The 144,179-nt window shown below is 38.2% G+C and overlaps 4 protein-coding genes across 7 annotated transcripts; 1 reads left to right on the top strand and 3 right to left on the bottom strand.

Annotated features, from left to right (window-relative positions):
* Window positions 1-10,515: 10,515 nt before the first annotated feature.
* tgfbrap1.S (transforming growth factor beta receptor associated protein 1 S homeolog) lies at window positions 10,516-29,579 on the bottom strand. 2 transcript variants are annotated; one of them, XM_041584208.1, is made up of 12 exons: window positions 29,394-29,579; window positions 26,394-27,132; window positions 24,490-24,684; window positions 23,017-23,171; window positions 21,648-21,730; window positions 20,241-20,582; window positions 19,803-19,860; window positions 19,269-19,412; window positions 17,399-17,545; window positions 17,028-17,187; window positions 16,177-16,610; window positions 10,516-10,799 (listed from the first exon to the last, which is right to left on the bottom strand). In XM_041584208.1, exons 2-12 carry the CDS (start codon window positions 27,100-27,102, stop codon window positions 10,740-10,742), a joined length of 2,487 nt encoding a protein of 828 aa, XP_041440142.1. In that variant the 5' UTR covers window positions 27,103-27,132; window positions 29,394-29,579; the 3' UTR covers window positions 10,516-10,739. The 2 variants fall into 2 exon arrangements, with proteins under 2 accessions (XP_041440142.1, XP_018105276.1); XM_018249787.2 differs by lacking the exon at window positions 10,516-10,799 and adding an exon at window positions 11,365-13,960.
* Window positions 29,580-29,795: 216 nt separating this feature from the next.
* Window positions 29,796-35,891, top strand: c2orf49.S (chromosome 2 open reading frame 49 S homeolog). The gene is made up of 4 exons (XM_018249788.2): window positions 29,796-29,927; window positions 32,031-32,194; window positions 33,042-33,396; window positions 34,638-35,891. The coding sequence occupies exons 1-4, from the start codon at window positions 29,823-29,825 to the stop codon at window positions 34,692-34,694; spliced, it is 681 nt and encodes a 226-aa protein (XP_018105277.1). The 5' UTR covers window positions 29,796-29,822; the 3' UTR covers window positions 34,695-35,891.
* Window positions 35,892-41,065: 5,174 nt separating this feature from the next.
* Window positions 41,066-73,799, bottom strand: fhl2.S (four and a half LIM domains 2 S homeolog). Of its 3 annotated transcripts, none has more exons than XM_018249789.2 (6): window positions 73,492-73,799; window positions 64,371-64,549; window positions 51,181-51,355; window positions 44,096-44,265; window positions 43,435-43,621; window positions 41,066-42,784 (listed from the first exon to the last, which is right to left on the bottom strand). In XM_018249789.2, the coding sequence occupies exons 2-6, from the start codon at window positions 64,524-64,526 to the stop codon at window positions 42,633-42,635; spliced, it is 840 nt and encodes a 279-aa protein (XP_018105278.1). In that variant the 5' UTR covers window positions 64,527-64,549; window positions 73,492-73,799; the 3' UTR covers window positions 41,066-42,632. The 3 variants fall into 3 exon arrangements, with proteins under 3 accessions (XP_018105278.1, XP_041440143.1, XP_041440144.1); XM_041584209.1 differs by lacking the exon at window positions 73,492-73,799 and adding an exon at window positions 73,381-73,467; XM_041584210.1 differs by lacking the exon at window positions 73,492-73,799 and adding an exon at window positions 67,610-67,627.
* A 27,166-nt stretch (window positions 73,800-100,965) lies between these two features.
* septin10.S (septin 10 S homeolog) lies at window positions 100,966-123,790 on the bottom strand. Its single transcript, XM_018249791.2, has 11 exons — window positions 123,635-123,790; window positions 116,391-116,459; window positions 114,926-115,043; window positions 113,908-114,103; window positions 112,648-112,834; window positions 111,050-111,211; window positions 110,220-110,316; window positions 108,018-108,186; window positions 104,278-104,410; window positions 103,116-103,300; window positions 100,966-101,684 (listed from the first exon to the last, which is right to left on the bottom strand). Exons 1-11 carry the CDS (start codon window positions 123,665-123,667, stop codon window positions 101,675-101,677), a joined length of 1,359 nt encoding a protein of 452 aa, XP_018105280.1. The 5' UTR covers window positions 123,668-123,790; the 3' UTR covers window positions 100,966-101,674.
* Window positions 123,791-144,179: the final 20,389 nt, after the last annotated feature.

The raw sequence follows: 144,179 nt of genomic DNA on the forward strand, positions 1-144,179 counted from the left end.
CTGCAGAAGTCTACCTTCACCATCTTCTTTGGCTTCTTCCTTCTCTTTGTTCTAGTTTGGTGGGTGCGTGTGCAGTAAAGTGAAGCCAAACTTGGAAAATATTTAAGTGTGCATGTGCCTGTCTGCACCCAGAGGAAAGAAAATCGTGTTGGCACAGCCTCTAAAGAAGTACCCTGTGCCAATGCAGTTTTCTGCTAACAGGAGTACTGCTCCACTGCATCAGGTAAATGATTATAATCACTGGATTATATCCAGTCAAATGAATTTAAGTTTTCCTGTAAAATGGAGCATACGGGAGATGGCCTTCCTGTAATTTGGAGCTTTACGGATAAAGGGGACCTGTTACCCACAAAAATTATTCCAAATCCTATTTTATCATGTTAGTCAAGCAAAATGAACTTTAATTACACTGTGAAAATTTGAATCTTGTTTTTTTCCATCTGGGAATTCATAATTCTAGCAAGCAGACGGGAGAAACATTTTGTGGACACTGTTATTAAGGAAAGCCTTGTATCATTTCAGGGGCAAAAAGGAACACCAAGAGCCCCAATAGTGTAATATGTTTTTACAAGGAGTAATGGTAGAGTAAACAAGTTAATACTCACAAACCAGGGTTACCGATAGGCAACCACTGTATAGGCAGGTGGGGAAATTATCCTGACCCCACTCAGGAATAAGACGTCGCTCTCTGTAGAAGAAGAAAACGGGGATAATACCCCTCCACTCGGGGTGGACTCAATATGGTAGTAAGACAAAACAGAGGCGCCAAAAGGATAAAAATAGCTAAAAGCATTTAAAAACCCAATGGGTAATTCAGAGGAGGTAGTAATGAACTTACCTCCTCCAAGCAGACACCAACGAAAGTGGTAATTTTCAATAATAGTTTATTCACAAAACAGTATTGCAACGCGTTTCACAGGCATTTCCTGCTTCATCAGGCAATATGGAACAGGAGCAAAAACCACTAAAAAAAAACAGACAGGCAAATTTGTAAAATATTATTGTATACAGCTGTTCGGATTATGGGAAAGTGTGGATACTAAGTGATGCCCTTGGGCCAAGTATATGGGGGGGGGAGTGGAAACAAGGGGAGGAGAAATAGTTTACAGCATGGGGAAACAAGTACTGATGGACATGGGGGATAGGCTACTCGTATATATTATCTATATTGGAAACCAAGTATCTTGGTGGGAGACATAATAGGAGACATACAATAGTAACATAATAAAGAACGTGACCTAAGGTATATTTAAAGCCAGGGGATGTAGCACAGATGACTAAACCAACAAAAGAAATCAATAAAATTAAGATAAAGTGAAAAAAAAAAAAAAATTTACCAGTGTCTTTATATAAACACGCCAGGCGCCTCTGTGCTGCTTGAGGACGCCTGAGCGTGTTATATAGTGTGACTAATTAATGGGAAGTATGTGGGGGGAGGGGAAAAACAGGGGAAAGAGGAATAATACACAGCATGGGGAAGCAAATGCTGATGGACATGGGGAATAGGCTGCTGATATATATTAGTCTAAATGAGAAACATAAAGTATCTGGGTAGGAAACATGAAATTAAACTATGTGGGAGACATAAATTAGTGAACTAAGGTATATTTAAAACAAGGGGATGTAGCACAAATGACTAAAGACAACAACAAAAAAAAGAGGAAATCAATAACTTTTAAGAAGGAATAGATATAATCTTACCAGTGTCTTTGTATAAACACGCCAGGCGCCTCTGTGCTGCTTGAGGATGCCTGGGCGTGTTATATAGTGTGACTAATTGGAGGAAAGACAAACAGGAGATGGTGTAGCCATATTGGTGGTGGAAAATAGATCATGGTATAAACGACCATTTTGGTTGGGGCTAATAAAGTGTCATAACCAATGAAAATGCAAAGGAATGCATATAAATATATGAATATATACATACACACATAAAAATTACACACATAAAAAGAACCTGATATATGAACTCTAAACAGCATTGAATAAAAAAAACCTGATGTAAAAACTCTAAACAACGTTGAATAAAAATAATGTTAAACAAAATATAAATACCTAGACCGATTATAAAAATAATGCATAAAAAAAATATATGCAAAACTATGCAGGCAATCATGCAAAAGTATGCAACCAAATATGCACATCACCTTTTCCGAAATATTGCGAAGTGATTTAAATAATCGGTCATAAAAGCATCAAATATATATGAATAAATGCAATAGAACTAGATAAAAAGGCTATTAAAAGAGAGGACTGAGAAAACATAAAACGGAACAATATGGCATATGGAATGATATAAGATGAGTTAATAGAGTTTTTCTAAAACTTCATTAAGACCCTCAGGTACCAGGGTCCTGAGGTTCTGCAGATTCTGCAGCCTTTGATTTTTTAAAAAAACTAGAAATGTACTGGATCCAGACCCTCAGGACCCTGGTATCTGGTTTCCACCACCAATATGGCTACACCATCTCCTGTTTGTCTTTCCTCCAATTAGTCACCCTATATAACACGCCCAGGCATCCCCAGCACAGAGGCGCCTGGCGTGTTTATACAAAGACACTGGTAAGATTATATCTATTCCTTCTTAAAAGTTATTGATTTCCCCTTTTTTTTTTTTGTCTTTAGTCATTTGTGCTACATCCCCTTGTTTTAAATATACCTTAGTTCACTAATTTATGTCTCCCACATAGTTTAATTTTATGTTTCCTACCCAGATACTTTATGTTTCTCATTTAGACTAATATATACCAGCAGCCTATTCCCCATGTCCATCAGCATTTGCTTCCCCATGCTGTGTATTATTCCTCTTTCCCTTTTTTTCCCCTCCCCCCACATACTTCCCATTAATTAGTCACACTATATAACACGCTCAGGCGTCCTCAAGCAGCACAGAGGCGCCTGGCGTGTTTATATAAAGACACTGGTAAGTTTTTTTCACTTTATCTTAATTTTATTGATTTCTTTTGTTGGTTTAGTCATCTGTGCTACATCCCCTGGCTTTAAATATACCTTAGGTCACGTTCTTATGTTACTATTGTATGTCTCCCACCAAGATACTTGGTTTCCAATTTAGATAATATATACGAGTAGCCTATCCCCCATGTCCATCAGCACTTGTTTCCCCATGTCCATCAGCACTTGTTTCCCCATGCTGTGAACTATTTCTCCTCCCCTTGTTTCCACTCCCCCCCATATACTTGGCCCAAGGGCATCACTTAGTATCCACACTTTCCCATAATCTGAACAGCTGTATACAATAATATTTTACAAATTTGCCTGTCTCTGTTTTTTTTAGTGATTTTTGCTCCCGTTCCATATTGCCTGATAAAGCAGGAAATGCCTGCGAAACGCGTTGCAATACTGTTTTGTGAATAAACTATTATTGAAAATTACCACTTTCGTTGGTGTCTGCTTGGAGGAGGTAAGTTCATTACTACCTCCTCTGAATTACCCATTGGGTTTTTAAGTGCTTTTAGCTATTTTTATCCTTTTGGCTCCTCTGTTTTGTCTTACTACCTTGTATCGTTTCAAAATCTTGTTTTTGCACCGGAACTAGGGACCTGATGTCCATCCCCATTCACTGGCTACACAATTAAACAGTGAAGAGAACTGAGGAATGTGTGGAGAGCAGTGACATCTAGTAAGTGCTGAATGGAAAGTGAAAGTAATTGCCTGTTATCCGTAACCTGCTATCCAGAAAGCTCTGAATTATGGAAAGGCCATCTCCCATAGACTCAATTATAATAAAATCATTACATTTTGTTGAAATTATTTTCTTTTTCTCTGTAATAATAAAACAGTACCTTGTACATGATCCAAACTAAGATATAATTAATCCTTATTGGAAGCAAAATCAACCTTTTGGGTTTATTTCATGTTTACATGATTTTATAGTAGACTTAAGGCATGAAGATCAAAATTGCGGAAAGGATCATTGTGCATGGGGCACAGAGGTTACCCAAAGCATTACATGTACAGATGTATCACATTTACAGAGTCAGCAAAAAAAAATAATCACACAGGAATTAGAACTATTATTGAAGGTGAAATACGTTATAATATAACACAGTACATTCAGCTTAAAGCAGTGAAATATTTCCAAGCTATTTGTGTTTATATAAACATGTATTCTATATAATTAAAGCATTTGTCTGGGCTGGGTTTAACTCTCCACATACAGTATACATGAAATGTTCAGTAACAAGTAGTATGAAATGCTTATGAATAACTTCAACTGAGTCAGCAGGCTCTCTGATTTGCTTTAGCTGATGGAGTTGAGTTGTCCTTTCGTAGGAGATTTTCTGATTAATATATATATTAAAGAAATGTTCATTGGAACATGTCAGTATTAAGAAGAAAGAATTGCCATAATCATCTTTCTGTAGAAAAGTCCCCCAACCTATGGGTACTTACTGCAGTCAACATTCCAACACAGCTATTGGAGCCTGGGAGTGAAGAGCTGGTTGTGTTGGACTTGCTGGACCAGAACTATTGATCCCATCCTTCAATAAACTGGAGTCCCCTTTACACCTATTCTCCAGCATATGGAACTTGTTAGCCTGAAACCAAGATGTTGCTCGGTTACTGGTGTGTTTGGTTCATTGTCTTGTTGAAACACACATTTTAATGGCATTTCCTCTTCGGCATAAGGCAACATGACCTCTTCAAGTATTTTGATGTATTGAAACTGATCCATGTCCCTGGTATGTGATAAATAGGCCCAACACCATAGTATGAGAAACATCCCCATAACCTGATGCTTGAATTCAGTGTTTGGGGGTTGTCTGACAAACTGTCTGTGGCCACTAGACCCAAAAAGAACAATCTTGCTTTCATCAGTCCACAAAATGTTGCTCCATTTCTCTTTAGCCCAGTCTATGTGTTCTTTGGCCAATTGGAACCTCTAGCATTTGTCTTTTTTCCAACAATGGGACTTTGTGGGGGCTTCTTGCCGATACTTTGGCTTCAGATAGGCGTCTTCTAATTGTAACAGTACTCACAGGTAACTTTAGATCTTCTTTGATCTTCCTGGAGCTGATCATTAGGCAGGAGTCATTGCCAATTGGCTATTCTTCTATCCATTCGAATGGTAGTTTTCTTCCATGTCTTTCAGGTTCTGGTTGCCATTTTAAAGCACTTAAGATTTTAGCTGAGCAGCCTATAATTTTCTACACTTCTTTGTGTTTTCCCCTCTCCGATCAGCTTTTTAATCAAAGTACGCTGTTCTTGTGAACAATGTCTGGAAAAAGCCATTTTACTTGGATTTTCAGAGAAAAATGCACTATAACCAGCATGCACAACATTTGCTGCCTTCCTTCCTTAAATACACCAGTTATTTCACAGAATGAATGACCTCACTGCTATTGTTTGGAACAAGCCTCAATTAAGGATTGTTAGACAGAATCAGCAGCATGAATGTCTGTTAGGTCTGTTTTCTATTACTCTGATACACCTACTAGTAAATTATTTGCCATATAGAAATATGTCTACCAAAAAATAGTGATAGATCAGGTTAGTGATGTCAGATTATTATTATTATGCACACAACTGTATATTGCAATACGGGTAGATGTGGACATCCCAAATAAGGTGCAGTCATCCGAAAGTTCATTAGACAATGATGTTTGGTGATAATCCCTGGCTAGTCATCTCTCATCAGTCCTGGATCACAATTGGGTTCCAATTCAATCTTCGGTGTTTATGTGGGTTCAGGTCAGTGTTCTTCTACTCCCATCTCAGCAAATCAATTTTATATAGACCTCGCGTTGTATATGGGAGCAGTTTTTTGCTGAAAATAGGCAAACTATACACTGTACACTGCATCCTTAGAGTTTGCTGTGCCTGTCAATGAAACTTTACCTTTGGCATGATGTGTAATGTGTTCTCCTGGTATCTGACAGCAAAGTCTGGGTTTGGCAAACTACTGGATAGTAAAATGCCATTTATCATTCTACAGGACCTGTTTCCACTGCCCCAAATGAAAGACCAATGGTGGTGATCAATCCAGCCTCTTGGCACTGGTCAAGGTGGTCTTATAAATTGTAAGCACTTTTGGGCAGTTCAATTACTGGCTACTTTGTATATGAACTTCTATGTTCAATGTATATACACATTTATTGGGCAGCTCTGTGGAATATGTTTGCGCTTTAATGCAAGATAATGTTAATTTGCTTGCCTCTGGTTAAACAAAACCCACACTTTGTGCTGACATTGTTTCTAGAGAAACCGTATTCCAACTGAATATGTCATTTTAGATGAAGAGTCTATATACTATATGGACAATGTTCTAAAAATAAGATGCTTATTTTATATCTGACTGGTAAGCGATAAAAATACTGTGTATAAGTTATGGCATCTCCAACAACATACCAAAAATGACAGTTTAACTACAGAGCAAAATATTTTAATAAATTTAATATATTTACAATTTTACATTACAATGTACTAGTAGATAAGCGTTAGGCTATATACCCAGATATGAACAGTCGACAGTGCTGGCACAGCTGAACACATGATAAAATGACTCCTCCAACACAGACAGCCGCTTCCTCGCTTAACCAAAGTAAAGGTTAAATATGAACAATGGAGAAAGTTACCATATATGAAAGTTTCTTCACAGTAAAATTAAAAATTGCACATTAATTGGACTTTTTGCAACCATGATCTTTACTTTCTCTACTGTATATCAAAGCAATAAAGGCTCATGTAGTAAAAATACAGAACTCAATTACATGACAGCAAAATAATATTATATATATATATATATACAAGACAAGTACCTATAATACTAATGAATATGTCCCCTTATCTTGCAACTGTATCTTTGGGAAGGTCTATTGTGTTAACCAAACCAGTGAGATCTTAATTTCCTTTTGCTGTTCGATACACCTATTTTTGTTTCCTTGCTGGACAGAAATCAGCATTTCCATACTGCTGTGCAATGCACATGTGCCCTAATAATGCCAAAATAAATTGTCCGCCTCTCTAGGCAAGTGCAAAATAAATGCACACAGTTCCTCTCTTTAAACAAATGAGCTGCATTGTATATTTAAACGTTAAACTTACCTTTTATAGTATGCCATGATTGTTCCTTTTTCTTATGTAAAGTCTGCAGTGTTTTATTGATCTCTATTGAATAAGTGATAAAAGTAAAAATGATGGAGTAGAAAACCTTAAAATCTACTTGACATTAAAATGTACTTTAATGGGCTTACTTAAAAATCTAATTTGTGGGGTTTGAGTTTTTTTATACTACGAATAAACTAACATTTTATAAAAACTCAAACGTGTTTATTTATTAAAAAACCTGAACATAAAAACCGTGATTGAATATAATTGTAACTTGAAAAACTCAAAAATCTCAAATAAAAAAAAAAAAAAACATTTTGTCTAGGACAACTCCCATTGACTTCTACATGAATTTGCAATTTTCGTGTTTTTGTGCTTAATAAATTCAAATTTGAATTGTGGCAAAAATTCAAATTTGAACATTGATAAATCAAACCCTATGTATGATGTAGACCAGTGATCCCTAACGAGTGGCTCTGGAGCAACATGTTGCTCACCAGCCCCTCGAATGTTGCTCCCAATGCCTCAGAGCAGGTGCTTATTTTTGAATTTCAGGCTTGGAGGCAAGTGTTAGTTGCAAAAAAAACAGGTGTATTGACAAACTGAGCCTCCTGTAGGCTTTCAGTCCACATAGGGGCTACCAAGTAGACAATCAAATCCCTTTTTGGTACCCCAAAAGTTAGGATGCTTGTGTTGCTCTCCGACTTTTTTACAGTTATAGGGTAAAAAATATTGGGGACCTCTGATGTAGACAGCGATATTCTATTTTGGAGCTGTGTGTACAGGTGCCTGATGGAATCCGACTGTGAGCTCCACTGAGCAGGGCCCTCTGTGCCTCCTGTATTGGTGAATTTTTGCATGTAGTTTGTATGTTTGATGTATACACCCTTCTACTGTACAGAGCTGGTAAAAATATTGACACTTTCTAAATTAGTTAGTTAGTAGTAATAATAATGGGTCTAGTATATCACATTTTGTCAGGGACAGGTTAGGGAGAGAAGTACTGAATTTACCCTTGGAAGCAGATATTTTGTAGTCCTAAGTTTACTAAATCTACTACATTTAAGAATGTGGATATTAAATCCAAAAATGTTTAATTCAGATATGTGAGGCAAACAAAATGAAAGCCATAACAGCAAAGGGGATATAATATGGGCAATGTCTCTAATACAGGTGGTGTGGGTAGTGCAAAGAAGGGTAGTCAGGTTTTAGTTATAAGGGATTCAATTATTAGAAAGGTGGATAGGGTAATCTGTCATATAGACCCATCATGCCAAACAGTGTGCTGCTTGCTTGGTGCTAGGGTTCGGCATGTGGTGGAATGAGTGGACGTGTTATTGGGAGAGGCTGCTGAAGACCCGGTGGCCTTGAACACATAGGTACCAATAACAAAGTTAGAGGAGGTGGTGAAGTCCTCAAGAATGATTTTAAAAAACTAGGTGTAAAGTTGAGGTTGAGGACTTCAAAGGTAATTTTCCTGTGCCACAAGCAACGTTTAGAAGACAGCGGGAGCTTCAGGAGATTAATGTGGGGAGATTGGTGTAGGGAGGAGGGTTTTTGGACAACAGGGCTGATTTCTCAATCAGCTACAGGCTCTTTGCCCGGAATGGGCTGCACCCCAGTGATTATGGTACAGCTGTTTTGGGTGAGAAGATGGATATTGGATTGGAGGAGATCTTAAACTAGGCGTGTAAGGGGGGGGAGGGGTTGGCTCAGTAAAGGATTTCGTGGAAGACAGGTTAGATGAGGTAGTGGGCAAAAAAAGAAAGGGAAAATGGGGAAGGATATTTTGGTTGGGTTTATTGTAAGGACAGGATCAGGTACAGAGGGTGGTTGTTAATGGTACATTCTCTTCTTGGAATAAGGTTCAAGTGGTCCCTCAGGGCTCAGTATTGGGTCCACTTTTATTTAACTTGTTCATTAATGACTTTGGGGAGGATTTTGTAAGTCATGTATAAGTGTTTGGTTTTTTTACACAAAACTATGGAGCTCAATTAATTCTATCCAGGATGTGGCACCTTGCAAAAGGATCAATGTTGATAAATGTAAAGTCAGGCACCTGGGATTTAAAAATATCCAAGCCACTTTTACCATTAATGGGACTGAACTAAGCAAATCCATAATGGGAAATGACCTTTGAGTCCTTGTAGATAATAAACTTGGCTACAGCAAGCAATGCCAGTCAGCAGCATCAAGGGCAAATAAGGTATTAAGCTGTATTAAAGGGGCATTGATTCACAGCAGGAAGGGATCATTCTTCCAGTGTAGAGAGCACTGGTAAGGCCCATATAGAATATGCCGTACAGTTTTGGTCTCCAGAGAACAAACAACACATTATTGAAATAGAGAAGGTACAGAGTAGGGCAACTAAGCTGGTAAAAAGTAAGGAAAATCTTAGCTATGAGGAAAGACTGGCCAAGTTGGGGTTGTTCATGCTGAAGAAGAGGCACTTAAGGGGAGATATGATAACTATGTATAAATATATAAGGGGATCATATAATAATCTCTCTAATGCTTTATTTACCAGTAGGTTTTTCGAACTGACATGAGGGCACCCATTCCAATTAGAAGAAAAGAGGTCCCGTTTAAATATTCAGAAGGGGTTTTTTACAGTGAGATCTGTGAAGATGTGAAATTCTCTCCTTGAATCGTACTGGCTGATTTATTAGATAGCTTTAAGAAGGGGTTGGATGGCTTTTTAGCAAATGACGGAATACAGTGTTATGGGAGATAGCTCATAGTACAAGTTTATCCAGGGACTAAACCCATTAGCATTTTGGAGTCAGGAAGGAATTTTTTCACCCTCTTAAGGTAAATTTGAGACTTCAAATGGGTTTTTTGGGCCTTCCTCTGGATCAACTAGCAGTTAGGCAGGTAATTTACAGACATAAAAGGTTGAACTTGATGGATGTGTCTTTTTTCAACTTAATTTACTATGTCACTATATGCCTGGCTCTTACACATTTGCAACAATTTCAAACATAGATGTATGTATCAGTAGCTAATTTTGTTGTGGTTCATTACAAAAACCAACTGATTAAATATAATCAGGGGAAACAAAAGAGGATAGGATTCCCCTAGCTTTTTATAGAGATACAGTTAGGCTCATAAATCTCTGGATAGAGACAACTTTTTCTAATTTTGGTTCTGTACATTTAAATGAAACAACTCAGATGCAGTTGAACTGCAGACTTTCAGCTTTAATTCATTGGGTTGTACAAAAAGCTTGCATAAAATGTGAGAAACTAAAGCCTTTTTTAACACAATCACTCATTGCAGGGGCTCAAAAGCAATTGGACAATTGACAAAGACTATTTCATGGGCAGGTGTGGGCAATTCCTTTGTTATGTCATTATCAATGAAGCAAATAAAAGTCCTGGAGTTGATTGGGGGGGGGGGGTGCTTGTATGTGGAAGATTTTGCTGTGAACAGATAACATGCGATCAAAGGTGCTCTCCATGCAGGTGAAACAAGCCATCTTTAATATGCAAAAACAGAAAAAACCCATTCGAGAAATTGCTACAATATTAGGAGTGGCAAAATCTACATTTTGGTACATCCAGAGAAAGAAAGCAATGGTGAACTCAGTGACGCAAAAAGACCTTGACGTTCACAGAATACAACAGTGGTGGATGATCTCAGAATCATTTCCATGGTGAAGAGAAACCCCTTCACAACAGCCAAACAAGTGAACAACACTCTCCAAGAGGTATACGTATCGATATCCAAGTCTAAAATAAAAAGAAGACTGTGTGAAAGTAAATACAGAGGGTGCACTGCAAAGTGTATGCCACTCAAAGCATCAAAAATAGAAAGGCTAGATTGGACTTTGCTAAAAAAAAAAAAAAACATCTAAAAAAGCCAGCACAGTTCTGGAAACACATTCTTTGGACAGATGATTCCAAGTTCAACCTCTACCAGAATGTTGGCAAGAACAAAAAGTATGGAGAAGGCGTGGAACAGCTCATGATCCAAAGTATACCACATCATCTGTAAAACATGGCGGAGGCAGGGTGATGGCTTGGGCAGAGAGAACTCAGTTCAGATACACTTATTAAGCAATCTCTTTATGGAGGGCAGTGACAGGCAGAAAGGGAACATTCTTATAGCTGGCACGTTTTTTGTGTGGCATACTGGATCTGTAATTTAGGCAAACAGTGTTGTTTTTCTTAAAAATGTCCTATTTAAAGGCCAAAATAAGGCACAACATAATGAATTTGTGTGGGATTCGCAATTGCACTTCAAATAGTGAGAGAATAGTTACAAAAGTTGGATACTACATTGATTTATAAGAGATTACATTGGTTTTGGTTTGCTTAATGTGACCCAGCAGAAAGCACATAAAAATTCCTGAGACTGGTACTGAGAATTTATAGCTTTTTTTTTTTTTTTTTACAGATATTTATTTTAACAGATTATGGACAGAATATCTATTTTCTATGTTACCTTACCACTGGAATAGATCTCATCCACGGTGACAAAAAGAATATTTACATACATGGAAAAAAAAACAAACCAATGAAGTGTAATAATATAATAGAACGGGGGCAGAGCATATTTTTAGAAAAATTACACACTGATGTTGAGTACATCTTCACCCACCATGGAAAAATTGTCTACCTTATTGGGGTGTTTCAGTCAACAGTTACAACATGTCTATACACAGTCCGTCTAAGCCGCCAGACTTCTCTTTCTCTGTACTCAAAAGACTCCTGAGTCATGAGTTATAGTAATACACACTTTGTATTTTATTTAGAAAACTACTACATTCCAGTTGTTCTGGTAATGATGTTTGTTTCTATAGAGGCAATGTAGAAACATTTATAAGAAACATTTATAATTGTTATGCTTGTGAGCATCTGTACCCCTAACTGTAATTGAAATAGTCACCTTTCACTTGGGTGAGGCCATATAAACTGTGATAAGCAAGGGAGGCCTCAGTAATCTCGCTTGATATGTAGACCTTTTCTACTCCCTTGAAGAAAATAAATTCAGCTTTGAAGAACAAGTGAAAGAACAAAACAGGAGTGTGGCAGAGAGATACACATGAAAATTTAAGATGTGTCTTAAAAGCTCACTTTCTGAATATTTCGATATAAATAGAAATTATGTTTAATCTTTTCAACAATTTTTTTTTTTCCCCCACGCCCTTGAAAAAGCCAAGACAGTATTTCTCGATTTCATTCTGTGGCACTGCATGCAGTATCAAATACTGAGTAAACTTTTTTTTTTATTCAGAGGCACAGTAGTCTTGAATAATACAACATTGCAAAGAAAGGAAAATGTGTGTTCCTTCAGGTACATACAGTTCTGTACACTTTGTAAACATGCAGCACGAACCGTAAAAGCTCCCACCGTGTAACAATGGACAGGTGCATCACACCACTGGGATGGACTGGCCACACTGGAGCACCATTGTTGCAAAGAAATCTCAAAACAATGACCACAGATGATAAATTGTTAGGAACAGTTTCACTGACAAACAAATGCAATCTGTTGTAAACGCTTCTGATATAGATGGAATTAGCCAAATAAAGGGGTTGTTGCACCGTACTAGTACACATGGCGTTGACAAGACTAAAGGTGGCCATCGGCGTAACAATTATGATCTTTCCTGCAACCACTGTGATCAAAATGTTCTGTCCTAGCTGACCGATATCTTTCTGCCGATAGCAGTTGGCTCATTTCCTGCCATACACACACAGAATAATGAAGTTTTGTATGATAATATCTTTGCTTCTATGGCCACCTGCAGCCTGCTATTTTATTTTCCTCTAGACTGAAGTCCTAAAGATTAAAGCTAATGAAGCACGGTTACATGCCCCAAAGCACTAAGCTCCAAGTGATAGGGAGTAAAATAATGGTTAAAACCCACTCACACAAGTAGCCTACTGTGTGCTTCTGTGGTTCTAACTCATCAAGGATCTGCACCAGTACTGAAATAAGTGCTTTGGAGAAGGAGTGTATCATTTAAAAACGAGTTCAGAAATGTTATCATTTGGGGGTGACTAGAAGTGGGTGCCCAGTGAACAGATAAAGGGAAATACCCCTCCATTTTCCACAATAACATGAGGAGAAACGGGAAGGATATGTTTTCTGAAAGCTTTAAATGTTCCAACGTCTGCTTTATCCAATTTACAAAAACAGCAATCAAGTTCAGAAGCCAAGTCATTAATGCAATAGTCAAAACCATCTCACCTTACTGGTGTGTAATTGTATTGATGATCAAGCGTTAATCACCTGCGAGAGCAATGGACAAGTGCATTTCGAAAAAACAGCTATAAACTGTTTATGATCCATGATTTAAATCCCACAGCCATATTTCTGTTTGCAGTAAAACATCACCTGTGCAAGACAGTTGGCCTATTCTTCATGTTAATCCACAATGCTTATCGCATCGTATGCAAAATATCTTCAGTGCAAATATCTTTTAAAAAAAATGTGCAAAGAAAAAAAAAAAGTTATTTTTGGATGCTTTCAAGTTTCCAACTTTTGTAGAAGTTGCTTATCGTTGCTAAAGGGCTTTGTGCTGACTTTATAAATGCATGAAGGCATCTATGATCCCTTACATCCTATGCAGAATAATTTACTTATTCCGGATTACTTAGTGCTAAAGCCACTCATCATCTCCTGTAGACAAAACTTCTGATTCATGTATGTCCAGCAAAGAAAGATTGATTTTACAGGAACCTCTGAGACTACCGATTCAAGTTTGCTTGTTAGACTTTGGATGGGCGCCAATACTACTGTTCACATGGGATTTTGTTGCACAGTGTGTATGGACGATTTGGCCGCTGGGGTACCTTACAAAGACTGGCTCCTGGAAAGGATTCCGGCACACACTGCAGTATTTCTTATCAGTGAGAACAATAGGTTTTTCTCTTAGGTTCAACTACAACAAATAGAACAAAAAATAATAGCAATAATAATAATGAGGCACACTTAATACATGATAAACATAATCCCTAATTTTATCAGAGCTGTGGAGTCGGAAGCAATTTTTGGTATCTGTAGTTAGAAATTTACAGACTCTGACTCCTAATAACTTTAAATACAAGCACTGAAAATAATCAAATTTAAGAGCTTCTATGAAAGAGAATATGGCATAAGCAATTCTGTTTCTAAGAACAATACTTTAGTTAATTGTGGATTGTATTTAACAGCTATTCTACAGCTATATGATAGGTTCAACTGATACACAAGTTGTTTTAGGTTTTCCTAGGTTTTATTTTTGGTTTATGTAGTTTAACTTTGATTTTAGTTTATAATTACCAAAGTATGTGGTTATATTTTTTAGCTTTCGCAGTGATAAACTGCCTTGTATGTTGAAGACTTTACTTCTTTCTGTCAACATGGAAAATACATTAGGAAGAGTAACACCAAAAAATTAAAGCATTTTAAAGGAAATAACATATAATATACTGTTAGCATGCACTGGTAATAGCTTGTGTGTTTGGTTCAAAAAAGACTATTATAGTTTATATAAACAAGCAGCCATCAAGCTACTGGGAAAAAAGGAGACAAGGCACAGGTTACATAGCACTTAATCCCTGTCCAATAGAATGGTGTTTTGTCGGTTATCTGCTATGTAACCTTTGCCTTTTCTCCTTTTTTCCAGCTTAAATGGCTGCCCCATGCAGCTTGTTTATATAAACTATAGTAGTCTTTCTGAAGCAACAGTACATTCTATTTTAATAACTTTATACACTTTCAGTTTTTGGTGTTGCTGTTCCTTTAAAAACATCGGAGTCATATTAATCATAAACTGAGGAGTCGAAGGGTTTATATACCGACTCCACAACCCTGAATTTTATTGACAGCAAATATAACCCATTCTTACGTTCTTAGTTTGCAAATCTCATTTCTATGGGAAGCTTCTTTTTTCTTATTGTTCTTTCACAACATCAATAGCATGATATTGTGTTTTAGGGTCATGGCACAAACTGACCCTGCTGCCACCAACTTTAATGGGAACCACATGACACTGCTGGTATAGGTGGTTGGCAGAAGCAGTTACTCCACTAGCTGAATTAGGGCAGTGAAGAAAACCCTCTGGATGCTTTCAACTTAAAAGCAGACCATTCACCCACATATAGAAAGCTGTATAATGAAAGTCTTTTGCAAATTATAAAAAAAACCAAAGAATTTGGATTTCATGTTTAAAGGTTATAAAGGTGTTTACATTTCTAAGATGTCAATCATAGAGACAGGGCAGTCAATTAACTGTACTTTCACTTTACATTCTGCACTTCCTAGATGTCACTGCGCTCCTCGCATTCCCCCTCATTCTGTTCCATATTTATGTAGGGCACTGCGCTTGTGCATTAGGACATCACCATTCTGGTGCAAACACAAGATTTTGGGGTGATACACAACTTGCCTTAATTACAGTGTCCAGGCATAAGCCTGTGTAAACCCACATGGAGCATATTTCAGTACGAAAACAATAAAGTGCAAAACCTACTCCAAGGGGCAGATTTATTAAGGGTCGAAGTGAAAATTTGAATTTTTCTTTTGGTCAAAACTCTCAAATTTAAATTGTGAATTATCCAAACTCGATTTTGAATTTTAATTCGAATTTGAATTGAGATTTATCATAATCTGGCCCTGTATAAGTCAATGGGAGAGGTCCAGGGAAAAATCTGGTGATGTTTGCAGCCTTCCTGACATTCAAGTTTTTTGGGGGGAAAAAAACTCAAATCGAGTTTTTTTTTAATTCAATTTGAGTTTTTCTAATTTAAATTGAATTTGATTCAAGTTTTCGGGTCAAATCAATTTGTCCAAGCTGAGAAAATTTGATTTTATTAATACATTTTGATTGGACGAATTTCAAGTTTATGGGAGTTTTAAAAAACTCACATGAATCTGAAATTCGACCCTTGATAAATGTGCCTACATGTGTCTGCATACAGGCTGACCCTATGTCTTTCACACTTGTAAGAAAGAGAGATGGAAGCACATAAGCTTTTCTCCACTCTGTGCCAATCATCAGCCCTGTATGCCACTGGCCTTACTGCCTAGGCTACTTCAGATATTTTCCTAATAAGCTGCTTTGCAAAATGCAGTTAAGTACAGTCTTTGTTATGAGGAAATGCCAAGAATACCCACCTTCTCTTGCTTGTAAATCACATTTTCTGCTTTTGCCAAGCATATTGCTATCTGTGACATTCTGAGTGCATGGACATGTTCCCTCATAGCTCCGGCTAAGAAAGAGGAGAGAAGCTGCACTGACCAGTTTTCTGGCAACAAGCGCAGAGCATTAACTGCATCAAATTCTGCAGGGTGGTTATTTAATAAATCCACAGCAGCCACAAGAAAAGAATTGTCATGAGAGGCAAGAGTGAGGTAGGAGGACAAAAGAAGCTGGAAAAGATGTTGACGGTACGGAGCATTTCTCCCTTCAGAGTTCCATACACAGTAGTTCTCAGCAGCAGCAAAGTTTTTTAGATGATGAACTAGAATATCCAATGCCTGACCATGTTCCTCCAGCTTTCCATGTAATATAGCTCGTTCCATGTCTAGATCTGTCCCTTTGATTTTATCTGAGTGAGTGAATAATAAAACATAATAACTGGTTACACTTCACAATGCAACTTACCATAATTTTACTGGTATTTTGATATGTCTGGGCAAATGTGAATGTATTTTTTTACATGAAAACTTAACATAAAGTCACAAAGCAGCAATACAGAGGACTTAAAGCAAAATGACAGTGCAATACAAAGGTGCAAATCCTTCTTATGGGGCTTAGTACAACAATTTAGCCGCTTCATCACTTTAGCCCTCATTTTAAATTTTAAATATATCAAATATAATGAAGTGGTCTCTTTTGTCTTTTTGTGTAACAAAATAAGGTTTTCTGTTCAGAATATAAAAGGACAATTTCAAAAGTTTAATATCAGAATATGTGTACTGAAGCAATTAGCAATTACTATGTATATTACTATATAAATACCCACCTATAAGAAGGAGAACTCTATAGAGGTCTGACTGCCTCAGAAGCTCCTGAAGTCTACCTCGTTGCATTTCGATTTGTTCTAAATCTGGGGAGTCCATTGCCTTAAGGTGCTGGACCTCTTCTACATAGAGCACAGCTAAATGCGTGTGGTACTTCTCCTTCTGCACAGGAAAAATAATACAAGCAATTGCACACTGGGGTTTTTCATGATTTCATGATTTTTTGACCACAGAAGATGACTGTTTACACTGAAGTCTGTGGACATAAATTTATGAAGCAAAAGCAGACAATCCTAAATAAGGTATATTTGCACTTTATTGTTCGTCAAGGCATTAGATTGGACAGAGCAAAGATAATTAGCAGGATCCTTACCTGTAACATCTTCTCCAGGACTAAATGTTCTAAGAAAATGAGCAAAGCCTTATGGTACTTGCACAGATAGCTCACAATTTTTTCTGGACAGAAGCCATTCTGTGTGTTTTCTTCAGGAGACCTTTTTGTAAAAATCCGGACACCAACCTGTAGAACCAGTAGAGAGTCTCAGTAGTAAAAGACCAGACTGACAGTCAAATTCAGAACAAACACATCTACTGCTAGAGACAATTCTTTACATTAATAATTCACTAAATACAAAAAAATAGTTTCTTCATATGAGGAGGTATAAGGCAGTAGTATTAATTAGATAGCATTCATATTCTAAGGTTATTCTCTGCTTGTTGCAGTCTTTGAACAATAGTATATTTGCCATAGAATTCAATGCTTAACATTCATAGTAATAATGAGTATTTTTTGTTATTATAGTGTATAAGTCTTGGATGTTAAAGGAACAGTAACACCAACAAATTAAAGTGTATTAAATTAATTAAAATATAATGCACTGTTGGCCTGCACCGACCGGTAAAACTGGTTTGTTGGCTTCAGCAACTCTACTTTAGTTTATAAGCAAGCTGCTGGGTAGCTGTGGGGCAGCCATTCAAAGCTGAAAAGGGAGAAAAGGCACAGGATACACAGCAGATAACAGATAAGCCTTGTATTATACATAACTTATCTGTTATGTAATATTTGTTTTGTGCTTGAATGGCTGCACCCATGGCTACACAGCAGCTTGTTCATATAAACTATAATAGTCTTTCTGAAGCAAACACCCAAGTTTTACCATTTGCAGGGCAACACTACATTATTTTTTCCTTACTTAAAAACAATTTCATTTTCTGGTGTTACTTTTCTTTAAATAGAAAAGCTTGATACAATAGAAGGAGAAATTTGTATAAAGAGTTACTTGGCATATGATGGTCCTTCTAGTAAACCAGTGTGGGTTGTTATTAAGAAATACCATATATTGTGTACTGGTACAGTTGAAGATACTTGTAAAATGTTATACAGCATACATACTTATAGTTGTTACATTTTAATTAGTTTGTGGCTATTCCAGCTCATGTGTAAGAATGTTCCCCTACTTAAATGGCAAGTAAACCCCAAAATAAAAATCTCCACTATACATGTATTACAATTTTCAGTGATTTTAAAGTTATTTGTAAAAACAATTGCTATTGAAAGCAGCATTTAATTAACTTCTGGCTTACGTTTTAAACAATGTTGCAAAATTCTTAAGGAGGCCATACACGGGCCGATAAAAGCTGCCGACAGCTTTGTATGTCGGCCAGATGTCGATCGGGACTAAAAATCCCGTCGGATCGCGGCCGCATCTGTTCGTTAATGCGACCTGACCGCCTGTTAGCCACCGTTAGGATCCGATCGTTGGGCCCTAGGCCCACGATCGGATCAGCCTGATATTGCCCACCTCAAGGTGGGCATATCGGGGAGAGATCCGCTCGTTTGGCGACATTGCCAAAACGAGCGTATCTCCCGGTGTATGGCCACCTTTAGTTCCCCAGCAAAGACAGATCGGCTGCATTGTCTTACATTGTTTCAAAAGTCTGAGCCATTAGAGCAGAGGATAGAAAGAGACAAACACTTCTTTCAATAGCAATACATGTACATATAACTTAACAACCATAGAAAATTTGTAATTGACATATATTGCAAAATTGCTTAGAATTTGTTTTCTTTTATTGGGCAAAAAAATGTTTTTAGGTTGACATTTCCTTTCATAATCTTACTAGTAAACTTTATTTTGATTTTACTAATAATAATTAAAATGAAAAGGTCAGAAACATAGCCCCCCCCCCTGTATTTTCATATGTTGCCTCCCTCCAAGTTGTTTTTTAACAAATCCACAAACCTGCTCACTTTTCTGCAAAACCCAATCTGCATACTGCCACACAAGATGCTGGTCTCTGGAGAATGTTAGGAAGTCTACAACGTATTCAAACAGATCTGGCCGTGTGCTGTCTTCCAGGTCCCCGTTAATAATTTTTACCCATATCTGTCAGGGTAAACCCATTAAAAATTGCCATTAGTTTGCATTAGTTCCCTGTGTAAATAACCATAAAGTTTAGAAAAAAATAATACACAAAATACATCAAATTACCAAAAGAAACTGCCATTGCATATAGCTGGCTTTGAAGCCTATGATTAAGGGATTTTGTTCCCGAAACGTGTAAGGCCATGAACTTCTGCAGTATCCTGCAATAAATACCTGCCTTTTACCGGAGTGCCGTCCTTTCGTTTGAGTGTTATAGCTGGCTTTACTCTAGTTTTTAGCAAAGCAGAGATGTCTCTCTAAGGAGTGATGGTATTGCTTTGTCTCTAGCTATGTACAGCAGCCATAAGAATATTTTAAAAAGTAAATTAAAACCTAAACAAAATAATTTACCTGTAGTGCAGCTGCATCCTGCTTATTGTAGTGATATAAAAGACCAAGTGCAAAGTATCTAAATTAATTTAAAACAAAAAAATGTTAGAAACAGACTCCACACTAGAAATGATTATGATTAGGCTTTGAACAGTAAAAGTAAAGCAGCATAATAAAGCCCAGACCTGTAAATCACATAACATTTTTCATAAGATGATACATCAATAAGGCTTTGAAGTGAAATGGATAATTATGTGCAGCATGAACATGTGTTATATGGTGACTGTTCCTTTTTTTGAAGCAGTTGCAACACATTAAATACATAGATACTGAAAAATAAGGTTAAAAAATAACATCAAGTTTCTTGAACGTTACATAGTTGTTTTATTTCACCAGCTGCATCTGCTGATGGAAAGGCCATGCCATGTTTTGCTTTACAAACGGATGCCAATAGCTTACTTTTTGTGCTTCTCCAGCCAGGAAGCACTATCAGACAGTTCACATGCATTTTCTGAGACCAGTAGATCCAACAAGCTTTCATGGTCTGCCTCTGCATACAGTTTCAGCAAAGCTGTGTCCACATCTTCCTGGTAACCATTTGCTACTTCGGTGCTGCGAATTTCACTCAGATAACTCATTAAGAAGCGCTTGCACTTGGTCACTTTTTCCTGATCTCCTCGAGTCAGCTGGTTGAGGTCAGCATACTCATGCAAAGGGGGATGTGTGCGGATAAACGGGGAGGACGATGGCAGCATGAGAGGGTAAAGAGAGATCAGTTCCCGTATGTCAAGCTGGCTGCTTCTGTAATGATATAAATAAAGAAAATATATCATTAAAATCAATTGCTTTATTAAATATACAGAATGCACACCGATAAATTTTGATGATGATTTTTGCCTTGTGCTTCTGCGAATGCCTCCCCACTCTGCAATAGCAACTGGGGTCTTTCCTGGCTGTCCACATCCTGATAGCTGGCATCATTAACCATAGTTGCAGGGCTGTACATGGGCCCCCTACACAAACCTTTGCACTTAGGGGGCATGGACTAATGACCAGGTCTGTCACACTATTCTAATGCACAGTAAAATAGCTCACCTACAAACACTGTGCTTGGGTTTCATTGAAGCAGGTATAGGGTGGGGGTTAACCATGTCTTTAAATAACTAGGGATTCGGTTCGGTATTTGGCCAGGATTCTACATTTTTCAGCAGGATTCGGCCAAATCCTCATGCCTGGCAGAAGCAAATCCTTAATCCTTAAATAATGTGACTTTTTGTCACAAAACAAGGAAGTAAAAAAAAACTGTAGCTGCTGCGCACGCAGCTCTTTTTTCCCTCCCCACCCTTATTTGCATATGCAAATAAGGGTTCAGATTTGATTTGGTATTTGACCGAATCTTTCTTGAAGGATTTGGGAGTTCAGCCGAATCCAAAGTCGTGGATTTGGTGAATCCCTATAAATAATACATATCATATGGCTTCTGTTCCAAAACAGCAGTCCCCTAGTGTTAGATAAAATCAATAATTTTTCTATCAGGGTGCAGCAGTCCTCTAGCAACAAGGTGCTAACACTAAAATAGCATTGAAACCCGAAATTATTCATCAGACAACTGGTAGACACAGCTCTATATAAAGAATAGCAATAGCAGAGAAGTTGTTTCATGGGATTACTTACACCTCATAGAGACCATATTTTCCCTTACTAATCACTGGGGTTTGATATATGTGGGTGCCCAGATGCAAAAAAAAAAAAAGGCTAGTTAGTAAATGCAGGGCCCAAATCCCATATAAATTAGTCACATGACATTCGGCATAATCTTGCAGCAGAAAACTACTAAGGTTTAAATGCATTCCTACAGAGAATTACCGAAATAACTCTTTTGCTTCGAGAAACTGAAGCTTAGCAAACTGTATAAAGCCAGCCTGCTGCAGGATTCTTCTGTACATAACCTGCAAAAACAGAAAAAATAACATGTTGGGTACCACAGCTTATTAACATAACCAATAGTATTCTGTTTGCTTAGAGTGTCACTATATAGCAAATGTTTATTACACTATTGTCCCTTCTAATTGCATATTCAAGGGAAATACTGCTGGGTGTGAGAACAGTTTATTGTTTGGTTTTACACCTTTCAGTTACTTCAAACTAATTTGTGTTGCACTATAGTACATGCAGAAAAAATGCAGGAGACTAAATTAAAAAAACTAAAAACCGAGCTAGAATGCATTCCAGGGGATTGCCAACACTTCAAAACACCTGCAACTTTTTGCACTTCAGAAAGCTACATACACAATAAATTAGATTTGTAACTCACAATCCTAATGAATGATTCTTTCTGATAATTTACCCTTTGTTTAAATATATATCATTATTACTGAACAGCGCTCTATAATTTCCTTTTTTTCTATATTTGTGCAATATGTAACATTGCTTACTATGTATGTGGCAAACCTCTTATCTACTTTTGTAACAGACCTCTTTTTGTAATTTCTTAATTATTTGCCTTACAACTGTGTTACTCTTCAAACAGCCTACTATTATATCATATTAATATTTTTTTGCTGCTGATCTATTAAAGGGAGCTGTCACATCCAAAGTGTTGTGGTTCTTTTATAAATCATTTCTACAACTTAATAAAAATTTTTAAAATGATTTCCTTTTTCTCTGTAATAATAAAACAGTACCTTCTACTTGATCTAAACTAAGATATAATTAATCTTTATTGGAAGCAAAACAATAATATTAGGTTTATGTAATTTTTTATTTTGGCAGGCAAATTATAGTGATCCAAATTATGGAATGTCCCTTTATCCAGAAAGCTCCAGGTCCAAAGCATTCTAATAAAAGGTTCAATAGCTGTACATTTATGGGATATATAATCAAGAATACTTGGACTTGGACCTGGTCTTTCTCTTATATGAAGTCAAAAAAACATTTATACAAGAAAAAAATCCCAAATGATTGTTTTGCTACCAACAAGGATTTATGCAAACATGGATACTATCAAGTACAGCACTGTCTTTTTATAGAGAAATAAGAAATGTTTGCTTAAAATGGTAAATTGCCTTATTTGATATTATATGCAAACAGGGTACAGTGTATGATTCCTCCTGTCAAGTCTAAATAGTGATGCTTGGTTAAATAATTTTATTTCACTTCTGTTTAAATACAAACCAAATAGTGATTTAAAAAATAAAAGGCATTCTTTTTTATTTTATTATAGAAAGTTTTTAACCTGAAATTTCTCTTTTGGAATGTTTCTCCGAGCACCCTTGGCCAACATTAAAGCTTCATCTACTCGCTGGCTTGAAAGCAGGTCCTGGATTTGTTTTTCCAAAGGCAGGGGAATTAAAACATACACCGCATTACAGGATGCCACAATGACCCTTCCTGTAACACAGAAATAAAGAAAACATGAAATATATGGGCAGAACTACAGGCCAACAGTTAGTGCATGCTTGGTGTTTTCTGTCCAATGCAAAGTTCATAGTTTCATTTATTAAACAATTAAAACCAGCAAAAACAAGTAAAATGCTAATCCTTTAGTTAGATGCAGCTTACTATCAATCAGCCACTCAGGGATGCAAAAATAGAGCTGTTTCTGCTTTCATATATCAACATGAAAATTGCCTACATTTCCATGTATCTAACTACAGGAAAAACCTAGAAACATTTTGTCTATTTTAATTAGTTCTGCATGCCTGTTTGCCTAAATTTAAGGGTGAACTGCATTTGTAATAAGGATGCAGTGAATCCAGTACTTTCGGCCAAACTCCCGAATCCTTTGTGAAAGATTCGGCCAAATACCTTACCGAAGCCGAACCCTAATTTGCATATGCAAATAAGTGAGGGGGAGAGAAAAAGAAAGCTGCTTTTTACTTCCTTGTTTTGTGACAAAAAGTCACATTATTTAAAGGATTTGGATTTTGTTCAGCCAGGCACAAGGATTCGGCTGAATCCGAATCCTGCTGAAAATGGCTGAATCCTGGTCAAATACCAAACCGAATCCTAGATTCAGTGCATCCCTAATTTGTAATCAAACAAGATAAACTGTGATGAAAGAAACAAAAGCAAACAATAAGAAATGGTTCATATAAGCTTCCTTTTCCTTATTTTAAAGTACTAAAAGTACAGTGGATAAAATATGAAACAGTATACTGTGTATAAACACATGAAAATATAATGCCCCCTACAGTCTACATATAGATTTCTATACAGTGGCGTAACTAGTTGTTACTGGGCCCTATAGCAAATTCAATTTAGGGCCCCAAAATATTTATAAGTTGGCCTATTTTACCAAGATATATTAAAATTGCTAATTAATTAGGGTCTCACTGGGCCCCCTACACTCCTGGGCCCCCTGCAACCGCAGGGTCTGCTTCCTCTATAGTTACGCCCCTGTTTCTATACACAGCAGACATTATAACCTTTTTTGTGCCAAGGACTTACGTAAGGGGTGTTTTCCACGACTCCATCTGTTGACAATATCTGCATGCCCAGATAATTTAGATTGCCTTGCTAGCTAAAAAAATGTCACACATTGTAATTCTACTGGAAATATTTTTGAGGAAGCGTTACTTTCCCTTTAGCATTACGAGAAATATATATGAATATTAAAGCATTCAACAGCTGGGGCCTAGAGTACACAAGTACCTCTAAACCTGTACACATTGTTCTGATATACACAGCACTGTTACTCAGCAGCTACCTTCAAAGTCCTGCAGGATAACGCCTTCTTTGAATGGCAGGGTTTGCTTTTTCTGCTGATCCAGTATACTGTGCACGGTAATAAACTCTTCATCCAAAGCCAGAACATATGGAAAAGAAATAGCAGCGCCAAGCACATTGTCCGACCAGCGGACAGGGGCACGTTGAGTGATTCCAGCAACTGTTGCAAACATGCCTGTCAACAGAAATATATGGGGTAAAAATGACCTGCCAGGACCATCATAAAGTACACTTGTAGGTGTGTAGATACATCCCATTTTTATCTTTGGGGGATAGCACAACTGGCACAACTGTTTTTAGAAATCCCCCAAACCGCTAGCCACTGCAACATTGCTTACAGTAATAGACAATGTATTTGGTAAACAAACAGAGATGTACCTTCATTCGCACTAGACAGGGAGAAGGATAGAACTGCCTCTAACCCAGTTGAATTGAGTCAAGTTACAGAACTGGTTGCGTGTGTAGGTTCTTTTAAAGGGGTTGTTCACCTTCCAAACAGTTTTTTTCAGTTGAGCTGTTTCAGATTGTTCTCCATAAACAAAGACTTTTTCAATTGCTTTCCATCTTTTATTTTTTACTGTTTTGCCACAATTTGCTACATTTAGGTGATACAACTTGTTATACATTTCTCACCAGTATCTGTGGAATATTAGCAACTATTGTATCAATTCTAACAGCTGTCGTTAATGAAATTTAGGGAATCTGCTCAGGAGGGACAAATAACAATTACAGAGTTTGGTTCCCACCCAAAAGCAGCTTTAGAAATACACAAGAAAATTTTAACTTTACATTCAATATTAGAAAACCGGTCAAAAAAATAGAAACTAGATTGGAAAAAGTCTTCTGATGTACTATAGGAAACCAAATGAAACTGAAAAAAGTGTTTGAAGGTAAACAACCATTTTAAGAACCATTGGACTGGGGTGAAATGTAGAAATAAACAATTATAAAAATGTGTCAGTATCACTTTAATTCTGGCTCTCTGACCACAGCTTGGCTCTACCCTCAGCCTCAGTTTCCTTAGAAACATTTGTGCCATTGAAAAAACTCAATATTATTTTAGTTTCCTACAAAAAAAAAATATATAAAAAAAATTTGCAGAAATTAAGTAATTTCCAACAAACTTCAGTAACTTCAGCTTTTCCACGCATGCCAATACAACTTCAGTAAAAAACATGATGTAAGAACACAAATAAGATGAAACGGAAAAAACATTTTACTATTCATGTAGTGTGTTATAGGTAACTATTTTTTTGGTTCCCATCTCAAACCCAGTGACTCTATTCATCAGTATTAATAACCCTAACCCTAAAATGCAGCATAGCAAAACATAAAAGCCTAAATTGTAAGAAATATTTCTAAAATAAGACTGCACATTATAACACATAAAATCATACAAATCTAGTTTCTACAAGGGCAACACATTACACAAAAGTAAGCAACAATTTAGGGTATGTACATACATTCCCCTACATCATTTTCTATTTCCCTGCTATGTATTGTAATTGTAGGTATTTGGAGCAGTTTCTTATCTGTGCTACAATGGTGTTCACCATTAGCCAGATATCTACTAAACATTTAGGGCACAGGTACACTTTTAGTTGAATGCAGGTGTACATCTATCAAACTCCTGCACCAAATGCATCTGTCTCTGGTACCTGATTACCATTAAGAATTTATCTCCATCATTCAGCCTTGTTCAACACAGGATTCAGCTTGGATGAAAACACTGGTCCCAATGCCCTTACTGAAAATCCACTACTAAATAATCAAAAATGAAGAGAATGAAATCTGAACTTTTCCATGATACATGCACGTTCATGTAGCAGCATTAAAAACATTCCAGTTAACCATCCAAAAAGTCTATGTATGCCATCATCTCACCTAATCCGCTAGGTCCAGCCAGAAGAAACTCTTGCCTACTGATCCACTTTACAATTGGTTTTTTCTGGTCACTTGGATAAGGGAAAAGGTCCTGGCAATGTCCTGTATTATAATTAAGGGTTATGTAACGGCTGCTGAGTGCCAAGCATAGATAGTGCCCATCAGCTGCTACCACACAGGCCTGTTCTGGAGTGGCAACCTCCCGTATCAATTGTACTCGTTCCTGTCCCACGCTGAAGATCTGAACTGTGCGTTTTTTGGAGGAGATTAGGCAGAGCTCCACACAAAACGGATCCCCATTCACAGGGTTCTCATTGAGGGTAAAGGTGAGAACTCCCCGAATTTTGGATCCTGGAAGGGGTTCAAGCGACTCGCTGCACAGTATACTGATAGTATTATCACATAGTACCAGCAGCCTGCTCAAGGCTGAAGCAGCTCTTAGTTCACAAATGGGCTTCTTTAGTCCCAGTTGTCTCTGCCCTTGAAGAGTAGTGGTAAAGCTGGTGTAGAGCTGATCAGTTTGCTGAGCTAAAGATAGTCCCATGGGCTCAGAGAGCTGCTGTTCCACTAGCAGAAGATGGTAAATAACACAGTCATTGGTGCCAAGGTACAGATCATGGCCAGAGCATTCCAAGCACTCTATGTTAATTCCTAGAGGAAGCTGCTCCCTTTCTGATGCACACACCAGCCGAAATGCCTGTACACTCATGGCCAAATACAGGGGGAGCCCCAGGGTGACCTGCCACATAATGTACAATTATAAAATTAGTAAAACCACACAGTAAAATACTGACAATGATGATACTGTACACAAAAATGTAAAGACCTGAATGGTGGGTTATGGTCCAGATCGATGACCCTTAGCTTGTGAACCATTCATATGCCACAAACTGAAACAAAGCCATGTTAATCTGAATGGGTACTATTTCCCAACATCCCTTAAACTCAGTGTAATGCATCCTCTCTCTTCCCTGGTTCCATTGTGAAGTCATGAATTCTAGGACATTAAGTCTCTCGGCTTTCCATAATGAGTGATGCACAGATTCTCTGGAAAGCAGAGGGGCAACGAACAATGGAACAAAATGAGTGAGGCGTTGCATTACACTGTTAGCTAACTGGAGCGAGTACTGGTCCCTTTGAACAGAGATGGACTGTGGAATCAGGTATGTTACTGTAAAAAAAACACATTTATATTCACCAGTGTTCTACATTCACCTTTTCTACATAAGCAATGCTTATTTAAAAAAGTAAGGGGAGTATATTTCCCCCTTAAAATATTTGGGTGGTCATACTATATATATGGATATTTTAATATCTGTAAGATTTCAGCATAACCACACACAGACCATGATGTCTCTGACACTAGAATGCTGTCTCTTTACAGAGGAACTGCGACATTACTAAAACATCCACCAAACTAGAGTGGTTATTAAAAAAAAATTTCTTCAAAAGTGTTATTTTTCTTATATGTAAACTGTAAGTTTATTTGTGACCAATAACTTTCATATAAAGTGGATTTTGCAGATCACCCACTGTTAAAAAGCTGATGCTCTTTGGATGCAGTTTAAAGTTGACAGTTGCCATAAATAGGGCTGTTAGCTTTTATTTTCTATTTCTACTGTACAGGCATACGTAACATATATTTTAATTGGAGCGTGCAATGTTATTACACTTCATAAATGTAAAATAGAGATTTAGAAATCCCTAATATTTAGCATGTGTCTTTTCATCAGTCACTAAAGCTCAACTTTCAACATTACTTGCCAACACCCACCTTTTTTAGATGCCAGAAGTTGAAAAACAGCAGCATGACCATAGTTTTATGATTTATTACTGTTAAAATACAGCACACACAGCCCCATTAGAAGTTTATTAAAAAAAACTGACCTTAAATGAGTGGTATACCCCATTTTCAATATGAATTCAACTAATAGCGTCTGGGCGGAACATATTTTGCCTACTGTTTCAATTTAAAAAAAGTATAGTTCTTGTTATATCTTGATCTAAACAGAAAAAAATGAAGCTACTGTGTGTTTGGCCCTTGTGAGGCAGCTAATTAGATTCCCTTTGGATTCTTGTTTAGCTAAAAAAACAAAAAAAACAAATAAACCATAGACTGTACGTGAATAAAATAAAAACGATGTTCAGCACAAGCCCGAATCATTGAACTGGTGTTGAACAGGGAGTATACTGTCTCTTCAAAGGAACAGTTCAGTGTGAAAATAAAAACAGGGTAAATAGATAGGCTGTGCAAAATAACAAAATGATTCTAATATAGTTAGTTAGCCAAAAATGCAATGTATAAAGGCTGGAGTGACTGGATGTCTAATATAATACCCAGAACACTACTTCCTGCTTTTCAGCTCTATAACTCTGAGCTAGTCAGGGACTTGAAGGGGGGCCACATGGGTCATATTTGTTCAGTGAGTTTGCAATTGATCCTCCGCATTCAGCTCAGATTCAAATGCAACAGATATGACCTATGTGGCCCCCCCTCAAGTCTCTGATAACCAGTCAGTGTAAACCAAGAGAGCTGAAAAGCAGGAAGTAGTGTTCTGACACATCCAGTCACTGCAGCCTTTATACATTATATTTTTGGCTAACTATATTAGAAACATTTTTTATTTTGAACAGCCTATTTACCCAGTTTTTATTTTTACACTTAACAATTCCTTTAAGGCACCTTATGTTACTTTCCATTATTCAGATGCAGCTCAACATGACCAGTTTCTATATTCAGTGCCACTAGTCTACAATAATATTTCAACTTGTGCAGTCGTGAAAGAAATCATGGACATGCACCAATAGTAGAAACATGGAGGGAGGGGGGGGGGTGTGTGTGTGTGTGTATGTATATATATATATGTATATATATATATATATATATATTATATATCCATGCATTTCAAAGCCAACACTCACTCAATGTGTACTTGGCTGGCGTGCACACACACGTGGCCAGGTATGATACGTAAGCACAAATAAACCCCCTGTCAGTACCTGGATGTGCTCTGCCTACCCGGGCCTCCTCTCTGTCACAGTCACGTGCTTGGTGCAGGGGCTTCCGAGTCATGTGACCACGGCTCCTTTCTGTGACGAAACGAACGCACCGTCGGCCATCTTTAGGTCGGGCAATATAAAATTGGTGGCCTTTCCAACTCAATGAACATTTTAACCAACTCGTACCTACGGAGAGATAGTGCCGACGTCACACCATTCCTTTTTAAAAAGGAATGGTGTCACGTCTGCACAGTTTCAAATTTTCCACATAAAGCTAGCAGATAGCAGAGCCTTACGTCGTATAGGGACAATGAAGACGGCTAAGCTTTAGTCTTTACAGAGGCAGCAAACAGTGAATAGTCAATCCTTCCTCAGGAACGACGTCACGTCCTGTGCTGCTGGTGTAAAGCATTGTGGGAACTGCTGAGGATGGCTAAAGCTAGTAGCAATGTTGGGGTTGTGGTGCAGGACTCTGCTCTGTTGCTGCACCCCGAACTGCTCTCCCGGGAATTCTTATTGCTCTCCCTGGAGCGGGTGAGGCGCCCTCACCATTAGTTGTCGCAATTGCACTATAGTTTCTTAGTGTCTCCTGTAGTTTTGTAAATTGTACCACTCTCAGTATGTACAGCTCATGTTTGATTGCACGACAGCTGCCTAATATTTAGCCGAGTGACTTGAGTGTTCTTCATTTAAAACTAGAAGCCCTCGCTGAGGCTGTTCATGTTGTGCAGAGGTGTCACTTTCCTAGTGTACTGCAAAATCGTGGCTTCCCCTCTGGAGGTCACAGAACGGTTTATTGGGGGTTCCAGTCTGAAAGACTTATTGATGTGCTGCCTTTGATGTACTGGGGACTAAAACTGACTGAAAGCTATAGCCACATTTTCATATAGTTCTGAGCTAAACCCAATCAAGTTTAACGTGCCATGGGAGGGGATGACCTTAGCCCCAATTAAACAACCTTGTTTTAGAGGGAATATAGACCCATCGTCTTTTAAAGGAATTATGTATAAAAATAAAAACTAGGTAAATAGACTGTGCAAAATAACAAAATGTTTCTAATATAGTTATTTAGGCAAAAATGTAATGTATAAAGGCTGGAGTGACTGGATGTCTAACATAATTGCCAGAACACTACTTCCTGCTTTTCAGCTCTCTTGGTTTTCATTGACTGGTTACCCTGGTGACCAAGCAGTAATCAGTGACTTGAGGTGAGGGGGGGCCACATGGGCCATAACTGTTGTTTCAATCTGAGCTGAATGCTGAGGATCAATTGTAAACTCACTGAACAGAAATGTACCATGTGGTCTCCTTCAAGTCACTGACTAACTCGGAGATAGAGAGCAGGAAGTAGTGTTCTGTTATGTTAGACATCCAGTCACTCCAGCCTTTATACATTACATTTTTGGCTAAATAACTATATTAGAAACACTTTTTATCTTGCACAGCCTATCTATTTACCCATTTTTTATTTTTACACTGAACTGTTCCTTTAAGTGGAAAATATATATGCCTGCTTTTTGACATGAGTTCATTTAGTTGGGTTTATGTAAAAAAAACTATATACATCTTGTCTGAATCTCAAATAAATAAATATAAATGTACTTTTTTTTTTTTTTTTTTTTTACACAGATTGAAATGGAACCATGATAGTTTATCTAAGTTTGCTGGGAGAAGTGTCCCAACCCCCTTAGCCAATGGATTCTGGGACTTGGATTCCTTGCTGTCTGTGCACCAACCAATATGTGTCAAATCCCAGAATCCATCACTTCAAAATGAAACAAGCTGAGGGAGGGGTTGCATTACACTGTCAGTCGAATGGGGTGGAAATGAGTCCCTCTGAGCAGAGTCAGACTATCATGGTTCCCTGGACGAATGAATAAATTGTTTTAAAGGAAAACTATACCCCCAAAATGAATGCATAAGTAACAGTTTATATCATATTAAGTGGTACATTACACCAAATACCAAAACTGTAACATATATTTCAGTAAATATTGCCCATTTACCATTTAGCCCCCATTTTATGATATTCTCTGTGCTGCCTCAGAGATCACCTGACCAGAAATACTACAGCTCTAACTGTAACAGGAAGAAGTGTGGAAGCAAAAGATATAACATTATTGACTCTTGACCTAGCATGTATAGTTTGTGTGCACCATGAATCATTGAATCCCAGGGGGCGACACTCCGTTCTTAAAATGGCAGCTTGCTATTTAGGATTACCCAGTGGAACATACTACTAAAAAAGTATATTATTATGAAAATAATATTTTTACATGAAGCAGGGTTTTGCATATGAGCTGTATATATATATATATATATATATATATATATATATATATATATATATATATATATATTCATATTTATAAATTGCATATAAATTCTTTATTGACACCAGTTTAATAACAGCTGCATGTGATGAACATGTCTATTTTGACTTGATTTTTAGCATGTGATTTCTTTTTGCAGATCCAAGTATTTTATTAGTAAAGCACTCCAACTACTGTATTAGTTTGTGTAGGACAGCAGTATTTCCACGACTGTTTTATAACATTATTTATTTATTTTATTATTATTTTCAACCTGGCCCATGATTAGCTTTGCACTGTTGGTAACACTGCATTTTTATCTTAGAGAAACATTCTAGTAGAAGACGCTTTAAGCAACAAAGAGAAGCTAACAGAGATATTTGTACAGCATGCTGTGCCTCTGCCACAGAGGGATTTACCCAGGAACCGATGGGGTAGAATGATGGAAATCAAGAGAGGAGAGAAGAAATTTTCCACTGTGCAAAAAAGGTAATTTGTATTACTAATGCAGGACCAGACTGGCAATCTGTGGGTTCTGGCAAATGCCAGAGGGGCTGCTATAAGTTGCCATAGACACTATATTTTGGGCTGGTGGGAGGCTGTTTGGGCTGCTGTGTGGGCTGTTTGGGCCTCTGTGTACCTGAAATGCCAGGGCCTATTTTGAATCTCAGTCCAGGCCTGTACTAATGTGCCCATGCCAAACAATCAATGTCTCCAAATGTGAAAATATTTGTAAGGCAGATACAAACTACTGAAAACCTGAAATATATTCCATAACTACTACAGTACTGTAAAGGCTATCATGTATCTTTGTGTATATAACTTCTAATGTAATATTTTGTATTGCCTCTTTATTGGATTTCGTCTACTGGTTGACCTAAAGCAAATATTTTCCCAGCCCAAGGGCCAAATAGTGTGAGATTTTCAGAGATGTTATAAAACACTAGTATTTGTAGGGCAGTTTTACAGTGAAAGTAGTATGTTCAGCAGTGAAAGTAGGATGTTAAGCTATTGGTGGCTGAACCAGTAAGAGGAATAAAAAATAAATACAAATTGTCTTATTTGTGAAGGGACAAAACTAGGGCTAGGCAAAAGAAACGTGTGCCTATAGCAGGAGGTGCTAGGCATGTACCTCTTCTGTCACCTACCCCTTGCTGGTGGTTGCCAGTGCACAAGTTTTGTCAGAAATAACCTTTTTACCATTGAGTCTGTGTCACTGGGCTCAGGATAGAGATTTAAGAATGTGTAGCTAAATATTATCGTCAGCTTTTATCATATGAGTAGCACTGAAAGTGTTTAATATGTTGTAATTAAATTTTTTTTTTTCTGCTTCTAGTGCTGGCACTGAATGTGCGAGAAAAAGACCCCCTATTGTATTTGATGGATGTTCAACCAGCACAAGCATAAAGGTGAAGAGAACAGAAAATGGAGATGCATCACAACGACTTAATCCCTCCCCCAAAGAGATTACAAATAGCGCACAAAACAGCAACCCTGCCCCCCGACTTGACTCCACCAGTCCAAACAAAGAGGCAAAGGTGGCCACAATTGACAATCATGGACAGCATGATAGTACACCAGTCACTGATAGAACAATCATTTCACCAAAAAGTGCCAACTTACAACAGCCTATGATCATGAATGCAGTAAAGCTAAAAAGGACTGCTCCAAAAGAAGAATCTGATGTGGCGGTATGTAAAGCCTTCTCCTTCGGATCTGAGATAGAAATAGCTAGAAATATTGTACATTATGTTTTGGGCTTCTGTACCAGTCCAAGGCCACCACAGCCCTTCAGCAGTAAAGATCTAAAGATGCCCCAGTAGCTCCCCATCTTCTTTTCTGCTGATTCACTGCACATGCTCTGTGCTGCTGTCAGTTACTGAGCTTAGGGACCAACTCACACTATACTGTACACATAGGGGCACATTTACTTAGCTCGAGTGAAGGAATAGAATAAAAAATACTTCGAATTTCGAAGTGTTTTTTTGGCTACTTCAACCATCGAATTGGCTACTTCGACCTTTGACTTCAAATCGAACGATTCGAACTAAAAATCGTTCGACTATTCGACCATTCGATAGTCGAAGTACTGTCTCTTTAAAAAAAGCTTCGACCCCCTACTACGCCACCTAAAACCTACCGAGCATCAATGTTAGCCTATGGGCAAGGTCCCCATAGGCTTTCCAAGGTTTTTTTGCTCGAAGAAATTTCGTTCGATCGATGGATTAAAATCCTACGAAACGTTCGATTAGAAGGATCTAATCGTTTGATCGAACGATTATTCCTTCGACCGAACGAATAGCGGTAAATCCTTCGACTTCAATATTCGGCTGGTGCAATAAATTCAGAATATAAAATATGACATTAATAGCCAAATTCAGTTTTAGAGTTTCATTCTCCTTTAAAGGAGACATTTAATTCGGAGGCTGTTAATGGTTGTTTAAAGGAGAAGGAAAGCTACGGAGGCATTTTATTGCCAATAGATTAGGTGCAATAGTGCAAGCTAGAATGCTATATTTATTCTGTAGAATGTTTTACCATACCTGAGTAAAAAGCTCTAGTATTAGCTGCAGTATTAACGTGGTGTGACATCACTTCTTGTCTGAGTCTCTCCCTGCTCTGGGCTCAGATTACAGTAGAGAAGGGGGGGGGGGAGAGGCACAAACTGAGCATGCTCTTGCCCAGGACAATGAGGTTTAAGCTGAAGGCAGGAAGTCTGATACAGAAGCCCATGTGTACACAATAGAAGGAAAGAAATGCAGTGTATCTTTTGACAGGGGACTCAGAGCAGCACTACTTTGGGGGTTTACTGGTATATTTAGATGGATCTTTCTGATAAGGCTTACTTAGTTTTAACCTTTTCTTCTCCTTTAAGTAATCTATAAATGGATGATAGCCTTAACTTATAAACAATGCATTTGTGTATTTTCAGAATGATACAATGCCAACTGAAGCAAAAAGGAAGATCCAACATGTTACCTGGCCTTAGCTCTTACAATGTGGAATGTCCTCTTCCTGGTTAGGAAGAAAAATATGGCATATCAATATGGGACTTTATGTGCTCTTTGCAGGTCATGCAATGACTGGGGCCATAGCTGTTTGCCAATAGAGTACATTTCTTATTACCATGGCCTTCTGTGTGTCAACAACAATGTGTATCACCATGAGTATTTATTGTGGGGTATGTGTGGCTGGGGGTGAGATTTTTACAAGCCCCATTAATACAACTTTAGTATTTATTTATTCATTCACTGATTGTGCAGTGGATCCTGGGAGGAAAGAAACACTGTCCTATGAAACAAAACTGGAGCAGAGTATTTTTTCTGTTTTTATCAGATATTTGGATGACTGTCTACGTATTATGTTTCAGAAAATATATGGTTTGTTAATAAGACTTGTAGATTTCTTAACGTATCTGAGCACTTTCAGCTCTACATTGTTTACATTTTAAAAAATAACAAACTGAATGAAAATGAAATAAAAAGATCTCAGTGTTGTATAAATAAACACTGTCTTGATAAAAATCATCACTTAAAGATCTTTCTGCTCTGAGCGGATAAAAGTTTCCCCAATAAGTTTTATGCCCTGCACTGAAGGTAGGGTTTTATATTATTTTAAGGTTGCCACCTTCATTGGCTTTATCATTTACATATGATTTATTGCTATATTTAATCCAATTTAAGCATCAGGGATTACACAACTTCTTATTTGCATTTGCTAAAACTGGAAAATGAATAAAATTTTTGTACTGGCAGCAAAATAGCAATGTAAGGGCTCTTACTCACTGGCGTTCTGACCTGCGCTCCCCTGCGTTCCGTTTTTTGGCGTTCAGCCGCAGGGGAGCGCAGGAATAGACGCATGTCATTATTTCAAATGGGGCTGTACTCACTCAGGCGCGTGTAGGCGCCGAACGCAGGAAAAATGCAGCATGTTGCGTCTCAACCTGCGTTCGGCGCCTACACGTGCCTGAGTGGTTAATGGTTTCTTTAGGGTCCCCAGCCTTAAAGAAACCATATCAAGACATTGTGTAACTACTCTTACTTCTTGGTTCTATCAGTGTTAATATGAGAATATAGCACAAGGCAGCTCTCCTGTTCATCATTTGTTTTCTGCTGGGCACATACCTGGCCTTTTTGTTAACTAGAGGCATTAAAAACGAAAAGCTTTCTTCAGCAATTCAGATTAATTAATAGACGACAGGACTTATTTTTAATTGTAAACATTCATCCAATTTCTTTCCATAGGTATAAAAATAGGCTACAGAACATGTCTGACACTGGATAACATAAATGTGTATATGCATTCAAGTGCTATCCAGGAACCAACAAGGATTAACCATGAGTAAAAATCTGAATAGTAGATAGCCCAAATTTTATGGTTTTTCAATTAGTGCAGATTTATGTAATGGAGATATGCTTTGTGGGTTTGCAACTGTAACATTATATCTATATATATCTATATATAGATATAGATATATATATATATATATAGATAGATATATATAGATAGATAGATAGATAGATATATAGAGATAGATAGAGAGATAGAGATAGAGAGAGATAGAGATAGAGAGATAGATAGAGAGATAGATAGAGATAGAGAGATATATATATATATAGAGATAGAGATATATATATAGAGATATATATATATATAGAGATATATATATATATATATATATATATATATATATATATATACAGTAGATATATATCTATATATAATACACAAAAGCCATGAATATCTTGTAAATTATATCCTTATAAACGGTGAGTAGTGATGTCATCAGTTATAAACGGTGAGTAGTGATGTAATTTCTGTCACATGACTCACTAAAATTTGTGTATTATAATTAATAAAGTACCCCCAGTTGTAAAATATGAGGATATTGTAAGTTACCTCGGAGTTCCATGACCTGTATAAAAACACTCGGCCTTCGGCCTCGTGTTTTTATATGGTCATGAAACTCCTCGGTAACTTATAATATCCTTATATTTTACAAGAGGGGGTACTTTATTCACTATATATCTATCCAGTATCATTATTTTTTGTGTTCATGGCAGTTCGCATGAAAATAATGAAAGCATAGCTACCTGCAAAAATACCACAAGGGGGAGCAATAGTATTAACAATAATATAAGCCCTGATGAACATATGAAAAATGCCTTTGTTTTCAAATGGAATGATGTGGGTGGAATGATACCTCTTATTTGGCACAGATGGATGAAATTGTAAGCGTTGAACTTCAGATTACAGTTCAGATTTTCTCCCATGAAAAGTTCAAATCAGCCTCCAACATTCCATCTCTTTAAAATGGTGAGGTCCTGGTGTCATGCAAACACTATAAAACCTATTTGTTGTAGCTATTTAGTTTTCTGCTATTATTACACCAATACACACACAAGAGGGAATGCTTTAGGGCTCTTACACATGAGTTTTGCGGCCTGTACTCCCCTGCGTTCCGGTGGACCTCACCACCCCAGACCCGATCCCCACCTGCGCTCCACTAAACCTCTGATCTCTCTATGCTCTTCTCTCTCTATGCTCGTTCAGAGGAGTGCAAGTGGCGTCGGCCCCTGTGGGGGGGGGGGGCATGGTGGGGGTCTTGTTGCGGTTACGTCTCATGTACGGGTTCCCAAATATGGACCCATGCATTACTCTACACCACGTAGTCAAGGAAGTTATCAGTAGAAAAAAAGAGGCTGCTCTGATGTTCTTATGCTTTGAAAAAAGTTAGAAACCTTTCTCAAATCTTTCCAAATCAGAAGAACATCAGAGCAGCCTTGTTGTTCTCCTGACAACTCTATTGACTATTGGTGGTAAGACTGGTTGGAAACTGACCAGCAGGTGGAGCTGTTGTGACAAAATTCATTCATATTAACAGTACATGTATCTCTCAATTAAAATTAAAAAAAAAAAATTATAAATGCACATTGTAAAAGTGTGCATCAGATTTACATTTATTTATTTTAAATGTTTACTTATCCTTTAAGCCATTTTACAATGGATTGAAATTGTAATCGCATGTTTAAAGAAGCAGCTTGTGTTTTAATACGATGTTAGTCACACAATGTTTTTAAATGTGTTTAAGGTGAAATAAGGAACTGAACTGTGTTTATAGCACTGTAATGTCATTTTGTAATTAAATGTCTGACATTTTAAATGAATTAAATAGAAAACATGGAAACCAATTTCTACTCAATGTCAGCACAGAGATGTTTAGTTTTCTCATGGCTTCATGTACCAGACGTTTCTAATTTAATAGAACCTATTGCCATACATATGGAAAACAGGGTTTCATTGTGCAAAGAGCTGAAAATGCTGTTTATATGATGGGGTTGGTGGTTGCATCAGGCTCTGTGGCTACATTTCATCAACATGGACTGGGCATCTTGTTAGAAGTTTGAAAGGAGAATGGATGATGAGATTGCAAGAAAACCTGATATGGCTCAAGTACAAAAAAAAAAGATTATTTGAAAATAATTATCACTGAGTAAAATCACTCCAGAGCAGGCTTAAATAAGTCCTAAAACTGTTACCAGGGCTTGCGTTGGCACTGGACCTCAGCCCATGATTGACAAGTGCAGACAGTTCTACGTAACTGCATATGTCCCAATCACAGGGTCCAGCTACCCCATCCCCCAGTTTTACACCAGATTTAGTCACAAGTGTCCCGCAATGGGCTGGGGAGATTGGGTGGATTCACTATATATTTACCATATAGGCAACCTTGGGCTGCCTTTCTAAAGCTGTCACCCCAGGCATGGGCCCTTGGGCGTCTTAATGATAAATGTGTTATTCAGACATTGTACCAAGGTGTTGTCAACCTTGAAGTGAGTACAGAATAATATAGTATATATTTTGTTGCAGATACTATTATATATCAGTATCAATGTGTAATGCGCTATACACAGACTGCGTTCCATTGCTATCATAACTCACCATCTCACACATATGACCACATTTAGAAGCTGATAGGCCACCCCTCCTTGCAGCATATAAACTACATACACCAATAACTATATGAATTGTAGATTTAGTATCACTATAGCCATGGATATCCTGCTTGTCCAAGAAATCATCCAAGCTCCTCTTAAAGACATTAACAGAATCAGCCCTCACAACATCATCCGTCAGTGCATTCCACAACCTCACTGTAAAGAACCACCTACACTGCTTCAAATGAAAGTTCTTTTCATTCTAAAAGGGTGTGGTGCAGTGATCCTCTTTATGGTAAGGGTATACCACTAGTTGTCTACGCAAAAGTTAATTTATGTTCCTCTTGGTCCTACCCATTGAGGCATATTTTTATTAAAGGGTGACATTAGGGCTTACTACAGTCTGTTAGATGCAATTCTACCACTCATTTCACCAGTAAAATATGTCTTTAAAAAAATCCCATCAAAACGAGAGCAGCAGAATTTTACTCGGGAACATGGCTTCACTTGTAAATATAATATATATATATATGTATATAAAACAGTAGCCAAAGTGTGTTTAAAACATTTTATATATATCTATATATATATATATATATATATCTATACTTTTTTAAGTATACAGTATGTATGGCATTAGCGCACAAAGGATTTTGACTGATGACACTTACTATTGATAACCAAGGCCAATTTCTTAAGGAAATAACCACGAGCAGACCACACAATTCTCACCTGAGCAGTGCACGTAGGAGCCATTTCCTTTATTATTAAGGTTAGTGATTTATTCTTTTCCACATTTTGTAAGTTAGACTTTTCCACACTATTATATGACATAGGTAATTTCTAAATTATTGCAATTGCAGGTAAAGTTGCTGTACCGTGTTAGCCAGTAAAAATGTTACAGGGCAACCCTTTTGAAATAAAAAATAACAAAAGTGGTAGAAAGGTGATACCTTTATTGGCTAACTAATTTAATTATAGCAAGCTTTCAGAACATTTTAGTTCCTTTTTCAAGCTGATTTGAACCACTGACCCAGGCTAGGTCCCCCGCCCAGACCACCCCCTCTCTTGTGATCACAAATGGAAAGTTCAGGATGAGGTAGGTGAAAGGTACAAGGGATGGTGAGGATTTCAGACACCAGAAGGAGGGCCCTTGAGTTTGTAATCCCTGGTCGGCTACCCCGCCCCCCTCCCGTAAGTGCATGCATGTGCGAGTGTGCATGCGCCATTATAGAAGAGATGGGAGAGCAATGATGCGGAGGGGAAGGGCAATGGAAGTAGGGGCGAGTGACAGAGGGAGGGGAGAGTGATAGAGGGGAGGGGAGGGGAGAGGAGGATGGCGAGAGCAGCAGGGGAGCAAACCTGAACTAGGGGAAGGCAGAAGACCTTTGAACAGGTACCTGCTCAGCGCCCCTAAATCGCTGCGCCCTAGGCAGGTGCTTCTTCTGCTTACCCCTAGTTCTGGCCATGGCCCCAGATGCCCCAGTCTGACCCTGTTGGGTATTATCATAAATATTGGTTTATTTTAGGTATAGGGTCAAAAGTTTGTTGTGATCCTAGATGGTTGACCCATTTCCTAAACCTTCTGCAACCATCAAAATGTGAGTTTCAGCAAGTGTCCATTTGAAATTATTCAGTGTTTTAATGTTGGCCCACTGCCCAGATTCAACAGCCACAAAGCCAGATAGGTGGATTCCTGATTTTGGGAGGCCCAGAGACAAGTGGAACAGTAAGTTCCGGTATGCATTGCAGTTAGCAGGATTACACAGCACCATGTCTGACACTGCTTTTGTGAAAAGTCAATGAAAACACTTGAATTGTACAGAGCAGAGAGATGACATCAAGTAGTCAGGAAAAAAACAACACCTGTGTTCAACATGAATTGTTTTGAAAAAAATATATAAATGTAATATTGAAATATACATTTAAATCATAAAAATCTGTTAATAATTGGTGTTAATTTTTATGCCTTTAAGAAATAATATCAAAGGCTATTGTGATACTAAACTCTATAGTTAGTATAGATATGGGTATATATAATTTGTGTGAAAGTATGGAGGGGTGTGTGTATGGATGCTGGGTTTTCATTTGGAGGGGTTGAACTTGATGGACTTTGTCTTTTTTCAACCTAATTTTACTATGTAACTATATATGCATGTTAAAAATTAAGAAAGAATCAGTGTAACTATAAAATTTTGCTTTCTGTCCCATTATTCCCTGCTGTAAAATAATTACCTCCTTATTTATTGTGCATTTACAGTACTAGAAGAATGGTGGTCAAAACTAAAGAGGCACCAACTGCGGGCCTGACTCCATGTGAATCCAAAGGCAATAAATGGGTTTGTTCTGTGTGAAGCTTTTCATTTGGCCCATTCTTTGGGGTGGGAAAGTTCATATTAGAATGTTTAAGGGACAGATAAAATACATTTTTAATTTATTAGTTTCATATGGAACACAGATGCATTAAACCTTGTAATGATTTAACACATGCACATTTGCTAATAAAACATTTTATACAATTAAAATTTAATTTAGGCAGATATTGCACAGGTATTGGGTATGACAGGTTCATTTAATGCAGGATTAGCTGCACACCCCATTTCACAAGCACACACATTTATACTAAACTGTATCTGAAATGTATTGTGATAAAGAGCACATCCACATTTATTTACATAGATATTACTAATCCCTATCTTTGAGCAATAATAAATCAGCCCCTAGTGATTATATTAATATCACAAATAGTCAAATTAATAACAGCAATAACAGTACTTTAGAAAACAAAATGCAATGTAGGGAAATGTTTCCTCCAACTGTTGATTTGTTGTGCTCATCTGATTAAGGCACCTCATGGTATTGATGCCTTGATAAATGTTGAATGCTGGTGTTTTTGATGGTAGGGGGAACACAGAAACCTAGAACCTTAAAGTGGGCTGCAAGGGAGTGTTCACTCAAGTGAGATTCAAAAGACAACATACAGAAGGAGAAGGAAATAATGAGTGCATGTGCAACGAGCTAAGAGAGTACCCTCTATATTGCTATACAGGTATCAGTATCAATGATCTCTTCTTATCTTGAAGAGAGAAAAAGTGTACATAGAATAACACCTTGACTTATATATATATATATATATATATATATATATATATATATATACAGCAGTTATAAACTGGGCTTTTCCCAGTCTAACAAAAGCTAACTCGGTTTTTTCTTTTAATAATCACTGCTGCTTTAAAACACACTGCACAACTGAGTGGATGATTTGACAGTGTGTGCAAGAAATAAATATAGATCACATGGAAACAGTGGACAATTACAATTTTCTAATGTGATTAATCTGTTACTGGTATGTGATAAGCAAGCTTCTAAACATAATCTTTTTCTGCTTATCATTGGGAGTAAAATCCTGAACTATAAAGTCCTTGAAATGACCCATTTCTAGGTGAACCTGTCACCTAGATAAAATATAGGCTACAACATATATTAGCCTAGTTGCCCAAGGTTTGAAGGAATGTGGGCCACCCTAAAGTCCTACTTTTGTCTTAATGTTTTCCTGCTCCTTTAACCAGATGCTACAGGAAAGGCAGCAATGAAAAATGTATTGCATATTCCTGCATTTAAAATGACTCCAAAACTCTGCACATGTGACAACTAGAAACTGATTGGAACCCAAAAGACTGGTCAGTATTGGCAAATACATTCACTGTAAAGTTTTCAGTATAGTGCATTCAGTGTCAAAAGTCTCTTTCTGCTAAACTTATCACAATGTGCAGTTTTACCATAAAGTATTCCATAACCCGCAAGCCTACACTTTTGCAATGATATGTTATGTAGATGGCCTGAGAATGAAATGTTAACCCTTGAGAGATACATGTTAAATTATCTATATTTGATTTAATTGAAAAAAAGCATATGATATATTTATGAGAATATAATATATATGATGTCATGTCTTGGTATGTCGATTCATGTATTCCTTTTTTAAACTATATGTCTTTGCCACATTCAGGGCAAAGAATCTCATCTCTTTCTGTAAGGAAACCACGTCCAACCAAGGAAATAGCACACTTCTTGCAATTAAAGCAATCGCTATGCCACTGACGTTCTTCAAAAGAGATATACTTGGCTCCTCCAAGCCCTAAGAAAAGAGAAATAAAAAAAGTAAGTATGAACACAGGTAGTATGGCATTAATAGTGCAGTATGTGATTATCATTATTATTTACATATACTTGTCAAGCGTCAACATAATCCACATTTTAATATAATGCATCTACTAGGAATATAATAGCATTTATTACAGCTACAATTACAAATTAGTAATTACAATTGCTTATTACACCTAGGAACACATGTACTTCTGTCTACAGAAATATATGTCTTGGGTGGCTTGAGATATTCTGATAGGCTTACTCTATTTTCATTTGTGGAAGTAAATTGAAAAGCATTACTTATTAGGTTCATAGATAGATGATCGATAGAAGATAGATAGATGATCGATAGATAGATGATCGATAGATAGATCGATAGATAGATAGATAGAAAACCATAGGTCTTAAATTTACTACTGATGATTTCATATATGGCTCCATATGGCTCCAGTAACTAATGGTCTATATGTAATGCCACTTTATGGAATAAAACACTAGTTTAGTCATGTGTGTGCCAAATATTTGATTATAGTCATCTGTGCCATTACACATTTATTTATCACTTTCTTTTATTTGCTTCATTGATACTATTAGCAATTGAAAATATAATATAAAATGTTAATAATGTAACATATGTACCACTTATAGGGTTGGTGCATCCAGCGCATTTCTTGGCATACAGGTTGCAGAAGCAATTCAGACAGTAGGCAAATTCATCACGAGAGGTGAAGCGTTGACCAGATAGCGGTTTCTTGCATCCTGTACAAACAAAGCATTCCTTATGCCAAGGCTGGTCTCGGTATGTAACACCTCCTGTAGTGATGGCCTATATGGCAAGAAAAGCAAAAAAATAAAAAAATACAAAACATTCAACACGGTAGAAAGAAAATAATATTACTAGTGCTGAAAAAATACAGAGATGTTGAAAAAAGTCAAAGTCTATAATGATGCACAATGTTTGAGTGTTGTTATACAGGTCACTGAACTCTAAGGTGACTTTTAATATCCTTATATTTTCTAGAATGCATTATTTCTTATAATAGATATACAAATATGGTAGTAATTATTCAATAAATGGGTATTTTTATTAAGTATTCTGTGAGTTATTTTTTTTATCATTGACGTATCTTGTTTGCTCATAAGTTTGCTTTCTTTTGCGAGTTTTGTCATTCTGGGAGAAGCATTTATCTTTCAGTAGAAGATCATAGGGTTTTATTGTTTCTATGTGTTGTTCTTTTCATTAGGCTTTGTTTCACTGCTATTGTGCTCTCTAAAATAATAGTTATGGCATGTCCAATACCTTTTTGCACTGGGCACAATGCATTGCAAATTGTTTTTCATAGCATTGCACACAGAAATTCTGATTATCCTTTGGAATAAAGCTTTTTGTCCCAATGGGTTGTTGGCAACGGGAACAAATGAAGCAGGTCTCATGCCAGCTGTTACCTTTATACTCCATCTTGCGAGTTCCTGTAACACAGGAGGTAAAATTAAAGTAGGAGGCCAAGACAAATGTTCATTGACTCTATACTGTAAATGATGTGACCAATTTATATCAGTAAAGCACTGCAGAATATGTCAGCCCTATATAAATAAAGGATACTGATAATAATAATAATAAGGTATACATTGCATCTGTTTCCGTAATTAAAATAGAACAAACACGTGGACAAAAAATACAACAATATTTACAAATGGCCCATACAATATTTTATGTTTGCACATCATGTCAGTTTGGTAACTATAGCCAATGTTTGTAGCCATTCAGCTTTTTAAAAAGGGAATGGTTTACAGGTGTATGTTAATGGACTGGGGGTTAAAAGCTCCCTGCTTTCTCACTGCTTCCGAGTGTGTATTTGCATAAGCTGTGTTAAATTTTATAAAGTTAATTACCTTTGAAGGATGTTAGAAGGCTGCAGCCTTGGGAATAGTGGGAGGAGACTGGGAAGCTAGTCTCTCTGTGTGTGTGAAATAAAGATGGTGAACTGATAACAGCCTGTCTGCATTACTGAGATATAACAAAGAGTTAAGGGTAAGTGCACTGTTGGTTTTACTATTCAGTCACACTGTTTTCTGGGGGACTTGATTTTAAAGGGCATGTAAAGGCAAAAAACTAAAATCCCATTTTTACTTTCTTTAATGAAAAAGAATCCTATCTCCAATATATTTTAATTAAAAAATGTGTACCATTTTTATAAGAAAACTGACTGTATGCAGTGAAATTCTCCCTTCATTTACTGCAGTGGAAAGGAATTGTCAGACAGTGCCTAACTGCTCTGCAGGGAAACAATCATACTTATGAAGAGCAGGGGTAGCCCCCCCCCCCACATTACTTCCCAGCCATGCAGAACTGAATCAGCTTTGTTTGTTTCCCTGTAGAGCAGTCGGCGACTGTGTAAGAATTTATATTGGATTTTATATTTGCCTTTACATCCCCTTTACTGTTTCCAACTCCAGCTGCAGTGACAAAGATCATGGAGCCAGATCTGAACAGATTAACTGGGATTCTCATTGAAGGATTATTTTGCTGCAGCCACTGGTTCTGCAGAGTTGGAGAAAGTTTGTATTAAACATTACAAAAACTATAAAATCCACATTAGATTATATGACAACACAGGACCCAGTGCAGTCTGCATATTCTGTTTATTAATCAGTCTTGCTGTATCGGCTTCTGGCAGATATTATTTGACTTGTGCTGTTTTGATAATTTATGACGATCCCTAAGCAGTCTTAGTCTTAGTCTTGCAAAGATGTTTAACAAAGTAACAAGATGGTGACCCCCTTTGGCCAACTTTGAAAGCATAAATCATTTGTTTGATTAGGCTTGTGGTGCTGTAAGTTCATGTTTATGTTTAGTATACAAAATACAGCATTTCTAGCCTTAGTGTATTTTAGATTTTACTTCCCCTTTAAATGCACTACATACTTAGAATGCTAATGGATAGTGTAGGACTAATGTACAATGAGGCCTTGACGTGGCATGTGAGCTTACATAATTTGGCCATATTTTGGTACTAACACCTCATTTTTTTTGTAACAATTATTTTTAAAAGCAAACCGTGCGCAGACTATTTTTCTCTCTATGTCAGTTTGGTAGTTAAACAGTGGCCCTAGCGAAAAGGCCCGAAGTTGAATAAGACACAGGAATAATGGGATCTTGCCTAAATAAGTAAGAAAGCCTTATTAATAATATTACTTTTGACTGTGTGGTAATGAATGTTAAATTTCAAAGTACATTTGGAAAAAAAAATAGTGGACCTTCAGCATAACTAGCTTTTGTTGCCCAGTACATGGTCTGAGCTAATCTAACAAAGCTACTAGTTTCATTTATTTCATGCCGCCACCACTGATACTCTTGTCTGTTGAAACGTAAATAAAAATCATTTTATATATATATATATATATATATATATATATATATATATATATATATATATATATATATATATATATATATATATATATATAATATTCAATAAATACTATTATATTATATTATATTATATTATATTATATTATAGATTATATTATATTCAATAATGTCATTGTTGTTTAACAAAGGCAAATTGGCTAAAACACGCATACATTGACAAGTACTATAAGAAAAGTGCTGGAATATTTAGTGACAACATTTGCTCTCATCCAAATTGATGTTTGATTTCTGTCATTACTGAATGAACTAGCAGTATATATACAAATCAATTTTGGACTGACCCATTAGGGCACCAGGAAATTTCCCAGTGGGTCTTTCTGTTCATGCAACTGTTTTTGTCTCAACTAGTATCATCCTCAGTAAAGCAAAAGTGAAGAAAATATTTAATGATGAGGGTCAGAAGAACGTCAATAAAGAGAGGAAGTAAAACAGTTTGGACACTGGGTGCAAATTTTAATGCAGGTTATCAAACTGTGGTTATTTCCCCCTCTAGGTTGACAGAAAGCTGTGGCTAGGGGACGCAAAGGTGAGGTAAGGTGAGGAGGAAAGTTTGCTTTTTTCCTTCTAGATTCTCCTGGAAGCCCGCAAGAACGTTATTATAGGGTAGAGTATGGTGGACACTTATTTGCTGTTATAGATTCTCGTGGAACTATTTCTGATCTGCTGATACAATGTTTCATAATCCAATAATAATAATATATCTATGACACTGTTATAAGCAAAGGGGGGGCACCAAAAAAGACTTAAAACCAACTAACATTCCACTTGCACCCCAGTTCGAAAATGTCTGTAATGAAAAATGAGAACATTGTACCAAATTACATGGTGTATAGTATGTTATACTAGCAGAAGCCAATAAGTATACTGTAAATAGCTGAAAATGTCTGTAATGAAAAATGAGAACATTGTACCAAATTACATGGTGTATAGTATGTTATACTAGCAGAAGCCAATAAGTATACAGGGCTTCAGGAAATGCACTCTTACCTCTAATCTCATATAAAGTAGACTTATACTAAGCTTTAAATAGCATTCTAGCACAAGCTAATAATGTGTGTGCTAATATGTGATCAATATAGTTCTCCTAAATTAGAACAAATGATGTATAGAATTCTTCAGCAACTAAGATCCCCATCACAGCACTATTACACCAGCTGGCTGGTAACTGCAGGCTCCTCATTTCATTTCAGTTATAAAAAGGAATATTTCTAATGAGTGCTTAAGGATTGCAAACTACAATTTATGTTTGAACTATGTAACTGATTTCCTTGTTAGAAATAAGCTCCCCTGTATTGTCCCACTCAAATAAAAAAGAAAATGTAATCTACTATATATAACCCAGCAGGTCTGTACCGGACATGCTACAGCCTAGTCATTTGTGGTCAAGATAAATTAGAAACATGTGAAGCTGCATATTTTGTACATTTCACATGCAGACAAAGTTTTCCTCTTTTTTTTTCCACCCAGAGGGATTGCAGATTCTAACCTGGCAGAAATAGAAATGCAGTGTTCAGGATGTAACAGTAAAGACCTTAGGAACTAATAGGTTACCCTCCCAAATGCTCTGTCTGGAACAATAATATATTTTTGTAATCATTTAATTGCATCTCCCTTTCTGTCTCTGCTCAATGTACAGAACAGTCATTTCTTACTGGAAATTGAAAACAGTTACTTTATTTCCTTCGTAATTGGAGACCACTGGTAAAATATGTTATTCTAAAACATTATATTATATATTACTCATTGTAAATCAAATCTTTTTTCTGCTACACACTGCTAATAAATGGTTTCAATGTTTTTTTGTTTTTATAGTGCTGAAACTGTATGCTCACATCTATCATTATAGCTCAGAATTAAACTTTGGCGTTGTTATCTGTATGGGGAAATTTAACCCTGAAAGCAAAGCAAATAGTTAATTATGTTTTGTGAAAGGGAAGGAGATAAAAACTAGCAGCAACGACACACTCCACACTGCTATTTATAGTTTCTGACACAGATATCCAATTAATTATAGTGTCTTGTTTAAAAGTGAAAACACTTATGATTGACCTGTTTAATATCTAAATCTTAGACATTTGAAGTTCTGAATGAAATGTTAGTAAGTCAGTGGCATTACTAACCATCTCCTGATGATAATGTATTTGAATTGAATCTATGTGAAGTAATTCCGACTACTCCTCATTTTTATATAATCCTAATCTACATAACCTTCATCATGAGTATGTATGCAACTGGTGCCCAGTTGAATTAAGGTTTTTTTTTATCAAAATCCAAAAAGTTCTCACAATTTTCTGAAAACGCCTCCGACCAAATCCGCACAGATTTTTCCCCCCTGTTTATTAATAAATATAGAGAAAAAGAAGGGGGATTTAATGCACATTCCCTGGTCCCCTGTTTCATAAGTAATACAATATCTATGCAAATGATTGAATTTACAAAAACAGAGGTTTTTAGTTACAAAGTTACAACCCCCCTTTTTTGCATTTTGTATTGTAGGAAAGTTATTCTGCCGGAAGTCTAGCAGTTATGCTGCAGGTAGAACCAATGCTGTGGTTTAGACAATCACTCTCTTTTAAAATCTTATAGCGGGGGACTAAGCCTTCTGATTGAAACCAATGCCCAGGTCAGGGGACACTTATACCAAAAATTGTTACCATGCAGGGAGGTGCCAGCTTTTGAATACTATGACGGAGGTAAATAGTTAGGGACTGCCATATGGGGTTTACCTTGACGTGGCATTGTGGCTTTTATGACCGTAACTAAAAACCCCTGTTTTCGTAAATACATGCATTTGCAAATACAGTTAGGTCCATAAATATTTGGATAGAGAAAACTTTTTTTTCTAATTTTGGTTCTGTACATTACCACAATGAATTTTAAATGAAACAACTCGGATTCAGTTGAACTGCAGACTTTCAGCTTTAATTCAGTGGGTTGAACATGGAGACAAGAAACTTCTTCATAGCAGCCAAACAAGTGAACACCATTCTCCAGGAGGTAGGCGTAACAATATCCAAGTGTACCATAAAGAGAAGACTGCATGAAAGTAAATACAGAGGGTGCACTGCAAGGTGCAAGCCACTCATAAGCCTCAAGAATAGAAAGGCTAAAATGGACTTTGCTAAAAAAAAAAAAACATCTAAAAAATCCAGCACAGTTCTGGAAAAACATTCTTTGGACAGATGAAACCAAGATCAACCTCTACCAGAATGATGGCAAGAAAAAAGTATGGGGAAGGTGTGGAACAGCTCATGATCCTAAGCATACCACATCTCTATAAAACATGGCGGAGGCAGTGTGATGGTTTGGGCGTGCATGGCTGGCAGTGGCACTGGGACACTAGTGTTTATCCCTGATGTGACACTGGACAGAAGCAGCTAAATGAATTCTGAGGTGTTCAGAGACACTGTCTGCTCAAATCCAGCTAAATGCAGTCAAATTGATTGGGAGGCGTTTCATAATACAGATGGACAATGACCCAAAACATACAGCCAAAGCAAATCAGGAGTTTATTAAAGCAAAGAAGTGGAATATTATTGAATGGCCAAGTCAGTCACCTGATCTGAACCCAATTGAACTGCATTTCACTTGTTGAAGACTAAACTTTGGACAGAAAGGCCCACAAACAAACAGCAACTGAAAACCGCTGCAGTAAAGGCCTGGCAGAGCATTAAAATGGAGGAAACCCAGAATCTGATGATGTCCATGAGTTCAAGACTTCAGGCTGTTGTCGCCAGCAAAGGGTTTACAACCAAGTATTAGAAATGAACATTTTATTTTCAGTTTTTTAATTTGTCCAATTACTTTTGAGCCCCTGAAATGAAGTGATTGTGTTAAAAAAAGGCTTTAGTTCATCAAATTTTTATGCAATCTTTTTGTTCAATTCGTAGAAAACAGTGTGAGCGCACACGCTGGCCTTCCTTACTCGATTGCCTGGTGCACAATCCTCTGGGGAGACGGCACTCCCTCGATTTCCAATGTAAAGCAAAGAAAGGAGGAATCGGCACACAGGAACAAATTGCAATGTGGGGTAAACCCCTAAGTGTTTATTGTGTCAAAAGATGCACAACGTTTCGGGGGCACGCCCCTTCGTCAGGTGACGAAGGGGCGTGCCCCCGAAACGTTGTGCATCTTATGACACAATAAACACTTAGGGTGACGAAGGGGCGTGCCCCCGAAACGTTGTGCATCTTATGACACAATAAACACTTAGGGGTTTACCCCACATTGCAATTTGTTCCTGTGTGCGATTCCTCCTTTCTTTGCTTTACATCTTTTTGTTCAACCCACTGCATTAAAGCTGAAAGTCTGCAGTTCAACTGCATCTGAGTTGTTTCATTTAAAATTCATAGTGGTAATGTACAGAACCAAAATTAGAAAAAAGTTGTCTCTGTCCAAATATTTATAAACCTAACTGTATACTGAATTACTAAAGAGACAGGGGACCAGGGAATGTGCATTGATCAATCACTCTTCTTTTTCTCTATGTTTGTAGTTAATTTGGCCAGATCAGTAGCACTTCCATTGTATTTAAATATATTTTTACTTTGCCTTGGAGTGCTCCCACAACCCGCCTTTTTTACATTATCAATAAATTTTCCTGAAAATTTCTTGTGCAGGAAAAAATTCAATGAAATTGTAAAAAAAAATCCAATACCGCAACTTTTGCGATTAGACGCCCGAATACAGTCACTTTTTCAGAAACCCAGTGCAAATCAATATATCTGCTATTGACTTCTACATGAACTCAGCAGGAGTTGGAGTACTTTTATATTCTGACTTTTAACACCATCGGGTGTATGGAAAATTGTGTTTTTTCCCAGAAAAAAATCGGACTTTAATAAATAACCTTCTAAATGTCTGTCAGAGAAATACATAAACATTAACAACATGAACTCTAACAGTGAATTATACCATGCTCTGTCCTATAACTTAATAATAGCCCTCCTTACCTGGCATGATTGTCTTCTTACACTCGTTGCACTTGGAGGAATATTCATTAGAATAGCACTCAGTGCAAACAAGGTGCTCATCTTTAGCAGCAAAAGGCTTGTCCACCAGTGACTTCTTGCACTGGAAGCAATGGAAACATGATTCATGCCAGTGGCGGTCTTTGTAGGAAAGATCCTGAAAAAGAATGATACACCGTTAATGCTGTTACTTTCTAAGTAATATTTTTAAAAATATAAACATAATTTATGGAATATATTGTTCAGGCTTGAACCAAACAAAACAGTTTTTCTTCTTAAACAACAGCTGTCACCATCCATGGATGTTTGTGGTTGTCGTTTAATAAAATCTGGAGAAGTACAAGTTGAATATAACTAGGCAACAATTACAAGTGAGCAGATATTTCATAAAATATTTATTAGTACAGATTCAAGTTGGCTATAATAGCAAGTAACTGGCTGTTTGGTTAATTTGGCCACCCAAGTGGTGATCAGATGATGCTCTTTCAATCATGTGGGCTTAGGGCCAACAACTGCAAAACATGAGTGAATACATAAATGAAACATATTTGTTATTATTAAAAACCACAACCCCATGCATTCCTGATTCTGAAGAATTTTATACCTGTTCAAGTCACATTGATCTGTGAGAAAATCATTTTGAAACACTGCACAGGACAGTTGGCTGCTGGGTGGATAAGCCACGGTCACTTAAAGGCTAAATTTATCAATCTTATCCACACACTATTATCTATAAAAAATGTATAAATGTAGTTGACATGTCAGACTGCACAAATAGGGCACAGAAATCATATTCCAGTGCCAGTTTTCCAGACTGAGCACTTACATTCAATTAACCAATTAACAGTCAGTCAGAATACAATATTTGCAGAGTGAGAATACGCATTTATATCACTTAATCAGTCAATCCCCATTTAATTTGGATCTTGTGTTTTGAACATAGGACGGGAAGCTGGGCACTGATTTGATCTGCAGCTGTAATATCCTTTAGGAAAATTAAAATCAGGAGACGTCTGGAACATTAAAAAATGTGCTTTGGGTCTTTGGGTGAGCGAATCATGAAGATGCATTTATGAAAATAATTTCTTGTCCTTACAACCTCTTTTTATGTGCCTATCTGGTATCTATTGTGATGTGGAACTAAAGATCTTTCATAGTTTCTGATTATTTTCTTGACTGAGCCAGGAGATCAGAATAAATCTGTCACATTAACTGAGGCAGACGGTGCAGAAAACTTGGCTTGCTCTTGAATCTGCTGCACGCTAACTGGCAATTCTGTCTGCTTGTCTGGAAAGACAATGAACAGCTTTTATCTCAATAAATAGCCATTTTTATTTAGGTTGTCTACTGTGGGGGTTCGTCCTACTATGTTCTGCAGGATACCTTTCTATGAAAATATATTTGTTTTACAAAATTAAATATTTGTTTTACAAAATTGCTCCCATTACAAGAATATAAGAATGTGCGTTATCTCCTATTACAGGTCTCAGTTTGAGACCTGAATAACGAGTACAGTGAGGACTCTACAATCACATCATTACTAATAAAGGCATGTGCTGCAGTGCAAGTTCTGTTGTTGCACAAGGTCATTATTCTACTACGCCCTTGATTACCATTGGCCGTAACCTGTGGTTTTCATGTGCTTATAAATGGCACACCACTCATTCAGTACACAAACTACAAACCTGATTTTTATACACTGACTGATAAACTATATTATAATATATTACAGTATATATATCATATAATATATTATGCAAACCTGGCACACAGTACAAAAATAATGTTTAGTGTGCCCTTAAAATGTAGCTCTGGTAATTCTGGGCTCTCAAATTCTAGGCTTCACACAAATGGCACAACTATCCCTCTGATGTTCTACTTAGAGCTAAATAAGTGCACAGACATCACAATCATCATGAGGATACAGCCGCAAACATTTGGTGGGCTGCAGGCCGGAAGTCTTCATATAACAAATTAATTTAAAAATATAATTGTCACTAAATCAAATTTGCTAAAACTGAAATAGGGTTTCAGGAAAACAACAATAAATTCAAGTCACTGAGTTCCTTCTGGCTTGTTTCCAGCTTCCTGCTACTTTAGCCAGCTGCAAAGTCTCATCTGTGTGCTGCTTATTCAGTTACAGAGGCAGAAGAAAAAACATCCATTTACATTTCTGACACTCAAAAACACAAATGTTTAGCCAAATAAAGGAATAAAAATGAGCATCTTGATATAATATATACATTTAAAATCTGGCTCCCTGACCTCCAGCCAGCATAAGGTTTATCATCTAGTTTAAACAAATAATGTAGAATTCATGAATGGTGATACCATTTATTGGCTAACTGAAAAAGTATAAATTGCAAGCTTTTGGAGCACCCAGGCCCTCTTCGTCAGGCAAAATACCTGCTGTCCAAGATATTTTTAGAACCATACCTGTATGGCTCATGCAGCAAAGTTTCAAGCTATCACTATTATGACAGTATAAAGCCAGGAGGGGATTAACCCAAGATATGCCACTCATGGCAGGGACCTGTGTTTTAAGGGTGGAGATGAATGGGTGCCAGGAATTCTTTAGAAGGTATGTTTATTTATGCAGCAATGGAATGGTAACCAGTCAACTAGGATTTATGAGTCATACTGTAATAATACAACAATATGAACAGCAGGAAATAATTCATTATAACCTATATAACAAATAACTAACTATAACAAATATACTGTATTTATAAAGAATATGAGCAATATTCTATGGTCTCACGCAACCAGGTCTGGTGAGGAACACTGTGAGTGGAATAGAGATCCTCTCTATAGAGAAACACCCTCCTTATCACTGGGGCTTTTATGCTCGGTTACCAGGCGTCTACCTTTTTACAACCAGGGTATTAACCCGTTAAACTCCTGTTAGAGCTTTGAGCGGTTCCCTTCCCTGACTAGCACTAAATGGGTGCTGACCCACTCCTATAACAATAATAAGATGGCTAATCCTAGCTAAGAACTAATTAACAGAGAATTTCTCTGGGGATTGATTGATTGATTCTCTCTCAACTGCTGTCTGTATCAGTTACCTGAAGGTGCAAGTACAACTCCTCTTCCTTCCCTCTAACACTCTGAAGGACATCCTTTTTTCCTACTCTTAATGAAACTGACCAACTCACACAGTAATAAGAGCTATACCTAGAAAATGTATTTAACTGATATTATAATCATCTCTCCAAAAATAAGATAGTAGATCTTTTAGAAATAGTATAGATAGAAGAAGAAATTTAATAAAAGAATTATAATAGAAGTAGAAATTTTGTTCTGCTTTTATAACGAATGTCACCATTCTTTTTCCAAAACCTTGTATTAAAACAATACATATATTTTGGATTACTGCCAAGGTATTACCAGGTACATCTCCTCTGGAGGCAATGACACAGAGAAGGATTTGCCTTCAAGCCTTATAGAAATCCAGATCATTTTACCACCATATATTTGAGCTTTTCACTCTGCAGGTTTTACAAATATTACCTACAGATGATTACATTTAAATCAGTGGGCTCATTCCAAATATTATTAATACCACATGTAACTGGTATTCACTGACCTGGCTCTGAAGAGGGAGTTGTATTGCTGCTCAGTTTACAGTGATTTCTTCTCCTGCTAGTATTACAGTATATAACAGTGCAGAAAAAGCAGACGTACATGTTCGGAGGCAGTTTACTGAAGAAACAGGATGCTCATTTTAGCATACAAAACATAGATCGTAAAAATAACGCTCTTGGCCTCACTTGGCAAGTGAGATCCTGTAGCTAGAAATGTATTTAAGTCGACATTAAATTTGGAAAGCAGAAATGGCACAAGTAGATTCACTTATATAGCCCATGAAGGACTTTATTGTAACAGCCTTTGAAGGACTTGACATGGGCAGGGACAAATACCTGCCTTTTCCCCCAAACTGGCCTAGGAATAACCAACTCGCTCACCATACATTTTATTTGTTGGAGTCTTTTTGTCCACAGCTTTATTGCACAACAGATTATTTAACAATAGATAACACATATATCAATAACAGTTATATTAACAACATTATAAACATACAAATATGAACAGTGATATACCATTAACATTTTAATCCTCTGCAAGGCCCCTGGCAATGGACCCAATTAGGTGCATGCAATCGTTAAGCCACCAGCCGCTTGTGCCTTCTAGCATGATGGGTACACAGGACTGCATGCTACCCCCAATACAACATACCCTCCCAGAGACCACCGCTCTTAGAGAGGAACACCACCAACCAAGTTCCATTAACCAACTTGGTACTTGGTAAAACTCCACTTAATTAACTCTCCCCATTGCCAGGGACCCGCCACAGTATGAGGGACTTGTACACCTTCAATCCCTCATACCCCTCCACACCTGAACTGCCACCTCCACCCCTTCTCTAAGGCCATAGTTAAAAACATCGAGGCCCAGGCCATTCAAGTGTACCCCGTCAGGTCTGTAATATTCGGGGTCTCCTTCCAAAAATACATGCCTAACTACTATTCCTCCAGCATTCCTCACAAACTTTGTCATAGCTGCATTAATTTTTGCCCTTGTCCTATGCACCGCTTTTAGGTTTCTAGCCCCCCTCCATACCAACCTGGGGACTATCTGAGACCATATTACCATTAGTCTAGGGGCCCTAGCCCGGATTCTTACCAAATCCTGCTTCATCCTCCCAATGAGGTCCCTCATTGGGATCTTGCCCACATCGTTGCCCCCTGCGTGTAACACTAAAACATCTGGGGGGCCCTCTTGACGGAACTTGTCCTCTATCCAGACCCTGAGCTGCAACCATGACAAATCTCTTTTCCCATGCCATTGCACTTCCACTGCTTCCGCTGGAAGCCCGAACCGCCTACCATTTTCACGTATCCCTGCACGTTGTTCCGCCCAAAAAATGTAGGAATGTCCCATTACCCACACCACACATCGCCTTGAACCTATAAGTAAAACAATAACAGGAAAAGAAACACAATGAATAAACCACCTACCAGCTACACAAACCTTACAATATCCCACTGGTCCCAGTGGGCTGTAACCACGTAAATTGTTGCAAATGTTTTCTGTCCTTTGCCGCCTCCTGTGACCCCTAAACCAAGTGGGGTCTAACGTACAATTGAAATCGGCTAGATTCCCACCTCCCTATCCTGCGAATGGTAGAGTCATCTAGCCCACACCTGGCCGCCTCCGTTGCCGCCCCAATACGAAATGAGTGTGAGCTGTATTCCTTGTCCACCAGCCCTAGACCCGTGAAGCACTTCTGAAACACTGCTATGAACTGGAACCGTGACATGACTGACTCGTCTGCATGTACCAATAAGGATGTTCTTGAGGACTTCCGAACCCCTAGATAATTGGTGAAACACCGCACTGGACACAACCTACAACCTGCCACACTATGCAGCCGCGCCAACAAACCCTTGCCCCCTTTATCAATTTTTGATTCGAATATCCTGACCTGAAGTTCCACCCCACACAGCTCCACATGCCGACATTGCACGCCCCCCTCTTCACTTTTCTTTGCGCTAACCAGCTCCCCTATGCGAAAGGCCCCGAAAAATGCCAAGGAGAAAGCCAACTGAAAAAGTGCCACCTCGTAGTCGGAAGTGCAAACCTTGTCTAGCTGCCCAAAGAGTCCTTCCAGTATGTTAAGGGTGATTGGCCTGCGTGTGTCTTTTCTTTGCTGGCCCCTCCTCAAACCCTTCGCAACCTGCCGAACCACAAAGCTCTTAGTAACGTCCCCGTAACCTTGCATCTTAAACATGAAAGACAGGGCTGCCAACACTCTGCCAATGCCTGTTCTCGAACGGTGCTCTGTACCGTGTAAATATAAGAACCACAATGTTAAGTCCTCTCTTTCCACCGCACCCAGAGGGCCCTGCACATACCTTTCGAGCTCTGCCCACTGCTGCCACACGCTACTATAAGCTACCCAGGTAGATGGCGCCAAATAATTTTTTACACAACCTGCCAGGTATCGAACGGGATCCTCCATAGGAAGTCTGGGAAAGGGGTGGGGGCCTCGGCTGCCCTCGGAGCCAACTGCCTGAACCGCTCCAGCTGAAAACGAGAGAGGGCATCGGCTATGTCATTCGTAACTCCTGGCACATGTGTGGCCCTGAACCAAATATTTTGATCTAGACATTTGAGTACCAACACCCGTAACAGGTTGATCACTGGTGGGGAGGAGGCAGATAAATTGTTAATAGCCGAAACCACTGACATGTTGTCCGAGTGGAAATTGACCGCTTTATTAGCCAGCTCCTTCCCCCACACCACTACTGCCAGCACGATTGGGAATAGCTCCAGGCACGCTAAATTCTTTATAAGCTGCCCTTCCTGCCACTCCAGTGGCCACTCCCCCATGCACCATTGTCCTTGAAAGAAGGCACCAAAACCGAATGCACCGGCTGCGTCTGTAAACAATTCCAACTCCTCATTATCCTGACTCTCCCCTAGCCAAAATGAACATCCATTGTACTTATCCAGAAACCTCTGCCACACTACCAGGTCTGCCTTGTGTTGTTTATTCAGCCTCACAAAGTGGTGCGGCTTCTCCACCCCTGCTGTAGCTTGGGCTAGCCTCCGGCAAAAAACCCTCCCCATGGGCATTATTCAGCAGGCAAAATTTTATTTTCCCAGGAGTGATTGCAGTTGCCTAAGTGTCACCTTCTTTTGCTGTAATGTGAAATTTAGCACTAGTTTTAAATCCACAATCTTTTCTTGGGGTAGTCTGCACTGCATTTTGTCTGAATCAATCTCGATCCCCAGGAATTTGAGGATGCGTGAGGGGCCTTCTGTTTTTTCCCTAGCTACGGGGACTCCAAACCTGCGAAATACTGATAGTAGGACCTGAAGTATAATCCTACACTCCTCCGTCCCCGGCTTGCCAACACATAGAAAATCGTCCAGGTAGTGAATGACTGCCCTGGATCCAGTTTCTAACCTCACCACCCACTCCAAGAAGGAGCTGAAAGCTTCGAAATGGGCACACGAAATAGAGCAGCCCATGGGTAAACATCTGTCCATATAAATCTTGCCCTCAAATTTACACCCTAGCAAGTGCTGGCAATCTGGGTGTACTGGCAAGAGACAAAAGGCCGATTCGATGTCGACCTTCGCCATTAGGGCACCCCGGCCGCAGGTCCTCACTAGGCGCACTGCCACATCAAAGGAGGTGTATGTTACATGAGCCGTCTCCTCATCTATCCCATCGTTGACTGAGGAGCCATGTGGATGAGACAGATGATGTATCAGGCGAAATTTGCCTGCCTCCTTTTTGGGCACCACGCCTAGGGGTGACAGGCGCAGGTTTGGCACGGGTGGAACCATAAATGGTCCGGCCATTCTGCCCAATTCTACCTCCGTAGCCAATTTTTTTCTAGTTACCTCTGGGTGCTCCAAAGCTGATCTCAAATTCCTGCAATCAAAACCCAACTATAAACCCCTCCCTTATTAACTCGGCTTTTTTTCTATCAGGGTATTTTGCCAGCCAGGGTGACATCTCATTTACCTTGACTGGACTCCTCCTTTTCTTCTTCCAAAATGGATGCCCTCCTTAGCAGTTAGTGCTACACATCCCTTTACAACTCCACCCCCCAACTACGTCACTAAACCCACTGCTAATCCCCTGCCAGGCAGCTTTGTCCCGCCCCTGTCATGCACCCTTTGCCAGCATGCACTGTCCTGGGTTTCACTTTATTGCAACAGCCTTTTGCAGGAATGGTACAGTACTGGTGCCCCTTTTTAAATACTCAACAAACACTTCTTATTTCACAGTTACCACACTAATGTTATCTATATATCCAAGGTCTGCAGCTGTAGTCTGGATGTACAGTGAGATGTCTCCCACTGCCTAAAGCGGGCCATAGATGTAAAGATCTTAAAAAGATCTTTTCATTATCGTGAGACCACAATTATCTCGAAACGATCGTTTAAATGTACGATTTGTTCATTAACCAAGACCATTTCAGGCGATATTGCCAGGAAAACTGAGGGGAGCTGCCTGCTTGGCCCTGCAAACATAGATAGATTGCACTGGGACCGATTTTTTAACCTGGCTGATGAATTTTCATTCAGATGTCGGACAAAAAATCGTAAGATGTACAATCATTCGATTCCCACTAACTTCACGATAATTTGACGAATTGGTCGGATTGCACTGAAATCGATTGTTCTTTGCGTCTATGGGGACCTTAACTTGCAGAACCCAAAGGTTCTCAGTAACCTGAAGTGAGCTATTATAAGATCTTACCTAGCTACAGGGCAGGATTTACATAGTGGGCGCCCCTAGGCCCACTGCAGTTTGTCGCCCCTGTCCCCTCCCCTTTATTCCCGCAAATTGTCATCATCTGGACTGGAGCAATGGTGATTGGTGCATGGGAAATTTAAAAAATGATTTTATCTCCAGCACATCACCAGTGTTTTTGAACCAATGTGGGTGTGTTGGGCAGCATGCTGCCCCCATAAAATCCTGCTTTGTGGCCTTTCCACTAATCCGGGCCTGCTAATACCTACCAAGGAACAGCCTGCCCACCTTGTTAGCTTCAAAGGTTGGTCCTGCCATCAGTTGTTTTTTAGGCATAGGTTTTCTGAGCCTGGGTCCTTCCCACTGTAGAAAGTTCCAGCTTGCCCCTTGTGGACTTCCAGCCATACCAAACAGAAATTTTTTGAGGTCACTCCCTTTACTCACTCCATTGAATTATTCTTCAGGAGATTGCTGAGCCTCCTGGCCTCACTTTCAATCACTTAGATGCAGTGCCAGACTGGGGTGTTCAGGGCTCACCCAGGCTGCCACCTTAGGGCCACCACCCCATTTGCAAGCTCTTCCAAATGTGACCCCCCCCCACGAACATCTCCTCTTTGCAGACACAATCTCGAGGAACAGGAATGACGGCACCAGTTCCCAGGGAGCGATCTGGGTCCTGCCGGCCCAGTTGGACCCTGCTTAGATGCTTCCTCTCTTCTCTTTGCTGTGACAGCCAGCAACCAAGCCTCACTGGAAGGTCCTTTCTCAACAGATAGTCTCCTTGATTTGCATCCTGCTCAATAGAACATCCCGAACCTCTATTTGTAATGAAAAACCTTCCCAAAGGGAGATTCTTCTGTGAAAAGTCCATTCTATATCTGAGCTGGAACAATGGAATGGAGCGTCTGCTCCTTGCAAAACACTCCAGCATACAGGGTCCAAGACTGAAATTCTCTAAGTACTTTTTAGTGACACCCTCCTGGGAGCTTACGGCACCTACTAGGAAGAAATTCCTGGCAAAAACACAAATTTTTACTAACAAATTTGTTAAAGCTTAAGGGATACTGGGGGTCATTTATCAACACTGGGCAAATTTGCCCATGGGCAGTAACCCATGGAAACCAATCAGATATCTGCATCCATTGTTCTACTTGCAGCTGGTTTCAAAAAGCTAATCACTGATTGGTTGCAATAGGACACTGCCCATGGGCAAATTTGCCCAGTGTTGATAAATGAGCCCGACTGTCATGGGAAAAAATTTTTTTTTTCAAAATGAATCAGTTAATAGTGCTGCTCCAGCAGAATTCTGCACTGAAATCCATTTCTCAAAAGAGCAAACAGATTTTTTTATATTCAATTATGAAATCTGACATGGGGCTAGACATATTGTCAATTTCCCAGCTGCCCCAAGTCATGTGACTTGTGCTCTGATAAACTTCAATCACTCTTCACTGCTGTACTGCAAGTTGGAGTGATATCACCCCCCTCCCTTTTCCCCCTCAGCAGCCAAACAAAAGAACAATGGGAAGGTAACCAGATAACAGCTCCCTAACACAAAATAACAGCTGCCTGGTAGATCAAAGAACAACACTCAATAGTAAAAACCCATGTCTCACTGAGACACATTGAGTTGCATTGAGAAGGAAAAACAGCAGCCTGCCAGAAAGCATTTCTCTCTCCGAAAGTGCAGGCACAAGTCACATGACCAGGGGCAGCTGGGAAATTGACAAAATGTCTAGCCCCATGTCAGATTTCAAAATTGAATATAAAAAAATCTGTTTGCTCTTTTGAGAAATGGATTCAGTGCAGAATTCTGCTGAAGCAGCACTATTAACTGATTCATTTTGGAAAAAAAATGTTTTTCCCCATGACAGTATCCCTTTAGGTTTTTGAAACACTGCAAAAAAAATAAAACAGAAAGAAAATGAAAAAAATCATTATTTGTGTTATACTATTGACAATAAGTTTGTGAAGGTGAAAGACCTATTTAAACAGAGTGGAGGGATACTGCATTTTTTCTTTTGCTACTTTAACAATGTTATTGTTACTGGCATTTGCACAAAAGTCCCATTGTCATTACATTCCCCATTATGTTCAAGCTGAGCTTTCAGTGATATCTAGGTGTCCTGGCCTCACGGCTCAATTAGCGGAGAAGTCTGGACCAGGAGGAAGCACTAGGTATAAAGTCAAGTATGTGGTAGGCAAGGGGTCACGAAGGATTGTAGTGGTGATTCAGGCAAAAGGTTCAAAGGCAGACGGCAATTGGTCATGTTCAGGAACAATGCAAAGAGTCAAAAGTACAGGAAACAGTAAATAAAGTATTAAGTAGCACCCCAAGACATGCAACCTATTATCGTGCATTAAACCCATGTCTTGGTTTTACTTTTATTCTGAGTTTTCACACTGTTTTCGTTGTGATACCATCACATGCACAGCACGATGACACCAGTGCATGGCCCTGGGCACCTCCATCTTGTCCACAAAGCAGAGCGCTCCGAAACTAAGTGCTCCTGACACTAGGAGAGCAAATCTCATACTGACTGGTCTTTCTGCTCCCAGGAGTGCGGGCAGAAGACCCCTGCAAAGGACAAAAATAGCAACAGCAAAACCCCCTATATACTGTAGGTATGAGGCTTATTAATAAGAATGCTTGGGACCTAGGGTTTTTCAGATAAGGCATCTTTCTGTAATTTGGAACTCCATATTTTAAATTATTAAAAAATCATGTAAACATTAAATATACTCATGAGGATTGTTTGGGCTTCAATAAGGAGTAGTTAAAAGGTACAGGTATGAGATCCAGTATCTGGTAACCTGTTATCCAGAAAGCCGCCTCCCATAGACTCAATTTTATCCAAATAATAAAAATTTTTAACAATGATTTCCTTTTTCCCGGTAATAATGAAACAATACTTTCTACTTGATTCCAATTAAGATATTATTATCATTTTATTATTACAGAGAAAAGGAAATATTTTAGTCTTTGGGAGAGATGACCCTCCCATAATTCATTTTATTATTACAGAAAAGGAAATACTTTTAATTAAATTTAAGTCTGACCCTCCCATAATTCAGAGCTTTCTGAAGAATGGGTTTCTGATTAACAGATCCCATACCTGAACTACTTTGTACAGAGGCATGGCACAACGGTACAGTCCCTTATACTAAGCACAATAAGCAATAAAATATATAATTTAGCTTCCCTTTGACTATTTTAGCTTGGATTGAAAAATCCCATTTGTCAGTGCACATCCTGAGGAAATACATTAAATGTAATCAATAAAGCTCTTTGCCACCTAATTACTGCTGGCACAGGAATAACAGTGTTACACAATACAGCTCTGCTTCCACACTACCCTGTCACTAGGTAGTTATATCTGTAATAGTTATTTATTATAACTTGGAAAGCATAGTGCCAGTTTCATTGAGTAGCAGACTTGTAAAGTTGAGTTTAAAAGTTCACTCAGATTAATTTATATATTTCTCAAATGGTCTGAATTTCTTCCAACTTTTTCAGATTCCTGATATCACCAGAAGAAATGCAAGACATTTTCAGCTATGACTACTGCACATAGAGCAATAAATATATTTTTAACTAAATGGCTCTTCACTCAAATGATTCACCAGTTATTACTCCAGGCTGAAGTTCTAGTAACATGCTAATGTACATTCAACAGCTGTAAATGGCACCAACAGAATTAAAGGGATTCTGAAACTGTACCAAAAACATATTGCCTGCCAACGGCCCAGTTACCTGGGTATTACCCTTCTTTTACAAGCAACTTAAATTTTAGTGGTACAGGCACATGAATTAATGGGGTTTTAGTATGATTTTTCCCTTTACTACGACCCCATTCCTTCCCTGTAATCAGAACAATTGATTTAAATAGACATAATGAACTTCATATAAACAAGTATTTCTTATTTCACAGCTGCAGCCTGTGTCCCAGGTTCATGTATAAGAATTCATTTGTTATAACAGGGGTTTTATCTAGGAAATGCCATTTATTTTGCTTTAATATTACAGTATTATTGTTTATATCACACAAACATATTCCACAGCAATTTGCAGACTGACCCTACAATATGCAATAGTAAATTAAACAGCTGACTTTATCTGGGTCCTCTGAAAAAAGGTAAAGAAACACTAAGTATATTTATTTTCTTTTGTCAGCTTTTGGACTTCATTTCCTTATCCATTCTCAGACAAATATTTCCTATTCTTACAGCCAAGCTTTTATTCTTATGTGGCCTTAATCTATAAAATATTACAGACTGACTGAAACAAAGAAAATGTAGGTTTATCTCAATATAAAATTTAGTTTCTTCCACAGTCTGAGATTTTTGGATATTTTAACAATCTTCTTGTTGGCGTTTCTTCAACAAATAAATACTTTGCTGGCTATTAAGTCGTTATCTCCTAGAACAATTTTTTTTGCTATCTTGAGGCAAACACCAAGGGGCTGATTCACTATGGGTCGAATATCGAGGGTTAATTAACCCTCGATATTCGACTAGGAATTGAAATCCTTCGACTTCGAATATCGAAGTCGAAGGATTTAGCGCAGAACAATCAAATCCTTCAAATTAGGCAAGCCTATGGGGACCTTCCCCATAGGCTAACATTGACTTCGGTAGCTTTTATCTGCCGAACTAGGGGTTTTTTTTAAAGAGACAGTACTTCAACTATCGAATGGTCGAATAGTCGAACGATTTTTACTTCGAATCGAAGTCGTAGTCGAAGGTCGAAGTAGCCCATTCGATGGTCGTAGTAGCCCAAAAAAACCTTCGAAATTCGAAGTTTTTTTACTTTGAATCCTTCACTCGAAGTTAGTGAATCAGCCCCCAAATCTTCTTGAATTAGTCCATACATCCACTGGAAAATATATCATACCTTTCCATCATAACCAATTGGTTTCTTGCATTCCTCACATGAGTTAGAGTATAGGCTCTCGTAGCACTTCACGCAGTAGGGATTCTCCTCCCTCAGCAGGTACTTTTTGCCAAAGAGAGAGTCCTTGCAGTAGTGGCAGTCAAAGCGCTCAGTCATTTTAAGTCCACACTTCTCTTAACCTTTTAAAAGAAAAAAAACAGTTAGTCAATTTGAAATGTGAATTTGTATATTGCACTGGTTAGCACGACATATTTGACTTTTTGCTCAGTGGTAAGTTAGAAGCACATACCTTTACTCTTGCACCAGGAGGGAAAGTTTTTTAGTGGTATGAAATGAGCTAACTCCTAGGAAAGCGAAGCAGCTAATGACAAAGGGTTTTCAATGTACAGGCAGGGCCATGGTTTCACTATAGGCACCCAAATATATATGCCTAGGATGGGCAGAAATATTTTTAAAGCCCACAGCCCACTGCCAGATACATGCTGCAAAATCCAGCAGTAGTGCTGGGTGGGAGTGGGAAGTAATTCTCTCAGTTCCGTGCAAAATATGAGCACAATGGTTCTGTTGCAAACCAAAGATCTGAAATCACCTTGGCAAGAAATTTAAATGGGATTTTCCCATGTCCCTGTTGCAATAAAAAAAGACTCAAAATGTTCCTTTTGATCTTGGCACAGCTGATGGAGCTGAAAGCAAGAAACAAACTTCTTTGTCATCACTGGGGAATGAAAAACTCTACCACATACCACAAATGTAAGCTTTTCTTAAGCAATATGTCAATTAGTTCAAAATGATGCCATGCAGTCTGCTATCCTACGCCTGTGTCAATAAACAGAGTCCATCTTGCTCTTGTATATTTTCCTGCACATGCCTGTATATTTAATCAAACATATTCCTTTGCGCATAACACAAGCCAATTGTTCCATATGCTTACCCTGAACTTTTTGGTTAAGTAATGCAATCATATGGCATGTTTCACATTTTTATTTTGCTTCAGAAGAAAGAACAAACAAATGGGAATACCTACACGTCTGCAGCTTGGGAGGAAAAATGTTGTTGGGGGAGTGACATCCTGCTTGAAAGATATTTAACATTGTGCCTTTATCTGTCTCTTATACAGTGATGTTTCATTTAGTAAGGATGCACAGTACTAATTTGCAGCAATAAAAAATAACCAACAGAAAAGATTTGCATAACGCTATTTGTGTCAGTCTTGCTACCATGTGCAGCCAACCCATAATGGCAGCTCTTTATGAATGAGCTACAGGTATGGAAAGCTGGGGCTTTCTGGATAAGTCTTCTTTACGTAATTTGGATCTTAATACCATAATCATTTAAACATTAAAAATACCCAATAGGCTGGTTTTGCCTCCAGTAAAGATTAATTATATGAAATACATGGCACTGTTTTATTATTACAGAGAAAATGGAAACAATTTTAAAAACATTGGATTATTTGGATAAAATGGAGTTTATGAGAGATGGCCTTCCTGTAATTTCAATAAATAATGGTTTTCCAGATAATGGATCCCATACTAGTACCTCTTTTGGCAACGGTATACTGTATGTCCAGGCCTCAGTTACTATTCTGCATCATATGCAAATTTTGTACAAATAGAAGGATGTAAGAGCCTCATTTACACTGACACTGATACTAATTGCATTGTATTATTTACAGTAGTACTGAGGGCCAGTTTGTACATATTGGTTGGTACAACATTCTGCAACTTTGGGGGAAAAGAATACATTGGGTGTAAATAACAATTTGTTGCTCAGGGTTATTGCACTTATACAAATCTACTTGCTGGTGTTTAAATTTAATGACCTGTTGAAGTGTCCCAAGACCACTAAAAGCAATGTCAATATATTTAAGAGCTCCACTCTCTTTAGCTGCAATGCTACATAAACTCATTAGCTACTTATTAATATCAGATCTGTCATTTTCTTCACGTACCCTTATGAGATATAAACACTCGCATGTGTAGGAAAATCCTGGCCTCCGTATAAATATTTGCACTAGGCATATACAAGTGAAGATAAACACTGTCTTGACTGTTTTAGAGTTGCCTGTCATTACTAATCCACTATCCACTGCATCAAAAATCCCTTCAGATTTGCTTCTTTTTTCTGCAAATGCCACTGGTTTAATGAGGCAAAGCAAACAGAAATCCTTTAGTTGTGGGGAGGTCCATATATATAAAGTTAGGCCTTCAGGGATGCTGACATATCCAATATACCAAAAATGTACTGCTGTAAATGTATAATAGACACAGACAGTGGTTTTAAAATCAATATACTGTAGTAATACTAATATTTTTGTTCACTGTAGGTAATATAACTATAAATGTGAACTTGAGGGTCCAACACCTGTGAAAACAAAAAATCTTATTTAATACAAATCTGCTTTCATCATATTTAGATTAAAGATTAAAGTGCCACACAGAAATATACATTTACTGTATATTTACTGTGCACTTAGTCTGCATTTCTGAAAAAGCTCATTCCTAGCCAGTGTGATATATTTGGTTTAAATTCGTTTACTTTCATTTAAAAAGAACAACTCTGGGACTGACAGGGTGGGCATTTGTGAAGTCAAAAAATCAAACATTTTTTTCTGCACTGGAGCATTCTCTCCAGATCTTCTCCTGAACTGGGGATCAAGGATTTAGATTGCTTATAATCAAGGCTGAGTACAAACAGTCAATAAGGCAGAATAGCATTTGTATGCTTATTTAAAATATAACATTATTTAGTGGAGAACTAAAGATTAAAATATGATATGCTTTATAGGTTTATTTTCTATACAGCAGCCCTATTACAGCAATGATGCATTCTTTCCAATTTGTTAGCAGATCTTTAAATGATCATGTATCATGAACAGCACCATAGAAGCTGAAAATCTATTAAAAAATACTTTATTCCATCTCAGCTAAACCCTGGACAAAAAACAAGCATCTTTCAAGTGACAACAGGCCTTTGTTCAAGAAACTTTGCTTGTTTTATGTCCAGGATTTAGCTGAGATGGAATAAAGGGCCACTGCACATGCCCAATGTATTCTGGACAGCCCTTCACTGGTAAAGGATTGTGGTGCTCATGGGCTGGTACAGAAGCACAATACATCATGTGAAACATTTCTTGGCTAACCTGGCCACAGACGCAAAGATCCGATCGTACGAATCAACGTATGATCGGACTTTCCCATATCCCGACCTGCCACTAACCATTCAGATCAAAGTCTTACCATTCAGTTAAATAACAAATCAGCCGATGTTCTGCCCCTGACAGCAATCTTACGAAGGTTATGTCCGACAAAGCTAGTCTCCCACTGAAAATCGTACGATCGGCAATACATGCAGATATATTATCGACAGCCGACAGAGAAATCTTTTAACCTGTCCGATCGACAAAACGACCGATCTTCGCTGGACGAAAAATGTTGGGACTCTCCACACACGGTCCGAAAATCGTACGAATCCTCGATTCGTACAATTGGATCTTTGCGTCTAGACACCCTAGGCAATCCGCCTGGCCAGCCTGCTACCCCCTGTGTGCGTTCGCCCAAACGCGTGTGTGCGCCCGCCAACAAACTACTGCACGCATACCCAGTAGCAGAAGGAAGGGAGTGACGGGAGAGGAGTGACAGAGAGGGGAGGGGAGAGCTTCTTAGGTGTATCAAACACTTAATAGGGGTAGGCGGAATACGTTTAATAGGTACCTGCCAAGCGCCCCCTTATAGTTGCGTCCTAGGAGGTGCCTCTTCTGCCTACTCCTAGTTATGGCCCTGACATGTACAGTACATATATTTCCTCCCATCGACCTATATACTAGTGGGGGAATGTAATATGTTTCGTTAGTGCAAACGTTTGCAAAGACCATTACGAATGCTGGCAATCAAGTTTGCATTCTTTTTGACCGATTACAGACCTCAACGACTTCCTCTCAAATTTTGGGACCAAATAGCTTTTGTGAACATTCGCAGTGTATGTTTCACAATTACAAAGCGTATTTTGCGAGAAAATATTTAATGAAACCCCAGAGCAGGTGTTGACGCTAACCTTTCCTTAGCGATAATGTGCAATGTAATATTCGCCAGCGAATTATTTTACATTGCGAGCAGCGCTAAACATTCGGAAAAACACCATTTTAAATAAAACTTGCGATTTTTAATTACATTCCCCCTTAGGTATTTTATCTGACATAGAGAAACAAGATACTTAAATAGGAAATACCAGCCGCACATTTGATGATCATGTATACATTCTGTGTTTCTTGGCTTGAGTTCTTCTGGTTAATGGGAAGCCACCAGGTACATCTGTGTAACATTACATGTAACATGATCCTTTTTTATTGGAGGGGTGGAATCCAAATGCGAGCTCACTGAGCACACTATAGAAGAAAGACCCCTGCCTGTTATTTCTGTACATTCCATTCACCTCCATTAGAAAGTAAACTTTTCTTAGACTAAAGGTTGAATAATTCGGCTGCTAAGAGATTGCCTCAATATACTTTTCAATTTGCATTGTGTTGCCCAGTCTCATAAATCACTTTTATAATATAGGCATCTAGTAGCATTTGCTTAATTTCCCGTTAGGACACAGATGCTGGTAGCGATGGTCCAAGTTGGCTGAATTAAATTGGGTTACGTGCCAGTATCTCATGTTAGATTAATAGAAAGAGTCATGAGATGCCCACGAGCAACAACTCAATGTTCTTAGTTTTCCCATTAAGGAAAAATTACATTTAGATGAAGGCAGGCCTGGGAGATAAGTACAACATGTCATTTCCTTAAAAGGTGGCCATTATTAACAGAAAAACAACATTGCACACTTGTAATTACTTTATATGACTATCTCCCCTGCCTCACCTTCCAACTTCAGGCAACTTCGGAAAAAGAATCGTGCTATCCCACCGGCGATTTACATTTTAGCCAGCGGGATGGCAGGGGAGGCAGATTAGTCGTCCCAAAGAAGAGGAGATTTGTCGCTGGACGACTAATCTCCCCGAATCTGCCTGTGTGCCCTAGGGTTCAGTTACAAATGCAAGTGCAACTGAGCTGTGGATATAGTCACATTATATATTACACGTACTTTGATGTGCTGAGCACCCATGCATTTTGAAAATTGTGCACCAGTGCACCTATTGCTGCAAGGAAATCCTGGAGCTAAGATCCAGGGTTCAGACAGCTGACTACATCAGTAGGTGCAACAGACTTGCACCCAAAGAATCATGTGCCAACTTCCCTGTGCTCAGCTGCAATGCTGCTAGAATTGTGAGGAAATAAACTCTACATTGTGGGTAAAAAAAACATAGCAATTGTGTTCCAAAATTGCACACACCGTGGTGGTAAAGTCTTTGCAGGAACATATAAAAGTTGTAAATAAAATCTACAGGTATGAGATCTGTTATCCAGAAACCTGTTATCCAGACAGCTTTTCTCCTATAGGCTCAACTTCTAAACACAATTTCCTTTTTCTCTGTAATAATAAAACTGTACCTCACACTTGGTCCTAACTAAGATATCAATAATCCTTATTTGAGGCAAAAAAATCGTATTAGGTTTATGGTGTGGGGATCCAAATTATGGAAATATCTCTTATCTGGAAAGCACAAGGTCCAGAGCAGTCTGGATAACAGGTTGCACACCTGTATTCGCACAAATATGCACATAAATTAGACAGAATTATGTCTTCAGAGCTTCTACTTATGTGTTCTCTTAAATTAAAACTGATTGTTCAGTGTTTTTAATAGAATAATTGCGAAATAATTTTCTTCTTTGTCTTGAGATATGCAAGAAAGTGCTCATTCCCACTGCATTCCCATCTTACTTAGAACAAAACACCAGAAAGGGGACAGGGGTAGGGCGTAAGATTAGGAGGGGTGGAGTTATGATGCAAAAAGGGGCAGGTTATGATGCAAAAGGGGTTACAATCTAGAGGCGAGGGCACTAGACTGATCGGGCCAAGGCAGCAGGAATTTGGTAAATTGGGTGGGGGAGAAAAGTGCAGGAGAAGACAGAGTGGAGCAGGGATTGGGGGCAGAACCAAAGGTGATTATACATTTTCGAGCAAATACATTGCCAGCAAATTTGTAATTTAGGAGTAGGACCCAGCCATGGGTGGTATTTTATTCATGTTGCACTCCACTTTTTATGTTCTTTATAGCTGTGTGATTTTTCACCCACAATACAAAAACACACAGGCAAGCTATTGATGACATTGGCCTAGTGTGTGTGTGAATGCATGGAAGGGATATTTGATTGTAAGCTCCATAAACAATAATAAGCATTGCCTGTTGTTTCTACATAATTAACAGATAATGATAATACAAATTATATATACATTTCTTTTAAATTAGAAAATACACACACACTTTTCATGCCCAGTGTTGTCAAGCAGAGCACCAGCATACTGTAATATATGTGCTGATGGACAGGTATTGTTTGCATTATGATCATGTCTACTGGTAAAAGACCAAGCATTTGCACCAGGTCTTGGTTCCCTGTAATGTGTTTTCTTTCTTACATGTATTTGATAAATGCTGTTTGCGGACCAGCAGCTAATGGGTATTAGACCTGGCGCAAGCTTTGCAACCAGACTTTGGGAACCTTGCAGATGGGTCACCTCATGATACAATTTACCATTGATCATTGTGCAGTCCTTAGCCAAAGATATTTTTCAGCCTATCAAATTCTATTCTATCCCAGAATGTATTTTAGAAAATCTAGCCAATGAGTTCTGGCACATTTATCTGGTTCCAAACTGAAGATTTCGATAGGGAAAACAGCCTGCTGCTTCATGTAACTAATGAGACTGTGGAATTTGGGACCAGAGTTTTCAGGAGCTACATAATCAGTGCCATAATTTAAGATGTAATTTGATAGTTCTCTTTAGGAGCCCTACAGGGATAGGTTTAGAACAAGATGTATTCTTGTATTCTGAGGACAAATCATTCCGATCATTCCTAATGAAAATGACATATTTTTCCTATTGTTGTTTTTGCCTTTTTCTGGTTAATTTAATTGGAAATAAAATACAAGCAAAAATACATTCCAGGCTGCTTCAAGTCCAATAAAATCTAAATCTTCAACTTTGTTAGTGTTCCATTATTATGGTATGTCATCTGACACTCAGACATTCCAAAATTCAGTTTAAGGTAGGACTGTACAATGCTAGCTTTGTAGCCATTCCCTGGAAATCTAATTTTCTATTCTCTTACCCAGTGGCGTAATGGTAGGTGGTGCCTTTTGCTGCTGGGGGCAAGTGAGATAGCTTATGGGATACAGCTCAGGTAGCACAAGTTGGAGGGCTACAAACAATCAATATTCAGCACAATAAAATGTTGATGTGTCAACCTCACTATTACTATTGACGAGCATTATCCAAAATAAGAAAAACATTTCACATCTGACAGTCATAAGAATTCTATTATCTGGCTATTTATATATCTATATCTATCTACTTAGCTAGCTAGATCACTAGGTATCTCTCCTCTTTCCATCTATTTTCTATCGTTCTATCTATATCTGTGCCTTTTTAATTTCTAGTTTATTTCTAACAGTCTATATCTATCTCTGTATATTGTTTAATTATAATTTGTCTATTTGGTTATTAGTATATATATATTATCATCTGTCTATCACTCTGTAGCTTAATCCATTTATCTATTTATTCATCTATATACCATCTATGCATCTATCACCTGTCAACTATATCAATTAATCTATCTATCTATCTATCTATCTATCTATCTATCTATCTATCTATCAGTCTGTCTGTCTGTCTTTCAGTCTATCTATTTGTTTGTCTTTCTGTCTTGTCTATCCATCATATATCTGTATCTGTCTATCAATCTATCATCTACCTGTATGGCTATGTATCTATGTTCCTCTTATCTATGAGTCTATTTGTATGCTTGTCTTTCTCTCTATCTGTGTCTGTCTGTCTGCCAGTCTATATATCTGTCTGCCTGTCTATCTATCATTTATCTAGGACAGTGATCCCCAACCAGATGCTTGTGAGCAACATGTTACTCTCCAACCCCTTGGATGTTGCTCCCAGTTACCTCAACTCAGGTGTTTATTTTTTAATTTCAGTTGTATAAAAACCATGTGTACTGCCAAACAGAGCCTCCTGGTGGCTGTGAATCCACATAGGGGCAACCAAATAGCCAAACAGCCCATATTTGGCAATCCCAGGAATTTATTGCATATTTATGTTGCTCTCCAACTTTTTTTACATTTGAATATGGCTCATGGGTTAAAAAGGTTGGGATTCCCTGATCTAAAAGAAGGATATTCCATGGGTATTAAAAAGGTAAGCTTGTATCAGTCCCAGTGATGTCACTTATGTACATGCTATAAATACACACATTGTGGAGTAAAATGGGGAAATGCTGGGTTGCTCAGGATTACTGGGTTTTGACAAAGGCTTTAGACAGCTTTCCCCAGTCCTTCAAACTTATTCTCACTGAGAGCAATGAAGATACATTATATTTATCATATATATCACACGGACTTACTCGTTTCTAGCTTGGGTGTTTATTTACACTTTTATAAAAAGGGATGTAAACCCAAAAATAAAAATTTGGCTTATGAAAAAGGCAATTCTAACCAACTTTCCAATGTATATTAAATACAAATATCCATGGTTTGTAACTGCTACTGAAAGCTGTATCTGTCCATTGTCTGAACTGCTGCTTCTGGCTTCTAAAAGAGTGTAGTTGAAGCCTGTTGATTAACAGACCTGTGAAGAAGCATGCAAGCCTGCATTGCTTCAAGCCACCGTGCAGAAAGAGACAAATAATGACTGCTATGAATTAAGTTAAAACTGCATTAACAAATAAGTTAAAAACCACTAATTGAAAAGTGGCTTTGCATTAAATTTTCTATCATTTGGCAAAATGTTACTTTTAGGTATACGTTCCCTTTAAATCCTTCTGCATCTGCATCTGTAGGTAAGGCCGGCATAATATGAATACCCATGCTTTCTGGTCTTGCATCCCTCCTGTACTTACCTGAATATCCTGCTGCTGCTGCTGCAAGCACATGCACACACTGGAAGCCTTGGCACACAGAATGATACTGACAAAGCATACTACAATAAGCAAGGTGAAGAGCCTACTTACAGATTTCAGAAGAAGGGCCGCACATGCAGCTGTAGGTGCACAGAGATTGGCCTGCTCAGCTGTTAAAGTGTCACTGCACAATCCCAACAGTCTGATCTTAGCTCTGCATCCTGGATTGTATGGAAAGCGGCTGCCTTCACAGCCCAGCGAACCCCCTTCCTATCATTTTACCATATAAGGAGACAAAAGCATCACACACTCTCACTCTTACAGGCTCCCTGCATCTGCCATCCAACACTTTCACTCTTTCTCAGGTTGTGGCTTTCTGGATTCTTTTTTAAATAATTCTAAGATAATGTCTGTGCTGGGATTTTTGCTTTCATCAATTCATTACCCCCACCCCGTGTCACAGCAATCGGCTTGTTTAAACAGATACTCCACAGAATGCTAGTCCTAATCCTACACCACATTTATCCAGGTCAGCAGCCAAGAATAGGTACCGGACATTCTGCATTAACATAGACCTTCAGGATTAACAGGACATTTTAACTACTGGGCCAATAAAACTGTGTGAAAACAGACATATTGGCAATTTAATTATATAAATGAATATATATATATATATATATATATATATATATATATATATATATATATATATATATATATATATATATAGATAGATATATATAGAACCCACATTTACACATAATATATAGGTTGGACCACAAAACAACAATGTAAAATGAGGGAAAACTTGAATTGAGGTTGCACTGTATGTATATATACAGTTAGGTCCATAAATATTTGGACAGAGATAACTTTATATATATATATATATATATAGCTTTGGTTTAGGATATATATAATGGATTTGTAAGCCAAGATGTCAAATGCTGAACATCATCTGCATTTTATATATATGCATATTATTATAAAGCACCAGCACATTTATGAAGTGCTTTATTTTAATTATTTATTAAGAGGAGCTTGAATTCTAAGGTCCCTATTGTATTCACGCAATTCATTATTTTATCAGGAACCAGTTAATCTGCCTGTTTGTTTTTGAAGTATGGGAGGAAAGCCACACAAACATGGAAGGAACATATAAACTCCTTAGAAATAGCACCCAAGCTGGAATCCAACTCAGGACCCAGTCACTGCAAGACAGAGTGCCAGCTACTGAATCACCATACTTTGGTGAGGGAATATGAGTTATTTCTTACAAAGCCAAACACACATTCTGACATTATTTGGAATAATATGGATATTGGATCTCATTAGCCATATCTGCTTTAACCAGTATGAACAGATGCAAGCCGATAAATAAGGGCCTTAGTCAATTATGCCCTGGGTGCAAGTGCTGAGGGACCCAAAATAACAGCCCTTATTACTCATTCAGAAAGCATTTGCATTTAGGACACTTCTTATGCAGGCACAAGGCAGCAAGTAGCACATAAAATGACCCCCTGCATATTCAGACAGGTTATCGAATATAGATCTCACTGACAGCAACCTGCCTTCAGCAGGACAAATAACTGAACCCAGTAAATTCTGAGTGCCAATGATAATCCCCTGAATAAACATGTCCAAATTAAATGCACACAATACTTAACTGAGAATTTCCTTTTTAAAAAAACAAATATAATTAGATATACCCATTGATGTAAAAAGTATTTACACTAACCCACACTTGGCAAATCCCTTTTGAACATGCTAACATTTTGCACAGGAAAATACTGAAGACTTTGCAGATATTTCAACAAATGAAGTGTTACTCAACATTATGCAATCACCAGTGGATGTCACTGTGATCCAGACCAGACTGCATTACACTGAGAGAGGCTAGAGGGCAAGAGGATGGATGGGAGTTAAGCTGGCCATAGACGCAAAGATCACATCGTACGAATCGAGGAATCGTATGATTTTCGGACCGTGTGTGGAGAGTCCCGACATTTTTCGTCCGGTGGAGATCGGTCGTTTGGTTGATTGGACAGGTTAAAAGATTTCTGTCGGCTGCTGATAATATCTCTGCATGTATTGCCGATCGTACGATTTTCAGAGGGAGACTGTCACTAGCTTTGGTCGGACATAACTTTCGTACGATTGCTGTCAGGGGCAGAACATCGGCTGATCTGTTCTTTAACTACTTTATTTGATCTGAATGGTTAGTGACAAGTGGGGAGATGGGAAAGTCCGATCGTACGATGATTCGTATGATCAGATCTTTGCGTCTATGGCCAGCTTAAGCCTCCTACACAGCACTACAGATCTAAGTGTACTGACATAATAGTGTACATACTGTATGTGATACAGAGATAAATATTTATATAGTTCACCCTGGACTTTTAAATATAATGCAATATATAATGGTTAATAATGGAAAAAACACTTTTTTAAAGACTCCATATACCTACTGTATTCTTTATGTTTGACCCCCTGGGGTAAAGACACAAAACCGACACAAAAGTCAGCCGAATTTCAAACTTGTTGAAATACTATGTAACCAGTAGACCTAAATAAAGTAGTTGGAGACTGTAGTAGTTATTGGTATCAAGAGCAAAACTTGCACATAAAATTATTAAAACAGTTAAACTATTAAGATCGGTGCATAGCTATAATATAATGTATGTTTATGGAGCATATCCGTGCATACATTTTCAAATAAAATTCGAAATTCTGTACCATTTCTGAAAATGCTTTTCACTCTTTCCCTTAAAGCAATCTGTCTCTCTATATCAAGCTTTGTGTTGGAGTTGTTTCTTTGAGAAGACAGCTCTAATGCATCATCTAAGCAAAGGGAGTAACACAACAAATGTATTTGTCCTAAATATAACCCACGCTGACACAAAGCTGCATTTAGAGAGACAGATTTCTGAGAAGGGGAGAGTAAAAAGCATCTCGACTTTTATCTGATAATATTTATTTAGAAAATGTATTATTTCCATAAAGCCTATATTAAATGTTTGTTTTCATGATAGGTCCCCATTGAAACCAGCTTAACGACAAATCACAATAGCTACAATGTGCATGGCTTGTGGAAGGGCTGTCGCATTTAATACATTTCTGATGTTTTAAAATTTAATCCCAAAAAAGATTCAGATATAATCCATTCTGTCTCTGTGTTTTTGATGCTGAAACTATTTTCCACACCTAATTTTAATTTAGGATCTGCTCTAGTTGGCAGCTGCTCAAGCTTCCATGCATTCATTATACTGTATGTGTATATAAAACCACGCTGTACTGGGCAATAGACACACTTCTCAGCTGCATGGACTTGGCATGTACTTGTGTTTATTTCAGATGTAGAATTTATTTGCCTCCAAATGCACTAAAATGTTTAAAAAAAGTTAAAATTAAACTCAAGTGCAGCATTTACAATAACTGGAAACCTGTGTTGGAAGACACAGTGAATATATATGTAGATTGCCATAACAATTTAGACTGGTAAGCAACTGAATCTTGGTTTAAGATATTGAAATTATATACATTTTAAAGGAAACTACATATATCTGTTTTGCGTACTTTACATGCAGCCTCAACAGTCTCAACAGTCATTGGGGCAAATTTACTAAGGGCGAAGTGACAAAAGCAGGTGAAAATTTTGCTAGCAAAGGAGATCGGTACTTCGCTCCCTAACGCCTGGTGAATTTGCGATCTGGCGAATGGACGTAACTACGCAAATTCACTAAGATGCGGATTTCGCTTAACGTTACCTATTGCGCCAGACTTGCCTTTGCCACCTCAGACTAGGCAAAGTGCAATAGAGTAGATAGGACTTCCTCAAAAAATAGTTGAAAAATTTTCTAATTACCAAAAAACGCTGGCATCTTTTCCTTTTTCAGGGTGATAGGCTGAAAAAGAGCGGCTTCCCCCCCTACATTACCTAACATATGGCACATAAACTATACACTGGTGTAGGGCAATATAACAACTTTATTTTATTTTATTAAGGTTCCCTGGGCTTGTGTAGTGTAATGTATTTGCTGCAACATATACGTCCATTGAACTTTAACTTCCCAACGTATGCAAGTTAGCCAACGCTGTCTATGTGTATTTTGGCAAAATGCTGCCCCAAGATGACAGTGTCGTTAATCTGGAAATTGGAAAAAAAGCAATGCTAGGAACGAGATGCCCCAGTGGTTCTGGAGAAAGGCAAATTGGTTCTTTGTGTTTAAATGGTTCTGGTGATTTAACATCAAAAGAAACCAGCTCAATTTTTTGTACTTGCATATCTTGTGTAGTCATAGCAGAGAATTATGGCGGATGACCAATGAACATGCCCCAAAGCATGATTGGTACGAAAGACACATGTTATTGAGTATAAATCTACTACAAGTTAAAGTCTTTATACATTTTAGCAATGGGCATGCAGAGAAAAATAGATCTAAACCAAAGAATGGGAGGCAAAAATACTGAATGGACACATTTTGTAGTTTCACAAATCATTCATGAAGTGGTTTGTTATCAATTAATTATCTGTGAATCAACTGATTTAAGATTCCTTTGTTTTTTATGGGTTAGGGTATTTCAACAATTTATCTGGATAATGAATTCACAAAAATATTGTTTTTTGTCTATAATGATAAAACAGTGCCTTGTATTTAGATATAATTAATCCTTTTTGGAGACATAACAATACTACTTATAATTTTTAGCAGAGTTAAGTTAATGACCCCTAATTCAGCTAACTCCAGATCTCAAGCAATTTGAATAACAGGTCTCATACGTGTATTAGAATTTCACAAAACCTGATATCTTAAACATTGTATACCCTCTGTTGTAAACATGTGAGCATAACAAACACATCATGAATTCCTTTGGAAGCAGGAACTCTCCTAGTTCTGTAAATCATTAAAACAAACATGAACCAAAAGCTGAATTCAAATGATGCTGTCATCCTTATAATGCAAACTACTGGTCTACAACAAGGTGCAGCCCTACCTAATTGTCTCTATACACATCATTCATAAGCAGATGTGTGGTTCAAGGAATTCAGATGTAGGCAACAAGTGAAAGTACAGTTTATGCTGTCACTGAATGAAACAAAGGAAAAAAGGAGGAAATGACATGCAATTTCAAATATGCTTAGGAAATGACATGTATTAAACTGTGCTGGGTATTGCCAATGAATACTCCCTGCATGTTACCAAGGTTCCTAACACAAGATTAAAGAATTGACAGATCATCTGCTGCAAATTCTCTATGACTGACACAGTAAAGTGAGTACATTTTACAATACTATAATTTTCTATAAAAATTCTGAATGTCACCCTCATCATTGCAAAAATGTTCGTTCTCTCTAACGAGTAAACTTAATTTTAGTCAGTGGCGTATATACAGTGGGCTTGAGCCACCTGCAAAAAAATCTTCAGAGGGTCCATCTCATCGCAACTTCCAACCCACCGGCCACCTGCACCTCCCCACCTACTCCCTGCTCAGCACCCACCAACTGCCTGCTCCATGCCTACCCACTCTCCACCCCCTCCCCACCCAGCACCAGAGCTGCAAAACAATCCTATTGGGTTTAATTAATATTTAAATAATTTTTTAGTAGACTTAGGGGCACATTTACTAAGGGTCAAATAGTTTCAGAAAGTAAACTTCGATTTTTAAATTTTCCCACTTTGATTATAGAATTTTAAAACTCCCACTGTCGAAGTTACATTAATAAATTTTGAAAATTCTATTCAGAGTTCGAATTCAAAGTAAAAATTCACACAAGGTTTAGTAAATGTGCCCTTTAGGGTATGGCCAGACGAGGAGATTCGGGGATATTTTGTCGCCTGGTGACTTATCGCCACGTCTTTTGCGCGACTATCTCCCCAAACTGCCTCAGCGTTTTTTCCCCATAGGCTACAGCGCAAAATCGTCTGCACTAATGCACACGCGGCGATGCATTTTCAATAGTCGCCCAAAATTGACTGCAACTTTGGGCGACTATTGAAAACGCATCGCCGCGTGTGCATTAGTGCAGGCGATTTTGCGCTGTAGCCTATGGGGAAAAACGCTGAGGCAGTTCGGGGAGATAGTCGCGCAAAAGACGTGGCGATAAGTCGCCAGGCGACAAAATCTCCCCGAATCTCCTCGTCTGGCCTTACCCTTAAGGTATGGAGATCTTAATTACATAAAAATTCCTTATCCAGAAAATCTCAGGTTTTGAGCAACCTGATTAACAGGTCTGTATATCTGTATGTCAATCCTCCAGAAATAATCTATACATAAATTAATGATAGCATTTAACTCTTTGCAAATATCCATGTTCAAACCCAATAAGTTCAAACAAATGGTAAACACTGAAATACACACACTAAAAGCAATTTTAACAAAAGCAAACTAATCTAACAGCAGGGTTTAAGACTGTGACAGGAAACACAAAAACCCAGACAATATACATGTCAATTGAAATGTTTTGTCTTATTACAGCAAAACCATTAAAATCTCATAATAATCCTGTACTTTGCTGTACTTTGCTGAGAAGGCCAATCTAACAATTCCATTAATCGCAATAACTGCACAACCCAATGTGTGGCTAGTGCAACTGGTGACACTTTTCCCATCTTAATTACAATCACATACTTCAACAAGCAAATTCCCCTTTAGCTGGTTGTTATCCATGTCAATGGCAACATAATCTCTAAACAATCCTGACAGGCTCTGTGCTACTTTTCAAGACAACGTTTATTTCTGTCTTCCAAAACAGCTCTGTATCTCAGCACACCTTATTGCTAATCTTATGATGTGACACTGCTTTCATCTCTACACACTTTCTTTGTTTTATCTGTCACACAAAGCAATAGAGAAAACCAAAGATATTGCACTAAAAATTTTTGTCATATTTAATCTCCTGATTATTCAAATTGTGTAAAAGTTTCTTTGCAATGATTACAGTTTCTATACTAGATACAGGAACCAAAGAGGTCTGGTCCTTCTCTTTAAGTAGAAGCAGAGCATTTTATGGCTGAGTTTCCAGAATGACATGTACTGTATGGTGCCCTGCTTCTACAGTTCCATTTACGGTTCAAGTTTGTTTATAACAAAACATTAAATTCAATTAGAAACACCTTTGAAATGCAAATAGTGGCTAGTGACTCTGGGTGAGTTTAAGTTTTCTGACAGTAAGGACAGTCGTTTTTAAAAACACACTTTTTTATGGGAAGAATGTATTCAACTGTTTGATATCAGTTTATATTTTCCCTGAAACAGATACCAGGGAAGCCATTAATGGGGGAAGTTTGCATTTACATTAACTGTTAGCATGATCTACAAAGTACTATTCTTGCCCCCACATGTAATAAAATGCACTAAGTTTGCCCAGGAGCAGTAACCAGTAGCAACCAATAAGATGTTTGCTTTTAAACATGTGACCAGGAAATTCTACCTGCTGATTGGTTGCTATAGGTTACTGCCCCTGGGCAAACTTAGTGCCTTTAATTACATTTCCCCTAAGACTTTTATTAGTGGTTTTTGGATTGTTAAATTCTCTGTTCAGAATTGTAATTTCAGCAGCTATTTGGTTGGCTAAAGGCCAATTTACCCTAATAACCAGGCAGCAGTTTTAATGAGAGGCCGGATGTTGAATAGGAGAGGGTCTGAAGTGCTTTCCATCTTTTATTTTTTACTGTTTTTTTAAAAAAAATTGAAGTTTAATGTCTCCGGTGTTTCAGTTTGGCATCTCATTAATTCAGGTGCAGCAGCACTCCAGTTCAGTGAAAATATAATTTATTTGTGCGACGAGTGAAGCTTCACTCGTCGCACAAATAAATTATATTTTCACTGAACCGGAGTGCTGCTGGAATATGTTTTGGGAGATTGGATTTGACCTGGGCAGACAGAGTCACAGTCGGCACCCGACGCTGCAAAGAGCGGTGAGAATGATTGTGTAGCACTACTTTCTGTGTATATTAATTCAGGTGCAGATTCTGAACTGATACAATTTGCTACATTCTTTGATACGTTTCTCAGCCGTACCAGTGCAATATCAGCAACTAGAACAAGGCAGGCAGTCCCAATTCAAACAGGGTATCTTGTTTATAATTTGTGCCTTTAGTATTTGCTCAAAGCTTTTAAGCTTTTATCTGACTCCCTGTGCTCGTCTATGAGGGAGCTGCTATATGTGTGCAGCAGGAGTCCGTTAGCATCAGCTCCGATCCACGCCTTTATGCCGCCTGAGGCGGCCTTCCATTCCACTGCACTGCGCTAATTCAGAGAGCGCAATTGCGCTCTCTGCACTAGAAGAGCCGAATTTCCGGGTTGAAAATTTTTGCCGCCCCTGGTAACCAGGGGGGCACTGCCGCCTGAGGCGAGTTCCTACTGACAGTATACATATACATTGTTCTGAGGATTTCAAACTGTTAATTCCATGCAATATCTTGTCCATTTACTTTATGCTCCCTGTATTACTCTGTTTAGGATAAAGGATTTATATGATTTATAGTAGGTCTTTGTAAATAATGTCCCAGGTCTTTAATAAACCTCATGAAATATGACAGATATCACCCTTGGGAAAAGGAAAGTTTCAAATGAAAACAAAGACTAATCTACTTATTAAGCAAGTGTGTGTTCTGTCTCACACAGCCCCATAGATATTATCTCTGGAATATTAATAACTCCTGGAACACGTGAAACCTTTTTGGTTGCTTTAGGAATGTAATTGTCTTTAATTACTTTGTGTCAACACACACTAAAAAGACAAAGCGAATGTGGTGGTTATTGGAGGCATAATGTCCAATAATGATATGTTTCCAAAATGAATTATTCATTTATTACTGTGGTTGTACTAGACCAGTAACAGCTAACTGATGATTGATTGGTGAGGATTACAGAAATCTGTCAAACTTTGTAAATGTTTTTGCGGTAACCCTAAACGGCGAGGGCTCCTTTTTAATGAATGTCTTTGTTTGTTTACACCAATGTTGTCAATAAACCTAATTGGAAACATATGTAATCATCTGAAAATGTCATCCAATTCAGTTAAATACTGTACTGAATCAATTCCCACTGCTCTGCAATCTTTTCCATACAGAAATTGGTCAACAAACTTTTTACAAAATGACTTGGTGAGTAAACCTTTAACTATGCATGGAATTATATCACTCAAAACGTGTACTGAGACCTGCAAAAGTGGCCATATATATATATATATATATATATATATATATATATATATATATATATATATATATATATATATATATATATATATATATATATATATATAAGAAGCAATGGTGCACTCCGTAGACTCAGATACTACCTGGGTGCCAGCACTGGTTATTTGCAACAGAAAGAAAGCTTGCGACACTCACAGGGTTTATGTTGCAAAAAACAAAAATGGTTTATTTAGCCTCAACGTTTCGATGCCCCACAGGTATCTTTGCCAGGAGAAGTATACAGACAAACAAACATATACTGCTGTATACTTCTCCTGACGAAGATGCCTGTGGGGGATCGAAACGTTGAGGCTAAATAAACCTTTTTTGTTTTTTGCAACATAAACCCTGTGAGTGTTGCATATATATATATATCTATATATATATATACCGTATGTGTAAATAAGGCCCTGAGGAATATAAAAGATAAAATGCAAACTTAAATGCAACAATTTATTTCCTTGTATCTACATGCTAGGGATGCACTGAATCCACTAATTTGGATTCGCTGAACCCCTGAATCCTTTGCGAAAGATTCGGGTGATTACCAAACCGACTCCTAATTTCCATATGCAAATTAGAGGTGGGAAAGGGAATGGTCCTTGCCCCTAATTTGTAAATGCAAATTAGGATTCGGATTCAGTTCGGCCGGGCAGAAGGATTCCGAACCGAATCCTGGATTCAGTGCATCCCTACTACAAACAAAATCTTCATAGGATGTTAGTAAGGAGATGGAAATATCTTCCACCAGTAGAAATATAAGTAATGTGGAACCGGTTGGAAATCAGTTCCCTTCAAATCATTTTCCAGGTTAAGCCTAGAATATTTTCAGAGGGTAGTCTTTTCAGAAATAGAGGAGGAAGGTATCCACGTTGCTCTATATTGCTCAGCACATTTACTTTCACAAAGAAATGTGGTCACCAATGGTTTTTAACAATGAACAGTAAATATACTAAAGAAATAGCAAAAATACATGGTACTTTCTTTGGACATCATATTTGTGGCTCTACAGCATATCAAAACACCAAGTTCATAATGGATATTATCACAGATGTCTGCTCCATGGGCGCCATCTTTAGTATCTTAGGATTCTCTAGTTTTCTTTGTCAGTCTTTGGAGCTTTCTAGTGTATTCACAGTAGGTATGAATACCAACCTGGCCCCAAATGGTCATGCGTGGTAAAGTTCAGTGTCGGCGCTTACTTACGCAAGGAATCAGAAGATACTGAAGATGGCACCCATGATGAGCTCCTCTGCGCTACTCTGCATGAACATGGATGGTACCAGAAAGGTACTATGGAGGGGGAAAAAACAGGGAGGGGGGCCAATGGAGGGAAGGGGTGGGGTTTTCCGCTTAACGGGGTTTTAGTTCTCCCAAATGCATCATAGGAATCTGCCATTACAACATCACAGGGTAGAGTACAGCATACCTCTTAGCCCATTTGACCCTTAAGGGGTTATGTAATAAAAGGCATTAAGTTTGCCTAGGAGCAGTAACCCAATCAATCAGCAGGTAGTATTTATTGGTCACCTGCTTAAAAGCAAACATTTTACTTGTTCCTATGGGTTACTTGCTACTGGACAAACGTAATGCCATTTATTACCTGTGGGTGTAAGAGTGAAAAGCCTTTCTACTGTGGCCTTTAAGTGATTTCTGTGAAAGAGAAAAGTGGTCTTGCACTATTTGATTGTAATGTCCCTTATCATTGCTTCCCCTCAAAAGTAAATTTTTTTTCATGCATAGGTTACAAATGTATTACTAAGCATTGTGTTATTCCATTAAATAAAACACGTGAATTTTTTTTTGCCTGAGTAGCCAGCTGTTATTTTGAAAACAAGCCAGGGAGAAAAGTTTCTTAGAAAAGACTGGTGACAAAACTATTTTTAATACGGTATTCATTACAGCAAAGATGCTTCTGCAGTCTGACTGAATTAAACTATTAAATGTACCTTGATCACAGCAAAGAATAAAGTGATCCAATTTCTATCATGGATTTTAACAGCTGACTTTAAAGGTTGGTGGGACAATAATAATCCTTGGATGATATTGTGAATTGGTCACAGAGATCTTTTTTTAAATAACTGTCCGTGAGCATTGAAACCAGTATCTATATCTTTGAATTGCACTTCAGTGCCAGCATGTAGTTCACTAGATAATGAAATAACAAATGCAGTAATATTTGCATCCATGCTGCCAGGTCAGAAAACAACCATGTTACTACCATGACAAACAAGCTTCCCCCAAAATAGCTCATCACGTGCTGGCTCAATCAGTGGCGTAACTAGTTGTTACTGGGCCCCATAGCAAATTCAATTTAGGGCCCCAAAATATTTCTAAGTTGGCCTATTTTACCAAGATATATTAAAATTGCTAATTAATTAGGGTCTCACTGGGCCCCCTACACTCCTGGGCCCCCCTGCAACCGCCCCTGGGCTCAATTATGTTAAAATGAATTTGTATTTGCTGCCTGCATATCTCTCTGTAAATAAGTCAAACAATAATCCATATTTCCAACACAGTTTCCATCACAGTTTTCACCGGGGAGCACCCAGAAAGCATAACTTTATACATTTTAACTTTTAAACTCAATAAAAAATACAGTACATTTATTATGGATAAATAGATTTATGAGAAAAATAATAAGTACAACCCTTGTAGTGAGGCAAACTTCTGGCAAACCAATTACACCAATTTGTCCACAAGTTTCAGGCTCCAGTATAAATATAAGAATATCTTACCTTGGTTTATAGTTGGCCCAAAGGCCCAAATGGCTGCTCATTCTGTAGAATATGGGATTAACAGTCATGTGAAAAAGTATTATTTATCATTGGCTGAGCTTTCAAAGTAGCAACTTACTTTTGATATATAACTTGCTTCATGGTAACAGTAGTATTTCAGCAGTGACATAAAATGTATTGGATTAACAGAAAATATGCAATATGCATCATAACAAAATTATACAGGTGCATGAATTTGGGCACCTCAACAGAGATATTACATCAATACTTAGTTAAGCCTCCCTTTGCAAATGTAACAGCCTCTAAACGCCTCCTATAGCCTTTGTCTGAATTCTAGATGGCGGTATTTTTGACCATTTGTCCATACAAAATCTCTCCAGTTCAGTTCACTTTGATGGCTGCCGAGCATGGACAGCCCATAGATTTCCGATGATATTCAAGTCGGGGGACTGTGACGGCCATTCCAGAATATTGTACTTCTCCCTCTGCATAAATGCCTTTGTAGATATTGAAGTGTGTTTAGGGTCATTGTCTTGTTGGAATATCCAACCCATGCGTAACTTCAATTTTGTGACAGATACTTGAACATTATCCTGAAGAACTTGTTGATATTGGGTTGAATTCATCTGACCCTCGACTTTAACAAGGAACCCAGTCCCTGAACTAGTCACACAGCCACACAGCATGATGGAACCTCCACCAAATTTGACAGTAGGTAGCAGGTGTTTTTCTTGGAATGCGGTGTTCTTCTTCCGTCATGCAAAGCACTTTTTGTTATGACCAAATAACTAAATTTTTGTCTCATCAGTCCAAAGTACTTTGTTCCAAAATGACTGCGGCTTGTCTAAATGAGCTTTTGCATACAACAAGAGACTCTGTTTGTGTCGTGAGTGCAGAAAGGGCTTCTTTCTCATCACCCTGACATACAGATGTTCTTTGTGCAAATTACGCTGAATTGTAGAACAATGTACAGATACACCATCTGCAGCAAGATGTTCTTGCAGGTCTTTGGAGGTGATCTTTGGTTTGTTTGTAACCATTCTCACAATACTCCGCATATGCCGCTCCTGTATTTTTCTTGGCCTGCCAGACCTGGGTTTTACAGCAACTGTGCCTGTGGCTTTACATTTCCTGATTACTTTCCTTACAGTTGAAACTGACAGTTTAAACCTCTGAAATAGCTTTTTGTAGGCTTCCCCTAAACCATGACACTGACTGAACAATCTTTGTTTTTAGATCTTTTGAGAGTTGCTTTGAGGATCCCATGCTGTCACTCTTCAGAGGAGAGTCAAACAGAAGCACAACTTGCAATTGGCCCCCTTAAATACCTTTTCTCATGATTGGACACACCTGCATATGAAGTTCAAGGCTTAAGGAGCTAATCCCACCAATTCGGTGTTACCAGTAATCAGTATTAAGCAGTTACATGTATTCAAATTAGCAAAATTTGCATATTTTTGCACAGCCAGTTTTTCACATTTGATTTAATTTCATACAACTGAATACTGCTTCGCTCCTTTGTTCACAAAACACCCCAGTACTCTGATGTTCCTGGGAAATGAAAGACGTACCTTTTTTGTTGAAAGTGGAGTAAATTATTATGCAAGCTGAGAGGGGTTCCCAAACTTTTTCATATGGCTGAATTTAATATCTCTTATGTTGGATCCTTGCAGTATGTGGAATATGTGAACTGCTGCTGAGAAACATTGTTTGGTGCTAGTGGTTCTGAAATAATTAACTTTTACATAATAGTTTCCACAATAGAACTTTAGCATACATATGTCAATATTGGGGCCCCAGGTTTTCTCTTCAGATTCTCTCAGGGATACTTTCACTGTCATTCCATTTCTAAGGCACTTTGTTACACTTAACCTATCAGGGTCCACTTAAGGTGCTGATACTGGTGTACCGACCCCACTAAAATTCTTGTTGGAACCTTTCCAGATAACTCTACTCAGCCCTTTCTGTACCAGACTCACCTCACACCTCTCATGCACTGGTTCCCCAACCCAGGCTTACTATTCACTGGGGTCTTACTATCCTGCTGGTGATTTTTACATTATCTCTTTAGGGGGTGATAAACTACAATATAAACACCAAGTAGGGATAATGTTTTACTAAATTGTTTCTTAAAGCCATGCAAATACCATACAACCATTTTACAAGCCACTAAGTTTGCCCAGCTGCAGTAACCCATAGCAACCAATGAGACTGTGGCTTTTGAACAAGTAAAGGCTTCCTGCTGATGGGTTACTGCATTGTTGCAAATGTATTGCCTGTTATTATATAACCCCAATAGTCTTCTGGCTGTTGCCAGAAAATAAACTGTGCTTGACTGGCAGATTGGCTAGAAACAGCAATCACGGTTCATGTGCAAAGTCTTAATCGCTGAGCATCAACAAACCACTATACCCACTTTAAGTGCTTTAACTCAGAAGGGTGTTAATTGTGAGAGCACTAACACTGACGTCTGTGCAGACATTCTGATAAGAGCCTCTCCACTATTTATAGTTACATTAGGTTTAAGTGTTGGGAATAATCCCTTTTTCGGTTGGAAACCAATCCAGATAGCACCTTGTACAGAAATGACAGTTTATCTTGCAGTGCACTTAATAAAAGCCATAGTTAAAGCTATTTCATATAAAATTTAATATTCAAACATGTGATTATAGCTATAACAAATATGAGTACAGGTATGGGATCCGTTATCCGGAAACCTGTTATCCAAAAACATTCGAATTATGGAAAGGCCATCTTCCATAGACTCCATTTTATCCAAAGAATTTTTAAAAATAACAATAAAACAGTACATTTCACTTGATCCAAACTAAGAAATAATTAACCCACATTTGAAGCAGAACCTACCTATTGGGTTTATTTAATGTTTACATGATTTTCTTTAGACTTATGGTTGCAATCTTTCGTTTTCCTGTGTTGTGTGAATTTTTTTTCGTGAATCCATAACAAATGTGTGTTGTAGATAGTATTAAATATGCCTCCCTCCGGCATTGGTATTAAATGGGAAAATATATTTTATCAGTTCTGATGTATCAAGGTGCTCCAAGAACTCTAATAATATGGGAATAGTTTAAAGAAATTTGTGGCATTCCAATCTCAGCCTTTCTGAGATAGCAACAGATATGCCATTTTTTTGACATTTTTTTGTTTAAGAAATATATGTATTTTTGTATATATAAATAGTTGTATAATATACAAAATCCTAGAGAACTAATAAACAACAAAGAAAACATCAATTGCAATATATTTAAGACATGAAAGCACATTCAGTTCTCTTGTACAGAAACGGATGACACCATCCTCAGACCCCATGCATAATGCATTTGCACTTTACTTCAAAGATTCAGATGGACAAATGAAGGAAATTTTTAAAAAAGCATTCGAGTATAGAGACAGCATTTAGACAATAAAAAGGTGGGATGAAAAAAACTGTTTTAGTAAACCACTTTCTATTCACTTGAAAGGTATCAGCTGTCATTGCTGGAGTCAGATTTAAGCTTTTTCAGGTTGTTTTAGATGCATTTTGAAAAATTTGCATTGCAATGCCTAGCAACATATATCTCCCATATCTTAACCTAAAACCTGGAAACATGGGTACTATTGCTTCGGTGTTCATACCACTCATAGTTGGCATGACAAGGTCAAGCTGCCTTTGAATTTTAGTCAATGTTGAGGACAGCAGTGTGCTACTGATTTTATATATATCTCCTTCTCCGACTAGGCTCCTTTAGTCACTCACACCCATCACACAGTTCTCTGCAGAAGGTGATGAAGTGTCAGGGGAGATTTTTCTCTGAACTTGGTTACTGTTCCTAGAGCACTATATGCACTCTAGCAAAGGTAATTATGTTTCCAATGCTGCTACCAAACGAAAGGTTCCTTTTATGGCTACAATTTAAAGGGAATACACACAACAAATGTAATTATTTTTATGGTGGGCTGACTATAAAGATTTATTTTCACCGCGTTCCTGACTTGTGTGTATTTGCAAAGGCAAGAATTTGCTAACTATGTATCACCTACAGGCCTATAAAATACACAACACATCATAATTTGAATGCCAAATATTGGCATAGTAGTGCAGTTATCAAGTTGTGTATTGATTTTTGGTGATCACTATTTAAAATTCCGTACATAATTCATACAAAGCAGCAGCTTCTTGGAATGTTGATTATCAACCCTTTTTGCACATTATTTTACAGTGTCTTCCACCAAACATTTACTGATTGCTGTCTGATTTTTTTCTATTTAATGGCTTACCGTACATAAAGTGGTGATTATAAAATAAGCCATTTATTTTATTTTGATTTTTACATGTTTTTTTCTGCCATAAACTATTTTACACAGCTTTGTAAATAAGCCCCCTAATGCATAGTAACATGTACGTGTAGCTCTTAAGAAAATTATAAAATGGTCTTATTACAGGTATGGGATCCGTTATCCAGAAAGTTCTGAATTACGTAAAGGCTGTCTCCCATTTTATCCAAATAATCCAAATTTTTAAAAATGATTTCCCTTTTCTCTGAAATAATAAAACAGTACCTTGCACTGCTGTTTTTTATATTGTCATATATTGCACTGCTGTTTTTTTATATTTTTATATTTTTATACAATCTTCACTCACCGTCACTATGTAAATAACATGGTTCATGCCACTTTACCCAGAATCTCCCCTCCCTTTCTTTTTCTTACGTGCATTACGTTACGTTGACCTACAGTACGTGACACTACATCACCACAATACAGTACTATACAATTCACATACTATGCACTTTAATACTGTGTACTGTTACTGCACTTCTGCACTGTTTCTTTGTTTTATTTTCTCATAGTACAGTCCATTTACATTTATTTCACCGTCGCCTCATGTAATATGGTTATTTTGTGTATTGTACTGCACTGCTGTGCTGTTTTTTATATTTTTGCATTTTTATACAATCTTTACTCTCTTTACTGTCACTTATGTAAATAACATGGGTTATCTTGCACTACATCTGCTCTGCTGCTATACTTTTCTTAGAATTCTTATTTTTTTGGTAATCCTTATGTACTTAGTTGTAGTATTTAACTAGTATGTTTCATTTTGCACAGTCTAAAAAAAGTGGACCAGGATGCATTTCACTGCATGTTGTACCTGTATAACTATGCATGTGACAAATGAAGAATCTTATCTGTCTTACTTGAGATATAATGAATCCTTCTTGGAGACAAAAACAGCCTATTGGGTTTATTTAATGTTTAAGTCATTTTCTATTAGACTTAAGGTATGAAGATCCAAATTACAGAAAGATCTGTTATCCAGAAACCCCCAGGTCCTGAACATCCTGGATTACAGGTCCCATACCTGTATTATTATTATGTTACCCCTTTGTATGTGCTCTTACTTTATTCCTTGCATAGAGGTTAAGAGATTCCCAGGGCCGCTCTAGCCATTAAGCAAGGTGAGAATCTTGCCTCAGGCGGCACGGAGCGGCCAGTTACCAAGGGCAGCAAAAAGCTGCCTCTGGTAAATTTAAGAGATGAATTTCCGTTTTTTAAAATGGAAATTCGGCTCTTCTATTGCAGCAAGTGCAATAGCGCTCACTGCACTAGCGATGCGACCCCTCCTCCACCCTCTCTGACGCTGGAAATTAGAAGAGCGGAGCAGGAGGGGGGGCGGCATTGGGGCTGAAACGTGCCTGGAGATTCCCTTTTAGAGCTAATGTAGAGCTACTTTGATTTTTTTTAACTTTGGGTCACAAACGCAGGTATATCAGTAGGGAAAGTTGGTAGGAGCTGGGTGGGGAAATATGATGGCTGGAGAGCAGTACTCAAACTATACGCCAAGATTAAGTTACTCATATAGCATAAAAATAAGGTTTAGAAATAGCTCTTGTCTTAGCTAGATCGTTTAGGAAAGAACCTAAAATTAGAGACATTTAATAAAATCTGAAATAATTCATGTTTAAAATGAACATTTTAGAAAGCAGAAAAAGATCATCAAGCTTTCTTTTGCAAATGATCACATTTATATTAATATGTAGCTATATATATAGATATATAGATATATATATATTATTATAAGTAGATGGTGGACAAGGTTTACTATAATTAAACCAAGGGAACTGCGATGGCCATTGTCTTTGCTCTGATTTTTGCAAATCTTTAAGTGGGTTTTTGGGAACTTTTTTTTATCCATGGGTACTGCCCAAAGATATTATTTTGATGCTGTGTCATAGATGATTTTCAATTGACAGGATAGCCAGTCACAATTGATAGCTTTTGTTGAGTCTTGAAATATTAATCAGTTTAATCCCAAATTTTAGTGCATAACAGCTCTCTAGCAACCTGTTAAACCACAGTTAAAGCCAGTCAATGTGAATGCTTCTTTACATGCTAAAGTTAATGCACTCTCACCACTGTGTTGAGAACATTCCACTGGGTCAGTGAAGTTCAGTTTAATCCTTGGACTGGATTTTCAAATGCAGAAGTGGATGGTGGAAGGTTAGTTGAGATTCAAATGATTATAACATAAAAAAAGTCCTTTGTGAGGCTTCCAGTAATATGCAGTAAAATGACAGAAAGCAGATTTTGCAATCCAGGAAAAATAACGAAAAGCAAAGGAGTAATCTATGTAACCCATTTGTCAAAACACTACAGAATTTGTCAATTGATCTGATATTAGTGCATGTTTTACCATTAAAACTCAAGGTATTTATTTCAGAGCTTGGTTGCGCCTAGTTTAAAAAGCGAAATACTGTTTGATGGAGCTAAGAGGAATGTGCTTGTTCCAATAACAAAGCACGTGAATTTGTGAATAAAGGTCAAATGTGAAATGTTTCCAGAGCAGTACTATATACAAAGTGAAACACGGAATATCCTCTGATAATAAACATTCTATTTAAGCTGCCAGTTACGTCTGTGGTTACCAGTATGTGGGGGAGACCAATAAAATCTTGAAACATAAATGGCACTCTTAATGCACCTAGGTTAGATAAGAAATGAAATAAAATACATAATTGACAGCAATATTTTATGGAGATACGTATAGGTGATCTAAGATGTGTGGAATTGGTAGGGAAAACTCTTTTTACCTTTGAATTAACTGTTAGTATGATGTAGAGAATGATATTCTGAGACAATTTGCAATTGGTTTTCATTTTTTACTATTTGCTGTTTTTGAATTATTTAGCCTTTTATGCAAACGCTCTCCAGATTGCTATTTAAGCAATCTGGTTACTAGGGTCCAAATTACTCTAGCAACCATGCACTGATTTAGATAAGACACTGGAATATGAACAAGAGAGGCCTGAATAGAAAGATGAGAAATAAAAAGTAGAAAAACAATACATTTGTAGCTTCACAGAGCATTTGTTTTTAGATGGAGTGAGTGACCCCCATTTGAAAGCTGGAAAGTGTCAGAAGAAGAAGGCAAATAATTCAAAAACCATAACAAATAAATAATGAAGAGCAATTGAAACGTTGCTTGAAATTGTCCATTCTATAACATACTAAAAGTTAACTGAAAGGTGAACCACCTCTTTAAAAAGAGGGATCCGCACTATTGTACATTACAAATATATAAATATTGGATTTAGACTTTCCAGAACATATTTACAAAAAAAGGTTTAACGAACTATCCCATGGTATTAATTAATTTGATGTATTTTAGCTACTTTATTTATTGATATGTGCATTATAAACATGTGAATATTTACTTTAAAAAGAAATTGAAAACCCTGCACTAGGAGCTTGGCTGCTTTTATATGTAAAGTAGAAACTGGATAAAGTCTTTATTTGTTGTATTTTGTTTGCAAAGCATTAGACTGAAGTAAACTAAGTAACTTTGTAAGTATCATTTTTATGTTATTCTGTTTTTTTAATGCTCTGCCTTTTTTAACATGGTTTCAAAATAATGCATGGCTGCATGGGTTAGCGACTATGAAATTAAACCTGGCAAGCCAGCTGATTCATTTTGAAATCAGATGTTCTTATTTTAGCTACACTTTATCCTCTAGGCTGCCCATCTTATATTTAAACCTAACGTTCAAATTCCTGGCCCGATTGTTAGGGTCAATAACCTTAGCAACCAGACTCTCTGGAGTATAGCTCTGTGGAATCGGTTATGAAATATGAACTGTATTGGTTAAGAGAAACAAGCTAAATTGTGCATGACTGGGATCCTTGGATACGTTTTCTGCTTCCAGACCATAAAGACCCTGTCCTCCTCTTAATGCAGCTTGGTGATCCTTTATTTTTAATCACTATTAATAATAATAACACGTAATAACATGTTGCTAATAATAATTATTTTACATGTTCTTCTTTCTTTCCCTGGTTAGTGGAACCCTCCCCAAATAAAAATGTTCAGGGCCCTCAAATCCACATCCTTTTATTCTGCTGCTGCTTCCCCACCCAGCACATCCTCATACAGACTAATAGAGCAGACATGGAGGTGTGGGCAGAAAAGGTGGAGATGGTGGAACATAGGTCTGGGTCCCCTTTCCTACTGCCCTACTGTTGCTACGATAAATACCCTTGTTTGGTAATGAGACGTTTGATAGGCAGGTGTCCGGATACTTTTGGCCATATTGTGTAAGCCTACTTATATTTATCCCTGTCAGTTTTTATCTAAGATAACTCGGATTTGAGGGGTGCTGGAAATTAGACTTCTGCTGCAGCTAGATTGCCCAATGTTTATTTTCCTAGGTTACAATATAGTGTGTGTCCAGTAGTCACAGCACAGAGAAGAAACACAGTGTTTTCCTAAAGGAGAACTGTCCTCTTTCCAGTAATGCTAGTGTAGTTACTGACAGGGTCTGGCAAGGTCTAAATACCTTCTTAAATCATTGCAAATTCCAAAATAATTGTCAATTAAAGTTCTGTGGGGTTAAAAAAACATTGAAATAAGTCCCAACATGTTTCATATGCAACTAGTGCACATGAAGCCGAGACATTCCTCCTGTTCCTTACTGTAGCAAGCATCCCAGCAGGAAAGTATGAGCAGTGTTTATGGATAGCAGCAGCCCTGTCATGTTTCCACTGTATGCCAGATTAATAACTTGGAATGTCTGAAGTGAATAGCTCTCTTGTAAGGGAAAGGTTTAGGATTTTATATGAAGTGATTGGTCAGGTTCTGAGGAGCAAGGTTAAGATAGTAAAGCCAAATACAAGGTCTCTTAAAGATTACTGTGCACTGTGTGTGGAAGTCTTTGCATTAAATTACTTCCCCTTTGCATTATTAGGGCACCACTGTGTGGCATTTGGGTAGAAGACTTGATTTAATAACTCACCTTCTTAATAATACAGCTGCTGCTCTGCATGGCCCTACAAGGGGCTCACCCTCGAACCAACATAGCTTTCTACACACCTAATTTGGTGATTTTATTTTGCAAAGCTTGTAGCACTTGATTGGCTTTCATAATACATAATAATAACTTTTAAACACCCAAATTGATGGGGTAGGGGATAACAGTAGGATAGCCATGAATGGAAATACTCTTTTTTTTTTTGTTTAATGAATGTTATTGTGTTTTACATAAAGAAGCAAGATTTTAAAAGTAATCCAGTGTTGGACTGTTATGCAGAATTAAACATCTTAGGGCAGTGATCCCCAACCAGTAGCTCGTGAGCAACATATTGCTCTCCAACCCCTTGGATGTTGCTCTCAGTGTCCTCAAAGCAGATGATTATTTTTGAATTCCAGGCTTGGAGGCAAATTTTGGTTTCATAAAAACCAGGTGCACTGTCAAACAGAGCCTCAATGTAGGTTGACAATCCACATAGGGGCTACCAAATGGCCAATCACAGCACTTATTTGGCACTCAAGTAACATTTTTCATTCTAGTGTTGCTCCCCAACTCCTTTTTCTTCTGAATGTTGCTCACCGTTTCAAAAGATTGGGGATCCCTGCCTTAGGGTATAAGTGACATGAAAAAGTAATGCTTTATAAATAATTTATGGCAACACCATCTAAACTGTTTTTTTAGACTAAGTTATGATAATACACTTATGTTCTGCAAATAAATTCAGGATATCAGAGACGGCTTGAATCTACTGATGTCCAATTAGGAAGAGACAAACTCCTGAGTTATACCTTCACAAATCCTAGCCGGACATAAAAACGTGGAAACTATCCACGAGGTGAAGCCTGGAGCTCCACGCCCAGTATGGGGATAATCTACCACCTAGAAAACTGTATTAATGAGCCAAATACTGTAAACCCAATGCAGCTACTTGTTATCACCAGCATAAAAATATCTGACTGCCCCAGTATATAAATTGTAATTACACAGGTGCTGGTTTAAGTAAAAACCTCACCACCTCAGGTAGGAGAGAATAGCTATTGTGTTGGTCTTGTTCATGAGAGAAACAGCCACATCCATCATATGTTACCACTAAACACCTGCAGGGAAATGATCAAAGATCTGGCCAGAAATGTAGCATCTATCCATGGCACAGTACTATGGTGCTTAAGAGCCAGCCCTGTAGATTCTGTGATCCATGTCTCTAGAAGGGAGGGTAATAGAGAGAAAAAATCTTTGGTATTGAACGATTTCAAAGAAAGGTCTGGATTCAGACTGTCAGTACAGTACAGCCACCTACTGGTAAAAATACAAAGTACAAATCATGAAGAAGATTCTTTTGATGCATGGGAATTATTCCTCTATTCTAGGACCTTGGTTGAGATTGTATATCTGGTGAAAAGCCTTCAGCATACTTCCCAGATAGTGTTGTGCAGGCCGGCCCAAAGCCCGTGGGTTTACCTGCGGGTTGGGTGAGTTCACGCCGACTTCCGCAGTACGTCCTCGGGCCGCCAGCTTCTGCCCTACTTCCGCCTCTGCGTTAGCCTTTTTATATACTTGCCCAGGCCCTGCTTCTTTCATGATGTCACAGAGGGACGGGTTGCGCACAGGTACATAAAGAGGGGAGCGTGCTGGGTTAGGGTGGGGTGCGGGCTGGGGTGCAGCGGGTTAGGGTCAGAGTTTTTCTCAACCCGCACATCATTAGTGCCAACTGTCCTATTTTCTTTGGCACAGTCCCGATTTTGACAGCTCAGTCTGCAGTCCCAGAGTTTTATTAAAAAGTCCAGAGTTTCTCTTTGATCTCCTGCACCGATGCCAGAAAAATGTACAAAGTTTCTGAAATGTAATTAAATAAGAGGCTTTGTGGCAGAGCCCAGAATACTCAGCACCTGCACTTAGATATATTTTTACGATAATCAAAGATACAGTTATAACTATTTAAAAAAATCAAGTTTCTTAAGAGAACTGTGACTCAAGGCTTAAAAAACAATTTCATCTTCATTAGCAAAACTGTTATAACACATAGGCCCAATAACTCCCAGTAATGTGTTCAAACTTTCATAACCTGCCAAAAAATAAAATGAGCATGGGCAAAAATGAGTTGGCACGCTATTCGCAGGAGATCTTTTTCTCCCTCTTTTAAATGTTGGGAGGTATGCTTCAGTTCATGAAGCACACAGAAGAAATATGCCAAAACCAAAGTATTAGGAATATCCACCTATACATTTAAAAATGGAATGTATTACAACCAAACAATACCAGCTTAACACAAATGTTATCAAACACACATCCACCCATGAGAGTCCATTGATAGGGGCAAGGGGGCACCCCCCTGGACTTGTATGTTATAATAAATGATATTATCATGACATATGTCTCGATTATAACCTTACTCGGGCTCATTCATCCTCATTTTCTGCTTGATAATTGCTTGATGACCCCTAAGCTTAGCTTCTCAAAAGCTGCTCAGAGCCCACTGAGCATGTGAGTGTCACAGACACTTTCCAAGATGGTGACCCCCTGTGACAAGTTTGAAGCCCTGGATCATTGCTGCTATTGAGAAGCTGAAACTTTAGGTTGGTGCAATAAGTTCAGTATGTAAAATGTGGAATTTTTATCCACATTAATTTTTAGGGTTCAGTTGTAACAATGTGAATGCAGTCTGCTAATCAAATCTTGTGTTTGTATCCCCTTTCTCTCTAAACTTCTGTCGGAGAGGATGTGGGTGGGTTCTGGCCATATATTACGGTATGTGCCATAGGTAATAAAGAAAAAAATTAATAGTGAAGACCAATTGCAAAGCTGCTAGGAATAGGACATTATACAACACACTAAAAGGTAACTTAAAGGTGAACCAGCCCTTTCAAAAACAAATACTACTATTTAAATGTTGTGTCTTCTACCTAATATAGGAGCCCTAGAGATGTCGGAATCCTGCAGATGTTTAGCAGTGCCCCAATATGTTGTATGCCTATAGGGCAGGTCTCCAGACTTGGTTTTAGCAAGTATGAAAGACTCTTTCTCTGCCGAGAACCCATCTTCACTTTATGGGGGCTGGGTGCCATTTTATGGTTATTTTCGGCTATAAAATAAAGGGGGAACTAAAGTCTAAAATAGAATAAGGCTAGAAATGCTGTATTTTGTATACTAAACATAAACATGAACTTACTACACCACAAGCCTAATAAAACAAATGATTTATGCTTTCAAAGTTGGCCACAGGGATCACCATCTTGTAACTTTGTTAAACATCTTTGCAAGACCAAGACTACGCACATGCTCAGTGTGGCTGGGCTGCTTAGGGATTGTCATAAATGATCAAAACAGCACAAAACATGTCAAATAATATCTGCCAGAAGCTGATACAGCAAGATTAATAATCAGAATATGCAGACTGCACTGGGTCATGTAATCTAATGTGGATTTTATAGTTTTTATATTGTTTAATACAAACTTTATCCAACTCTGCAGAGCAAGTGGCTGCAGCAAAATAATCCTTCAATGAGAATCCCAGTTTGTTAAAAGGACAAGGAAAGTCTAAAATAGAATTTGCACAGACATCTTATAGACATATTCACATTGAAGCACGGTATTAATAATTGCTAAAATGTGGAGTGAATTCTTTTTTTGTCACAAGATTTTCTTAAAGAATATTTTTTTCACAGTATATGTTGGACTAGTGATATTCATCATGCACACTATGTTGAAGTTAACAATGTATTATGGGTAAAATGGATGTGAGCACTATTGGTCCCTCCTCTTCCTGCAGGTATAAAACATTGGAGTAAGGACCAAAACATTGTTTTTGGCAATTAAGTCAACTTTGCACTTTCACCTAAACTTTTGCTTTAATGGAACAGTAACTGTAACGACCACGTAGTTAGGAACCTTGATCGGCGACTGTACCTTGCAGACGCACAGAAGTACCCTGTGGGTTCCTGTGTTCACCGACGCCCTTTTGGGGCCCCTGGGCTTTCTGCAGCGGAATCCAACAAGGAAGTGCGTAGCAATAATCGTAAGCGAGGTACCGACAAGGATGAAGAGAAGGCGTAGTCGAATTCGGGCAAAAGTTCAAGGCAGGCGGCAGAAAACAAAGTCAAGAGTCAGGCAAAAAAAGTCAAAAACCATCGGCGTGATCTCCCGGCGCGTCTTACAGTAAAACATACATTTTACATGAAAATATAATGTATTGTTGTGCTGCACTGGTAAAACTGATGTGGTTGCTTCAGAAACACAATTGTAGTTTACATAAACAAGCTGCTGTGTAGCCAAGAGGGCAGCCATTCAAAGCTGAAAAAGGAGAAAATGCACAGGATACACAACAGATAACAAATCGTATGTTATGTACTGTATGTCTTTTACTCCACACCTGTTGGTAGTTTAAAAAAATTGTCAGAATAACTCTATAGAAATACAATACAATCAAATTTTTACTTCCCCTGATTTTGTTTTCTATCATTTTACATTGTTTTGTCTGGTCCCACCTATACAGGTATAGGATCCCTTATCCGGAAACCCAATATCCAGAAAGCTCCGAATTACGGAATGGCTGTCTCCCATAGACTCCATTTTATCCAAATAATCCAAATTTTTAAAAATGGTTCCCTTTTTCTCTGTAATAATAAAACAGTACATTGTACTTCATCCCAACTAAGATATAATTAATCCATATTGGAAGCAAAACCAGCCTATTGGTTTTATTTAATGTATAAATGAATTTCTAGTAGACTTAAGGCATGAAGACCCAAATTACGGAAAGATCCATTATCCGGAAAACCCCAGGTCCCAAGCATTCTGGATAACAGGTCCTATACCTATATTATGCATAATACATATCCCTGCTTTTACAACATATTTTATGGTCCCCTGAAAAAAAATGTAAAATGGATTTTCTACTGTACTATTTCCTATAGAACCACAAAAATGTTATACCTGCATTCTACTATTTGCACAGTAGATGGCAGTTACAAACGTGCAAAAGAACATATGTAGAATAACAAGGGAAAAGGAAAAATATCAACCTCTTTACTGTTGTACAATGTGTTCTGTCTGGTTACACCCTCACATAAATTCTACAAAGCTAAATTAGCAGAGCCATAATACCAGTGATAGTCTGCTTTGACCTTATATATTGATTTGGGTTCATTGTAGGGCTACATTATGTTATGGACACTTTAAAAAAAACACTTGCATTTCACAGGCTAAAGCAGTGATCCCCAACCAGTAGCTCGCGAGCAACATGTTGCTCTCCAACCCCTTGGATGTTGCTCTCTGTGTCCTCAAAGCAGAAGCTTATTTTTGAATTCCAGGCTTGGAAGTAAGTTTTAATTGCATAAAAACTAAGTATAGTACCAAGTAGAGCCTCTTGTATGCTGCCAGTCCACATAGGGGCAACCAAAGAGCCAATCACAGCCCTTATTTGGCACCCAAGGGACTATTTTATGCTTGTGTTGCTCTCCAACTCTTTTTACATTTGAATGTGGCTCACAGGTAAAAAAAGGTTGGGGACCCCTGGGCTAAAGCCACATTTAACATCCAATAGATCATATATGTTAGTAATTTTAACAGCACCTATGTGGAAAGAACACATTAAGGGGAGCTTTTTAAGTGCAATGTGGAAATATCTAATGATATATTTCCTTTCTTCTGAATAAAGCTTTAAAAATAAATGGTGTAAGAATGTAAATGTGCTCACTGTTCCAGAAGAAGAAACTGTTGTGTGGAATGCAGTGGTTAAAATGTTGACACACAACATTCGCAAAGGGAATTTCCTATAAAACACCAAAACCACATTCCATGGGGCAAAACAAGAAAATTGCGCACTAATGCCTGCAAAATGATTTGCTCTGCATTGTCCTTTCTTGTTTGCTGCACAGCTGGTTCTGACTCTTGAAACAATGAAGCAGAAACTTGCTGATTAACCTATGAAGAAGCATGCAAGGCAATGAGATTTTTTGTTGGAAGGGAGATGCATTTGCTGTGCAAAACGGGATAAATACTGCTTTCAAGTGCAATTACATTTACAAATAACTTTAAAACAACTGAAACTTCTCATTAATGTATGTTGGAAATTTGCTTAGAATCCCATTTTCTTTCATTCTGCAAAAATATTTTGGGGGGCTGACTTCCACCTTAAATCTGTATTTTTTGCATGCAAATGATATCTTCATATTTCAAATAAATTGTAGTTCTTTTCATCGTAATTAAAAACTTTATTTTTTATAAGTATATTTTTTTGGAATAATACCTATAATATTTATAGAAAGGGTTAATGTTAAAAATATACATTGAAAAAGCATTTGTTTCCACACTTGTAGAAAAAAAAAAAGAATATCATTGCACAGGGGTGCTAAACAAAGAAATATAAAGTATCATTCAGTTGCCATTACGCACAAGTACTGTGACCTGTTATTTAGGTTTTTTACACGGATTGTTTTTTAGCACAAATAGATCAGTGTAAAAAATAAATCTAGAAAAGGGATGGAATGGCATCAGCAGAAGTTGCAGAACAACAAATGCAAGAACCTCCTTGGTCGCAGTTATGTTTATACACACTCCTTGCTATTCCTTCTTCTTGCAAAATTAAATGGAGTGATGTCTGATGCACATCAATGGCAGGTGACTGTGCTATCAGCAGTGAAATGGTTAACTCGTAGCAATATGCCTCATATTAGGAAAAAATCATACAAAAAAAGTAAACATATGCACTGAAATGTCCTTTCCCTTTTGTTTATAATGGTTGCAAATCTTCCCGTTCCTGCAGCTGAAAGCAGTTCACTGCATTTCTCTTTGGTTCCACGCAGTAGTAGTGGAAAGGTTCAGAAGGTCCAGCCTAACAAAAGGTAATTAGACACTGAAGTGGTTACAGTGAGACAAGTGTTGATTGTGGTGCTGTCTTAATGCTTCAGGTTTGGCAAAACTGTATCCCAATATATCCTCTTTGAGCATTGGTACTTCAAATAAAAGTACTTTTATAGGAAAACAGGGAACTGGAATACAAATGACACTCATTGAAGCACTGTAGCTATTTCTTCTATGTAGTATCTTCCACTTACATGAACCTGGAAGGCAGAAAAACAGAGTTGATAGTCTGTTAATTACTACAGCAGGCAATCTTCAGGCTATAAAAAGGAAACAGATTTGTTTTATAGCAAGGTGTAAAGGTGGCCATACATGGGCAGATTGGGCAGATTTAGGCTGTCGGTTCAACCCCTTCAGACCAAGTCAGCAGCTTATCTGCCCATGAACAGGCACTCCCCAACTTCCTCCCTCTTGAAAATTTTAAGCTTCATCATATTGAAACAAGAAGCTTTATAAATACAATCAATTACATATTCTGCATCATTTCTGAAATAATCAAGTTTATGTTCACTATCCTCCTCTCAGAATCTTTTTCTCTTTATTCTCTCTTCATGCAGCATTTGGGTGTCAGATGAATGATCCAATATATCTTATAGGGGGGCTTCCTTTCCTAGCAGATGAATTAGAGCTCACTCAAATAACTGATTTCAGTACAAACAAAATCTAACAAAATAACTGACTTTTGCACAAATCCTGCATGTAGAGAGACGTGATGTCTGGTGATTTTAATAGAGTGAGCTCTAATACATCTTCTAGGCAAAAGGAGCCCCCCGTCATTGAATATCTGACACCCAACTCCTGCATGAAGAGAGAATGAAGAGAAACAGATGCTGAGAGAGGGATAGTGAAGAGAAACTTGATTAATTCAGACACGGTACAGAATTTTGAATTGATTGTATTTAGAAAACGTATGCTGAAAATTTAATTTTCATTTTCCCAATTGTTTCCATTTAAAAAAATATGCCGGGACATGAACCAGCACTACTGTGTTGGCTCGAGGGCCAAACCATTGGATCAGCCCGACATGGCTCAGCACATAGGTTGAAATATCGATTGGACAAAGATCTGCTCAATGCTGACCTCACCAAACTAGCTTCTAAAAATCCATATTGAGGGGTTTCCAAAATGCAAATTGAATCTAAAGCTGCTGAACACAGGCAGTACTGTATTTATGGGGGGAGGCTGCAGCTTTGTGTGTTCTGGAAAGAATCTCTGAGACCTGAGGAAATGAATTTATTTAGGAAGGCAGGATGTAAAGAGCACAATGCAAACAGCTTTCCTAGTGGCATTTTTGTTAGCTGCAATTGAAAGTCACACTCTGATCAATTATGTTTTGTCTCACACCTTCAAGTCTCATAACCAAATTAACAACTCAACAATAAACCATAAAATAAATAATGTATTTCATGAATATAATATACATAGTGTTACATATATATTAAGATGCCTTTTATATTATAAAGCCTACATCATAATTAACATTTACATCTGTAATCTCCAGGTCACTTTTACTTGTAAAGTATATAAAATAGTTTTTGAATGGCTAAGCAACTGGGAGGGGGGAGCAAACAGTGCTGTTATAGGTATTTTTGATAATCTGTGAGCCGATGATCAAAGAAAGAAGCACTTACGTTTTACGATCCTTTTTCAAACTAGTATTGGCGACATTTCCAAAGGCCTGGGCTTGCAGTAAATCTGCAGCTGCCTTTCTCTTGCTTAAAGTGTTCATCTCTTCTTGAAGTTCTTTTCTCTTTTCATCTAAACCTTCTCTTTCTTCCTGATGGAGCTTCTTCAGTTGTTCAAATCTGTTCTGCAGCTAAAATACATGGTACCATGCAAGTTTAATAGAATTCAACATTATATAAGTATACCTTCTTTTAGATCCAATTCTTGTTAGAAGCTTCACCATAATAAACAGATTCTGCATGGTTGATAATTAGTAACCATATATTATAACACTACAGTGTGCTCTATATCATAAGGTCAAATGGTCTACGGATGACTCCAAATCTGTGCTACTTTCCTTTCTTATTTTAAAATCTTTCTTTTAGAACTGATTAATAAGCACAAAGTACTTCTCTGAGCTGCCATTAATAACATAATGTTAGTCCTGTACTGTATAACCCGTATTCTGCAACACTGCCTTAAAGGGGTTGTTCACCTTTGAGATATATTTTAGTATGATGCAGAGAGACAATTTGCAATTGGTTTTCATTTTTTTTATATGGTTTTTAAGTTATTTTGCTTTTTATTCAGCAGCTCTCCAGTTTGCAATCTGGTTGCTAGGGCCCAAATACCATACCCTAGCGACCCTGCATTGATGTGAATGAGAGACTAGGATATGTATAGGAAAGGGCATTAATATAAAAATGAGTAATAAAAAGTAGCAATAACAATACAGTAGCCTTATTTTTATATGAGTGACCCCCTTTTGTAAGCTGGAAAGAAGGTGAAGGAGAAGAAAACAAGTAGCTGAGAACTGGCCATTCTATAACATACTAAAAGTTAATTTAAATGTGAACCGCCCCTTTAACACTACCTCAAATCAATCTGTGTAGGTTTTATGTCTCTAAAACTGTATTCATGAAGTCAGAGCACAATATCAGCCCCAGCAAAGACTATGACTCAAACAAGGTGCTTGGGACAGGCAGGAGTCTACTCAGAGGTGGGGGTTGTATGAAATAAAAGGTCAGTATTACTTCAACTAACTACTAAATGGGTGAATGCCATGCTGTTCTATGCACCACTGCAAGTCTAGGAAAATGCAGGATAACTAGTATGAATAAACAATACCTCTCTTTCTGCCTCTTTCAGTACAGTCTCTTTCTCCCTCACTCGCTGCACAAATGTCTGTCTCATGTCCTCTTCCTTTCTTTTAAGGTCTTCAAAGAACTCTTGTCTTTTAGCTTCATAGGTCTCCTGCAAACTGAAGGAATACAGAAATTATCATTTGTTGGACTTTCTATATCTTTACAGCCAAAAAGAAATGCTATTATAGCTTATTGGGTCCTGAATGTCTAGAGAGCCCCACATGTACGAGTACAGTATTAGTGTGTGTACCAGAATGACAGGTCTAACTGCTAGCAAATTTGGCTTTTGATTGCCGAGATTTTTTTTCCTGCCAAGAACTTGCAATTTTATATATAAATAAATAAATAAATAAAATGTTTGGAAAACAAACTTGCATTGCTAAATAGGATATGGCATGTCATGAGATGTGTTTCACTGACCGGATGCTTACATTATATGGACTGCTAAAGGAATGCCGGTAGCTGTAGTCATACATTATATGTTGTGGTAAATTGAGCTAGTGCAGTTATTAATGTCAGCTATTTGTTATATTAAGCAAGTTTTCCACTATCATGTCACTTTTCAGAGGTCAAACAGCTTAGTGAAGTATAAGAATCTCACACATGCTACAAAGACCTTGAGGAAACCACTAAAACTGTTTGCATTCAGTAAAAACAATGTGTTTTAAGATCATAAATAATAAAAAAAGTAACATTGTATATATGAAATATGAATTAAAGACATTTACATTTATGAAACTGTGATAAGATACTTGTTCACACAAAGCCCTATTATTAAAGTAACAGTTCAGTGTAAAAATAAAAACTTGGTCAATAGATAGTCTGTGCAAATAAAAAATGTTTCTAATATAGTTAGTTAGCCAAAAATGTAATGTATAAAGGCTGGAGTGACTGGATGTCTAACATAACAGAACACTACTTCCTGCTTTTCAGCTCTCTAACTCTGCGTTAGTCAACGACTTTAAGGAGGGCCACATGGGACATAACTGTTCAGTGAGTTTGCTATTGATCCTCAGCATTCAGATTTGATTCAAAAGCAACAGTGAGGGGCACATTTACTATGGGTCAAATATCGAGGGTTAATTAACCCTCGATATTCGACCGCCGAAGTAAAATCCTTCGACTTCGAATATTGAAGTAGAAGGATTTACCACTATTCGTTCGTTCGAACGATCGTAGGAAAAATCGTTTGATCGAACGATTAAATCCTTCGAATCGAATGATTCGAAGGATTTTAATCCATCGATCAAACGAGTTTCCTTCGATCAGAAATTTGACCTTCCCCATAGGCTAACATTGATGCTCGGTAGGTTTTAGGTGGCAAAGTAGTTGGTCGAAGTTTTTTTTAAAGAGACAGTACTTCTACTATCGAATGGTCGAATAGTCAAAAATTTTTAGTTCGAATCATTCGATTCAAAGTCGTAGTCGAAGGTCGAAGTAGGCAATTCGATGGTTGAAGTAGCCAAAAAAAACATTTGAAATTCAAACTATTTTTTATTCTATTCCTTCACTCGAGTTAAGTAAATGTGCCCCGTAGCCTTTTCTGATGAGGAGCGTAAGCAGAGTTTCGGCAAGTTATTTCTTAATAAAGGCTTTGCGATTTGAAAGTTTGATTTGTCTTGGTGTTTTTTTTTTCAATGTATACTAACAAATTTTTTAAAAAAACCATTTTGATGTTACTGGTCCTTTAATGAAACTCATCTTGAAACACTCAATGCGTTCTTAACCCAAACACACACGAAACAAAAGGAAAAGCAGCAGTGAATTTGTCTAGGTACTGCAGGGTGCCTTGACTTTGCAACAGAGTTTGGCACAAAAATAATGCTGTGTAGAGCAACATTTTTTGGCAACACTGTTAAATCAGAAGATTATATCTTAAACAGGATATAACTTTAATAAATTCTCCCAGTGGTTTCAAGAGGCTTAATAACTGCAATGGAAAGAGTTTAGATTATATTACATGTAAGTCTTAAACTATTTCCTTAAGCACACACTGTACAATCTAAATAGGAATAGTTACCATCAAATGAACCACATACAAAACAAAGGACTGCCTGTGACTTTGTTTTGTGTGTATATACATATATAAAACTATATATAATGGTAATTTATTGAACTGATGTTTCTGTCTCAGCAGAGATCTCTCTCTTTCTATTGTATACATATTTATTTGCATTAGTAGCATGCGCCTGCAAGTACTAACACACCCTTCATCTAGCAAAGTGAAAACGTTACATACTTAAAGAGAAACAGCACCACACCTTTAAAGATGAACTGACAATATATTAAATGCACTAAACTGTAATGGCTGTATAAAGGGCATCTATTGCTATTACAACAAAAAATGCATCTAATATTTTTTCCCTGCTGACAAAACTCAGTTATGCTGGTGAGTTGTTAATTTCTCAATCACCAATCAGCCAATTACATCAGGGGGACCCTAACAGAAATGAAGGGGCAAAATAGCAGCAAAAAATTGCCTTTCTTAGTAAGTGTGATCTTACTAAGAAAACAAATGGATGTCCTACATGTGGTACACTTAAACGGCCTATAGTTGTATAGAGTTAATGGCAGGAGAAATAAAGAAAGTTAGCTAGCATAGCATATTAAAGGGGTTGTTCATCTTCAAACACTTATTTCAGTTCAGTTGGTTTCAGATAGTTCACCAGAAATAGACATATTTCACTTTCTATTTTCTGTACTGTTTTCTGTACTTTTTTCTAATATTGAAGAGCAAAGTTTAATTTTTCACCTTCTAAAGCAGCTCTGTTCTAAATTGATACATTTAATTGATACATTTGTTATTTCTAGCCCTGCTGAGCAGAATCCCGGAGTTGCATTAAAGGCAGCTGTTAGAATTGATACAATAGTTACTAATATTCCAAAGATACTGCTGAGAAATGTATCAACTAAATGTAGCAAATTGTAACAGTTCAGAATTCTCCTGGATCACTGAGCTGCCAGACTGAAACACTAGAAACAGGAACATTAAAACTTTAAAAACTTGAATTTTGGGAAACTGGTAAAAAATAAAAGATGGAAAGCAATTGAAAAAAGTATTTGTTTATGGTGAACAATCTGAAAGCAACTGAACTGAAAACTAAACACTTGAAAAAGGGCCTTTGCTGCCCGAAACATGTAATGTGGATGCACAATAAACACTAATTAGCAGGTATTCTGCCTTTTGCTTCTTGATTCACATATTCTATATTTGAATCAATTTTGTGGTTGCCAGTGACGGAGCACCAACGTGAATCAAGGATATACAACTACGCTTGGCTTGTTGTGTGTGCTTCTAAATGTGAACTGAAAAAAGGGTACTGACACCAGAAATTTAACCTTTTTTTATTTACATCTACCATGAACTTTGCATGCATTTGCATGCTTCTTATAATTTTGCCATAAAGTATTTGCCTTACCTATCTGACTTCATGTGATCACCTTTGAGGGGGCTGCCATATTTGTGCAGCAGGAGTCCGTTAGCATTGGAAACTTTAACTGACAGGCTGAGATGGGACAGTCAGGTTGACAAAACAGTCAGGTTTAGGTATTTCAACTAACAATTACTTACAAAAACAAACCTCTCAGCAAAAAATCAGCGTGACCTATAGGCAACTTTTATATGTACATTTATATTTTAAAATGTAGTTTTATTAGTGTCAGTATCACTTTAAGTAATGAATGTACCAAATGTCTCCCAGCAGTAGAAACCTGCCTGCATACCTTACTGGCTTATCTCCGGGTCCCATATCTAGGAATCCCATTTCTTCCAATTTGCAGCGCCTATACAGCTCATAATGCCGTGAATGGGTCTGTTCCCTGAGATCCTCCATGTTGGTACTAATCAGCATCTCCCGTAACTTCACAAAGTCACAATGGTTCTCATTTTCCACTGGTTACAAGAAAAAATTATCAAAGGATGATTAAAACAGAAAAAAATACTTATATTTTATAATAAAAAGTTTTTTTTTGCTATAAACTATACACAACATGTTTGTTTACATTTTGAGCCCTATATTGGTAAAGAATCTACCAATGGGGCTCACTAAAAAGATGCATTCTTTTGTCCATACGTCATAGCAAAAAAGCTCAGAATTTTTCATGTTGCCTGGGGATTGTACTATGTTATACTTTTTCTGTGTTCAGCAGCAACGTCATCTCCCTGGATAGAGACCCACAAGTCAGACTAAAATTAATTAATGTTTGCATTGCTGTGTGCATATATGCATAAAATCACTTCAGTCCAAACATATCTAAAAATGATTATTGATCATTAAAAAACACAACTCTAAAACACCTTGAAGACAATACAATATGCAGCATGAATATGAACATCCTACTATTTTACAGCAAGTTAACCAGAACACCTTGTTCGGGCATGTGATAACTGCCAGCCTTCAGGGACCACAATGACAGCCTGTGCTGCAGTTTGCAGTTCAAGAGGATAGCACCATAAAATAATGAAACCTAATTTTTTGCCTGCCTAAAGCTGTCAGTTACAAATCGCTCCTGAGGCAAAGACCTAAAGTATACATAAAAATGTATTTTGTAGTTCAGCAAATAATGCAGCTCCTACTCTATTTCCAATGTACCCAATGTTAAAAGGCTGGTCAAGTTAGCATGTTTTGTAGGTATTCAGTGTTAAAACTTTAGCCTGAAAGACCATCAGTTAAACTTATGGCTGGAAATTAATTTTAATTTATCCAGCAGAACCGGGTTACACCGTCTACCTTTACAAATTCAAAAATCTATAACCAGACCACATCATCCATTTACTACTGCACTACTTTTCTCTCGTGCCCTTTCTCTATTTTCATGCCCTTTATCCTGCCTCTGTTTCCCATATTGTTATTTGTTATATACATTTTTTGTTTCTGTCTCTTTCTCTAGAATGTCTGAGTTTTCTTGTTTTCCTCTGTTCCAACTTTTTCCAGTCTCTCTCTTTTTCTCTCAATTTCAGCATCTTTCTATTGCAATACTTGACTTTAAAGGAGAAACAAACCCTTGCTACTAAAATCCCATACCCTACAAAAACCTCCCTCCCTGCTCCCCCCCCCCAGCCTAGGTGGTACCTTTCCTAAAACCCCGCTAACTCTTTACTTACCCCTCAGTGCAGATTCTATCCAGCAGAGTTCACGGGTGCCATCTTCAGCCACTTCAGTAATCTTGGCACTTACTTCCCGAAGAATACCGAAAAGAAGAAGATGGCTGCCGTGAACTCCGATGCCCTGAATCTGAATCAAACAGTTATACGAATTCCTAAGACTACAAGTTTGCAAAGCAAAACTAATGCTCAGTGCCAAATGACCACAATGGACTAAAATGAATATATGGGATCATTATGGAAAATGCTTTTTAGGGTATCCAGGTCAGATGCAGTCAGATCCAGGTCAGATGCAGTCTAGCCCCCTGGCAAATGAAATATAAGGCCACCAGCATCCATCACTAAAAGTTGTAATCTGATGAAAATGTGGGGTCTGCTGTGAAGGAGTTCTTGTGAAAAATAACATTGCTGTTGAAGTACAATACATGGTCATTCATCAAGAATTGTTTTTGCAATAAAGTACAGGTATTTGAATTATTATTACAAAACCAAGCCCGTGTGACAAGCACTTTCCATTCCTCCCATAATTTCACCAAAAGCTGGCCACCCAGAGAGTTTGATGCCATTTGGTTATGGCACTATTTAACTGTAAAATGCTATGGGCATGTTTAGCTAAAACCACTGTAGCATATTAAGTAGAGGTATACCCCTTTAAATTACACCATCAAAGAATGTTATAAACACAGTTAATATTTCTAGCAGTTTTTAAAAGCAGAGAACTATACAATCATTAAACAGGTAGATGAGTTGCAAAATGGTCTGTAACAAACACTGAATATCTTATTTTTAATAGTTTCTAAAGAAAAAAAATGACTTTTTACCTTGTACGATTCCCCAAGGATACTGCCGAGCTTTCACCATTTTGTTTCCTATCTTGACTTCCTCCATACTTCCTACCACAGCAAATGGAAGCTGTGCCTTAAACAGACAATATATTTAATTAATTTCCTAAAGCCTAGATAAGTATTTTTGCAACACACTGTTTCTTCACTGTAGAGCTAGTTGATTTTTGTTTTGTCTAGACTAGAAATACATGTGTTTAGGAATGGCATCTTTAGTATGCAAAAATTTGTTTTGTGTTAATAACTTTAGTTACAATTGCTTTAGAAAGGTTAGTAGCATAAGGGAAATTATTTTTAACACAGAAATAGCTTATGTTCTAGTTAAGAGTTAATGTCTGGGTTTCTAAAAGCAGTCACTCAAACTCTTTTAAAGGGAACAAGAAAATAACCAGCATCAAAAAAGCTAAGACCAAGTCTGGGGAGTTTTAGGTAACTCCATATGATAGACTTTGTATGAGGTAGCTTGTTCCAATGTCAGTATCCACTTAAAATCCTAGTGATTGTATTGTCCATATTGCTCTCTAATGATCTTATTTGTGGCAGATCACACTAAGTACAGTATATATTCCAAGTACGGTAATGAAAGTGGAATGTTCTGTACAAACTATCGCCCCATACTTCCCATTTGTGGGGTGAAATTAACCTCTAAATATACAGAGTAATCCCATTTCACATACATGTCAGTATCATTATTCTGTCATACATACATAATACATTTATAACTGATGTCCTTTTAACTAAAAGTATTTAGTGAAAAAATATAATGCTGCAAATTAGCAACATAGACGTCAAATGCAATCCAAACTTACATTCATAGAGGAGTTAATTTTGTTAATGGTTTCATCATCTGTAGGAAACTGATATATCTGAACACCATTGCTGATAAGTTCAGTCATAAGTTTACTTTTGAATTTGTGCAATTCTGATTTAGAAATCACATCGGCTTTAGCAATGACAGGAATTATGTTCACCTATAAAATAATAATAAATAAATAATTACAGTGCTACGCAATATGTTGGCGCTATATAAATACATGTTAATAATAATAATAATAATAATAAATAATAATAAAAAAAAACACATTTAGCAATGCCTGGGTATATAATACACAGCTCTGACATACTAATATAATAATTATGAATGATAATCAGTTTGATTCCTAATATTCTATATCCAAGATCAAGTGTGGCAGAATAATCTTTTAGCCTGTGTGCAAAAAATACAACGCATTTCAAAATCCTATGTCTACTGAACGCACTGATACTGACACTGCATACTTCAGATTTCAATGTATATTGGTTTAGCAAGTATGTTGCAAATAAAGGCCAATAATGAAAAAAGAATCCCCCATTGATTAACCCTTTCCTCCTTTATTCTAGCCAGCTCATTGAATCCATTCAGTATACACTGCCAGCTCAGCATTGCTTTTACATTTATATTCCATTGTCAAGGCACAGACAGAGCTATAGCGTTTTAAAACTGTGTTGCCATAGCTACAAGTCCCTTTTTCACAATGTGAACTGTATTGTTTAGTGGCTTTTAGTTTATGAAAAATTGCTTAAAGCCACAGAATGCCAAAGGAGTGTGTCATACACTACACAGAATTATTTACATTTGAAGAGAGGAAGGCAGATATAAGCAAGGATAAAATGATTGTGTGAAAAGTTAACATTTTTGTTACTGAAAAGAATTTAATTTGTAAAGACATTTTACTTAGCCTTGGAGTGTACATTTTTTACTTTTACCTACTTGGAGTGAACCCACAGTAGTAGGAAGAAAAAAAGAATTAAGTCAGATAATATTTAAATAGGGTGAACACATTTGTAATTAAAACATGATATTTATGCCATGACACTCAAAGATTTCCAGTATTTTGGCACCCACATTGCAGTCCATATTTTCTAGCCATCAATTCCTAGCTTTAGGTGTTTGCAGTAGAGGTAAATGGCTTTTTAGCAAGTTAGGGAATACAAAGTTACGAAAGATCTTTCAGAGAACAAGTTCATCCAGGGATTGCCATCTTAGAGTCAGGAAGGATTTTTTTCCCTCTCTGAGGCAAATTGGAGAGGATTCAAAGGGTTTTTGATTTTGCCTTCCTCTGGATCAACTAGCAGCTAGACAGATTATATATAAACTTAAAAGGTTGAACTTGATAGACATGTATCTTTTTTCGACCTAACTTACTATGTTACTATGAATGGGTGATTCGAATAGAGTTGTTTTGGTGTCACCTATTGAACTACTAAAAGTCACGGGCCCCCAAAATCTGCCCCTGTGCCATTGTGCTTAATGGTATTTATCTTTAGCGAAATTTACTGCATTCCCTTCAGGGTATCAACACATTGGCCTACTCTAAACAATACAAATTAGAGAATTTTGCAAGACAGGAAAGAAATTATATCATACCTTGCTATCAAGCTTTTTCATAGTTATTAAATCAAGGGACTTTAGGGAATGGCCGGTAGGTGCAATGAAGTAAAGGCATGCATGAATACGAGTATCGTGATATGCATATAGCATACGTTTAATCTTTAACTCTTCTTGCAGATACACTTCAAACTGTTTGTCAATGTAGTCCACAATAGGCATGTAGCTGAAAAATATTGCATGGAAAATTTTTTAAAGAAACAGTCTTGGATGAAAAGAATTTAATAGCTATCACATCTTTTAACAATATGGATTCTGAACTGTTGGACTGCAAGTTTTAAGCAACAGAGACCTACTTCCTCTTTTCTCAACACAAAATCTTTTTTTTGTATAATGAAAAAAAGTTATTCTAAGCAACTTTTGTTAATGGGGTTCTTTATTGTATGCACTAATGGTTCTAATTCCTAAAACAATATAGCAAAAGCCTAAAGGCTTAAATTAACAGACCTTAAGGAAAATGGACTACCACTACAATGTTTCAACCAGTGAACAGAATATGACTCAATTGCATTTACAGTTGTAAATAAAATCATTGAACATTTTAATTAATTATACAGGAAAGTTATGTAGTATAGTGTATATAGAAATCACACCCTCACTCCTTAATTTATTTTTTTATGTTGCCTAAAGCTGGCCATAGACACAAAGATCCGATCGTACGAATCAACGTACAATCGGACTTTCCCATCTCCCGACCCTCCACTAACCATTCAGATCAAAGTCTTACCATTCCGATCAAATAAAGTAGTTAAAGAACAGATCAGCCGATGTTCTGCCCCTGACAGCAATCGTACGATAGTTATGTCTGACAAAGCTAGTGACAGTCTCCCACTGAAAATCGTACGATGGGCAATACATGCAGAGATATTATCGGCAGGTGACAGAAATTTTCTAACTTGTCCGATCGACCAAACGACCGATCTCCGCCGGACGAAAAATGTCGGGACTCTCCACACATGGTCCGAAAATCATACGAATCCACGATTCGTATGATCGGATCGCTGCGTCTATGGCCAGCTTTAGTTTCCTGGACATCATGTTACATTAATTAAAAAGATAAACAGAAACTGCACTCAAATATAATATTCTGGAATTTTGCCTTTCATTTCAATACAGTGAAAATCAGTGTTTTTAGTGGGAACAGAACGTTACTATGTCAGGAATCCTGACAGAGGGATGGGTTGCATTCCCCAAAATGCATCAACATTGAATAAGGACACATTTATGCATTACACGAACCTGTCTTCTTTGTTTATTTGATCTCCAAATCCAACTGTATTTACAATAGTCAATTTCAAATTAACTTTGCTTTCCTTGAGGTCATAGGTTTGTGCTTTTAGCTTTACGGATGACTCAAAATGACTGGTTTCCTGTTCTTCAAAGTTAGTGTTGAATAATGTGTTAATTAATGTTGATTTTCCAATGCCAGTTTCTCCTAAAAAAAAAAACCAAAAATGATCATAGAAAAGCCTATTTACAGCCATAATTTCTGACCAGACACATTAGAACACAGTTACTGAAATGTGAATGTTCTCCTTGTCTGAAGATACTTCAAAAGTTTGACCTTCACTTTCTCTGCAATAGACCAATAAATGATAACTGCTTAATGACTGTACTATATAGCCCCCGCCCCAAATTAAGCAATTTACTGGATGAAAGGGGGGGGGGCTTTTAAACCTAAAATGTTACAATTAATTTTGCAGGGAACAGAATATTTAAACTCTTCTTTAAAGCAACAGTTCAGTGTGAAAATAAAACTGGGTAAATAGCAAAATAAAAAAAGGTTTCTGATAGTTAGTTAGCCAAAAATGTAATCTATAAAGGCTGGAGTGACTGGATGACTAACATAACAGAAAAGAATACGACTTCCTGCTTTTCAGCTCTCTGAAAAGTCTGAGTTAGTCAGTGACTATAAGGGGGGCCACATTGTAAATAATTGTTCAGTGAGTTTGCGATTGATCCTTAGCATTCCGCTCAGATTCAAAAGCAAACAGTTATGACCCATGTGGCCCCCCTCAAGTCACTGATTGGTTACTGCCTGGTAACCAATAAGTGTAAACCAAGAGAGCTGAAAAGCAGGAAGTAGTGTTCTGGCTATTATGTTAGACATCCAGTCACTCCAGCCTTTATATATTACATTTTTGGCTAACTAACTATATCAGAAACATTTTTTATTTTGCACAGCCTATCTATTTACTCAGTTTTTATTTTTATAGTTAACAATTCCTTTAAATGCAAAAAAATCACCTCTACATACCAATGCAAAGTATGTTGAAACAAAATCCTTGGCGAATTGATTTTTCTACTAACTGGTCAGGTAAACTGTCAAATCCAACATGTCCAGATAACGGCATGGTTCTAGAAGTTTCATTGTTCTAGAAGATGACAAAATCAAAACAGGAAAAGGATGAAAGTGTTTATAATACAGTAGAACCCCAATTTTAGGTTTTTCGGGGGACCAGAAAAAAATGATGCAAAATCAGGGAAAATGTAAAATCAGGCAAATGCATTATGCGTTATATATAGGCGGGACTGCAAAAAACAGTGTGAAATGAAGAAAAACATAAAATCAGGGTATGTGAAATTAAAGGGATACTGTCATGGGAAAAACATTTTTTTCAAAATGAATCCGTTAATAGTGCTACTCCAGCAGAATTCTACACTGAAATCCATTTCTCAAAAGAGCAAACAGATTTTTTTATATTCAATTTTGAAATCTGACATGGGGCTAGACATATTGTCAATTTCCCAGCTGCCCAAAGTCATGTGACTTGTGCTCTGATAAACTTCAATCGCTCTTTACTGCTGTACTGCAAGTTGGAGTGATATCACCCCCTCCCTTTTCCCCCACAGCAGCCAAACAAAAGAACAATTTGAAGGTAACTAGATAACAGCTCCCTAACACAAGATAACAGCTGCCTGGTAGATCTTAGAACAGCACTCAATAGTAAAAACCCATGTCTCACTGAGACACATTCAGTTACATTGAGAAGGAAAAACAGCAGCCTGCCAGAAAGCATTTCTCTCCTAAAGTGCAGGCACAAGTCACATGACCAGGGGCAGCTGGGAAATTGACAAAATGTCTAGCCCCATGTCAGATTTCAAAATTGAATATAAAAAAATCTGTTTGCTCTTTTGAGAAATGGATTTCAGTGCAGAAATTTTTTTTTCCCCATGACAGTATCCCTTTAAAGTTTCACAGTTTTGAAAATATATAAGAAAGGGTAATTAGGAAAATAATATATTCCTGGAAGGTTGAATCATCGGACTGCATATAACAGGTCTGTTATTAGCAATGTTTGGGACCTGGGACCTGAGGTTTGCATAATGAGTTTTCTTCATAAATGGGATCACCCTTTCTTAAAAAATCTTGAAACTTTAAATAAACTGAAAGTGATTATTTTGGCACCAATGTAGAATTATAAGTTGCTCTCAAGTACAATGTACTGTTCTATTATCACAGAGAAAATTATTAAAGGAATTTAGAATTATTTACTTATAATGAACTGTATAGGTCATGGACTTACTATGATTCAAAGCTTTCTAGACATCACATACTTACGGTAGTGAAAGGTGACCAGATTTTAGTCATTCAAGTGATTTTTAATCCCCAAAAGTGGACCATCAGGACAATTATTGCACCTCAGTGGGCAGTTTCAGCAGATAATGAGCAACACTTTTTCAAGAGAAATGCAAAGATGAAAGAATATAGATGAACTTACTTTGTGAGCATCTTGAAAGTCTGAAGTGCTGTTCTGGGGAGATCTCATTCCAAGATTAGATTGGTACACCTTGGCAAAAAAAATATTCCAATAAATAAATCTTGAAACAATGCAACAAAAGTATGTTCTCTTCCTGGTCTGTTTTCTTCTTCTTGTTTCAGAGTCAGAGCCAGGAGTGTGGAAAATGTAAACAGACAGATACGTGATACGTGATAAGTGCAGAGTTAAGAGAAACTTATCTATAAACGCATATAAAACGGTTTAAGTTTTTGGTGCTACTGTTCCTTTAAGATTGGAGCCAATGCAGGTGTAGAAAGAAGAGTCAGGTACACATGAGTGGGGGTGGGAAGTGGGGAACAGGAAGGATTAGGAGATAATCACATCGGTCACATTTTACATTAGCGATATTTTGTCTAGTGGGATTTATGCAAAGAATGTGCTAGAGTTAATGTAGAGAAGCTGCTCAGCTCATAACACTCTCAGCCTTAAGTTATCAGAACTGAACTGCTGACAATGATCTAAAGCAGGCTTAATTCCCTTTCAAAGAGCTATAACTCATCTCCCATGAATTCCGCAAATCTTATTGTGCCAAAGTTATCACAGCTCCTATGTTTATGCGATGAATTCATCTTGTGATAGCCCAATTAGGTCATCTGCAAATTGAGCTATAATTATTGATACTGCAAAAGACATTTAATTAACATTCAAATTTAAAATATATAAAATATATTGAAAAAGTCAAAAAAATGTAACCAAAAAAAAAGTACAGCCCTATATGGCCACATTCTCTTGTTTTGCCAGGTCACCAGAAAAGCAGATCTGGGCCCAATCTGGACTCCCACACGCTGGTTTAAATTGGGCTGATTGTAATGTTGGCCCTAAAGCCAACATTTGGATCAAACAATGCGGCCTAAAAAGACCTGTCCGATAAAGACAACATCAATGAGCTGCTGTCTGATGGGATTTTCATCATCTGCTCTATTGTGTGAGGCAGAATCATCAATGCACCCAATACTAAGTCCAATAAGATCACAGAAGTGCAGTAAGTAAATGACTCCTCAAGTCTCCCGAAAAATATGCAGCAATCATGTAATTCCAATTAATAGTTTATCTAACACTTTTTGTAATGCCAGATTCTGCCTGTGTTTAAGCAGGTGATTGATTGCAGCAACTTAGCGGCCGTAGGTTAGTGCACAAGTCGCTGTGACATTTGTGTTATGCCGATCAGTCACCACAATTCATGTCAAAAGTCACAGTGACTTGTCGCAACGAATCGATACGCATATCTTCACACTTATAGGGACATTCCTGCTAAAAAACTGGCTGGAGTGCGACCAGATACATATGGCACAGTGCTGTTATGTGTTTCTTAAAGGAACAGTAACCAAATAGGGAATGTGACAATATAATGTACTGTTGCCCTCCATTTGTAAAAGTGGTGTGCTTGCTAAAGAAGCTGCTGTATAGCCATGGGGGCAGCTGCTCAAGCACAGGATACACAGTAGATAACAGATAAGTTCTAAAGACTCCCATTGTATACTACAGAACTTATCTGGGGCAGCCATTCAAAGCTTTGAATGGCTACAAAGCAGTTTGCTTATACAAACTATAGTAGAGTTTCTGAAGCAAACACAACAGTTTTACTAGTGCAGCATACCACTGCATTATATTTAAATTACTTTAAAACACTTTTTTGGTGTTACTGTTCCTTTAATGGTTACTATGATATCCTACAGTGTTTGCATTGCTCATGTTTTTAGATGTTTTGGTTAGAAAAAAAAACAATAATGAATTTGTTACTGTTACATTTACAGTTACTACAGTGTGTTTAATAGACAAAATGTAATCCCCATGCATCACACTCACAGTGCATTATTTTAACAGGAAAACAAAGAAGCTTCACCCAGATGTTAAAGAACAGAAGGAAAAAACAATTTCGGCATTTGAATGAACGACAGCAGAATTCTAAGGCATTTTGCAGTAAATCTTTTTGCAGTTAATGAATTATTTTTTGTTCTACAGCTACGTCTTGGAACAGGTTATCTGGTCACTAGGTATTAATGCAACATGCAAACTGTATCATATAAATGAGTACAGTTATGTGAAATAGTCACCTTTGTAGCAGGGCTGAATTTATACCTAGCACTTGACTATACATTAGTCCCCCGTATGGGCAGGACAGGAAGATCACATGAACCACTTAATTGTTAGCCTGTGTATGTATAATAAATTCAGTAACTGAACTAGTGCTTTAGATGCACGTTTTCTCTTCTTTGGAAGCCCATGCGCAGAAAAATTGTCTTTGATGTGTTCTCCAGTGGGTGCAGGTCTGCCACTGTGCAAAATAAACTATACTACACTATACTACACTACTACTACAGTGCATACCTCCCAACTGTCCCTTTTTCAGAGGGACAGTCCCTCTTTTGACAGCTCAACCTGCAGTCCCTCATTTGTACTGGAAAGTCCCTATTTTCTCTGTACTGAACAGCCAGAAAAATAAAGTTTCTCACTTAATTGGCTTTTGAGAGCACAGAACAGCTAACAGGTGCAAATAAAATACTTTGTAATAATTTTGAGACACAAAAAACAGTATAGATAAGGAGAAATATTTTCAAACCCTGATAACCTGCCAAATTTTGTAAAATGAACATGGTAATTAGGGGGTGTGGCCACAGAAAGGGGCGTGATCAAAAAATCGCTGTTCTGTGGAAAAGAGCTACACTTAGTTTAGCATAGGTGTATATATATATATTTATATATACACATATATATCTATCAGTGTATAGGTAGTCTTAGTCTGTTTATATACTTATGTACTGGGGTTTATTTGGAGGGGCTTAATTAATGGATAACTATCTTTTTTCAGCACAAATTAAAGTAAGTTTATAACTGTAACAGGTCACATTGTTATGTCACTCAGCAGAGTGCGCCTGTGAATGGCACACATGGAAAGAATTATTGCACAAAGAAATTCCACATATAAGGAGGGGCTCTGAGACTCCAGTTCTCTAGCAATATAAGATCTCTGTGCTTTCAGCCAGCTTGAGGCACTGTGATGGTTTACACTACAACAAAGATTTACTATATAAAAGTACTAATAAATGTAATAGAAGAGATACTTTTGGTACACCTTTAATGGCTAACCAAAAATAAAAACTATGCAAGTAGTGTAATGGCAAATGTCAGTAAAAAAAACAAACGCTAACTGGCACCACAGCTGGACACACATGGGGAAGAACAAGTTTTCAGCTGAGAATAGCCTGCATATACAAGCATTGATGTTTTCTAGCAATACCTGCTATGGGCAAAAAATGATAATTTGGGGTGCTTTTGAAGTCACGTGACACTCAGTGTTCTCTGAGAAAAATAAATGTCCGAGGGGGGAAGAAAAGGAGGTGGACAAGGAATAAAAAAAACCCTAAAAAATTGCCTCCTCACAGCACCATAGAACTGGTTTTATAGCCAGTAAGACATTATGGTTATGCAAATATGCAGTGTGGTCTTACCAGCTTTGGCTACATTGATTTTATTGAAAAGAGTGAGGTGCGACAAGGAGAAGAACCAGGTGGTCGCAAAAAAGTGCCGGTCGATAGTAGTAAGTAAGTAAGTAAGTGTGCTCGTGCTGAAAAACGGTGTGTATGGATGTGTACTATCCCTTTAAGAACAGTTTAGACACTGAGTGGGCAGGGGGCACAGTCAGAGAGAGATTTCCAGGCTGTTAATGCTAATATATGATATTAGGTATGCTTCTGACAGTTGACAAAACCTTTACAGCGCTAAAGAAGCTTGTGTGGTTTACCCTACAGCAGTGATCGCCAACCAGTAGCTTATCTGCAACATGTTGCTCTCCAACCCCTTGGATGTTGCTCCCAGTGGCCTCAAAGCAGGAGCTTATTTTTGAATTCCAGGCTAGAGGCAAGTTTTGGTTGCATAAAAACCAGGTGTACTGCCAAATATAGCCTCCTGTAGTCTGCCAGTTCTCATAGGGGGCTACCAATAGTAAATCACAGACCTTATTTTACACCATCCAGGAACATTTGTCATGCTTGTGTTGCTCCCCAACTCCTTTTACTTCTGAATGTTGCTCAAGGGTTCAAAATTTTGGGGATCTCTGCCCTACAGAAAACTATTTTTGGAAGTATGCAAAATCTGGTTGTGTAGTATAGAAAACCTAAGCCCTTAAAGGAGAACTAAACCCTAAAGTTAAAAAACCCCTACCCCCTACTCTATATAGACCCCCCTGCCTCCTCCCTCCAGGCCTATCTGCTACCCCGGGCAAATGTCCCTAACTCTTTACTCACCCCTCCGTGCAGATTCTGTCCAGCAGAGTTCACGGGCGTCATCTTCAGCCGCTTCCTAATCTTCTGAATGTGACCGGCGCTTCAGCAATTTTCAGCACATGCGCAGTTGTCGCAAACAGAAAAGTGCTCCAACTGCGCATGCACCGCTACGCCAATCTCATTTCAAAGATAAGAAGATGACTGCCGTGAACTCCGCTGGACAGAATCTGCATGAAGGGGTAAGTAAAGAGTTAGGGACATTTGCCTGGGGTAGCAGCTAGGCTGGGGGGGAGGAGGGAGGGGGTCTATGTAGGGTAGTCGGGTAGGGTTTTTTTAACTTTAGGGGTTGAATTCTTCTTTAAAGGGATACTGTCATGGGAAAAAAACATTTTTTTCAAAACGCATCAGTTCTGCTCCATCCATTTCTCAAAAGAGCAAACTGATTTTTTTATATTTAATTTTGAAATCTGACATAGGGTTACACATAGTGTCACTCTTTACTGCTGTACTGCAAGTTGGAGTGATATCTCCCCCCCCCCCAGCAGCCTAACAACAGAGCAATGGGAAGGTAACCAGATAGCATCTCCCTAACACAAGATAACAGCTGCCTGGTAGCTGATAACATTTTATATTGTAGAGTGAATTATTTGCAGTGTAAACTGTGTAATTTAGAAATAAAAACCACATCATAAAAATCATGACAGAATCCCTTTAATCCTAAAAAGGCACCACTAAAAACTTAAGGAATAGTATGGTTGGTCAATGCTCTCTGCTAAGACAACCACCAGAAACGTATTAACACTGGGAAAGCAGCCCATACCATTCAAGATCCTGGAAGGTTGCTTTACAATCACATATACAATCACAACTAGTTTTACGACAATGTCAGAAGTAAGGGTCAGCAAAGCTTCAATTAATAAAGTCAACTATCCCTTTGATCTGCTTACTAATCTACCACCTAAGGGTAGGGACACACTGGGCGATTTGGGGAGATTTAGTCGCCTGGCGACTAATCGCCGCGACTTTCCACGACCAATCTTCCCCGAATGCCTCCCCTCACTCTGCGCCTGGATAAAATGAAAAATCGCCTGCGCTAATCACACGCGTCGATTTGTTTTCCGAAGTCGCCCGAAGTTTCCTCGTGAGGCAACTTCGGGCGATTTCGGAAAACGAATCGCCGTGTGTGATTAGCGCCGGCGACTTTTCATTTTATCCAGGCGCAGAGTGAGGGGAGGCATTCGGGGAGAAAAGTCGCTGCGATTAGTCGCCAGGCGACTAAATCTCCCCAAATCGCCCAGTGTGTCCCTACCCTAAATGTTTGCCAAGAGGCACATTTTTATAAAGGGGCTTTCTATTAGCCAGAATATCTGATCATTCTGGAAATGTTGGCAGCTTGCTATATTTTGGTATGGATTCTCTGGCTTCAAGTATCCCCCAGAACTGGCTGCTCATGTTTGCGTAGCCTCCATGCCAAGTTTAACCAAGCTGGAGTAGTGTATATACAACTCATTCATCACTAAATCTGCATTGCATCCATTGATAGATGGCTTTTCTTTTGGTGATGTATAGGTACTTTTAGAGAGAAACTGGTAAATACTGATGGGGATTTGGGGACAGCCGATACATGCAGATACCTTTAGATTAGCTTTTAGTATTAAGTATAGAGTGATATTCTGAGACAATTAGCAGCAGATTTTCATTTTTTATTATGAGTTTTTTTAGTTATTTGGCCGGTTATAAAGCAGCTCTCCAGTTTGCATTTTCAGCAATCTGGTTGCTAGGGTCCAAACTACCCTAGCAACCATTCATTGATTTAAATGAGAAACTGGAACATGAATAGAATATGGCGTGAATAGAAAGATGAGTAGTAAAAAGTAGCAATAACAAAACATTGGCAGTCTTGTTTTTTTTTGTTTTACATGGCGTCAGTTACCCCCCATTTGAAAGCTGGACAGAGGCAAAAGAGCAAGGCAAATAACTTCCTAGGAATTGGACAGTCTATAACATACTTCATGTTACCTCTAAAGTGAGCCACCCCTTTAACAACAAACTTTAAAAATAAAAATACCCAAACCAAATACAAAATACTATGATTACAAGTCAGTTACTCATAGCAATGTTTGGACAACCCATCCCCCCAAACAAACAGTGCAAGCCTAAACAACAAACAGCAACAACTTATCCCCCCTTTACTATATGTCTCCGCCCCCAGCTGGCAGAATATTTAGTAGTGTACAAAACAGCTCCTCTCAGTGACATGGAACACAATGAATGGGAAAGGAAAGGCCTCTGACATCCAGTGGCACAGAGGGGCCAGTGTCTGGGCAGGAGCAGGGGGGGGGGTGTATATTTGCAGCTGCTGCCATGGGTGTGTCGTGTCCCCGCTGCTGCTGCATGTGTGCTTCAGTAGTGTTGCCTGCTATAATGATATATATTATAATATAATAATATGATACAGTAAGCAAGCGAGGCTGCCGAATGTGCCCATATGCTTCTAGTTGTAGTTTTACAGTAAAGTTCGTTTGAAATGAGAGATTCATTTGGAGGCAGACTATATATGTCACCACAATATCTATCTGACAGTTTTGATTTATGGCTCTCCCCCTACAGGAAAAGCCCTTAGCGCGCAATGTAACGCCGCACTCAGTCCAATAAGGATGACTGTTCAAGTGGAGTCTTGTTTTGTATTACACATGTACGCCCCAGGATATGCAGAGAATATGCCTCACACCGGGACCCCAATACAGTCGCCTTCCCAAACCCTGTCTCCCATTATTAGGCTGTAACTTCCACTGTCATTGCCCCGAGCCACTGTGGCTGCATTTCCTTCCCAGGCTCCCTCCGTGCCCCACCATTCCCCGAGTGCCTACAATTGTCCCACTTCTAACCCGCCTCCTACATGTTCACACACACACTCCGAGAGAAAGGGATTTCAAGCAAATAAACACAAACGTGCCGTACCATATGCCGGGAGAGGTCAAGCGAAGCTTCCATAACTTTTTCAGTCAAAAGTCACAAGCCAAGGAGCAACAGCCCGCCCTCCGGACACAGCCCAATAACACTGCCCCGCCCACGGGCCAAGAACACGCCCCCTCCAAATGACACGGATAGGGAACAAGGCGGCGCCCTTGATAGGGGACATGGGCATTTACCATTGCCACTGGGCGGTACTTGGCAGCGGCCCCTAATTCACTGAAGAAGTTTGAATTGTGACTGGGCTGAACCATTTTGTAGCCCAGAGAGCATTTTAAATGCTAGTGTAGATTAGTTTTATTCTTCTCTGTTTTAGTAGCAAAAACGGTTATTTTTAGTGTTAATACACAAACTTCTGTGCGGTTGTGGGTCCATGTGTGTTATGGGGCGGTGCTGCGCTGAAATTGCAGAAGGGAACGTGGCACGAGAACATGACAAGAAAAGGGACGCGGCTGCTTTGTTGTAGACAGAGGGGTGGGTTAAGGTCAAAACACTGTAAAGGTGGCCATACACGGGCCGATAAAAGCTGAGTTGGCAGCTTATTGGCCCGTGTATGGGGACCTCTGACGGGCTTCCCATATCGAGATCTGGCCGAAAGCAGTCAAATCTCCTCGAAAGTCGGCCAGATCTTGATCGGATGGGACTAAAAATCCCGTTGGATAGCAGCCGCATCTGTTCGTTGATGCGGTCCTGCAATCCGACCGACCGTTACCATTTGTTATGATCCGATCGTTGATCCCTAGGCCCACAATCGGATCAGCCCAATACTGCCCACCGCAAGGTGGGCATATCGGGGAGAGATCCACTCGTTTGGCGACATCTCTGTGACAAGCCAAGGGAAGTTTCTGCTGCCCTAAAGGGCAGAGACACTCGGTCAGATTCGGGGGGATTAGTCCTCCAGCGACAAATCTCCTCTTCTTCGGGGCGACTAATCTCCCTGAACTGCCTCCCCTGCCATCCCATGGGCCAAAATGTAAATCACTGGCGGGATGGCACTCGGATCGATTCGTTTTCTGAAGTCGCCCAAAGCAGAAAACAAATCGCTCATTTTAGTCGGCGGGGAGGCAGTTCGGGGAGATAAGTCGCCCCAAAGAAGAGGAGATTTATCGCTAGGGTGACTAATCTCCCCGAATCTGCCTGTGTGCCCTGACCCTAAGGGTGTTGGCAGACGTGGTTACTGGGGGAGATTAGTAGCCCAGCAACAAATTGCCTTCCCGCCGGCTAGAATGTAAATCGCTGGCGGGATGGCACTCTGATAGCTTAATTTTTCTGAAGTTGCATCCAAGGAAAAACAAAGTGATCCGGGTGCCATCCCACCTGCTATTTACATTCTAGCTGGCGGGAAGGCATTAGGGGAGATTAGTCGCCCAAAGAAGAGGTGATTTTTCGCTGGGTGACAAATCTCACCCAGTAGCCACATGTGCCACCACCCTAATAGTGGTGAAATTTCTTTACCTTGCTGCTGAAGCATGTGAAATAAGTAATGTTGCCACCTGTCTGGTTTTGACTGACAGCCCGGTTTTTTGAAGGGCTGCTCTGGTCAAAGCTGCCTGCCCAGTTTTCCAAATTAGGAAAACCAGCAGGATTTCCTATGATTGACACGGTTATCAGGCCCTGACATCACGACCCCTCTCCGCAGCATCAGAACCCCCACTGTGCTACAGCCCCCCCCTTCCTACCAAGCCAAAAGGTGGCAACAGTGTCGGACTGAGATCTGCTTCTTAATGGCGTGACTCTTCTTTGTCGGGGGTCGCGGTGAAATGAAAATTTTGTGTGTGCACACTGAAAGCGCATTGGGCACACTGACGTCACGCTGCACACATACGTACGAACCTGGCACCGCGCACTTATGGGCAAATGAGACGCCGTGCTCTGGAGCGGCAGGGGGGCCCTATAAAAATAAATTTATATATACATACATGTCTAGAATTTAATTTTCTTGCAATGTAAGTTATGCATCATTCGTGTTTCGCTAATTATAATAGCAAAACCTGCGTGCAGCGCCAAACTGTAAATCTTTTAATCAGCGACTGCACTAGGGTAATGACGCTTGCACCAAGGTGCAGCACAACATACACATGAGTTGTCAATAGGGTTGCCACCTTTTCTGTAAAAAAATACCGGCCTTCCTATATATTTATCTTTTTTCCCTATTAATAACATTAGGATCAACAATCATTTTTACCGGTCAGGCTGGTAAAATACCGGCCAGGTGGCAACCCTAGTTGTCAATTAGGGAGCAAACCTTTATGTCCATTTGGTAAGTCAGGCTCAAGATGCATGCCAGAGTGTGTGATACCTATAGGTGCTGCACACCAGGAGAACCCTTCTGCTAAACCTTGTGATCTTAAATGAGCCCAGAAGTCTGTCATACCAAGAAAATTTCCACATCAGTCTTTCATGTTGACAACAAGACGATTCTATTTTAGGCATACTTTCCAAACTTTCAACTATGTTGAGCTGATTTATGGCAAACAGGGCTACTTCAGGCTGCATTTGATTAGTAGCCCAAAATTGTGTTGCCAAAGAATCTGCCTGAAACAGCCACCAGTAACCCTGAATGTAAATCACCCCTATATGAAATAAATGCACTGCTTCCCAGGTGTAGTAACTCATAGACTAATAAGACTTTTAAACAGGTGACTAGTAAATTCTGCCTGTTATGGGTTACTGCTCCTGGACAAGCTTAGTGCCTTTTATTATATAACCCCCAATAGGCCCGGACTGGCAATGTAATTTTTCGGGCAAATGCCCGAGGGGCCGCACTATATTTGTTTAATTGGGCCGCTCCCGAGCGACAGTACTAATTTAGAACTTACTTTTCACCGCATCCGGGCTCTAGGACCCAGCTCCTAGCTCCAACTATGGCCCCGCCCTTCCCACTCGTCTCTGCTCTCTGCTGCTGTTGCTGCGGTGCAGAGTGGTGTGGAAGCTGAAAGTACAGGGCCTGTCAGTCTCCTGTCTCCTGCATCAGCTCAGTAAGTACAGTCAGACTGCAGCACACACTACTGTAGAGCAGCAGCCAGCAGATCCACGTCTGCCCAGTAATTACTGAGGCTGTGGACAGGTGTGGATTATATTGTTTATGCTGACTGCTGGTCTGCCTGTGCTGGGCCTGAAGCCCTGAATGTAATGCTCCCTGCCACAGTAACATTCAATTATCCATTTTTTAAAATACAATTGGGAAAAAAAAATAGGAGCAAAAGGAGGAGAGGCTGATCGAAAAAAAATATTGAGCCAAACTAAATAGGAGTGAAGATGGGGAAGCAGAATAAGTAATGAACAGAGAGAAAGCTGGAATAAAGAAAAACTAAATGCTGAAGGGTGGAAAAATGTAGGGGCATGAGTGAGAATTTGAAAAAAATAAAGCAGAAAGGATCCATCCTCTTTCCTTTTCTTTCTGTAATTCGTGCGACAGTGGGCTGTCAGAGTATGAAATAGTTGGTGGCCACTATGTGCCATGAAGTGCTGGGGCTAATGGAACAAGGAAGAGATAGATACAGTACAAAGGCAGGGTTACAGCAACAGTTAGCAGGAGAGAGACAGGCACTGGAGTCCCTGTGGTATGTCAGTTGGCAACTCTAGAACTGCTGCAAGCTGAGTTATACAGGGAACTCTTAGTATCACTCATGTACCCCCTATTGTACTTGATAAGGATATTAAAAGTCACTGAGGGGTTATTCTGTGACCATATAAATGCACAAGGCTGCAGGCTGAGTTATACAGGGAACTCTGAGTATCACTCATGTATTATAAGGGATAATGTACCCCCTACTGTAAATGATAAGGATATTAGAAGTCACTGAGGGGTTGTTCTGTGACCATATAAAGGCACAAGGCTGCAGGCTGAGTTGTACAGGGAACTCATGTATTATTAGGGATAATGTACCCCCTACTGTAAATGATAAGCAAACATAAATTTAAATGCCCATTGGTATGTATCTTATAGGATGCATTATTAGTTCTCCTTTAGCACAAGCCCAGAAACTAAAATGTACTCCTTTTGCATTTGTTTATGACTTATAATATAATATAAAAAATATATATAAAAACCACATATATATATATATATATATATATATATATATATATATATATATATATATATATATATATATTCGTGTGTAAATAAAAGACCAGCATGTATTTCTATGTGGGCTGCTTTGATTTTTTTTGCCAGGGCTGCTTTTTACTCCCAGTCCGGCCCTGACCCCCAACTCCTGTGGGTCCATGGGGCTGTAGTCACACCACTGCTGACATAAGCTCTTTTCAGACTGTTCCAGGCTATGAAGGCCTGGCAAGCGTTGACAGGAGGCACTTAAACTACACCCATCCATTAGAACATCAGTTTGCTTGCATCACTGCTCATGCATGCCCTCAAGTTAGTTCTTTTGTTGTTTTGTGCAAGCTCTCATTGAGCAGAGGCCATTGTGTACACACATTGACATTATAATGCACAATGGCAACATGATGTATGTTTTGCAACAATTACAAATAGGTGCACATCACAATAATTTTCTCTTTGACACATATACCTTTCCTGTCTTAAGAACAGTATAGCTTTAGTAACACAAAATGCTAAAAAGTTTTTTTCTGATCTCATAGTTTAACATTGGCTCATTGTTCGACCTCTTTCTGCTTCCCCCATCCTCAGTCTGATTTACAACTTGCATACCTGAGCTGCCTGTCCTCTGATTACGCCCTGTCTATTTGCACACGTGCCTATTTGCACTGCACAAACTTGCACAAACTTCAGTTCTGAGGGCCCCTGTGTTATGTAATTTGAATGTGTACTCATATCTGATTAGATCTTTGGTTTGCTTTCTAGTAACCCTAGCCAGATAAAATCAAGAGTTGACATCTTTGGCTCCCCATAGATGCGACGATTCTTCCTGCAGAATGACCGGTTTTAGGGAAGCCCGACCAATCCTTCGAAATTATCGTGCGGTTAGTGGGATTCGAACGATCGTACATCTTACGATTTTTCGCCCGACATCTGTCAGGAAATTGATCGGCCAGGTCAAAAAATCTTTGTCGGTCCCAGTGTAATCTATCTATGTTTGCAGGGCCAAGCAGGCAGCTCCCCTTTGTTTTCCAAATTGCTCTTTTTAGTTGATGGTAAATTCGTACGATCGTTCTGAGAAGATCGTGGTCTCAAAAAAAAAAAATCTCAACATCTATGGCCAGCTTTTGACTAGAAACTGTAAAAGTTTGCACTTTTACTCTTTAGTCCCCTAAAGTTTGACAATTAAAGCAGAACTAAGCTCCCAAATAATAAAAACCCATACTCATTACCTGACATAGTCTCCCCTCCCTGTTTACCCTCTGCATAGGTGATTACCCCTGAAAGTGCCTCAGTGAGGCTGATTATTAAATTCTGATGCTAGTTGATGCTGGTTTCTGAGCTGCCATGTGGTAATTATCTGTATTAATTAGCCTTATACTGTGACATTTATATTCTATGGGTACTGTATATTGTATGTTGGTCCCTAAGCTCAGCAAGTGACAACAGCACAGAATAGAAGATGAATCAGCAGAATAGAAGATGGGGAGCTACTGGGGCATCTTCAGAAGCTCAGATCTTTACTGCTAAAGGGCTGTAGTTGCCTTGGGCTGGTATAGAAGCCCAAAACATAATTTACAAAATTTCTAGCCTATTTCTATAGTTAAGCTTTAGTTCTCCTTTAAGCCAAGGTTTCTAACCAGTGGAGAACTATGTTGCTGGGCTATTGACATTCAGTTTAAAGATGCCTTCCATAGGTCTTTCAGACTCACTAAAAGACAAATTGGCTTATGCTGGTATTTCCAGATCATCTTAAATATCTAATCTCATTGGTCATTAAAACAGATGATTCTTCTTAGATAAAGCTATTACTCCTGACTTTTTTGGTTTGCAGCAAAGGCTCTCCATTTACCAGTGCTTACTGCTGCTGTGTAGCTTCCAGAACCAAAGTATACTAGTCTTATTTGTCCATCCCTATTTACAGAATAAAGCTGGCCATAGATGTAAAGATTTTTAAAAGATCCGATCGTTATCGTGAGACCACGATTATCTCGAAAACGATCGTACGAATTGTCCATCAACTAAAAAGACAATTTCAGGCGATATTGCCAGGAAAACAAAGGGTAGCTGCCTGCTTGTCCCTCCCTATATTTCATCTTTGATCTCCACATACACTCCTTCACGAAACCTTCGCTCTGCTTCTGATCTTCACCTTGCTTCTCCTCTCATCACCTCTGCCCATTCTCATATACAAGACTTCTCTCGGGCTTCTGCTTTTTTCTGGAACTCTCTGCCTCAAGCTGTCAGACTTTCTCCTTCTTTCCAAACTTTCAAGCGCTCCTTAAAGACCCACCTGTTTAAAGAAGCTTATTCAATGTACCTTAATTAATCAATCATTGCTGTATCATAAATCACAAATTGTTTCTAAAATCCTAATGTCTCAATTGTACCCTAACCTTTACTTTGTAAACTCTAATTTGTAGGGCCCTCCAATCCTATTGTACTCTGTAACCCTTGTTTGTTATCCACCATTTATTCCCTGTTTGTTATAACTAAGGTAAAGCACTGCGTATCTTGTCGGCGCTATATAAATAAATGATGATGATATTGATGTGTTTGATTTTTGCAGAAATTATGATCTTTCTAACCTGTAGGGGGCATGAGAGGAGTATGAATTACTAAAATATACAGGCACTGTTTGGAAATATATAGTCACTAATGACTGCATACCAATTACACCCAAACTAGAACTAAAAAAAAGCATTTAATTGTTGCTTATGTAAGCATTAAAAGGTAATACCTTTTATAAATTACCGATGTGTCTGTGTGTAATCATCATTTATCGTTCAAGCCACCACCTTGTTTTTAGTGACTAAACAGTCACAATAAAGCACAATGAAGGAGCTTCTCTTACAAGGTAGGGCACATACAATTTTTGCAGTTTGCAAACTTTTACGTGAAGTATAAAGCCTTACTTGCTATGAGTTACTGTTGTGATGCATGTCTGCACTTAAATGAGAAGGAAAGGTATAATCACGGGGTTTGCCAAAATGTTAGGCACCCCCAGTGATCATAATCTTTTACTTGAGACCCTGGGCAGGTGGTCCTCTTTGCTGAAAACTGCACCATCCGGGGGATCTCCTGTATGAGCACCATAACTGCAATCTTGTAAAGCTTCTTCTGTGTGGCCCAGCCTGAGTGCTATTTTCTATGTGTGACTGTTTCTCTAATATAGAAGTGTAAAATTTAATTTTTCACCTTCTAAAGCAGCTATTGGGGGGGGGGGGGTCGCCATCTCTTCTGTTCTAAATTGATACATTTGTTGATATATTTATTATATAGAAGTAAAAAATCTGATTTTTTGAGCGGGAAATTCATTTGCTGTCTTAGATATAGGCTCAGCTTGGAAGAATGCTCTTTAGGGCATCGGGCAGAGCATAAATAAAGGTTAATTACTGGACCCCTTACAATTTACAACTTTTGTAGTACTGGCCAAATGAATCCCTTGGTGCCAATTTATCACAGATGAAGAAACTAGCAGTTGAGCTCTGTGAATGTAATAAATAGTGGGCTATGCAGGCTATAATTTCATATAAATTTGCATACATACCTGTATAATTTCACAACCAGGGAAAAGGCACAAAGTGCAATTTTCACATACAAAAGAAGCACTGTATATAATGCCCTGGAGTACCCTGGGTCTCTAGTGCTGCTCCTGAATGGAAATAGGTGCAACTGTTTTTTTCCACTTTACACCTTTACCTCCACCCCTCACCCCATGATAATTGACCCCTCATGTATTTGACTTTTATATCTGACATGTTATACACATCATTGGCTTTTATATATGACATGTTCTACACATCATGAGCCACATACCTCTGCTGCCCTGCACATTCCTTGCATTCTGGAGCAAGAACAGACTCAAATGGCTAATTTTACATTGTGAATCCCACACAAATATTTCCAAAAACATTTTCAAATGAAAAATGTAACAAAAAAAGACACTGTTGTAATTTAGAGAAAAATGTATCTCTTAGTTTTGGTCCAGGTCTATTATATTTATTTTATCTCTTCAAGCTCTCCATGATGAAAGTAAATAAATGAGTGTAAGACAGTACACCCCCTGATTGTCCCTGAAGCATACAGCTCATATTAGGGATCTATGATATGCAGAAAATTATTGTGAGGGGTGCAGTAAAATTAATAGTGGGTGGCAAATAACATGGGGTTAATTTATAAACCCTCAACCAACAAAAAGCATTACCAAGGTGTTTAGATTAAGATTTGATTTATTTTCCACACTGGAATGATTCAAATTATTCAAGCTTGTAAACTACTTGTCCAAATACTTTTTCCCCATGGGCAATACAGATTGGATGGGAAGGATTCAGACAGGTGATTATTAGGGTTGCCACCTGGCCGGTATTTTACCAGCCTGGTCGGTAAAAAATATGGTTGATCCCAATGTTATTAATAGGGGAAAAAAGATAAATATGTAGGAAGGCCAGTATTTTTTTCCAGAAAAGGTGGCAACCCTAATGATAATACATATCCTGGCTGCTGAGCAACACTGAGCACTACCACCCAACAGATCAAAAGTTAAGCACATTCTGACAAATTGACACAGGTATAAGCTTTGATAAATGTGTCCTTTCTGCTAACTGTCAGTAAATATGAGACTAAAATAAAAAAACCATCTAGTGAAAATTTAAATTTGATGAATACAGCTCCTGGAAAGTTACGATCTGTAATGAAAATATAATGTAGTCTATACAAAGTCAAAGTAAAGTGCCACACTCACAACTCGCTGTTTGAAGCCTCGGGTGCACACTGTACTCCTCTCTGCACAGGTTCTCTACTTGTAAATATAACAACTGCAGCAGCACTCCGATCTTTGATCAAACTTTTATATCGGAGTGCTGCTGCAGTTGTTATATTTACAAATTGAAAATATAATGTAGTGTTACTCTGCACTTGTAAAACTACTGCATTTGCATCAGAAAGACTACTATAGTTTATTTAAACAAGCTTATGTGTAGTCATGGGGGCAGTCATTCAAACTGGAAAAAGGAGAAAAGGCACAGGATACCTAGCAGATAATAGATAAGCTCTGTAGTATACAATGGGATTTTCAGAATTTCTACTGTGTCTCCTGTGCTTGAATGACTTCCCCCATGGCTACACAGCAGCTTATTAAATAAACTATAATTGTGCAAACACATAAGTTTTACCAGTGCAACAGGACATTATATTGTCATTCATTTAAAACACTTCATTTTTTGGTGTTACGTTTCTTTTAAAGTCAAGCAAAAACCCTGGAAACCTTATATGGCGGTACTGGGAGAAACTAGGAAACCTGATGCATATCAGATATTACTGTATAAAACTTTCACTTTTTTGGGATAATAGGATTCTCTGTGAAGACTTCCAGTGCAAGAGGAAAAAGTAACTCAGAAACATTAAGCATATTGATAAATCAATTTTAATGAACAGAGATGAAGGAACCAAGCCTCTATTACAATGTACACAACTATAAAGAACAGCTGAGCTGAAAGGCTAGTATTAGCAGTCTAAAATTTCAGATACCTGAGAATTCACTTTAATTGAAAATTGATGTAAATTGAAATATGCTGAACAAAGCACTCTGTGTAAGTGTACATTAACTTACATCCCCTTTAAGCAATCACTCTTACCAGTTATGGTTGCAGTTCTGGCTCAATAAATATGTCTACTTCATTATGCAACAACTTCATCCTTTTATCCATCATGAGTTTTCCAAAATATATTGAGCTTGAAAGCTAAATAAATATTCCCCCTGCTCTCCATACTCCATACAATTCAGAACTCACCACATTTGTTAGAAACCCTGTTCTATGTTACTAGGTAATTTGTTATTACTTGCTAAAGATAAATTACTGTTCTAATAATAACTCACTCTCCACCAATTATTATAGCAATATATCATCCTAATGAATTTCCTTCTCAGCCCCTTTGTATTACTGAACTGACTCCAGTAAGCTATTTTTTAATATAATACTATACTGTTTGTCTTGTAGATAAACATTTATTTCAGTAAATTAAAAGGGAAATTCGAAGTTGCTAATCAAGCTTTAGTTTCATTTCACATAAAGATCTGTCAAGTCTAACTTCTGCATCATGGCATGACTCACAGCAGTGATAAAATACACAGGTAAAATCATTAGGGACTTTTTACTGATAGCAGGGGATAGTAAACGATCGTCATCATGAGACCACGATTATCTCGGAACAATCGTACGATCAAACGAATTGTCCATCAACTAAAAAGCCCAATTTGCCAGGAAAACAAAGGGTAGCTGCCTGCTTGGCCCTGCAAACATAGATAGATTGCACTGAGACAAAGATTTTTTAACCTGGCCGATCAATTTCCTGACAGATGTCGGCCGAAAAATCATAAGATGTTCGATCGTTCGAATCCCACTAACCGCACAATAATTTCGAAGGATTGGTCGGACTTTGCTAAAATCGGTCGTTCAGCAAGAGAAATCTTTGCGTCTATGGGGACCTTAAGTCAACATGGAACTCTAAATTCAAATCCGAATTCATGGAGAACTAGCATAGTATGACTTTTTTTTATCAGCCAATCACCACAGCACTGTCAGCTGCTGCATTTAATACACTGCTGTCTATCTCCTCTACTCCCTTAATGAACAATAACATTAAAAATTGTAAATGTTTTATATACAGCACAATAGTATAATGTGCTGTTACCAAGCATTGGTACAAACAATTGGATTGTCTTCAGAAACACTATTATAATTTATATAATCAAGCTGCTGTGTAGCCAATGTAGCAATGTTTGTAAGGGCTTTCCACAAACAATATCCAAAATTAACTTGGTGGTGGTGCTGTGTTCTCCTATATTTTTATGCATTTCCCCTATTAATAACACTGGGATCAAGCTTCATTTTTACCGGCCAGGCCGGTAATATACTGCCCAGGTGGCAACCCTACCTGCAGCCAGATATTTAAGTTTATAAACATCAGAAAAGCTTCAACTGGATATTTGGTCTTAGTAGAGCTCAGTAACTTTTAACATTACATTCAGATCCACAGAGTGCAGTATTGCTATGATCCATGTAGATTTCTGTTAGGTAAATAACAGTAACTCAGCTAACTGAAATAACTGAACTGCCAGGCCTTGTGCAGCGCCACAATAATTAAACATTAAAACATTTAAGTTGGTGTCCAAAGTGAGGCAACTTTGGGCGACTTTGGAAACCAGCAGAGATTCATATGCCATCCCGCCGGCGATTCTTATTCTTGCCGGTGGGAATTCATTTCGGGAGATTAATTGCATAAAGTAGTGAACAAAAGACAGTATGGCAGTTATTGCCATCATGTCTACTTCTTTGATCTCTCTTTATTTTCCTTCCTGCAGTTTCAGATAATGTGATGTTGACTGAACATATGGCTTTCCTAAATCCAGTCACGTCATATGGTGGAAACGAAAGTCCTGCTGTTCCATGTACCTATAACAGCATACAGATGTATGGTCTCTCTACTCCAGGCTGCTCACCAAGAGTGTTGTTTCTGCATTTCCAGAGATAAAAGTTAACGGGAGCCATTTGACAGCTGCACATAGTCATGTTTTCCCAAGAAATCTTCCTATAGTGCTCCATATGTATTTGTAAGCAGAGGTGTGGACAAAGCTAGTTTGTCTCCAAAAATATGAAAAGTAGAGTGGGCTAGCAGATGAGCTATAAAATAGAATCAAAGGCCTGCACACTGAACCTTGAAGAAGCAAATATATGACACAAAAACAATTTGATTAGTTTACATTTCTGATTGCTTCAAACATAGACTTTGGGGATTTAGAGGAATGATAAATAAAAGTCCTGGGTGATTTAAAATTTGGGATGCACCCAATTCAGGTTTCACTTAAGCATTTGAATGTGACAAAACCTAGGTATTCATCAGAGGTGGGTGGTGGGCTCTTGGCAACACTATCCCACCAACTATGCAGTCAGGAATAGGGAGCTCAGCTGCAGGAAAGTATGTACTGTACATTTCTGTGGATACTCGTGTTCCTACCCAAACTCAGCTGATGATTTTCAGGCCATGCAGAAATATGATGCATTCCTTCCCTATTTTACATTAGAATGAAATACAAGACAATAAATGAATTGTCTTATACAGGACTGGGTAACCAGCACCCTGTAAATGCTTTTAACCAACATCATTCATAATCCACATGTCTAAATGTGGCTCCTGGAGCCAAAATAAGAAAACCATTGGAGGTGTAATTTGACTGGGGCAGAAAGAAAGAGCTTATAGGGTGTTGTACATTCCGGTAGGTGTAGAGTAGGGCTTATGAAAAGAAATCTCCCATTCCACCATCCACCATATCTTCCTTCTTGAGTCAAGTCAAAGATTCCTGGGCATCCGTGTTTGTAAGGGATACAAGCAACATTGCACACAATACCCTGCCACCCCACTCAAGGAGACATATTGTGTAAAAACAAGAATCTGCCAGTGTGCGGTCAGCACACAGGATCAAAACCAATCAACAGATAGGCTGACCTGATAGGGAACTGAAGTATTTGTTTGCTTGTGTGACTACAGGACTGCTTCTGGCAGGGACCGTTAGGACACACCCACCCCTAATTTGAAAGATGGACAAGACTGTAGCAGATACATTTAGAAGAAGCTTCTATAAAGGGGGCATTTTTGATAAAGTTGATAATGATCATTTTAAACCCAGAGTGAAATCAGCACCATATATTATTCATTATTGCGTACAAAATTAGAGGTTTGTTTTACATATCCTATATGTCTCACAGTGGGTTGGCAATGCTTGTCACATGGTGGAACCTCAATTGTAAAGGAATTCTCTTCGACTGGTATAAAACTGAGCACAGTGACCCTGGAGTGGATGTGCAGGGTGTTTTGCTATCAAGTGTCAAGGTGGCTGGGACAAAAGGCAGCCAAAAAAAATAAACAGTACCCTGATTCTGGTGGAACAAGCATTCACTAAAATGCAAAGTTGCATCTCAACAGTTGAACACTGATGCATTTTCACTAGCGTTACTTCAGCTGGGCGAGCATCTGAAAGCAATCCCGCTTTAAAAACAGAAAAGTTGCCACGTTTTTTATAACTTTAATGCATTTCCGGCATACAGGATATGATGTCACTGACATAAGATTGACAGTTTTTATCAGTTCACCTGGTCTGAGGTGGTGAAATAAACTCTGGCTAAAGAGGTATCGTTCAGTAAAATTTACATCTTTGTGAATTTGTGAGTAATGACCATTCCCCTGAGTGAAAAGTCGCCTGGCGATAGGGTGCGAATTAACGTTATTGGCGGTCTCGCTCGCTAGCAAATTGTCCTCTGCGCTTGTTAGTGAATTGCCGATGTCCCTGCGAATTGTCGCTAGTGATGGCCACTTCGCCCTTTAGTGAACCTGCCCCATGCTATTTTAAGCATTAAGTGATTTCAGATGTTTAGATAAGTATCATGCTGTTTAAAGTGGTTGTTCACCTTCCAAACACTTTTTTCTTTGTAGTTATTTTCAGATTGTTCACCACAAATAAAGACTTTTTTTCAATTGCTTTACATTTTTTATAGTTTTTTTCAAAAATTGAAATTGAAATTCTAATGTTCGTGTCTCTGGTGTCTCAGTCTGGCAGCTCAATGATATAGGAGCATTCTGAACTGTTACAATTGGATACATTTCGTGGCTATGTGAGTTGATAAATTTATCAGCAGTGTCTTTGAAATATTAGCAACTATTGTATCAATTCTAACAGCTGCTTTTAAAAAAACTCAGGGATTCTGCTCAGCTAGGACAAAGATAAGAAATGTATCAACGAATTGTATCAGTTAAAAAAGCGACACCCCCACCAGAGCTGCTTTAGGTAAAAAATGAAACTTTACACTTCAATATTAGAAAAATGATCACAAATAGAAAATACAAAGTAATACAAAAAGTCTTTATTTTTGGTGAACAACAAGAAAAAGTGTTTGAAGGTAAACAACCCCTTTAACACGATACAGGTCCTTATATTGGGGGTAATACATCTTCCTCAGACCAGGACCAGATTTGCATAGCGCCCCTAGGCCTGCTGCCATTCATCGCCACCATCCCCTTCCCTTCTTTTGTGCACATGAGCAATTTTTTAGCATCGGGTCCGGAGTACTGGGATTAACAACACCCATGTCACCCCCTTCCATGGTGCTCCTAGCTACCTCTACTGCTTATATTGGAGGTGATTTTGCTGAGTGTAGGCCAGGAGGTACCTGCAAATATCTTACATTTATTTTTTTGCTGCAGTACAGTGTATGTTTAGGAAAAATATACTATTTCCAAAGTTTTGGGGCACCTACAATGTTTTTTATGTGATGTGTTTTTTTCTGTTTTGCAACTGAAAAATGGTACATGTATTATATGAGCCACCATAATAAATACTGAACTCAAGTGTATTGAATAGGAACAGATTGAGTCTAGGGGTGTCATTAACACAGGGGCAGTTTCTCACTCATCAGCTCCTTAGCACTTGCCCTTGGCAATGGTAAATTACTGCTTCTGGCTACGATAATAAACCCTGATTCCAAAGCTAAGACTGGAAAACTATTGGGTGGTTTTGCTGCAGCGTGTTCTAACTGCCATATCTGCCTTAAAGGGGAAGGAAACCTAGTTGGCGCCAAAACCCTCCCCCCTCCCGTGTGTTGCCCACCCTCCCTCCTCCCCCTTGGCCTACCCGTCCCGCTGGGCAAATGCCCCTAACTTGTTACTTACCCTTCTGCGCAGGTCCAGTCCAGGGAGTTCACAGACGACATCTTCTTCCACGCAACTTCTTCCTGCTTTGAACGGCGTTTTGGCGCATTCGCAGTAGGAGCATTTTGCCGGTACGATCTACTGCGCATGCACCAAAAGTACATCGTGACTTTTGGCGCATGCGCAGTAGATCCGTAACGGCAAAATGCTCCTACTGCGAATGCGCCAAAACGCCGTTCAAAGCAGGAAGAAGTCGCGTGGAAGATGTCGTCTGTGAACTCCCTGGACTGGACCTGCGCAGAAGGGTAAGTAACAAGTTAGGGGCATTTGCCCAGCGGGACGGGTAGGCCAGGGGGGAGGAGGGAGGGTGGGCAACACACGGGAGGGGGGGAGGGTTTTTTGCGCCAACTAGGTTTCCTTCCCCTTTAAACAAATTAAGAAAAGTGTGAACTGGTATGGGATCCATTATCCAGAAACCCATTATCCAGAAAGCTCAGAATTACAGAAAGGTCATCTCCCATTGGGGCAAATTCACTAAAGGACGAAGTGCCTAACGCTAGCGTTAATTCGCTAGCGTAGCGCATTTTTGTTAATTCGCCGATTCACTAACAGACGCTGGCGTAAATTCGCTAGTGTTTCTTCGCACCCTTACGCCTGGCGAATTTGCACAACGGACGTAACTACGCAAATTTTTCTGAACGCTACCTTTTACCCCAGACTTCCTTCGCCAGACCAGGCGAAGTGCAATAGAGTAGATAGGGATTACTTCAAAAAAAAATTTTTCTAAGTCCCAAAAAAACGCTGGCGTTTTTTCTTTTTTTATGGGTAATAGGCTGAAAAAGATCGAAATTTTTTCTGGGGCTACCCTCTTCCCCCCTACATTTCCTAACTCATGGCACCTTAACTATACAGTGGGCACATGTGTAGGGCAAAATAAAAAATTTATTTGCTGTTTTGAAGGCCTTGTGTAGTGATGCTATATATACCTCCATTGTAACTTCAATTTTGCGCCGTATGCAAATTAATCATCGCTAGCGTAACTTCACTTTGCTTGGCGAATTAACGCTAGCACGACTTCGCAACCTTACGATTCCCCTGAGCGCAACTTCGGATTTTAGTGAATTTGCGTAATGCTGGCGAAAATACGCCTGGCGAAGTGCGGCAAAGCAGACGCTGGCGCAACTACGAATCTTAGTGAATAGACTCCATATAATCCATTCCTTTTTCTCTATAATAATAAAACAGTAGCTTGTACTTGATCCCAATTAAGATATGATTAACCCAAATTGGAAGCAAAACCAGCCTATCGGGTTTATTAAATGTTTACTTGTTTTTCTAGTAGACTTTAGGTATGGAGATCCAAATTACAGAAAGATCCCTTATCCTGAAAACCCTAGGTCTTGAACATTCTGGATAACAAGTCCCATGCCTCTACAAGTTTGTGTCATGGTTGGCACCCTAAATCCAGAACCTATGATAAGCACCCTGTTCTGGGCTCTTGCTTCCGCCTTTAACAGCCGCCTTTCACCTCAGGAGGAGCCCTCGGCTAATCAGATGCCGCCAGGTCTTATTAAGAGAGGTGCTAAGCAAAGGGTTCTGGATGAGCAAAGGGGCACGACGATAATGCAAAGTCTTTGGGCAGAAGGTCGCAGTACAAGGCGTAGACAAAAAGGCATAGTCAATCAGGCAAGGTCGAGGCAGGCAGAGTACAAGTGGATACAGAAGAGTCGGTTACAAGGCAGGGTCAGGATTCCAGAAGTCAGTATAGTCTTAAAACAGGCAGGATTCACAACAGATAATCAGACAGTGTCGGACTGGCCCACAGGGATACCAGGAAAACTCCCGGTGGGCCAAGGTGTCAGTGGGCCCTCCTGCTTCTAAACATTTGGCCTATTTCATGGCCATTCCCTATTTCTATGAGAATAAAGAGGCTAAATAGATGGAATAATAGATTATAGTATGTAAAGAAAAGAGAATAGGAGAATAGAGGTTGAGTAAGGAAAGGAAGAAAATAATACTTTGACTGGGCCCCTGGTTTAAAGGTTTTTGGGTGGGCCCCTAGTCTAAGGGTTTTTGGTGGGCCCCTGGTGTCCCAGTCCGACACTGTAATCTGATATCAGGAAACAGAAGCTTAATAGCACAGAAGCACCAGGAACTCACTAGGAGAAAACCTATAACGGGCAAAGAATTACACACAGAAAATCCTTTTTATAGCATTTGAATTTTCACGCCATTGCGTGCTGGCGTCATTACGCCAGCGAGACTGCGCCTATAAAACTAGCAGAGGTGCGCAGGAGAAAGCTGGCACATTGGAAGAGGAAGACCGGCGTGGCAGTGCCTCCGCCGGCCCACTAAACCACCAGGTTGAGTAGCCCTCACAGTTTGCTACAATGAGTACACTCTGTAAGGATAGATATTATAATTCTGCTACTTACAAAGTCATGTTAAATGACAGAAAATGTAAAAGAAATGTAAAAAAAAACCTACACATAGAGAGATGAATACAAAGAAGAAATTATAATATTATTTAGGTTTTATTGAAAATATTTATTCTAAAAATTTGAATTTACAGAGTAGAATAAAAAATGGAAAATCTTTCAGTTTTTCATTCCATAGTGACATCGGAGATGAGGCTGAAAAGAAACAAAAGTCCTTCCTGCCTCCAATTAAAGCAGTGTCTTTCAATTTTAGGATTTATTCCTCTATCAAGAAGTCATTCCTATCCAACGAAGTTTCTAAATTCTCTTTGTTCTCATTATATTCTTGTAATGATGCCCAGTCACTCCTGTTCTAGTCACTTTCACTCTCTTCTGATTCACTAGATGTGCTTTCCTCACTTTTGTCAGAAGACTTTTCTGACTCGCTTTTTTCTTTTTCATTTTTTCTTCTCCTTTTTCCTTTCCTGCACATACAAAATCATTCAGGAGATTCTTAAAAATGCAACTACTTACTGATATGTATCTGGTATGTTAGATGGAAATGTATGCAAGGCCCTGGGTTCAGAATATTTAGTGGAAATAAAAAAAACATTATAAATGTTTACTTACCCTTTCTTTAAAGTCTTATCTGGTGGGTTTTCTTCATCACCAGCCGGGTTTTTTTGCCTTCTGTTAATACTGCAAAATAACAGGAAAATAATTGTGAAATGACTACAGGATTTTATTATATACAATATTTTTGCTGCAGTTTTAGAATAAATATAAATATATATATAGTATAAATATATGTATATATGAAAAACTATAACTTTAGAGTGTGACCATATAAAGGCACAAGGCCAGACACTGATCCCAAGGAAGGACAACTGATGACATCACTAACCCCCATATATAAGGATATATCACTGGTTATTTATGGCTGAGCAGACACAAATCTCACTAAATTGGCTCTTGCTAAAATATTTAGGGGAAAAAATTAATAAAATTTGCAAAGAGCAAAACTTTGCGAATAAAAATTTTCATGTCTAAATGTAATATTCTTCGTTAGGCTTTTATTTCTTTGGGAATTTTAATTGCGCTTTGAGATCCTTTAACACCTGCTCTGGAGATTCATTAAATATTAAAACAGGTTTGCGATTGGGAAGTTTTATTACATACACTGCGCACTATCACAAACTATAAAGTTCGAAATCGCTATCCTAGGGGCAAAGTGTTCACAAAGGAAAAATGTTTCACTTTGCGAACATTTATTTGCATTGCGAACATGAATTACGAACAATTTTTGCATTATCGACCAATATTACATTCCCCCTTATTGTCTTTACACTTGTGTTGGCCTCTGATTTATATTCTAGTGCAAGATATGTTTACACCTTTCTTGCCCACCAAAAAAAGCAAAAAGAAATGTCACTTACTATTGTTGGACTGCTATTACTGAGCCTACTACGCCTATTACAAGTAGCATTCCAAGTTCTATATTATTTATAGTCTCCCTTTTAACACTTGATTTCATATATTGGCGTCTTCAAAAGAGACAGTGGCTGCGGCTGTTGATGCAGTAGTATTAGCAGTGGTTGTTGGGGGAACAGTCGTTGTTGCAGACTTTGACCAGAAAAATCTCTGCGACTCATCTGCAAAGCAAAATGATCTCATGAATCCCAAGTAAATGATAGATTTACTAAGTGAGCGTGTGGGCAGCACTGACAAGCGTTAGATTTAGTCAGTTAATGTGCTGTGTATTGGGGTTACAATACACACACTTTTCTTTCACATCTAATGAGTGATACATTTTATTGGGATTACATGTGAAATCAGGAATGATTATTTTTGTAATGCTTTAACTTACCTGTGTCTTGATTCTCTGATTCTTGAACTTGAATGTCTATAGATGGAACCGGCTCGTACAGCTTTCCTAAAATTTTCAGCCGGACCTGATAAGTGCCGCTGTCTGTCATCTCTGTGGAATTAATCACCAGAGAGCAGATCCCTTTTGCCACCTGGCTCTTAAAAAGGTGGTATTTGTCCTTCAAATCGGGTGATGCCATTGTCACATGGTCTCCGTACAGGTAGATTAGAAACTTGTAACCTTTTGTATCCATTTTCCCCCTAGTTGGATTCTGAGTGGGTTGAGTTGATGGCGTGTTTGAAACATACATGGAATCATATTGACTGTATGTGCCTTCAGCGTCAGCTTCTCTTTAAATAAGGTAAAATTTTCAACCTTCACTGCTAAAAGAGGATAAAAATGACATTAGAATTATGAAATGTACAGAGCAGTCTCTATCAGCCTCATAAAGATTGTTTTAAAACATACTGAGCCAGTTAATGTCTCAAGGGTAAAAAGCCAGAGAATGATCTTTCTTACCTGATGTGGTATGCATAAATAAAGTAAATAGTCCGATTTAAATGATAAATAAATGACGATACATTGTATTAGATATATTAAGATGCATTATGTGTCCACTAGTGGTGTTCCCACTATATATATATATATATATATATATATATATATATATATATATATATATATATATATATACACCAGAGTGATAATCTTCCCCTCAAAGCAAATAAGGTTGTCAGTTTGCCACAGTGTTGAATATAAAGCACTAAATGTAGTAAGAGAAGCCCCATAGATATATACTTTGCAAACTGTGTCCCTTGGGACCCTCCAATGCCATTGTAAGAGAAAAAAAACCCTAAAAACAAAGATTTCTGTTGGAATATTTCACCCATTATATTATGTAAATGTAGCCTTTTTTGTCCTTAAATTATTAAAAATCTGGTACTAGTTTTCACATGCAAAAATCCTAAATACTTAGGAACCCAAAATAAGTTTATTTGTGAAACACGGAGACGTGACAAAGAAACTTTCTGCTGTGGAACTGACAGGGTTGGGACCAAATCAAAGGAAGAGCAAAAGATGACTTTTGGTCAATTTCACCCAGTTTCTTTTCTCCTTCTCTTTTCTGCACACATCAGAGTTAGGCCCATAACAAACAAAATGTAACAAGTTCCTTCCACCTAATTTTTTTCTCCCAATTATTCCCTTTTTTCTCTGATTTGTAAAAAAATTAGTCATTTTATTGTCACTTTTTAGAAGAAAATGTTCTAACAGTGTGGGTACTTTTATCACCATGTGTTTCTTCCCCGGAACATGTATAAACCATGCATAATTATTTACAACAGAGACCCCTGTGGCAGCTATTGGGTTAAAAGAAGGATCCCCAGAAAGAAAAACTGCAAACAGCCGCAAAACAGCCCCCCCCATGCATTACTAAAAATGTAAGTTCACATGCCACGTTACTCAGACAGAGTTGGACTGGTGTGT

The sequence above is a fragment of the Xenopus laevis genome, chromosome 2S (genome assembly GCF_017654675.1).
Source record: "Xenopus laevis strain J_2021 chromosome 2S, Xenopus_laevis_v10.1, whole genome shotgun sequence".
In the NCBI taxonomy this organism is placed as follows: domain Eukaryota; kingdom Metazoa; phylum Chordata; class Amphibia; order Anura; family Pipidae; genus Xenopus; species Xenopus laevis.

Excerpts from the sequence above, each read along its gene's own strand:
- tgfbrap1.S (XM_018249787.2), bottom strand. The coding sequence starts at position 27,102 with ATGAGTGTACAGGCATTTCGGCTGGTGTGTGCATCAGAAAGGGAGCAG. Across the intron at positions 20,583-21,647 it reads GAAGCAAAAGAGTTATTTCG|AAGCAGCCAGCTTGACATAC; the intron begins GTAATTCTCTGT and ends ATATCATTACAG. Across the intron at positions 17,546-19,268 it reads TTTTGCAGAAAAGTGAGCAG|GTTGGTGTCCGGATTTTTAC; the intron begins GTTTGTGGATTT and ends CTGGTTCTACAG.
- c2orf49.S (XM_018249788.2), top strand. The coding sequence starts at position 29,823 with ATGGCTAAAGCTAGTAGCAATGTTGGGGTTGTGGTGCAGGACTCTGCT. Across the intron at positions 29,928-32,030 it reads TATTGCTCTCCCTGGAGCGG|AGAAACATTCTAGTAGAAGA; the intron begins GTGAGGCGCCCT and ends TTTTTATCTTAG. Across the intron at positions 33,397-34,637 it reads AAGAAGAATCTGATGTGGCG|AATGATACAATGCCAACTGA; the intron begins GTATGTAAAGCC and ends GTGTATTTTCAG.
- fhl2.S (XM_018249789.2), bottom strand. The coding sequence starts at position 64,526 with ATGACTGAGCGCTTTGACTGCCACTACTGCAAGGACTCTCTCTTTGGC. Across the intron at positions 51,356-64,370 it reads CAATTGGTTATGATGGAAAG|GATCTTTCCTACAAAGACCG; the intron begins GTATGATATATT and ends ATTCTTTTTCAG. Across the intron at positions 42,785-43,434 it reads ATGCACCAACCCTATAAGTG|GGCTTGGAGGAGCCAAGTAT; the intron begins GTACATATGTTA and ends CTCTTTTCTTAG.
- septin10.S (XM_018249791.2), bottom strand. The coding sequence starts at position 123,667 with ATGGAAGCTTCGCTTGACCTCTCCCGGCATATG. Across the intron at positions 116,460-123,634 it reads TTGACCTCTCCCGGCATATG|GTGTACCAATCTAATCTTGG; the intron begins GTACGGCACGTT and ends TTTTTTGCCAAG. Across the intron at positions 115,044-116,390 it reads ACTTTCAAGATGCTCACAAA|AACAATGAAACTTCTAGAAC; the intron begins GTAAGTTCATCT and ends GTCATCTTCTAG.